Source organism: Scardinius erythrophthalmus, assembly GCF_964197995.2.
Source record: "Scardinius erythrophthalmus genome assembly, chromosome: 6".
NCBI lineage: Eukaryota > Metazoa > Chordata > Actinopteri > Cypriniformes > Leuciscidae > Scardinius > Scardinius erythrophthalmus.
This window is the reverse complement of record NC_138226.1, coordinates 40,987,283-41,131,461: the sequence shown is the minus strand read 5'-3', so window position 1 is coordinate 41,131,461 and position 144,179 is coordinate 40,987,283. Positions and strand designations below refer to the sequence as shown.

Sequence of the window (144,179 nt, the reverse complement as noted above, 5' to 3'; positions counted from 1 at the left end):
GAAGAGTCCCTGGGAAAACTTACAAGGTCACTTTCAATGGATAGTTCCTCAAAACCACGTTTTGCAGCTGTGGTGCAATTTGCATTTGGTTTGTTGAATAAGGATGTGAGACTCACACTTAAAAAACATGGTCTGTTCATTCATCCAGAAACACAGGCTGATCTGAAAGAATGGATTTTGGAAAAGTCCTCGTCTTCGGAAGCAGTATGTTTTGTTCTTCACTGTCTCTATGAACTTCATGAAGAAGACTTTGTGAAAGAAGTAATGGAATCCTGGAAAATGATTAATCTATGTAGTGAATTCCTCAGAAGAACAGACGTCTGTGCCCTGTTGTTCTGCTCTCAGTGCTGTCAGAGCATTGAAGAAATTTCTAGTTTGTTTTTAACATCAGAACATTTTTCAATGATTTTGCCTGAACTTCACAAGTTTAAAAAAGCAAGGTAAATGCGTTGGTCTAAAACAGATATTTGGTGGCTGTAATTTATATCTAATCTCTAATCTGCTGTTGCAAGTTAAATTTAATTAGTCTGTACAGTGATGTTCTGGATTTTATTTTGAAGCTTGGCTATAATAGATCCATCAGACTCTGATCTCGGTAAACTGATCAACGCTACGAGAGTACAGACCCTGAGCTCACTGAGGTAATGTTTTAAAATATATTTTATACATTTGATGTGTTTTATGCACACGTGCTATCATCCTTTAATGTGCTTTTGTTTAACTTTTAGTTCATGTATATATTTTTTTCTGTGCTTTGGTTTGCAGTGTTTGTGTAGACACCTGGCAATTGAATCCTTGCCACCTACTCAATCTGTCAATCCACAAAGAGCCGTCCAGGTGAAGAACAAGTGAATTGTTTCTTTCTATATATATATATATTTTGTTTAACCAATTATATCATCATCTTGTTCTCCCGTTTATCTGGAATATTTGGTCTCCACAATCTAATAGATTATAATTCTAATAGTAATAATGCAACTAAATTGGTCACCATTAATCATAATTAAAAATAAAAAAAAATAGAGACAACAACTTGAATCTTTTTTAAATTCTTTTTTTAATAGTATCTGCATAGAGATTGGCCTGCTTCACTATCCGGATTTGGAATCATTCAGTCTCACCTTTCCACACTCAGAGATAATCAATAACAACTGGACCAGACTTTTTCAGACAATTCACCAAAGGGATTCAGAAGCATTACTGTTATTTCTCTATTCCTTCTCTATCCTGAACAAGATGGTAATGAGAGTGAAGTGTCTAACTAAGAGGTTGTCTGTCTGGACCCTCCAGATGACCCAGAACTGCCCCAGTCTAACCGAACTCACGTGAGAAACATCTGGAATCACCTCTGTCCTGTTTCTATGTGAATTTGCCTGTTGATGAGAACTGTGTCTAATATTCAAAGGAAAATTCTGTCATCATTTACTCATGTTGTTCCAAAACTGTTTTCTTCTGAGGAACACAACAGAAGTAATTTTAAAGAATGCTTGTGTAACACAGTTTCAGATCCCATGGACTTCCACTGTTTGGACAAGAAATGCAATGAATCAAAACTGTTTTTTACCAGCATTATTCAAAATATCTTCTTCTGTGTTCTGCAGAAGAAAGAAAGACACAGATATGAATGACATGGCAGAGTTTAATTTTATTATTATATTAATTTATTATTATTATTTTATTATTTGTATTTATTTATCTTGGCAGTTTAGCTCTTGCTATATCAGATAACCTTACAAAGCAAAAGAAACCACCCATCTGTAGTTCATGGCCTTCATCCAATTAAATTGTAATGGAATTGTTTAAATGAATGTGTAATAAGCAAATGTGAAGAATGCATTATCAATCTTAATCATTTTATCTGTATAATGTATTTCCACATCTAGGGTAGATGCTGAGTACTTATTAGAGGAGGATGGAATTGAGATCTTGAAGAGCTCAAACACAAGACCAAGTTGTGTGATGACATTTATCGGGTTTGTATTGGTTTATCATTATATAGATTTTGCATGCAATTAAAGGAGAGTTCAGCTTACAAGCTTTAAAAAGGAGACAAAATCACCATAAAAGAACGACTTTTGAGGCATATTCCATGTTTTCTGAAGTCACATAATATTTTTTTGTTTTATTAAGTTAAGTTTAATTAAGTTTGAGAATTGTTATTCATACATTAAGTTTTCTTTACATCCACCCTAGATCTCGTAGTTCATTAACAATTCAATAACAACTTAAATGTTATAACAATAATTAAAAGCAAATATCAGGTTTGTTAAAGACTCTGTACTGATGCTGTGCTTTGTGCTTTCTGATTATGAAGGTTCATTTGCAATAACCCGGTTCAAAAATGCACATATGTTGATTACGGCCTCTTCTCCGCCTTCAATGAACGGTCTGACTGCAACCAGAAGGTGAAGATTCTTCTGAATGATCAGGGCTTTTCTATGGAGACTGTTAGAAAGTAAGTTAAGACTGAGATTAACACTAAGAAAGCACCAATAAAAAATGAGAACTGTAATATGACCTGAGCCAGTAACACAAAAGTTTTCTTATGATTTATACAATTTCATTTGAACATTGCATACTAAATGTTGATCCTATCCTACAGGTCAGCTTGTTCATATTTCTCTGTCATGATTTATCTCTTGTCTCTCCATTTCTAAGGCCCTTGTTTTCCGAACCAAAGAGGAGAAAACGGGACTAATGGTACAGCATTACAAATAAGAGAAAACTGCAAAAGCAGCATCGTTATCTGGAGCTGTGGAAGTGAATAAAGACACCAAACAACTCTAAACTCATTTACATGCATTGTAATCATAATAGTCGTGAGTCAACTTGTTTGTATAGATTTTTCCAAGCGTCTTTACAGAGTTTTATGATGTTGATGCTTTGACTAAATATATTACTTTAGAGCAGAATGATTTTTTAGAGTGATGTTTATTTGCATTTGACATTTGCTTCATATAGATCATATGACAGTGATTGTATTAAATTAAATTATATATAGTTGTTGGGGTTGTTCATTTATGCTGTGATTTTAAATTGTAAAGGTTTTGTACAATTTATAAAATGTTGGTGTACTAACAAGCCTATTTACTAATTGATGATGTTTATTACTGCTAACACACACACACACACACACACACGCGCGCACTAATAAATATCAATTTAAGAAAAGCCATAATACATAATAGGCTACTAAAAATATTTAGTCCCCGTGTGCCAGCCAAAGGCCACTGTGAAAAACGTAATAATTTAATTTTGATTGCTGGAATGTTAAACTTCTCATTGATGTGTTTGGTGTAAACTTATGTCTTGTATAAATGTGATGGTTTTATATAGTTTGTCGGCTAAGAGTCGAAAAGTCTGTATTATTCCTCCATGTGTAAAATAAAATATGAAAAAAATAAAATAATTCTGAGTGGTAATGACAGTTAAATTTGTCAATGAATTAAAACCTGTCATTTACTTACTGTAAAAACTGTTACTTAGATTCAACAAAAAAAAATTAAGGCAACATTTTCCAACTACTTGTTGCAAGTTTAGTGAACTAACTGATATTTTGAGTAAGGACAACTTAATAATGTGCATTTCAATGTATGCAAAAATATTAAGTAGCATTTTCAGAAAAAAAAAACAATAAATTGAGTACAATCAATGTAAAACATATCAGCATATTATACACATTAGACTTAATTAAAATAGGTAACATTTAAATGAAAAAATACTAGTTAATGTCTTCTGATTTATTAATTTTGACCAATTTGCCCTTTCTTTGTTTTGGAACGGCTTCAAATAATTAGGTGCTACTATGTCAATTTCCAACATTTATTAAATCATTGCAGCTTATAAACTGCTGGTTAGTAAAACACATTTACAGTACAGTGTGTACATAATATTGAAACATTTTAACACTTACATTACAGTTCACAAGCATGATCATCTCCTCAACTTAAAAAGTACAGCTTAGCATAATACCTTTACAGCGTGTGTAAATATTTTTAAACATCTTTAGTTAAACATCTCACTGATCCCACTAACTGACCAGTTTTTAAAGTGCAGCTTCACAGCAGGGCTATTTTGTGTGTATAAAATATAAACTTTTTTTCACACCAGAAAGTATGACCTGCAGCACAGTATAAAACATGACAAGGACAAACCATTATAACATCCTGAAAAATTCAATGTTATGTCCAATGTATAATGATGTTGAACAGACAAAGAAAACAGATGTTCACAAGTGCAGAGTGACAGTCTGTCATGTCTGAGTGCCTAGACAAGGAGCTTGTTTTTCAGAGTCATGAACTTGGGGCTTGGTTTTGGGCACAGTGTGTCAAGTCCCATGAAAAGTCTTTGAAACACCTCAAATGTTTTTGAAACCTTGGATGGATACTCGAGATTAAGTGCATATGTCAACCCAAGCAGCATGCTTTGGCCAGATTTCCAAGATTGGTAAGGACTGGTATTCCCTCAATGATGATTCCTACTGCATCTGGCTCACGGCAGACATAGATGCTCATATCCTTCTTTTTCAGGTTCTCATGAACAGTGGTCTCTGCAGCCCCCTTTGAGATAAAAATGAAGTATTTAAGACAAACAATCTCATTTGTTGATGGAAAACAAACATGTGTTCAAAAAAATCCTCTTCATTGTAAAATCCAGGGTTTTGACACAAAATGCAGGTAAATGAAAGACTTACTTGTGGTGAATTAAGGGATTTAGCTTCTGGGTGGTACAGGGTTCTTGCAGGTTTCAGTTTGTTACATTTAAGACCTTTTAAGACCATTATGTGTGAAGTTTAAGAACAACACGACACATAAATAGAAACATTAGAATGATCCCAGAAATTCTTAAACATTCTAGTTTTTATTGATACACTTAGAGGAAAATATCAAAGAAACTCAGCAACTCATAAAACAGATGAAAATACTGAACTTCTGATATCCATATTCCCAACACAACACTAGTACATACAACCTAACCCTACATATGTCAAACCGAACTTCATCCCCTTTAGCATCAATCTCAGTTTCAAGGGCTTCCAGTTCTGCAAGTTTTTCTTTGTGTGCCCTTCTCAGGGCATTGGACTTTGAGAGAAGCTGAGCCATCTTGGAGCCTGCCGTGCCCTCAGCTTGTTCTGCTAGTGTATCTGCCTCCCTGACAAGACAGGCAGACACATCTTCTAAGTTTGTCTTTCTTTTCTTAAGGTCCACCAGACACTGCTCAGCCAGCTTTCTTTTCTGACTCTGAGATTCCTTTTCTTTTCTGATGCGCTCTTGATCAAGAAAGAGTCTGTATTTTGACCGGGCTGCACCCACAGATGCCATAAGTTCCTTGGTAAGGGGGACCTGAGTGACATCCCCATGCATTGTAATGAAGTCACATATGAGCCTTTGTGCAACAATTGTGTCCTGTTGCATGTTTTCGGTCTCCACCTCCTTGTTGATAGAAAATTCCCTTTCAACAGTGGCCTGGCCATGTGAAAGGAGCAGTAACTTCTGGCAAAAACCCCAAGCAGCAGGGTATGACCTCTTAATCTCTCATGCAAGAAGGTGTCTAAGCGTCTCTCAAATGGCTGGAAGGCAAGGAATTCTTCATTTCTTCATGCCTCAGCAGACAGAAACGATTCAAACTGCTGGACAATGGCATCCCCTACAAAAAAGTGAGAGAAAATAAGTCAGTCAAATATGCATAGTCGTGACTGAAAAATATTGGCACTCCTTTCTTTTTTCTCTCTGCATTTTTGTATTGTTCCAACGCACATAAAGGAAACGTGTATACTAAAACCTGTATACCTGTGTAAGGTACAAACACTATCTCTAGATAGATAGATAGATAGATAGATACTTTATTGATCCCCAAGGGGAAATTCAGGATTCTCTAAATGTCTACAACAAAAACCTGTATAAAATTATGAAACTTATTCAGTGTATCTAAGCCACTGCACACAGAACAGGTACAGGACCATCAGAAGGGGGAATGACAAAAGAGAAACATTCATGCTAAACCAATACCCTGATAGGACATTGGAAAGTGTCAATTGTTAGAGCAAATGTCTGCAACTAATGGTCTGAATAAAGCCCAATAAAAAAATCTAAGGATTGTTGAGCATGGTATTCAATCTTTGGTTCATAACCCCTTCCAAACCATTCCTACCAGCAGGTACACCTCCTGTCAGCTGCTTGTTCTTCAGGAATGTCTGGACAAGAGCCTTCATCTGATTTTTGCATCTGTCTGGGTCCCTGAACATGAGAGATGGGTCCAGACACTCCATCTGCCTAACTGTACCATATTTCAATGGGCTCTTCTCCAGTGCTTTTCTGACAATGTTTGAGAGGCCCTGCATACAATCCCTCCTAAATTCAAGGATCCTTAGTTCTGCACTTTTACTGTCCTGGGCTGGGTTTCCCGAAACCTTCTTAACGCTACGTCGTTCTTAAGTTACACCTTAAGCTGTACCTTATCGTTAATACCTGTTTCCCGAAACGTTCTTAGTTAAGTATACCTTCTGTAAGTCACACTTTCGTAAGGTTGGTCTGGACCACTCTTAGCTTCACCTTATCACTGTTGCAGGTCTATATGAATATAATTCAGAAGTTTTAATACACCCAGACAGTGTTCAGTTAGGCTAATTCAAGTGTTTTCATGCAAAGAATAAAATTGTCATTACACTGATTGTTAATAGAATTTTAATTATATTATTATATATAATACATTTTTTATACATTTATTTGAATTAAAGAGCGCTTTTAAATGCCAGTGAAAGCATAGGCTACTGTCAGTTAAGTCCTATTCGGACGCTGATATTGTTTCTCATGGGCTCGTAGTAAGTGAGTTATTTTAGTGCCGTCCAATCCATAATATCAGTGTTTTTTTCTCATCCAACCCGCGTAAAAATCCCAGGGCAAATTAGTACCTACTGTTTTTTGACAAACAGGTCGTACGTTAATTTAATTGCCGTCTGAATCCACATCTCCGAGTTTACAAGAGATTCAAAATCCACTGTTTAAATCCTTTTTGATCACTGCCGAGCACCGTACGTATGACGTACACTTTTATTACTGAAATGCTTTAAAGTATTTACAAGAACAATATTTCATCACAGCTCCATCTCAGTGAACAAAAATAGGAAAGATAAGAAAGTACATAAATAATTTAAATGGTTATTATGGCAGCAATATATGATACAATTTTAAAATATGTCGGCAAGGCTATTATAGGCTATTATAGTTTTTTTATATATATAATATCCCATGAGTCCTAATAAATGTAATTTAAACTATTTCTGAAGTGCTTATTTTATAAAGAACACCGCTTTCTCACATAAACAGCCCCTGCACGAGAGAATAATTGATTCTCGAGCGATCGATATCAACTAATTCAGCACCATCGCCGCGGACAGCGCCGGTTAACGTCGCACGTAAGAAGGTATATCTTAAGCAGCTTCCTATAGTTCGGGGAACACGCCTAGAAATGGTATACCTTCAGTTAAGTTATACCTTAAGAGTTTTCGTAGCGCGCTAAGAGACAACGTTATCGGGAAACTCAGCCCTGGACAATAAAACAATACATGTCAGTGATATCAAAATGTAGTTTTAAGTACCACATGGCATGAAGTAAGGGTGTCATGATTTCGATTTTAAATCGAAATCGATCGAAGTTAATGCTCAATCTCGATTATCGAATCAAAAAATGGAATCGTCGATGCTGTCACGCCCCCATGTCACGTCAGCTCGGCTTGCCAAGCGAAAAAAAAAAAAAAAAAAACACAAGTGTTGAAGTGGTGCGAGACGGGCTGCCAACTCTCATGCATTTATGGAACTTTTCACACGCTCTCACGAACAGAAAAATCGCGAAGCAAGGAGGACACGGAGACCAAAAATCTCAGCTCTCAGATTCTGTCAATTTTATTACGAAATTCAAACAATAAATACCGTTTTGGCGCTTGTAAATGTTACGTGACAGATCCCTAGCGCACGTGAAGATGCGATGATCGATCTATAGCTAATAGTAAAGAAAAACATGAACACTGTTAAAAGATACAGTAGCCTACAGCTTACCGAAATGTATATTCCTTATACATAATATCGATCAATCAGTGTTTTTCATCAGCGTGAAGAGATCAGTGACATAGCTGGAGAACAATTATGTCACATTTACCTCAGGAAAGCCATTTAGCCTAATGACCATAATAGGCTATAGCACGTAGTTGGCAAGAAAAAAATAGCTATAGAGAGCATTTTGCTAAATATGTGTTCTGTATTACATATTATATTTTTTACTTATATCATTAAATAAAGTTATTATAATAATAAAAAAACGCATTATATTTAATTAATTTAAACCTTAAATAATAGCCTACTGCCAGCTGATAGGGCTCTCTGTATGTTTACAGCATTAGGTGAGTTTTTTTTTTTTTTAAGACAAATTAAGCCTATCTTGTGTAGCCTACCTAATATTTATCCAAATAAGTCAATATTAAATCAAATCACAATAATTGAATTGAACTGAAATAATAAAAAAGCGTAGCTTACCAGAAATTGTACCATGTAAACATTGTAACATGTTGTCACTAAACCTAATAAAATTCAGTTTAGTTACTAAAATGTTAGTGACAATCACAATACACTTACTGTGATGCAATTTTTTTACAATCAAACAAATCGAGAATCGAATCGAACCGTGACTTTAGAATCGAAAATGTAATCCAATCGAGGATTTGGAGAATCGTGACACCCTTAGCATGAAGTCATAGCATAGGCCAATTATGTGACTTTATGCAATGGGGTCATACAATTTCTTATTTGCTGTGATTGGGATGTCTCAGTAGAATCATACTTGCTTCACATGATCTATGTGAACCTACACTTCATTATGGGGAAATCACCATCCAAAATACATTGCTTTAAAGGAGAAAGCAGGCAAAAACATAGGTTCAATATTGTCTGAACGCATGCACAACCTTGGAAATGCACAGCATATCAAACCATTGGTTTGAACCACCACAAAAACTAGTTGAGGATAAATTCGTTAAAATTGGGCGATTCCAGTGTTATGGACGTGACATTTGTAGTCAAAACTTGAAATATAAATTCTCAGAAAATGCATTTAATACCAATATTTTGAAACGTCTGAAAGGAGTCAAGACATTAGAAAAATATCAGTCTACACATGCGTTTTATATTTAATATGAGGGAAATACACATGTGACGTGACACAAAAAATCTTTAAAGGGTAACTAAACCCTAAACCAACTTTTTTTAGTTAATGATCTGTAAGAATGGGGCTTTATTAGTGCTGTTCATTGATTCAAGTAACTTTTTTGACATTTGGGTATAAAGTGTTTTAATTCTACAATATATGGTGTAAAAACGTCTGAGTGCTGCCCTCTTCAGGTTAAACGGTGGCTACTGCAGTCGAATTTTCCTATTGGATGTTGCAGTACTGCGTGACATAAGCAGGTTCCAGCTCACCACGCCCTCCCTTGGTACGAGCTACCACGCCCTTGGATGAGCTAGCGTAGATTTATCTGTATTTAGTACAGTGGTAGGTGTAGTACAGTCTATGGTGTAGTGTTGCTGGGTGCAACAGCACTGCTGGACTGCATAGCTTTCCAGCAGACTTGGAAATTAGGCGCCAGTGTTTGCATGCACTTGGCCTGGAAGACCGTGAGTGTAAAACCTGCATTTTACGCGGAATTGCTTTTCCAACGCAATAGGCTCTATGCAGCGGGGATTGTGACGTGTTTCCGACTACACTCTCTACTGGGCTAACAGTTTCCGGTTCCGTATTTACATCTGATGGTTAGCGCGATACTTACCAGCGACAAACATTTCTGGTTGTTCTCTTATATCTAGTTTTTGGCAGCTTAACCATGGAGAAAAAGGTTTTCCGATACCAAAAGCTAATGCGACCTAGATCGGAACATTGTTGTGTGCCGTTGTGCGTTGTGTTGGCAAGATACAACTCGACTGTGAGTTTCCATTCATTTCCAGTGGAAGAGGATCTCAGAAAAAAGTGGATCGCGCAGATCAGGAGAGATGAATTCCAAGTCAACAAAAACACAAAGGTGTGTAGCGTTCATTTCAGACATGATGACTTTATGGAAGGGGCTCGTCTGAAACGTCTGAAAAAGGGTGTTTTCCCTACACTGTTTGAGTGGAACCGTCAGGAGCAGCCGCCGAGGTTGAGTGTTTGGGAACGTCGAGAGAGACCGCTGACCCCTGATCCTGACTCGGACGTAGACCAAGAAGATATGGACTTTGATGTGGAGAGGACTGGACATGATTATTGTTCAGTTCCCGAAGCTGCAGCTGTGGACATGGTTCTACATGAAAACGAGGAGTTAAAAAGGGAGATAGAAGATGTACGGAAGCAGTTGGAGCAAACAAAGATCACACACCGCTTTGGTCTCAGGAGATTTGCTGGGTCCGATGAGGACATACGCTTTTATACAAGGTAAGATTATATTGCCTGTGGTAAGCATTTGTAATAGCGTTGCCACTGTCCTGAAAACACTAGTCCACGTTTCTGATAAATATGATTGGAATTATATACGCTAGCTACACGTAGCCTAGGCAGCCTAAAAGTAGGCTACACTGACCAAAATAATAACAACAACAACGTAGACTAACATAATTATAAGTATGAACACCAGCTGGTGAAACGATTAATCGTGATTAATCACATCAAAAAAAAAAAGTTTGTGTGTACATACACATGCATGTATATATTTAAGAAATAATTGCTTAAATATATTGTGTGTATATATGAAGAGTTCAGATGCAAAAGCCTCTAAGCTGAAATTTTCTTCTAGAATGATAATTTTTTATAAAGCTTGTATATTTAAGTTCAATAATTTCACTTAAATGGCAATGCAAATTACCTATTAATTGTCATTTAAGTGAAATTACTTAACTTAAATATGCAAGCTTTATAAAAAATTATCATTCTAGAAGAAAATTTCAGATGGCACTTAGAGGCTTTTGCATCTGAACTCTTCATATATATATATATATATAATTTTAATTATATATAAATATAAATATTTTATATATAAATAACACATTTTTCTTAAAAATATACATACGTGTGTGTGTTTTTATATATACTAAATAATTATACACAGTACACACACATATATTATGTGTACACAAACATTTATTTTGGATGCGATTAATCGTTTCACAGCCCTAAACAGCAACCAGAGTTATTTTAATCATACATACCAAATTCCATAATTGTCATGACTCAATATTGCAAGATTGTAGTTCAGCATTCCTATTTTCTAAACTTTAAACTTACTACAAAGCTATGTATAAGTATTTTATGCCATGTGAGAACCAATGCACGTTTCTTTCTTGACAGATTTGCAACATACAACCACCTGATGGCCTTCTGGGAACTGATTGAACCGGCAACTCACAGGATGATTCGTGTCACCAACTCCAAAGTCTTCAAGGAGCCTGGAAACACTCGGGCACTTCCTGCAATAGATGAGTTCTTCCTGTTCTTGATGCATCTTGCTTTGGGCCTCAAGCAAAGGGACCTTGGTCATCAGTTTCAAGTACATCAGACCACTGTAAGCCGCATCGTAACAACCTGGGCCAACTTCCTGTATTTTGTCCTGGGGTCAGTGTGCATTTGGATGCCAAAAGAGAAAGTACGAGCCCATCTGCCAGAAGAATTCCATCAATTTCGAGACACACAGGTTATCCTGGATTGTACAGAGATCCGCTGCCAAACACCTTCCTCTTTGCTACTACAAAGTGAGGTCTTTTCAAATTACAAGTCTCACTGCACCTTCAAAGCTTTAGTAGGAATGGCACCTCATGGTGCAATAGCATTTGTTTCTGCACTGTATGCAGGGTCTATTAGTGACCGGGAGCTGTTCAAACAGTCAGGGATCATTAACCTTCTTACCCCTGACATGGCCATCATGGTGGATAAGGGCTTCTTAATTGATAGCCTAGTGCCATGTAAAATCCACCGGCCTGTTTTCCTGACCAATGGAAAACAAATGTCAGCTGATGAAGTGACACACACTCAGTCTGTGGCTAGGCTCAGGGTACATGTTGAACGTCTTATCCGTCGTGTTAAAGAGCATAAGTTGTTTGACACCGTCATCCCCTTGTCCATTTCTGGTAGCATAAACCAACTGTTCACAGTGGCATGTTTGCTTGTGAACTACCAATGTGGACCACTTGTCAAGGAATGGAGCCATTGAGTCTAAAAACTCTCATCCTTGGTGATATGCTAAGGTTTGTATAAATATTGTACATATACTTTTGTAAATACTATGGATTTCACACTGTTCTGTATTCATACCTCTGATCAACAGACAAAACTAAGACAGTGTTTCCTTATACATATCTTATTATAATTTCATAATACAGAACACAAAAATAACCATAAGAATTGAGAGATATATGTATATACATGTGTAATGTAATATAATAGATATGATATATTAGATATATATTGTATAAAAATAATATATATATATAATGCTGTACAAAGATAATGTGTATATATATATATATATATATATATATATATATATATATATATATATATATATATATATATATATATATATATATAATGCTGTACAAAGATAATGTATATATACTGTAATATAATAGATAGTGTTGTAAAGTTTTTCTTTCTTCAAAGCAGAGACCAGTGAGACAGTTGGGATTGCGTTCAACGGAAGTTATTCTTTATTGAGAACTCCGCCGTACGTTGCTGTAGAAACTTCCAACATGATCTAACTCTAATACAGTATGCATTGTAGTTATATACATTCCAAGGGGGAGGGATTACATAGAGGTGGAGACTCTGAACAAAGCATGCAAATGAGTATACAGGTTAAGGTAACACCCTAGACTGAGGGTCTATTCAATCCTGATTCAATCAGCATAAGGCTCTAAGGGCCATTTGGGTCCAAAAGCCATTTGCAGAACAAAAGGTGAGGTTCTCAGTGTGCTAATCCCATCAGTTCTGAGTGATACTGGGACTCAAAGAGCCATTAAAGACAATAAAGAGAAAACAGGAAAGGCAACTTTGCTGAGCATAATCATTATCTTACCCTTAAACACTAAATACAATATTCTTTACCGTGATGTTATGTAAGGAAGCATATCTGAAAACATATTCTTAAATTTTAACCCTTCAATAGGTATATTATATTGTGTATATAGTGTATAAATATAGTGTATGTGTATGTATGTAAATATTGTTTAGTGTAAATAACTATGAATAATACAATAAATATAATGCTGTATAAAGATATGTATATATACATGTGTATTGTAATATAATAAATATAGATTGTTATATGTATTGTATAAATATATGTACATGAGTGTATATGTAAATCATTTTAATAAGAATAATACAATAAATATAGAATACCATAAATATAATACTGTACAATAATTTCAGAGTAATTGAATGGACCACCAGTGGTATGTGGCCACACTCACACTTAACACAGTCATTAAATGAAGCAACATCTGAAATCTGAAATGACTTAAACACGCAAACACTTCAGAAGGTAGTGGTAAAAAGTAGGTAGTGGTAAAAAAAAAAAAGATCTCCTCGGTCTCTAATGGTACGCATTACATCTACATTTTTGTGTATGCGTTCAACAAGCATGTCCTCCTGCGCACATACCACGAAATCGCACCACTCCAAACCTGTTAGGAGGATCTGACCTTGTACTTGCCAATAGTACTTGTGCTGCCTCCTAAGCTGCAGAGAGCCACCAGACATTTTCAGGTAGGGACAGTCAACGTAACTCTTGATGTTGGGGCACTTAATTTCCAGCAGGCCGAATGGTGGGTTTTCAGAAGGATCAAACACGACTCCATCGGGGGAGCACCCCAGCCATGGAGCATCAGGGTGTATAATGAACCCGCAGGGTGAATAGTTGACATTTTTTAAACTGCAGTTCTCTGTCACGGCAACTGGCTCCATATCGATTCCTCTCCTCATGTCCTTCGTCATGACGGTCCCCCTCAGAATTCTGTGTGCCAGATTTTCAGCTGATGTATGACAGCGAACATGGCATGCCTCGAGAAAGCGTGTAGATGTAACTCGCATCTTTCTCAGTCGATGCCATTCCTGGCATGAGCTCTGCTCCCGTGTTGCAGCTTCAATCCTGTGGGCCATGTGGAATGACACCTGTAGCGATTTTATATATACATGTTCCTCCTCTGATAACACATGGGCGCATGTGGTTGGCTCAAGCCTATAGCCTTGGATGGGAAGGGAAGGTTGGGCAGGGGCATCTGGGATGTTGATGATTTCCCGCATTTCTGGTGGTTTTTGCTGAAATGACAGCACATATAGTCTCACCTCACACAAACAGAGGTAGAATTTTGGGGTTTGCGGACCTCCATGTCTCCCACCGGACCTGGCCTAACACCCTGACAGCAATGACACATTTTGACATGGCATCACAATAGTTGCATGGTACAATTCACATGACAGACAGATGACTTACCAAGGTCCTTGGCTTATGCCAGGTCTGCTCAGTTTCTGTGCAACTGTGCACTGGGGGTACAGCAGGGAGGCCTAATTGTGAAAAGTGTGCTGTTTGATATAGTAGTGCAACCAAATGGTTGCATAAGGCACACCCCGCCACACAGGAGCAGTGGGTGCTCACCAAAATGACAGGTTTCAAGTCTTTTAACACCATCTAGGGAGAAATAGAAGCTTAGATGAGAAATACCTCTTAAGAGATAAACTGTTAACAAGAAAAATATAACTAATAAAAGCATACGGTTGTATTGACTTGGTAAAGTTGTTTTTATATTCGCACATTCACGCTTAAAATGTTTTCCCCGCTTGGCAATTTTTTACTTTTTAGGAAAACTTGACTATGTGACATGGCGCTGTCCATGTATGTGGTACTGAAGGTCCTACCTGTAATGATCCTCCGAATGTACAAAATACATTGATCTCTATATGCGCAGGCGGCTGAGAGACGGATCCGAAGGGACCAATCAGTAAATCAAAAACACACACTATAGTGTCACTAAATTCAGTTCACACATCACTACTGTCCTGATGATTATACTACAACACTTATTTTGGGTAAAAAAAAATAAAAAATTGCATTAATTTTATGATTTGTTATTATGAAAAATATTCAAAAACTTCACTGTAATTATCTGTATTGTCGCCAAATTCAGATCACACATTGTAATGCAATTATACAATTGAACAGGAAGTTGATAGCCTAGTACACGCGAACCCGGAACTGTTACGTGCATAGACCCTATAGAGGTGGAAATGGGCTTCTCCACACAGCTCGCGCTGAACAGCGACGCAGTGCCAAACGCTGCTCCTCGATCCTGCATGGACTCCACCACCGCAGCGGCGTCTCGATGTGAGTGATCATATATATTTTAATCACAATTTATGGTTAGGCTAAAGTTAATCCTCTGGGGTCGACAAACGCGTCGGCGCATTTTGCTGGATTTTTTCACATAGCAGCGGCAAAATATGAATATGCATATAGAAAGCGCGCGCTATTGACATCAACTCGATAAAACTCATCAGATGCATATTTACGTCGTCTTGCGACCCTGTGAGCAAACTCTCCATTTTAGACAGTCTGACAGCAGGGCTCTCAGGTGCACGCCCCCCCGCTCACGGTTCGTCCCCTGTATCTCCGCTGGGGTCTGCCCACTTTTCTAGCATTTTTCAAATATTGCCAGTGGGTGGAGTCAGGCTCTGACCAGGGGTTTAGTTACCCTTTAACTTTTAGGTGGCAAAATATTTTTTAGTAATTCTAAAAATTACACTGTGCAAACCAAAAGATATATACCCACCGGATGAATAAAGATCGGCCTCCACAGAACATAAAATATTATTTTTATTTTATTTTTCGTGTTCGCATTTATGTGAGAAAAAAACACACACAAAAAAAAACAATGTTACGGGCGTGACAGTTCTCCATTACGGACATGACTGCTCTGAAAGCGACTTTAAAAATTTCGCAGAGACCTCAAACAGAAAGCACAAATTTTCTTTAAAGTGAATTTCGTTTTTTTTATTAATTGTATCTTAATTTTAATCAATGTTTCATCTGGATTTAATAAATAATAAGTAGCCTAAATATAGTAGAAAGATAATCATGACACACGGAAGCGCGGGCGAGTGAACTGGGGTGCGTTCTCCGATGACGTTGTCTCTTAGCGCGCTACGAAGACTCAAAAGGTACACCTTAACTACAGGTATACCTTTCCTACGTGTGTTCTCCAAACTATACCTTAGGATGTTGCTTAAGGTAAACCTTCTTAAGTTCGACCTTAGCAGGTGCTGTCCATGGTGGAGGCGCTAAATAGGTTGATATCGATGCCTCGATGATCGATTGTGCGCTCTTTCCTTCACAGCGGTATAGGTAAAGTATTGAGAAAACAATGTTCTTTATAAAGAAGCGTTTTAGAAATAGTACAAACTGCATTTATCGGGGCTCACTGAAATATGTACATGCAGAAATAAATATGAGTATGTCATTGTGTTTATAATTTAGCAAGTGTGCAATCCCAAACCCTCACGGCCATAAGTGTGTTAATGTTCTCCACAACGTATGCTGATTATCCACCAGCCATGTAGTTGCCATACACTAACTGGCTCCGCGGACGGTGCCGTCTTTGATTTAAAACAAGTACTCGCTGTCTCGCTGTCATAGCTATAAAGTTTGTGTAAACTCATCTTTCTTTATATAGACTCCTAGCCTTTTCTGTCAAATGGTTCGCCAGCTGATGTGCCTTAGGATAGTAATTAAAAAAGCTAACAACCATTAGTGTATGGAAACTTTATTAATGAAAACACTTCCATACACTGGGCGTAGGCTATAACAACTTAAGTATTTTATGTGTAAAACTTTAAAGTAAAGTAAAAATGTAATTTTAATACTAAATCAGATTTTATATTAAATGTTCATATAAAATTGTCTATGTGTAATTAAACTGCGATGTAAAAAAGCTTTTTGCGTAGTGGTGGCCACTAGCGGTATGAACCGTCAGCAGCGATAAGGTATAGCTAAGAGCGCTCCAGACCAACCTTACGAACGTATGACTTACAGAAGGTACACTTAACTAAGAAGGTTTCGGAAAACACGTATTAACGATAAGGTACTTCTTAAGGTACAACTTAAGAACGACCTAGCGTTAAGGTAGTTTCGGAGAACGCACCCCTGGACTCTTGTCTCATAAATGAACCGAAACTCAGCGTAAGGTAGGCTACTTGCCTCACAGACCTGAGAAATATATAGAAAGCTTTTAAACAGAACAATTCAAAACGAAGGAAAACAAACTGCTTTCTGCTAATGAAATGTGCATTTCTCTCTGGCGCGTTCTGCGAAGATCGCGACGCATCGTCAACTTCATCTTTGCAGTCGACACAGAAAACACTTGTTTATTAATAAACAATTAAAATGTCTCCTTGCTATATTTGACATATTAATAATCATTACTTTTGCCGGTTCTTTGTGACAGCTTTTAGATGCTTTGTTGGCAGCGCCACCCACATGTTGAACGAGTCACACCGCATCAGCACCAAAAACATGATTTTTTTTTTCAATTCTAAAATCAAAAATCGTGATACGAACCGAATTGTAGGTTTGGTCTATCGTTACAGCCCTAAGACGAGAAAGCAAGAGTTTATGGTTTAAAAAAAACAAACAAACAATGGCTATCTGAACATCTTTGCCAAGCGCAAACCAGTATGGAAGTAGGCTAATCAATAAATTATCGGGGAGGGTCATGCCTTTTTTCACAATCATTTTGGAGGGTCATAGAAAAATTTATTGCTGGCGAAGGGAGGGTCATGTCTTTTTTGACAACAGATCTCAGAACTCCTCCGGTGGCCCCTTAAATAAAAAACGAACAGTCCCTAACTTGAATGTGCAGCAATTTGTACAAATAGAGAGTCTGTTGGCCTACTATATTTGTTGTAGCCATTAAATAAGAGCATTTAGTTTCATATTTGTTCAAATATTATAATGTAATTTTTTCCATCTATGTTGATTATGAAAAGTGAACACCATGATCATCTTCATCTTTGCAGCAGACACTGACAGAAAACACTATAGTTCATTAATAAAAATCAATGCACGCGTGTCACTGGATTTACAAATGCACATCTTGCTTATTGCACGCACACTCGGCACAAACATGATGTCGAAATAACGAGATATTGTGTTGAAACATTATCAGTAATAAATCTTTAATAATATTTGATTGAATGCCGAATGTTGTGCTTGTTCAATTTAATAAAATGAATACTTTAATTGTGATCATTAAAATAGTTAAATATTAAGTGGCCAATTTTTGCTCATTTATTAAAAGTATTTATATATAATAGCACCCCCTCAGCACACGTTAAAAAAAATATCTGGCGCCGCCCCTGGTTATAACGGCCCACGTATTAAAAATGATTGGGTCTAAATTGGGCTCGGGCTCATACAGTTAATGTGTCGGGCCGGGCTCGGACACAACAGGCTCAGGTAGGGTCGGGCTTGATTTTTTGGGCCCGATCTAAGCTCTACTCCTCATTATCCAAGCAAATTGTTTGGGCTTGTTGAGGCTCTCTGATAGCGGTATCTTCAGGCTGGCTAACGTAAACCGGAAGTTTGTTACCGGCTTGTTCTACGTTGCCATAGCGATCACGGGAAAGGTCAGAGTTCGGGAAAGTCGTGGATTACATGGCTTGGTTGAATTCCAATGTAGAATGCGGTTATTTCTTGATAACAGACCGCTGCGAAGTATAACAGACCGTTGCCATGAAAAACAGCGCGTTGCTATGGACGCGGAACGGACTATTTTATTTAGCGGAAGCAATACAAATGTTTTTAAATCAATAAACTTTTAAATCATAATTTTGTGTCAAATTATTGTTTTATTTGGTAGGTAGCAATGTAATAAGCGGGATCCTAACTCATTCTGAATATTTTAAAGGTGTAACAGCTGATGAAAAAGCAGAGACGATTGTAGACGAAAATGAAGAGAGATTTTATCTTAGTTTTTATTTTATGCAAAACATTTTCGTCTCGTCTTTTTTCGTCAACAATAATGCGTGTTAATTTAGTCTTAGTCAGCGTTTTTGGACAGTGGTGCAGTCTTGCCATCGTCTCGTCTTAGTCATGAAAAAAAAGGTCATTGACGAACATATTTCGTCTCGTCTCGTCTGACGAAATTAACACTACCTATTTCCATAAGCTACAATGGTGCATAGAGGTTAAAAATCATATAGACCATAGGACAATATGCACATTTTACACAATATAGCACACTACATTTTTAGCATATTCCCCTAGATGGGGTAGGCCTATGACATGATGTTCAAATGCAGACTTACAAATTGATAAGTATACGTCCAATGCCAATCAGTAAAGTAACTTAGGCCATCTCACTTACTTCGATATGCTTCAGGAGGTCCTGCGCTGTCCCATGTCCCATGAACTGAGATCCCATGTATCTCGACCGCACCTCTCCATTGCTCCAGAAACGAACGTGGAGGTCCAGCTGCTTAGATTTGGTGGATGAGTTGAAGCTTTCGTCGAACATCAAGACATACGGTCCGCTAATGGTGTTAATTAGATCTCTCTTGATGAAGTCCGCTATACCAAATCTTGCTATATAAGCGATCTTGTTCGGTCGCAATATTTGCAATATTTGAAAATAAACGTTTTCGCAATATTTGAGTCGGGGAACATTGCCTGGAAAACGTCACTAATATTATTGTTACTGTTATATGACATATGTTTTGTCACGGTGTGGAGAATCCAAAGTACCTCCGATTTTGAAGTCTCAGTGGATCCGAAAGTAGCCCGAAGATCAGTCTCTTGATCTACCCTGTTAGTACTTTATTTACTTTAGCTGGAAAAATTCTGTCTTGGCCAGGAAGATAATATATTTCCTAGAATTAAGGATTGATTATGCTTTCTGTTAATTGGATGAACTGATTAAATAATTGTACTATTAATTCTAATACAGTCAATTCTAAAAAGCATTAAAATATTTATAATTGATTATAATCCGTTAAAATTAATTATAAATATATATTTTATACTGTAACTCATTACAATATTAACATGTGTCTGAGACATAATAAATTGAATTTTTTACTCCTTTAGTGGTCTGGACCTTTATTTTTATGTAGAAAAAAATAATCAAGTTTTTCAATTTAAAATAATGGCTCAGATCACTAGTAGGTCATGCAGAGTTACTATGTTAAGTCACTTCTTGGACACGTTAATGTGATCATTTATTTAGGAATTATTTTTTATTTGTCATCGTTCATTGTTAGTTTTTAACGAAGCTAGTTTCATTTTATAATTATTTAGTAACAATTACTATTTTAATCATAAATTGACTTTACTCACTGATTAGTTAATCTTGTTTCCATATTTGTTAATAATGATAGCTGAAGTATTAATATAAAACTACTCATTTGCCCTGTATTATTCATGTATATACCTATTCATTATAGACCATTATTGTAGTGTTACTCTGTTTATAAAAATTGTTTTTCTAAAAGGTGTTACATGTTGTTTACTATATGATGCTATTCCAATAACAGTAACAGTCATGACATGATGTAACATTTTTGTATAACATACTTGTATAAGCTTTTATAAATACAGATTTATAGTTTTAAAAATTAACAACAGCTTGTATAACTTAATTTTTAAGAGAATGAGATGCACACTATACCTGTCACGACTTGGGGAAGTACAAAAGGTGCGAGGACTCAAGTGCGGAAGAGTGGTTATTTATTAATAAAGAAAGAACAAACACAAAACAAAACCCACGAGGGGGAAAAACATAACTAGTAAACACAATACCAAACAAAACCAGAACATGAAACTAACTGCAGGGTCACGGGGAAACAAGAAACATTTGACAACGAACCAACACAGACAGCAAACAAGAGGGGACTTAAAAAGGGAATAAATCAAGAGGGAACAGGTGGAACAAATAATCAATAATTAGATAACAAGATGGGAGGGGCTAGACAATAGACACGAGCACATGGCCCAAAATAACAAAACACCCATGTGCAGCACAAGACAGGACAGGCATGTGACATTACCCCCTCCCTACGGAGCGGCTACCAGACGCTCCATCAGGCCAGGCCAGGGCGGGACGGGAGGGACAGACCAGGGAGGGACGGGAGGGACAGACCAGGGAGGGACGGGAGGGACAGACCAGGGCGGGACAGACCAGGGCGGAGACGACAGTCCAACGGGCGGCCAGGGCGGAGAAGACCCCTCGGGCGGCCAGGGCGGAGAAGACCCCTCGGGCGGCCAGGGCGGAGAAGATCCCTCGGGCGGCCAGGGCGGAGAAGACCCCTCGGGCGGCCAGGGCGGAGAAGACCCCTCGGGCGGCCAGGGCGGAGAAGACCCCTCGGGCGGCCAGGGCGGAGAAGACCCCTCGGGCGGCCAGGGCGGTGAAGACCCCTCGGGCGGCCAGGGCGGAGAAGACCCCTCGGGCGGCCAGGGCGGAGAAGACCCCTCGGGCGGCCAGGGCGGAGAAGACCCCTCGGGCGGCCAGGGCGGTGAAGACCCCTCGGGCGGCCAGGGCGGTGAAGATCCCTCGGGCGGCCAGGGCGGTGAAGACCCCTCGGGCGGCCAGGGCGGTGAAGACCCCTCGGGCGGCCAGGGCGGTGAAGACCCCTCGGGCGGCCAGGACGGTGAAGACCCCTCGGGCGGCCACGGCGGAGACGACCCCTCGGGCGGCCAAGGAACAGTCACCGGTTCAGGAACTGAAACAGACTCCAGCGGCTCAGAAACTGGAACAGACACTGGCTCTGGCTCAGAAACTGGAACAGACACCGGCTCCGGCTCAGAAACAGGAACAGACACCGGCTCCGGCTCAGGAACAGACACTGGCTCCGGCTCAGGAACAGACACTGGCTCCGGCTCAGGAACAGACACTGGCTCCGGCTCAGGAACAGACACTGGCTCCGGCTCAGGAACAGACACTGGCTCCGGCTCAGGAACAGACACTGGCTCAGGAACTGGAACAGACATCACCGGCTCAGGAACAGACACTGGCTCTGGCTCAGGAACAGACACTGGCTCAGGAACTGGAACAGACATCACCGGCTCAGGAACAGACACTGGCTCTGGCTCCGGCTCAGGAACAGACACTGGCTCCGGCTCAGGAACAGACACTGGCTCCGGCTCAGGAACAGACACTGGCTCCGGCTCAGGAACAGACACTGGCTCCGGCTCAGGAACAGACACTGGCTCCGGCTCAGGAACAGACACTGGCTCCGGCTCAGGAACAGACACTGGCTCCGGCTCAGGAACAGACACTGGCTCCGGCTCAGGAACAGACACTGGCTCCGGCTCAGGAACAGACACTGGCTCCGGCTCAGGAACAGACACTGGCTCCGGCTCAGGAACAGACACTGGCTCCGGAACTGGAACAGACACTGGCTCCGGAACTGGAACAGACATCACCGGCTCAGGAACAGACACTGGCTCTGGCTCCGGCTCAGGAACAGACACCACCGGCTCAGGAACAGACACCACCGGCTCAGGAACAGACACCACCGGCTCAGGAACAGACACTGGCTCCGGCTCAGGAACAGACACTGGCTCCGGCTCAGGAACAGACACTGGCTCCGGCTCAGGAACAGACACTGGCTCCGGCTCAGGAACAGACACTGGCTCAGGAACTGGAACAGACATCACCGGCTCAGGAACAGACACTGGCTCTGGCTCCGGCTCAGGAACAGACACCACCGGCTCAGGAACAGACACCACCGGCTCAGGAACAGACACCACCGGCTCAGGAACAGACACCACCGGCTCAGGAACAGACACCACCGGCTCAGGAACAGACACCACCGGCTCAGGAACAGACACCACCGGCTCAGGAACAGACACCACCGGCTCAGGAACAGACACCACCGGCTCAAGTGTGTGCGTAGCCCACACACACCACATGGCTGTGGCCATAATGGCCAGTGTCGCGGTCACTGAGGGCTCAGGCTCAGGAACAGACACCACCGGCTCAGACACAGGCTCGACGGCGGCCATCTTGTCAGGGGACACAGGCTCGGCAGGCGTGACGTGAGCAGGCTCGGCGGCGGCCATCTTGTCCGAAGACACAGGCTCGGCAGGCGTGACGTGAACAGGCTCGGCGGCCATCCTGTCCGAAGACACAGACTCGGCAGGCGTGACGTGAACAGGCTCGGCGGCGGCCATCTTGTCCGAAGACACAGGCTCGGCAGACGTGACGTGAACAGTCTCTGTGGCGGCCATCTTGTCCAAAGACACAGGCTCGGCAGACGTGACGTGAACAGACTCGGTGGCGGCCATCTTGTCCGGAGACACAGGCTCGGCAGACGTGACGTGAACAGTCTCTGGATTGGCCGACGTGGCGAGCAGCTCGGGCGGGGCCGGCAGGGCGAGCAGCTCGGGCGGGGCCGGCAGGGCGAGCAGCTCGTGCGGGGCCGGCAGGGCGAGCAGCTCGGGCGGGACCGGCAGAACAGTACGCCTGGGCAGCGCGGGCAGGGCAAGACGCCTGGGCAGAGGACGACGTCTGGGAGGTTCATTAAGGACGATAGTCACCTCCGGGATGGTCTCCGTGTTATGATCCACCGGATTCGGGACCACCGGAACTGGGACCACCGGAACTGGGACCACCGGAACTGGAATCACCGGCACTGTTGCGAAGGGATTCTTCCTTCTCCTCCTCCGTTTCGGGACCACTGGACTCGGGATCCCCGGACTCGAGACCACCGGACTCGGGACCACCGGACTCGGGACCACCGGACTCGGGACCACCGGAACAGTCACGGAGGGGTTCTTCCTTCCTCTCCTCCGTCTCGGGACCAGCGGTGAGGGCTTGCCCTTCTGCTGACCGCCATCTGCCATGAGTCTCTCCTCCTCCATAGTCCTCTGAGCACACCTGGCGAAATACTCAAACAAGGAGATTGGAGACCCCTTATCCTCGCCAGAAAAAAACTCACTCCGCTGAATCCACATCTTTTGGTTGGTTCGTTCTGTCACGACTTGGGGAAGTACAAAAGGTGCGAGGACTCAAGTGCGGAAGAGTGGTTATTTATTAATAAAGAAAGAACAAACACAAAACAAAACCCACGAGGGGGAAAAACATAACTAGTAAACACAATACCAAACAAAACCAGAACATGAAACTAACTGCAGGGTCACGGGGAAACAAGAAACATTTGACAACGAACCAACACAGACAGCAAACAAGAGGGGACTTAAAAAGGGAATAAATCAAGAGGGAACAGGTGGAACAAATAATCAATAATTAGATAACAAGATGGGAGGGGCTAGACAATAGACACGAGCACATGGCCCAAAATAACAAAACACCCATGTGCAGCACAAGACAGGACAGGCATGTGACAATACCTCGCCATATAGCCACCGGTGCGGTTGAAGTGTACAGAGATTTTTGTGGCAAATAATTATGGTTTGTCCTGTGTTTTGGGTGGGGATCACAGAAACCACAACCTCTGCGTCCCTTCTTTTCCACAAGGAGGTGAGCTGCATGCCAAAAATTTCAACCAAACTTTACACATTGATAAATATACATTGAATGTGTATACATTTTTTTGTCTCTCTGTTTTTTTTAACAAATATATTGTTCCTTTTTACTTGTCATACAAATAATAACCTTTAAAAGTTACTACTATCAGTTAGATCTTTTGATACTAGAAACCCTTCTTACTTGACGTTGTGTGGTTAATGATGTCTTCGATGGTTCTTGGGGTTTGTTTGAGATATCCCCATGTACTAGAGCTTTTCCTTCCAAAGTTTTTTCATGGTCCTCCTGCAGGGATGAACTTGGCTGTGGTGAAGACTTTTGTTTTCCAATGGGACCCACAGGCACTGAGGTCTCAACCTATCAACAGTGTGTTTAAAATCAGATCACATTATTAAGGAGCCTCATTTAACAGTCTCTCCATTTGTCTTTTAATTTGCTTTTTTGAAAACATTATTAAAGTGTTCCCGGGGGCGGGCTTTATGTAAATTTAGGGTTAGTGATGTCACAATGTCATGTAGTCCCAACCAGCCGTTTGTTTTAGTCCTTAAAAACGATTTCTTTAAAAGCAAATATTTTCCTTTGCTTTCAACTTTGAGCGTTGTAACTTTTGCAGATGTTGTTTAAGCTCAGACATCAACATTACACACTTACTAAAGTTAGAAATGGGAAATCAAAATCACCCCTTTAAAGATATTTTTGTTTAACAAGACTCCATGTTTCAGGTGCATTAATTGTTTTTCTTAAAATGAAGTATAACAGTATTAAGTAAAGACTTGTATAGTGTATAAAATAAAATAAAATTAATTGATGAAAAAGGGGGTTGGCTGTAAGATGTCTATGAGTAGTAAAATTATAGATAGGCTGCATTTTCCTTGGCTGCAGAATAACTAAAAGTGTTATATTAAGAATAAGATTGTTACTGTTAATTCTGTAGAATGCATCACAGTATTACATTTAAAGTATACCTTCTTGTTTGATTTTCTGAAAACAAATGGCTTGCGGAGTGGAGTTACATATCTCCCCTTCTTTTTCTGCTGGCGTTCCTTCCATTTTTCTTCGTCCACTCTGTATGTCTTCATAAAGATAATTAAAATAACTTTGCAGAGCTGGTTTAGATATCAATACATACAGTATAATGGGATGACATACAAAATATAATGTTCTGTATATATAGTTTTCCATAAAAACTGGTACCCATCATATCTTCAATGATACATTTATTAAAAGTATTCAAACCTTTCTTCTGAAAACTCTTTCAGAGTCTTCATACTCCTTCAGGAGAGAGGTGTGACTTGTTTGATAGCGGGCCACAAAGTCATCAAGCCTAGTGAGCCGTCCAGAAGTGAAACGAATGTGCTTTAAGTCCCACTGGCTCTTTTCCATGATTCCCTGTGTTTTATTGTCCTCTGTTATGTTCAAAGCAAGAAATAAAAAACAGGTGAATTAATAACATAATTTATCATTTAAACACAATAATAATACTGAGACAGAGGTCATGTTATGATACATGTATTATAATAACTTGTCTTTTGAGCTTTCTCAGGACATTATATCTCCTAGTGCTCTGCTCATACTGAGGTCCCGTCCCATGTCGTCCAAGGTCACCTTTGTACAAAAAGAAAAGAAGCCATGTATTTTCAGAAAACGTACCCAGATTTTTCTATCCGAATAGCGATATTTTGATTAATTATGGCAAACCTAGCATTATCCCGGTCCGCAATCCAGCATATGAGAGAAGATACTTGCTGAGGTGATTGATAAGGCCTTTACAGAAGTACACATTGTGCTCTCCATTCCTGTCCAGTGGAGCATTTGAAATAATTGCCTTGCAACGTTTTGCAAATTTGTTGGCTCCTTTAATGTCCTAAATGTAATGTAACAATGTGTTGTTTTTATTAGAGGTGTGTCTGTAAACTGTAGGACTTCAGGCACAATTCAATAGAAGACATCAGCCCTTCATAAACAAGGAAAAATTACAGTTATAAACAGTTATTTAAAAATGCTGCCAAAATTGTTACCATACTGTTATATGTGTTAGAGGCTGCAGTTTGTGTGGAATTCATATTTCTTTCTGTCTTATTCTATTAAATGATGCTGTGTTGTGTTGTTTGAGTGGCAGGTACTTAATTATTTTTTGTGTAAATAAACGTAGTTAGTCTTTACAGACAAAACTCACTACAGTTACTTTCTGTACTGACAAAAGGCTTGTTGTTCCAATGTTGTCCTACTATTGTATTAGTATTGAAATAGTGTTAATATAGTATTAATTTCAAATATATATTGCCGTAACAAAGACTTTAAGCACATTGAAACATAGCTGCTCTCACTAAGACATTTTTCTTTCATGCAAGAAATTTCAATTAATTACTGTTTCTTTAAAGTAAATTAACTTGATAATAGAATTATTTCTTCACATCTTTGTTTAAATAAAACCATAAACGTTACAATGTAAAACTAGATTTGTCATTTATCTTCAAGTCCTCAGCATCAATTTTGGAGTTGGTGGTCACATCCAATGTCTTCCCTGTTCTCTGCAGCCAAGACTGCAGGTTTTTAAAATGTTTTTCAACATTAGCCCCACAGGATGTACTTGAGAAGACAACTGCAGCACTTTGAACCATGTCATCTAGTTCTTTTAAAGTGCTTGCAGTTGTTGTTCTGTAAAGGGAACTAAAGTTTCATGGTGACACACGGACTGTTTTGGAAGGTGACTGTTTACTGATGTTCTCAGTAAATGTTCCTGAATATTATAAGCTCGCGCTCAGTGTCTTTATTCAGTGCATACACTCTGTATACTTTACAAAACATGGTGTCAGAAGAAAAACGGAGAGGAGGAGGACAGTAGAAAGACGAACTAAACCTGTGAAGCAAAACAACGTACGGGAAAAGGAAGGAAGATGGATGGAGAAGCAACGGCGCAACAGTTAGCTCCACAGCTAGCACCGCCAGGCAAGTTCAACTTCTCCAATGCTAACGAATGGCCGAGATGGTTTGAGCACTTTGAACGCTACAGAATAGCGTCAGGATTAATGTATGCCTTTATGTATGCAGCCGGCGACTATGCCGAAGATATCCTAAAAGTGTTACCCCTCACAGACGAACAAAAGAAGTCTTACGATGCGGTTACAGAGGCTTTCTCGGCGCACTGTGTTAGCAAGCGGAACGTTATTTTCGAAAGAGCACGCTTCAACAGACGAAATCAAGAGCCCGGTGAGAGCGTTGAGTCCTTTATAACAGCGGTGCACACGCTAGCCGAACACTGTGAATTTGGGGTCTAGAGAACAGTTAATAAGGGACCGAATTGTGGTTGGCATTAGTGATGCTAAATTATCAGAAAGTCTACAGTTGGACACTGATTTGACATTAGCCATGACAAGAGTGAGACAGAGCGCAGCAGTAAAAAAGCAGCAGCCAGTGTTACGAGGGACAGAGCAAGCGTCCGGACAGGTTGAAGCAATACAGCAAAAACACACCAAATGGCGAAAAGTTGCCAAAGATAAACCGGAGTCAAAGACATCTGAATGCAGCAGGTGCGGATTTTCAAGGAAACATCTGTGGAAGGACTGCCGTGATGCAGAGTGCAGGAGTTGTCACAAAAAGGGACACTTTGCAAAGAAATGCAGATCGGCTGGGGGGGTCCATGAAAACTCAGAGGCACAAATGGGGAGCAAAAACGAGGAGGATTTTGCTTTCCTAGGAGAGGTGGGCTCTGAGGGTGAGGACGTGTGGATAGAGACAGTGCAGTTAAATGGAGATGCAACTGTTTTCAAACTAGATACTGGAGCAAGCGTTACAGCAATTCCAAGCAGCAGTTACTCCATTAAAAAGCATGAGACACTGCAACCGCCACTCAAAGTGCTGTATGGACCAGGAAACTACAGACTGGAGGTAAAAGGACACTTTAAAGGTGAGCTGAGTCACGAAAAAGTAACAACAGAACAAGACATTTACGTTGTTAGATTTGACTAAGGCGCTACTGGGCCTTCCTGCTATAAAAGCACTCAAGCTAATAAGGCGTGTCCACACTGTACAAACCCAGCAAGAGGATTTTAAGGCGCAATACCCTACAGTGTTTTCAGGCTTGGGAAAATTAAAGGAGCCATACAAAATAGAACTGGAGCCAGGTGCTGTCCCGTACGCTTTGTCATCCCCACGCCGCGTGCCTCTACCACTGCGAGATAAGGTCCAGGCGGAACTGAAGCGCATGGAGGACATGGGGGTGATTACAAAGGTGACCCAGCCCACACCCTGGTGCGCAGGCATGGGTGTGGTGCCAAAAGCTCAGCCAGGAAAGATTCGGCTGTGCGTGGACCTGACGCACTTGAACCAGTGGGTGCGGAGAGAGAGACACATTCTCCCAGCAGTAGACCACACACTGGCCATGCTGGCTGGGGCAAAAGTGTTCACGAAGTTGGATGCAACCTCCGGTTTCTGGCAGATCCCATTGTCGGAGGAGAGCTAGCTCCTCACTACATTCATCACCACATTCGGGCGATATGCATTCAATCGCCTACCGTTTGGGATCTCATCAGCCCCGGAGCACTTCCAGCGTCGTATGTCGCAGATGTTGGAGGGGTGCGACGGAGTGGTGTGTCATGCGGACGACATAGTCGTGTATGGAGAGGACATACAGCAGCACAATGTGAGACTGCACCAGGTGCTGAAGAGACTGAGAGAGGAAGGACTCACGCTGAATGAAAAATGTGAGTTTACAAAAGATAACATCATGTTTGTGGGTCATCGTGTCACAGCAGGTGGCGTGACGCCGGATCCAGATAAGGTTAAAGTTAAAGGTTAAAGAAAATCATTATGCACAGATCGAAAAGGAGGCTTTGGCTGCGACGTGGGCATGCGAAAGGTTGATGCCTTACCTCCTGGGACTGAAGTTCAGGTTAGAGACAGACCATAAAGCTCTAGTGCCACTCCTGAGTACCAAGGCGCTAGATGAACTCCCTCCCAGGGTGCTGAGATTCAGGTTGAGACTGATGAAGTTCACGTTCGACATTGTGCATGTGCCAGGCAAGAGTTTAATAACAGCAGACACATTATCAAGAGCCCCGGTAGGACAAACACTCACACAGGAGGAAAAAGATAACGAGGCAGAGGTTAAAGTTTTTGTGGATGCTGCCATCCAAAGTCTTCCTGTCACTGAAACAAAACTGCAGGTAATACAAGAAAGACAGAAAACTGACCCTGTGTGTGCGCAAAACTCATCAGATACTGCAAGACAGGCTGGCCAGAGAAAAATGCCCTTTCTCCAGAGCTGGGGCCATACTGGCCTGAAAGAGCGACACTAACGTTAGCAGGAGAGCTGCTTGTCAGGGGCCAGAGAATCGTCATTCCCCACGACATAAGAACACTGACACAGACAATCACAGACAGACAGCCACATCTAACACTCCGTATGTGACAATCTCAGGATAAGTGTCACGGCCACCAGAGCATCTGGATTTGTGAGAGACTGGGGGGGAGAGATGAAAAGTAAAAAAAAAAAAAAAAAAAAAAAAAACATTATTCTATAAATGTTCTGTTGTGAAAGGTTTTGTTTGACAAGAATTTCCCTATAAGTGAGTATTGCTTTTAAGGGCTGTTGTCAGATGTCAGAGGGGGGGATTCTTACTTAAGAGGGGAGGTGTTCTGTAAAGGGAACTAAAGTTTCATGGTGACATACGGACTGTTTTGGAAGGTGACACAGATGTTCTCAGTAAATGTTCCTGAATAGTATAAGCTCGCGCTCAGTGTCTTTATTCAGTGCATACACTCGGTATACTTAACAAAACAGTTGTAAGGGAGCCAAATACATGCATGGCCAGATGGTAGTGGTTTGGCGCACTGTGAATATAATATAATAATTAGGTTCAAGAACAAAATTATGTACTGCAATGTAATATGTAACAGTAACAATAAAATTTCATAACTTGTGCATATTATACTTTATTAATACTTGCTGCTCTATTGGAAATGTATTGAATACATCAGTATTCTAAGCATTTCACAGACAGAGCCGATGTAGGGGAATTCTGAGGCCACACTGCCAAGAGACTTTTAAATTGTGTGCATTTTGGAAAGACCAGTTCATATTGGTCAGTTTACAAAGGTTTGCACACATTGGCAGTGCTGTTCTTATGTTTTGGTATAAGGAAAACAGATGTTGCTGTGGTGTTTTTTGTGCTAGCACATTAATAAAAGGTCATTCATCACATAGAGTCTGTATACAGTTCTTCAGACACTTAGCAACTGTCACTAAAAAAGGAATGTCACGAACACTACTTTGTTAATGTACGGTACTTACAACTTTGTGCACATTTCCTTGGCATTCTTCATGACATGGCTAAGGCGACGATGAAGAATGGGCACCTCAAAATCTTCCTTTGTTCCTTTTCCACTGGCTATCTTGTAGTAGTGGTTAATGGTGTCTTGTAGATTTTTCTTGGCAAATGATAGGCATATAGCCTGCATTAACACCATCGACCCATCGCAAAGGATCATGATGGGTGACCGCATACCTTTCCTTCCAAAGTGCCTTGCCACATCAGTTTGGAACGCCTCTAAGAAATAAGTAACTGAGGCTGTGGTGTGGTCACAGGTCAGATAAGTAGCAACAGGTAAAGGGGATGAGTTTTTTTGGGGATTCCTGACCACCAACTCGTAAACAGGGAGGAGGAGGAGAGCCCTTCTCTTTTCGCATGATGCTGCCAGTGGCATCGAGATACACAATGTCCTCCCGGCATCGCTCCTGATAAATGTCAATTCCCCTTTGTGACCACAGTAAAACCCCTTTTGGTTGAAGCATGATTTTTGAAGGACCTCATCAGGACTGTCTTTTTTATTTTTTAGCATTATTTGAAGACTTATTACCTCATTGCTGTGCTGCCGGCTTCTCTGACGTGCTTCCCACGATATTGTTTTGAGGACATCGCGACTTGGAGCCTCATACCTACAGCCAGACTACATGACATCATCAGGGATTTTATACAACTTGTCAAGAAACATGGCTTGTGGGGGTTGCCTTTGTAAGTCTTGACCCAGTGTGTTCCTGTCATTTGCTCTTACAGGCCTTCTTTTTAATTCGGTTAAATTGTGATAGCAATGTCCACCTTGGTACTCTACTGTAGCCTTGAGGTTCTCTTCAGTATCAACAGTAACTGTTACAGTGACAGGGCAGTCCTCAAACCTACAGTATCCAAGACAGGAGAACTCAGGACTTGCTCGCATCAAACCCAAACCCTTCAGTCTGTGCCTTTTAAAAGCGATGGAGCAGTACGGATGTATGGTCCTAAGTCCTTTCGCAATTACATTGGTCCATTGTAGTCCTTTAAAGCTTCTTTTTTTTCTATGTTGCTTTAGTTTGTCCCACTCGTTTCTTTCAATGAAAAAGAACGATGGGTTCTTTGGTAGGCACATTTTAATAAATCCATCTTCATCAGATGGATAACTAATGGACCCCTAATGAAAAAATACAATGTTACAGCAACATCTGTCCTGTAAAGATGTTTTTTTACACTAATCTAATTTCATGTAGGATTGGCCAGGTAAGATTGCATCACACACACACCAAAATTACACATGTTGTTGATTTAGATGATTTAAAGAGTTTAGACAATACTTCTACTCCTATAACAATGAATGAATGAATTTTTTTCTCATGTACACTACAAAGCACATGACTAACTTGCTCTGGAGATCTGTGTCCATGGTCATCAGCAGCAGTTTCACTGGCCTCAGACGGCAATGGAGATGGGGAATATTCTGGCTGGCACTTTGACAAAATTTATAATCATGGTGTATAAAATTAATCTCAAAAAGTACAGATAAGGGGATGTTAGGTCTTGCTGTTACTGTGTGTATGATATTGAAAAAAAACAAAACAAATATAATGCCTAGCAGACATATAACATTGCATTTTTTTATGGGAAATTACAAGAAACTTTTATAAGAAAATTAGGTGTTGTAAACTCAATATAACAACCTTCATAACTGGTGATCATCAGCAAGAGGTGTTTTATATTTCTCTCTCTCTATCTCTCTCTCTGTGTGTGTGTGTGTGTGTGTGTGTGTGTGTGTGTGTGTGTGTGTGTGTGTGTGTGTGTGTAATAATTTGAAGCCAGGAATCATGCTTTGAAAGACAGACAGTGAAACAAAGAAATGCTCACCTTTTTAAATATAATTTTCAGTCTATATTGATTGTTTTTGGTGTTTGCAATGCCAAGTGCAATGCACACTTGTCCCCAGAAGCCCTCCTTATGTGTGACAGTGTCATCGTAATTGATGAGATTCTTTTTTACGAGTTCAACTGTCTCCACAATTTCATCGTCAACTATATGTTTGGTTTTGTTCTATTGGTGAAAAAAGGCATTGATAAAAATAAAGAACATAGTTGCACATAGTTATTGGACTAAATGTACTTTCAGGGATGGATGGTAAATGACTGAATTACTCACCCCAAATAACTCGAATGAGTGCACTCTGGATAAAATAAAAAGGGAAGGCATTAGGAAGACAGCATTCGTACATATTCCAGTCACATTTTAGAATACTGTTCCATCATTAATGAATAATTACACAGGAACAAATAAGTAATGCACTATTAACATTCTATAAACTACTATTAACTTAAAAGTAACTCTAATTAAGGAATTAGTAATTAATAGTGCTTAGTGAAATGTGGTAGTTCACTATTAGCTAATCTGGATCAGTAGAGTAAAAACCTTTCTAAAACCTTCATGCAATATTAAGGAGTTAATAAGCTTTTCACTTAAAAATACTGTTCCAAGTAGTTAAATCCCTCTGAATGGTTTGTTAATATTTGAGTCATTACTATTGGTTTACCAAGTAGATGAAAAAAATTGTTTTTATTAGCTAATAGTGACCTACCACATTCAACTAAGCACTATTACTTAACAATTCATTAATCAGAGTTTTTTGTTAGATAATAGTTGCTAATACAATGTTAATATAGCGTTACTCGTTTGTTACTGTGTAGTTATTCATTAATGATGGAACAGTAGGCTACTCTATAGTGTTACCCACTACATCAGTTTAAAAGGTTAGCACTGTAATTACTTTTAGGTGATAGCGTTAACAATCGTTAACTTAACAAAACAAAACAAAAAGTTTCTATTTGAAATTATTATGGCAATTGATTGAATCAAAGACTGGCCTAAGTAAATAATTTGTATTTCATTATTCCGTAGTCTCTACTGAATAATAATAAATTGCATGACATTAGACAGACCTCGGAGAAATAGCATATAGTCTAGGCCTAAATGGTTGAATGGTGCTACGTACAGCTACGTTTCAGCTGTGTAAAGCAAATGGGGCTTATACTTGTAATATAATATGCATTCACCCTTGCTCTTTCTTTGACATCTTTTCCTTCCTCGATTGCTGCAAGCTTCGATTTTTTTTGTGTTTACCAAGAAACAGCTATACTGTCTTGAACTTTTAATCATGCGGTTGTTGCCCTGCTATAAGATGCCAATTTAGGCTTCGCAGGTGCCTGTTTGGGACTTATTCGAATTTTGCACTTTTGACATTTTGCACGTTGCACAATGTACTCAGCATAAATATTAAATAATACAATATTTTGTACAATAAATAAATAAATACAATAAATACAAAACACTTTTTCATTTAGACATAATTACCATTCATATGAAATATAATGGCAATCATCAAGGTACAATCTCAAGTAGACATTAATACAGTGTTTCTTGTTTACAAGATATAAAAGTAATGTAGTTTACTTAATTTTGCATTATTGCTTTAAACCAAAGTTTTCTTCGCAAAATGTGACATACTGTATAAAGGTTTTTTTTTTTTTAATGTTTTTGTTTAAATTTTTTTAAAGTTAATGTACTGAACCACTTTCACTGACGTTAAACTTCCAGTCTTGAGACGATTCGTTATACTGTGGCTCCCTCCGGTGGACAACAGCTACCAACTGTCCAACTTTGCATACAAATATTTAACTGTGTTTTCCTTGGGCCTATTAAGCTTAGGCTTTACATTGTATAGTTTAGAAAATATTATCCAACACAAAACAGACGGGGAAAAACACGTAAGATAGCAAATCTATTGGCTAAACACCATGGACAGCGTCAGTTATTTGTACAGAGCAGTTTTAAGGCTCTAATGTCATGAGGCATGAACAAGGATACAAATATGTGTTTATAATATGTGATATTTAGTGAGTAAAACTTATACAAAATTATTATAGGAACACGAAGAACTAAATGAGGAAACATTCAATAGCAGTGTTATAACCGACCTTTGACAGACAAACCAGTCCTAGAGGCAACATGGGAAATGACAGTACTTTTTATAGATTAAAGTACATAATACACATAAGTACATAATGTACATAAGTACATCAGTTTATGTGATTGATAAAGATGTATTTACATGTCAGTGTTACATATCACAATAACATTTATATTGCACACATTAATGTCCACCACAGAGAGATTTGTGTCCAAAAACAATTACAATCAAAAGACACAAGCACAAAAGAAATAGGCATAAAAGTCTCTTCAGGGAATTGTTCACAACTGATATAATTGTCCAACTTAACATCATGACAGATAATTCGACATGGTGCAACATCTGCCATTTCCACTGCATTGGTCTTGTTGTGACTGAAACGAAAACAAACAAACAAACATGGAAATTATTTGTATTATTCATCAATGACAGAAAACACATGTAGGCCTACTGAAGACTTTAAAGGCTATTTATTTTGTAATGCAACATCAGAATGTCCTGAAACTGTGCAGGTGACACGGTGAGAATGTGTACTCTCCATATGAGGTGAAATTGGGCTGTGTAAACTAGGATATTTTTTTTTAATGATTTTCTGAATGTATAGCCAAAACAGCGTATTTATGAATTTTGGAGGGCTCTTATTTTGTAAAATGACATCAGAATGTCCTGAAACTGTGCAGGTGAGAAGGTGTACTCTCCATCTGAAGTGAAATTGGGCTGTGTAAACTAGGATTATTATTTTTTTTTTTTTTTTTTTTTTATGATTTTCTGAATGTATAGACACAACAATATATTATTATTTTAGGATAGATAGATGGATGGATCGATAGATAGATAATTATAAATAGACAGATACATAATGATAGATAGATAGATAGATAGATAGATAGATAGATAGATAGATAGATAGATAGATAGATAGATAGATAGATAGATAGATAGATAGATAGATAGATAATTATATGCAGACAGACAGAAAGAAAGATAATTTAATGTGAAATAGCCTTCGCCGGAAGATCAATTGTTTTCAATCCAGGTGACGTGTGACGGTCTTACTGTTCTGGCCTTCCTCTCTGCCCCAAGATCGCACTGGCCCTTTAAGTCTGCCAGCAGGAAGCAGGAAGGAGGAGACAGGAAGTAAAGAGAGCAGACAGCTCAGAGAAATCAAGGCAGCAGGAAGAGTGCAGTTATCCATGCGCTGGCATCTGTTCCAATCCTCTTTTGTTAGCCCTTTTTAAGGCATTCCCTGTAAGTAAGACATTTATGTCAGCATTAATCTTTACAAATGTTGAACCCTTTTATGTTAATATAATTTTATTTTATACATTTGAACAATATGGATTACATTCATGCCAGTTCATTCAGCTAACACCTTTGGCTTAGCTTACATTTACTTAAATGTGTTATATCTAGTTTATACTTTTCACTAAAGTGAAAGTCTTTGTACTTGGCAGTTTCAATGTTTATTCAGTTTTTCGACCACTTACCTGGAATTCATACATTTTTGTGTAACTGTATTTGGAACATTTATGTTATCTTTTATTCATGCATGTGTAAATCTGTATTTCAGTTTCACACCATTCTATAAAGGCTCTAAACGACAACCGGGTGTCCTGGCGTCTTGTATGGAGGTGTTTAACTTGTTGGATAGCAGAGTGATGGTTCTGCAAGGCCAATACACTTACCGTAATAGCTAGTGTATGCGCGAACCGCGAAATAGTGGCGGCTAAGTTAGATTGACAGTGCACTTCGGGGTGGCGGCTGACTTGACCGCAGTGAAAGACACTGAGCTGCATTTTAATGATCATCAGCTAAAATGTCTAAATCAAAGACCGCAATAAGAGAGAGCGGCAACAGCCCTGGTAAGATCATTTCGTTTTTTTACTTTTAATGATGATGATTGTGTGTTAACTGTGACTTACTTTCACTTTGATTTGCGTTAGTTTCAGTGGCGGAGCCAGGATTTTTTCAGAGGGGTGGCCAGGCAAGGGCCAGCAACCAGTCTGGGGTGGCACAGAAATATTAATTAGGCTATTTTATCATAAAAAATTATTTATCTATTGGACTGTTTTAGTGCCTACACAACTGAATAAAGTTAATTTGTACTTAATTGTAATTGAGATAGTGAATTAGGAACCACCACCTCATATTAAAATTAATTAAATAGTAATAAAAGGGCACACACTATAGCTAAAGTTCAACTTGCTCAATTAGCTTGGTTCTGATTCTCAAAAGCTCCAATAGCTTTGGACTGCAACATTGTTGCATCTTCATGGATGAGATAACATGCAGATACTGTAGTCCAAAGATTATTCAACCTTCAATGCGTTTGATATAATCAATGAACTATTCAACCTATTCTGAGTTTGTCAAAAAAAGTTTAACTTTCTATATTAGTTGTCAAAATAAATAATTGCAACAGTTCTAGCATACCTAAATTAAAAAGGAGAACAAAAGTTATCTTTTGAATCCCCATGTGCAAGAATGTGAACAAGGCGGAAGTCAACAGCACATAATGTAAAATGTTATGTTTTTCATAATGTAATGTTGCCAGAATGTAAAATTAGTTATTTTATGGATTTAAAAATGATCCATTTTTGTTTGTCCTTTACAAATGAACGCAAAATGAATGCCTATCGTCTAGTACAATGCACAGTGCTCACATTTATTTGGACATTAAAACATTACATATGAGTTTGTGCCTTATATTGTGATCTCACATTGCAGAATATTTTAATCCAGACACATGTGACGCATATATAACAAATACATGCATGCAGTTTTGACAGCTTTAATCGCCTTTTTGATTCTTACATGAGTTAATTGACGACAACTACGGCTACAGCACGCCGCATTTGCGCGTGATGTGCGTAGCCTATACTGCAAGCACAGTACAACGGCTGACAGCCGTATGACAGAAAAGTTAGTTAGTTTTCCTGACATTATGCCTGACAACATCTCATCTTAACAAAGATAGCCAACTGAATAAGGACAACGCGCTTTTCTCAGCATCTGACAGAACTGTCACAAGCTTTCACACACACATCTTCTAAAAATAAAAGTAGCCTAGCATCAGAAAAAAAGAGAATTAGGCTATGTTTGTTGTTGACTGCACACTATTCGACTTCCCCAAAACGGTCTTGCAACCCACCAGTTGAGAAAGATTGACTCTATATTTACTATGTGCATATCACTGTCTGATGTTCTGCTGAAGCTCATTCGGCACTTGCACATTTCCGCACTCGTTTGGCTTGCGCCTGGCGCTGAGGTGAAGTTGGAGTGTGCGTCTGAAAAGTCTCACGTTTTTTGTGGTCTTAAAGAGACGGTTCAGCGTTTTAAAAAACGCAATTTTTGTCAAAAAAAAAGAGACACAAACAGCAGTTGTAAGAGGGGTGGCCAAGCTTAGACCAAGGGTGGCCACCCACGGCCCCCCCCTAGCTCCGCCAATGGTTAGTTTGCACATTGGCTTGATGAATAGATGATACTCAGCTTCTCATCTGCGGTGATGCGTGTTCCAGTAGCGTCGTCATATCCAGTGTTGTAATGTAACGGAGTACAAATACTTCGTTACTGTACTTAAGTAGAAATTTCACGTATCTGTACTTTACTTCGTTATTTAAATTTATGTCAACTTTCACTTTTACTCCACTACATTTCATAGATAAAATGTATACTTTTACTCCGCTATATTTCCACTAAGCATCTTCGTTACTCGTTACTACAAAATAAAATCAGAAGAAATGTGTGCGACTACAATAAGGGAGGTTTGGCGAATCACTGCTCCTAGATTGCAGTACGCACGGCGCGCGCTCTATTTCAGCGTAATGCTTGTTTGTTGCCATGCCAAAGGAGGAGGAAGCACAACTGAAACCGCCATGGAAGCACGAGAACCTGCCGGAGGACCTGGAGCACGTTTAACTTACAGAGCTGCCAACTCTCACGCATTCACCGTGAGACACACGCAATTGACTTTTTCCACACGCTCTCATGCCTCACATCAATTTTCTCACGCACAGAAAAATCGCGAAGCAAAGAGGACGACCGACAGACTAGACAGAGCAGGTTACATTATGATATAAAACATTTTTTTTTAACTCAGATTATGTCAATTTTATTACGAAATTCAAAAAATAAATACTGTTTTGGCGCTTGTAAATGTTACGTGACAGATGACAGATCCCTAGCTCAAGTGAACCGATCGTCTGTACTATCTAATAGTAAAAAAAACATGAATACTGTTGAAAGATACAGTAGGCCTATAACTTACCGAAATGTTCCTCATACATAATATCGATCAATAAGTGTTTTTCATCAGCGTGAAGAGGTCAGTAACATAGCTGGAGGACAATTATGTCACATTTACCTCAGGAAAGCCATTTAATAATAGGCTATAGCACAGTTGGCAAGATAAAAAATATCTATAGAGAGTATTTTGCTAAATATGTGTTCTATATTACATATTTATTATATTTTTACTTATATCATTAAAGTTTTTATTATAATAAAAAAACGCATTCTATTTAATTATTTTTAACCTTAAATAATAGCCTACTACAAGCTAGGGCTCTCTGTATGTTTACAGCATTAGGGGAGGTTTTTTTTTTTTTTTTTTTTTTTGAAAAATTAACGCAGATCTTGAGTAGCCTACCTAATATTTATACAAATGAGTCAATATTAAATCAAATCACAATTGAATTGAAATAATAAAAAAGCGTAGCTTACCAGAAATTATTAACATTGTAACGTCACTAAACCTAATAAAATTCAGTTTAATTTCAAAAATGTTAGACAATCACAATACACTTATTGTGATGCAATTTTTTTTTTTTTACAGCTAAAGGTACATGCAGTGGGAGATAAACGATAACACAAGTAGCCTACAGTACAGGCTACACAGTCCCTCCAGTTTTTCGCGATTCCGTGATCGCTGAATTCAACGCATAATCAAAAAAAAAAAAAAAACTTTTACTTTTACTTCAATTACTTAAGTACATTAAATATCAGAAAATTACTTTTGATACTTAAGTACAGTATATATCAGATACTTTAAGACTTTTACTTAAGTAATATTCTAAAAGGTAACTTTCACTTCTACCAAAGTCTTTTTCTAGTACAATACTTGTACTTTTACTCAAGTATTGCTTTCTAGTACTTTATACAACACTGGTCATATCTGGCTATAACATTACATATAGCCTATTACAAGCTCTCACACCACACGTCTATTTTTTTTTAGCATTTTTGGGAGGAGTACAATTATGTGGTTTACACTTGTCCAGTTTGGTCTGGAATGCAGCCCAGACCACCTCCTGAAGAGTTGAGTAAAGTTGGCAGTAAATTCACAGATTCGAACTTCCCAGGTCAATAACTTGTGAGCTAAACGTTGTTACTGCACAAATAACACCTCTTTTTAATCGTAGTAATGTAGACAAGCAGCTACAACCTAATTTTCCTCCAAACGAGCTTTCCCTCGCAGTGGACAAAAGACATTGATCTCTATGCGCAGGCGGCAGCGAGACAGATCCGAAGGGACCGTCTGCAAAGTGCAAATCCCGAAAAGCGTTAAGTGGTGATTCTCCAACTACAGGCACTTTTGTTGTCCCTGGCCTTTTTTTGTAAATAAATAAACAAACAAGTGCACAAATAAACTGTCATTATGAAGTTCATGCTCCAACATCCTAGTAACCACCAAATTTTGCCCCTTTTTTCTTTTAAAAATGCTTTTGCATGGCTGTTTATTAGCAGATTTTGCAGTTTTATGCTTGTCCCCAACCCAGACTGGCCCTCTTTGAATGTTAGAAAATTATATTAAAGGATCGATTTAAAAATATTTTTTAACATGTAAGGACAAATAAAATAATGTCATACCATCGAAATTCCATATGTATGTCATAATTTTAAACTATTTTTGGAATGAAATACGTCTGTCCCCAAGTTTTCCGTCATTTCCACCTCCCTCAACAAAATCCACTTTAATAGACCCACCTTAAATATTTTATTTACTTGGTAATCATGGAAATAACTGTGAAAAGGATGTATTAGTTGAAGATGAAACTTCAGGCACATGTGCTCTTCAGCACAAGAAAATAAATCAAGGTAAGTCAAGCTTTTATACTGAATATTTTTATTTCCACCTTGTCATTTCCACCTTGTCTGTAGTTCAGGTGAATTATGTACAACAAATATGAAAATAATGTATTTATGTTTATTACGAGTAAACAACATAATAAGTCCAAAAGTGGCTAAGCCCGACGGTATGTTCACACGGGGCGTCAGCGTCAACGCTCCTCATTGACTTTGAATGGGTGACGTCAAGCGTTGCCGAAAAGAATTGTGGATCCGTCGGCGGTGCTTCACTGGCGTTGCTCGCGGCAGAAGTTGAGAATTTTTCAACTTCTGCCGCGAGCAACGCCAGTGAAGCGCCGCAGACGGAAGCGTCAGCCAATAGGATCGCTCTATGCAAATACAGTAGCCAGGCGGCAGCCAATCACGTTCATCCTGTTCAAGAGCAGCAAACTGAGGATACATTTTAAATTTCATTGGCTGACGCTGCTATGACCATGGCGTCAGTGTCAAACTTCAGCCACGCCTTCCGTCAAGCGTTGACGCTGACGCCCCGTGTGAACGTACCGAAAGTCAATGGGAAGCGTTGACGCTGACGCCCCGTGTGAACGTACCGTGACATGAGGGTGTGCTAATATTGCAGAAAAACTGCTAAAATGTCATTTCCACCTCCGTCATTTCCACCTCTGCGAAATTTGAGGCGTAGATTTGGACATGATATATGCTGTTTTTGTGCGTTATTGACATGTTCTCATGACATATTTGTGCTTTTGGACTGAAACTTTATATATCACCATTCCAGTACACTCTAAATGTATTTTTATTTATCTATATTTATATGAATGTTTATATAATTTGCATATCATTTGTAATCATTATATTTAAAACTATTAGGTATACTGTTCAACTCATATATGTTAAATAATAAAATACATGGTTAAAAATATTTTACACTGGCAATTTAAGTAAAAATAAACAGAAAAAATCTTTCCACCATAAACCGTCATTTCCACCACTTTCCACCACTACAGTTTTTAAGAAAAAAAATAAGAATAACCAATGATGAGGATCTAAATGTATTTTAAAATAAGTAGTAATAGTTCATTACTCACAATATATGTGTGAGTGACTTATAATAAACATAGACCTGAGCAAAAATGAGATGCTGTAGGCAAAAATCCCAACTCGTGGCAACTCGTGGCATTTTAGCAACTTTAAATGAAAATGCATTAAGTTCATGAAGTATTAAGATTTATTTTGTTACATGATTAGGTAGCCACTGATGTTGTTGACAGATACATAATCTTATATAACAGTTTTACAATATTATATTGTAATAAAATACATAAATTGAAAAGTGGTGGAAATGACATGGCTCTTCAGAAAAACTGTTAAAAATAATAATGATCCATGGAATTCTAAAACTGCCCACTGTTATATTGTGTTAGAAGACAAATGAATGAAGCTAGGAAGATTGTTTTAAAGTCCCCGTGAACCGGAAGTTGCAAACGACTTTTCTCCAGTGTTATGACGTATTTCCCAGTGAAAAGGAATATTGAACAGAGGGCAGGGATTTACTCTAGCGCTCCTCCTCTCCATCTCTGCTCATAACAGACTAACGCTTTGAGGGGAGTGGTTAAGCGTTGCCCAAACCAATTCCTCAAACCTACGTCATCAGAGAAGGTCCTCCAATGCAGAGGGGAGGGGCATTTTCAGATTTTGATTAAAGATTACCATGGTAAAACTTTTTTTTTTAAAATATTTTCTTGCACGGATTAATTGTTCACCACAAGACTAGTAATATGCACTAACAAAGTAAATAGGGTCAATTTTGATTTCATGGGGACTTTAAGAGTGTTTTAAGAGAGTGAATTTTACATAAACTCACAGTGCCAAAAGTGCTTCTAGTTGGAGAATCACTACGAAAACAGTCAATAACTTCACTGTCACACACTATAGTGTCATCAAATTCAGTTCACACATCACTGCTGTCCTGAAGGTTATACTACAACACTTACTTTGGGAGAAATATATATTTAAAATTGTACAGTCGTGGCCAAAAGTTTTGAGAATTACATAAATATTGGAAATCGGAAAAGTTGCTGCTTAAGTTTTTATAATAGCAATTTGCATATACTCCAGAATGTAGAATACAAGTAGAATATTGTGGCTACTAAGATTGCACCTAAATCAACAATTTATAGGATTATCAAGAACTTAAAGGAAAGAGGTTAAGAAGGCTTCAGGGCGTCCAAGAAAGTCCAGTAAGCGCCAGGATCGTCTCCTAAAGATGATTCAGCTGCGGGATCGGAGTGCCACCAGTGCAGAGATTGCTCAGGAATGGCAGCAGGCAGGTGTGAGCGCATCTGCACGCACAGTGAGGCAAAGACTTTTGGAAGATGGCCTGGTGTCAAGAAGGGCAGCAAAGAAGCCACTTCTCTCCAAAAAAACATCAGGGACAGATTGATCTTCTGCAGAAAGTATGGTGAATGGACTGCTGAGGACTGGGGCAAAGTCATATTCTCCGATGAAGCCTGTTTCCGATTGTTTGTGCATCTGGAAAAAGGCTTGTCCAGAGAAGAAAAGGTGAGCGCTACCATCAGTCCTGTGTCATGTCAACAGTAAAGCATCCTGAGACCATTCATGTGTGGGGTTGCTTCTCATCCAAGGGAGTGGGCTCACTTACAATTTTGCCCAAAAACACAGCCATGAATAAAGAATGGTACCAAAACACCCTCCAACAGCAACTTCTTCCAACAATCCAACAACAGTTTGGTGAAGAACAATGCATTTTCCAGCACGATGGAGCACCGTGCCATAAGGCAAAAGTGATAACTAAGTGGCTTGAGGACCAAAACGTTGAAATTTTGGGTCCATGGCCTGGAAACTCCCCAGATCTTAATCCCATTGAGAACTTGTGGTCAATCCTCAAGAGGTGGGTGGACAAACAAAAACCCACTAATTCTGACAAACTCCAAGTGATTATGAAAGAATGGGTTGCTATCAGTCAGGATTTGGCCCAGAAGTTGATTGAGAGCATGCCCAGTCGAATTGCAGAGGTCCTGAAAAAGAAGGGCCAACACTGCAAATACTGACTCTTTGCATAAATGTCATGTAATTGTCAATAAAAGCCTTTGAAACGTATAAAGTGCTTGTAATTATATTTCAGTACATCACAGAAACAACTGAAAAAAAGATCTAAAAGTAGTTTAGCAGCAAACTTTGTGAAAACTAATATTTGTGTCATTCTCAAAACTTTTGGCCACGACTGTATATACAATTGTAAATGTATAAGTTTTACGATTTTTATGAAAAATATTCAATAACATAACTGTAATTCACTGTATGTTTGCCAAATTCAGTTCACACATCACTGCTGTCCTGATGGTTATACTACAACAATTATTTTGGGGAAAATATATATATTTTAAATTGTATATACAATCGTAAATTTATGATTTTTATGGAAAATATTCAATAACTTCACTGTAATTCACTGTATTGTTGCCAAATTCAGTTCACACATCACTGATGTCCTGAAGGTTATACTACAACACTTATTTTGGAAAAAAAAATTTTTAAATTGTATATACAAATGTACTGTAAATGTATAATTATGATTTTTATGAAAAATATTCAATAACTTTACTGTAATTCACTGTATTGTTGACAAATTCAGTTCACACATCACTGATGTCCTGATGGTTATACTACAGCACTTATTTTGGAAAAAAATATTTTAAGTTGTATACAATTGTAAATTTATGATTTTTTTAAAATGATTTTTATGAAAATATTCAATAACTTCACTGTAATTCACTGTATTGTTCCAAAATAAGTGTTGTAGTATAACCATCAGGACATCAGTGATGTGTGAACTGAATTTGGCAACAATACAGTAAATTACAGTGAGGTTATTGAATATTTTTCATAAAAACCATAAAAATCTACATTTACAATTGTATATACAATTTTAAATATATATATTTTACAAAATAAGTGTTGTAGTATAACCATCAGGACATCAGTGATGTGTGAACTTAATTTGGCAACAATACAGTAAATTACAGTGAAGTTATTTAATATTTTTCATAAAAATCATAAAAATTCTACATTAACAATTGTATATACAATTTAAAATATATATGTATATATATTCCCAAAATAAGTGTTGTGGTATAGCCATCAGGACATCAGTGATGTATGAACTGAATTTGGCAACAATACAGTGAATTACAGTAAAGTTACTGAATATTTTTCATAACAATTTTACATTTACAATTATATATACAATTTAAAATATATATATTCCAAAAATAAGTGTTGTAGTATAACCATCAGGACAGTAGTGATGTGTGAACTGAATTTGATGACACTATAGTGTGTGACAGTGAAGTTATTGACTGTTTTCTTAGTAACGCTTTTCGGGATTTGCACTTTGCAGACGGTCCCTTCGGATCTGTCTCGCTGCTGCCTGCGCATAGAGATCAATGTATTTTGTCCACTGCGAGGGAAAGCTCGTTTGGAGGAAAATTAGGTTGTAGCTGCTTGTCTACATTACGACGATTAAAAAGAGGTGTTATTTGTGCAGTAACAACGTTTAGCTCACAAGTTATTGACCTGGGAAGTTCGAATCTGTGAATTTACTGCCAATTTACTCAACTCTAGTTTGGTTTGAGCGATCGGATTCAAATCCATCTCGAATGCGTTTCGGAGGGCATTTACACCTGCAGATCGGATGGCTATCCGATCTGAGAAAACGCATTAAGTGGCCAGGCGTAAACAGCCCCTTATGCATGCGGTCGTGCGCTTGAGTAGCCTACGGCTATTATTTACACGCTCATTATCCTGTAGGGGCCTAGCCTAAGTAATCAAATTAATGGGTGATTTGTCCACTAATGTCTTAAATGAACAACTACTAGTCGACTAGGAAACAAACTTTAGTCGGAGGCAGCCCTTATTCCACATATTTTCGAACTAGCAGGCCATTCTGGGTTGAGCGTGAGGAGGGAATATTCAGAAATGCGTTCTCCGCTCACATGCTCTGATCGGAACAAAGCATGACAAATTCAAACTTTATTTCATTTTCTCCGTAGCTTGAACACTCACTACATTAGGCTTAAGAGAGTTAGTTAATGCTGTCCATTTAATTATTTTTATTTCACGTTTTTAAAGTAGCCAACAATATTATGTTAGTCCACCCTTCCCGCGCTACTGACTTTGTATGACGCTGTCCTGTACATTTCCTTGCCCTGTGCTCTGTGAAGAACGAATCAAATAAACATTTCTACACTTGAAATAAGAAGCTAAGAAACACTCGAATAAGATGGTTGATGGTTTGTGTGGGATTTTCATATTTTAGTATTTTCATATTCATAATGTTTACATTATTGTAACCCAGGCTCAAAACCATTTGTAGTCTGAGTCAGTTTTATGAATACAGTAGACTAACTAACCAAGGAATGTAAAGGAAATAATAAGATATAAGATGAAATACAACACATTTCATCTTAGATATATGGTTTAGGCTATTTACAATATGAGGCAATGTAAATAATTGCAGAAACTTTGTTCCGTTTTTGAGCTCTTGATCTGTACTGCGCTGAGAACGTGTAATTAGGTCAAGCGGACTCCGCCCCCTAGGTGGAGAAAAGATAGAGAAAACACCAGAAGAGAAGCGTGAGCTAGAAGTTGCTCAAGATTTTATTGAGATATATTTGCGAGGAACAAACCTCGTATGTTTTGTAGATATTTTGTTTAGAAACAAAGTTGAGTGGTTTTCGGAAATGTCTTACCTTTATCCTGTTGATCCGTGTGACCCATAGACAGGGTGTGACCGTCGTCGTGCTGAAATCCAATTGGATTTCACAACATTGTGTCATCCGGTGAAACCTTGAAAGAAAATACGAAATATTAATATTTCTTACATTAAACATTAATAGCCTACACAAGGGAATTGGTGAGTTAAAATGTCTATTTTAGTATACATGTTGAAATGTGCGTTTTCAACGGTGTATTGATGTGTTTTGAAGGGAAACAAATGTTCCATTTTACAGAAATGTAAATGTATATTTCAAGTAAATGTATAGGCTACTCTCATAAAATATGTACAGAACTGTAAAGAAGCAAAATGTATAAAGTATGGATTGATTGAGAATATCGTTCTGTGTGTGTGTGTGTGTGTGTGTGTGTGTGTGTGTGTGTGTGTGTGCAGGCCAGTTTTGTCATCTCAAAATCTAGTTTCTGGATACTTCTATTCGTGGACTGCACTAGTATGAACACTTCAAATGTACACCGTTGAGGATGGCGAGCCAACCGTAAGACGATCAGAGACGCATTTTTTTTTTGTCTTCGATATCTGCATTGCATCGCTCCCAACACAATATTTTCATTGGGTTCTTGAAGGTTTGTATTTATTATTATTTTTTGAGTACTGGATCTTTCTTTATAAGTAACCGAGGAAAGAAAATAGCCTACTGTTCGTTATTATTCGGACTGACATGAACTGTGCATTATATTTGAACTTTGCATTCTAAGAGTTACTGATATTTTGGGTTTATTGTTTTATATTTGTTTAGCTTGAGTATACGTATTTGAGCTTTGTTTAAGTTTGTTCTCTAAAGTGCTAGAATTAAAATAATATTGACATAAGGTCATTATATAAAAAAAGAAAGGGGGAATCAAACCTAGAACTGAACATTTGAATCATATACAGTACAATTCAAATTCATTTTGGTTATTTTATTTGGTTAAAAGCCCAATTTAAACTTGATTTTTACCTTTATTTTATTTATTTTGTTTGTGGTGTCATTAATACACTCAATTTGTGTATTCTGTTAAATCCCAACAAACTATTCTACCTTACATTTAATAAGCGCATTTAAATCATCTACGTGTGCGTGTGTGTGTGTGTCTTCTGATTGGATCTGGTCCACAGTGTTCCTACAAATAATCATCTAAATTCTTGTGAGCTATTATCCCTTCTTCTGTGATTTAACCCCTAAATCGCCTAAGGGGGGTTACATTATGCATTCTAAACAGGTGTAGCGATTAGCCGCACACTGTAAAACCCAACAAGTTCAGCTTACTCAAAACATTTGAGGACACCGATTACCTCAATTCAATTAATATGATAAAAAAACAATAGTTATGAGTACTCTGAACTTATTTTAATTGAGTCCACTAAAACAAGGATATTTCTTAATACACAATTAAACTTCATTGCATTCAAATACTTTATATAACTGAAACTTCCCTATATTGAGTAAAACCACTGAAATTACAAACTTTAAATGAACTCAGAGTGCTTGCAGTTACTGCTAGCTCACAATATTACTCAAAGTAAATCCAGTTACATAAGCTAACTTAAAGGGATGGTTCAGAGTAAAATCAACCTAGGATCCTTTGCACCATGACATCGAACCAAACACCCCTCCAGAAGCCTTTTTTGCCTTGGTTGAACATTTTTAAAGTTAGAGCTTACTTCGAGATATCAGCCGAATGGCTTAGTGCAGGCGCTATTGGCTCCAAATTTGTATCTCGTAAATTACCCCACTAATAATGCCCAGAATAGTGCCAAACTTCTACAGTAGTACAAATAGGTTGTACTAAATAGGCATTGTAAAGTTTGTAAGTACATCAGAGTTTATTTAAATACACTTGCCTGACGGCTCATGCTACTGCTAACCCAGACACCGACGTCACTTCACTGAGTTGAGAAAAGCACGTAAAAGTCCTGGCAGAAAGCAATGCATAAGGATTTAGTGTAACGACGCCCAGTTCCAGGAATGCACTAATATTTTGTTGGTAGTACCAGTTTATAACAATTATTAGTTAACACTAAGTTGTCAACACTTCGGAAAAAAAAATAAATTCTTCGTTAAACTACGAACACTCATGGTGCAAAGGACCCTAGGTTAATTTTACTCCGAACCACCCCTTTAATTAATTTATTTTGAATACTCTGAATTTATTTCAGTTGAGGTTACTAAAAGAATATATACATTGCAGTCAAGAAATTAAGTGATTAAAGTTTTTCAAAAACCCCTTATGAGAAAAATTAAACCGAGGACCGTGACGTCGCCCGGTATGGCGCAGCCGGGGCTCGTATGCGAGCGCCTGGTGGCCGGGCCTCCCCCACGGGGTCCGGCCGGGCTCAGCCCGAAGCCCTCCTTTATTAAGGGCTGTCCGGTCCCTGTACGACCGAAGCAGGAGCTTGGTTCGCATTGCCGGCAGTAAGTCAGACTTCTTCCCGGTGCATGTTGGACTCCGGCAGGGCTGCCCTTTGTCGCTGGTTCTGTTCATAATTTTTATGGACAGAATTTCTAGGCGCAGCCAGGGGCCGGAGGGTGTCAGGTTTGGTGACAACACGATTTCGTCTTTGCTCTTTGCAGATGATGTTGTTGTGTTGGCTTCATTAAACCGGGACCTTCAGCATGCACTGGGACGGTTTGCAGCCGAGTGTGAAGCAGCTGGGATGAGAATCAGCACCTCCAAATCCGAGCCCATGGTCCTCAGTCGGAAAAGAGTGGCATGCCCACTTCAGGTTGGTGGAGAGTTCCTGCCTCAAGTGGAGGAGTTTAAGTATCTTGGGGTTTTGTTCACGAGTGAGGGAAGGATGGAACGGGAGATTGACAGACGGATCGGTGCAGCTTCTGCAGTAATGCGGTCGATGTACCAGTCTATCGTGGTGAGGAAAGAGCTGAGCCGCAAGGCGAAGCTCTCGATTTACCAGTCAATCTACGTTCCTACTCTGACCTATGGTCATGAGCTTTGGGTCATGACCGAAAGGACCCCGGATACAGGCGCCCGAAATTAGCTTTCTCCGCAGGGTGGCAGGGCAATCCCTTAGAGATAGGGTGAGAATCTTGGTCACTCGGGAGGAGCTCAGAGTAGAGCCGCTGCTCCTCCACATCGAGAGGGGTCAGCTGAGGTGGCTCGGGCATCTGTTCCGGATGCCTCCTGGACGCCTTCCCGGGAAGGTGTTCCAGGCGCGTCCCACTGGGAGGAGACCCCGGGGAAGACCTAGGACACGCTGGAGAGACTATGTCTCCTGGCTGGCCTGGGAACGCCTCGGTGTCCCCCCTGACGAGCTGGAGGAAGTGTCTAGGGAGAGGGAAGTCTGGGCATCTCTGCTTAGACTGCTGCCACCGCGACCCCGGATGGGCAGAGGAACGGAGGAAGATGGAAGTTTTTCATTAAGTGATGATTAAGCATTAGTGAAGAACAGAGGTGGAAAGTAACTGCAAGGGCGGGAGAACAAATGTGCAAAAGAAAAAAAGTGATGCAACACCGTCGAAAGCGAACCACTGTCAATATGGGCAATATTTGGATGTGCAGTAAACGGCTGCGCGTAGTTGTCCTCGAGGATAGATATACAATTTGCAAAAAATGTGGATGCAAAGTGGCTGAAAAAGGAGGAAGCACATAGAACACCATCCCTCTGCGCGGATGCAGAGGGAATACCGGAATCCAGTCATGCAAATTGAATTTACAGTAGAGGTACAAGAGTCCAAAAGATTCGTATGCTTTTCTTCGTACTCGTCATTCGGTGGCTATGAATTGTCAAAACACCATTGAAAATGCTTGCTACGGATGTGAAAAACGCAGAAAACAAGATGTGAGCTCGTGTTTATTTTTTAACATGCGAAAATTTCTGACTCAAGGGGGTCACACACCGGACGCGCAGCTCAGCGCTGCGTCGCGCCACGTCTAGGACAACTCGAGGTATTGCACACCGGACGTGCACTTTCTCATCAGTTTATGGCCAGCAATATTGTTATGTTCAAAGACATTATGAAATTAAGATAATGCCTATACTATGTTATGATTGTACTGTACAATTAAACACAATCGTTGCTAAGTCTGCAGTCTGAGTTCACTTTACCTCAGAGCATCCGTTAACTGAATGAATTGAGAATATCACCTGAAAATCCGATAACATCAGCAATTTTCATTCAAGCAGCTGATTTCTGTGAATGAATGTAAAACTAAATGTATATTGCAGCACAGGGTGAAGTCAGTATATACATTAACGACGATTTGAGACAAATAAATGCACATTTAATGTAAAACTATGTAAATGGCGCTCTGTGGCGCGGCAGGATTTTTAACACAGTCCTGAGCCGTTGCTGGGCTGCGCGTCCGGTGTGCGACCCCCTTCAGTGTGCAAGGACCTTAACGGAGTTGTCACGTAAAAGACGCAAACTGATGGATGGATAAATAAATCGAAAGTAGAGCTGTGCACTAAGTCAAATTGCGACATGGTCTGTGAATATTAAAGCACAAAAAGACTGCTAAACACTCGCTTGATCCCAACTAACAATTTTTGGTTCCCAGAACGTTCTCAGCACGTTAGTTTTCGGTTCCCAGAACGTTCTCAGAACGTTAGTTCCCCTAACATTAGTCTAACGTTCAACTAACCTAAATGCATCTCTTTTTACTTTAATAAAATACAACAGTAAATATATATAAATAATCAGCCTACAGTCCTTTTTTTTTGTCGATTCATCATTTAATTGTTGATTTAAAAAAAAAAACAATCATGGGGTATGCATCACATTCAAAAGGTGCAAGAACATTATAACAATTTTTATTAATAAACAAACTACTTAATAGCTACTTTTAATTTTTCATTTAACACATTTTTAACTAACTATTAGATGTAGATTGTGCACATTCAAAACATTCACAAAAAAGTAAGAATATTAACAAATTAACAAAATTAAATTAAAATAGCTACTTTTAAATTTAATTTAACACTACTTCCAAACACTTTTATTAGTAGGCTAATGTAGATTATGCACTTGAAAGCCTCTTCCATCTTCACCACAGTCATCTGTAAATATAACAAAGAATAGTAATATTATAACAAAGAAAAGTAAAAGTAATATTCTTGTTTATCGAACTTGAAAAGCAAAAAAGGAAATGAGAAAAGCAATAAAAAAATTTTTATCGATTTTTAAAAATGTAATATTCTTGTTTATCGAACTTGAAAAGCAAAAAAGGAAATGAGAAAAGCAATAACATTTTTTTTTTATCAGGCTCCTATGTGAGGCGATTCCATTCTATTTATCCATGGCACATGCATTTTGTTTCTTTATTTGCAGCCCAATGTTATCCAATGACTTCTTTGCATTATTTAGGTATTTAATTTAAAAAAAAAAATTGTAACCACCAATTTTGTAACACTTTACAATAAGATACATTTACTTAAGTACATTTGTTAATGCATTAACTAACATGAACTAACAGAGAGCAATAACCTTTGATAAAGTTAGTTAATAAAATATGTGTTCATATTAGTTTACAATGCATTAACTATAATTTTAACAGATACAACTTTGGATCTTAAAAATGTCTTAGAAAATGTTGAGCTTAACTTTAAGATTAATAAATGCTGTAGAAGTAATTGTTCACTATTTTTGGTTCATGTTAACTAAAGCTAACAAAAAGAAAACTTAATTATAAAGTGTTACCATTTTTTAATAAAGAGAGAGTTGGCCATATAAGTATAAAATTAATTTTGAAAGTTAAGAAATCTTAAACTGGTTCAAACTAGGCTACTGTATTGTATGTTTGATTTATGTTTAAGTGTTTGGGACAAGGATTTTAAAGGTGGTATCAGTGATTTCAGGCCCAAAAATATTTTTTATCACATTCATCTAATCTTTCCTAACGATCCGCTAGCTGCCCGCCCCATAAGCATGCCGTCAAAAAAACGTGTCTCTGTAGGCAGCCTAGGCTCTGAGATCTGCACACAAAAACAAATGGTTTAGCCAAACAATCAAAACCAAAACAAATAGTGTTCCAACCAATCACCGACAGGGGGAGGGTGTTGTGAGGTTTTGTGCTCGTGCACGGCTGCATGCGAAGTCAGAGCTGAAGAAAAAGCTGGCTCAAAACCTCACAACACCCTCCCCCTGTCGGTGATTGGTTGGAACACTATTTGTTTTGGTTTTGAGTGTTTGGCTACACCATTTGTTTTTGTGTGCAGATCTCAGAGCCTAGGCTGCCTACAGAGACGCGGTTTTTTGACGGCATGCTTATGGGGCGGGCAGCTAGTGGATTGTTAGGAAAGATTAGATGAATGTGATAAAATATTTTTGGGCCTGAAATCACTGATACCACCTTTAATGGTGAGCCTTTTGTTTATGTATTCAGGCTTTTAAAGTATATCAGAATTTGAATTTAGATTTATTGCGGTTATCGGATTTCAAATATAAAGAGTTATCGGTATCGGTTATTCAACTGACTTTAAGCGGTTGCGTGACATTTATGTTAATGCTAGGCATAAATGGCATTATAACACCCCTTTCATTTGCCCTCCAGGTGGGCGTTCCTATAATGGTGTGAGTCGTGTGACGTCACGTGAAAACAATGAATTAACTGTCCAGTGAATATTTTTAAGTTAAATAAATTAGTTCCCTTTCGTGGTCACTCCGAGTTACGTCGGATGACGACGATTGGGGTTTCGCTTAGAAGCCTATCACCTTCGAGTATATAAAACGAGCCAATGGCAATGAAATGCCATGGGTCTGCGGAATTTGCATAGCGTAACTCCGCCCGCCGCAGGGGGTATATAAGGAAATACGATGGCAGAATGCAGATATGTTTTCGCTTCGCAGCCGAGAACTTCTCCACTCCCTGTAAGCCAAATATTCTGAGTTATTTCTTCTCATCCCTTCGAGACGAGCGAACTCTCCGGTGTTGGTGTGACGGCGTTTTCAGCGAGTGCTCACTACCCTGCTGATCTGTTCAGTGATCTGACAGATAGTGTGTTTCTCCCTGTTCGCTTCAGCATCCGCGGAGTTTTTCTTCTCACAAAAAGAGCATTGCACGCGGCACGTCTTTTTAAAGATGCCTCGCCCGTGCACTTCTGGTTGCGGTCGCGATGTGTTCTTCTCTGATGGGCACGATCTCTGCTTAGCGTGTTTGGGCGTTGATCACGCTAAAGCAGAGTTCGTGGATGACTCATGTTCCCACCGCGGGAACATGACCATCTCCATGCTGCGGTCGAGACTCAATGAGCTCACCAGAGCGAGAGTCCCCCTACCCACACCCCGATCTACTGACTCCGCGAGAGCCAGTACTTCGGCTGGTGGCCGGGGTGACCTGAGGGTGACTGTGTGGGACATACCGCCGACACGTCCACGGTCCACACACCCCTCTCCAGCAGTGGTACCCGCGAGTGTTCAAACTGAGACCGCTGGTCCCTCTACGGAGGCCCCGCGTGTGTCGTTTGGAGCTCCAGAGGAGGATGCAATGTCGTTCGCTGCATCACAAGGTGGGCGTGAGTCCTTGGGAAGTGAGGATTCGGCTGTGTTGCCGCCTTCGGGCGTGACAGCATTGCCCGAGTCTGATCCCGAGCTGACTGCCATGCTTTCCCGGGCAGCCGCGGCCATTGGGCTCGAGTGGTCCCCGCCACCCGATCCAGTGCGCTCGCGGCTAGATTATTGGTTTTTGGGAGCGGCCGCTGACACCCGTCGCCGCCCAACCCCAATGCCATTCTTCCCGGAAGTGCATGAGGAAGTCACGCGGTCTTGGAAGGCTCCCATGTCCTCCCGGGATCGTTCGTCGGCTTTCTCCGCCTTTCCTACCCTCGATAAGGCTGATGCTTGTGGGTACACTGGGATTCCCCCGGTGGAGCGTTCTGTCGCGATGCAGCTGTGTCCGGCAAGCGCTTCATCGCGTGGTGATCCTAAGCACCCATCCAAAGCCTGTAGATTCTCGTCTACCATGGTGGCGAAGTCTTACAGAGCGGCGGGACAGGCAGCTGCCTCTTTGCATGCCATGGCCATCTTGCAGGTCTACCAGGCCAAGATGCTCCGTGACATGCACGAGGGTAGGACAGACCCAGGGCTCTTCGATGAGCTGCGCGCCGCCACCGACCTCGCTCTCCGAGCGACGAAGGTGACCGCGTGCTCCCTGGGTTTGGTGATGTCCACAGCTGTGGTCCAGGAGCGACATCTCTGGCTGAACCTGGCCGATATGCGTGAGCCCGAGCGGACTCGTCTGCTCGACGCTCCCATATCCCAGGCCGGCCTTTTCGGCGGTGCAGTCGAGGACTTTGCCCAACAGTTCTCGACTGCTCAGAAGCAGACTGAGACGATCAAGCACATTCTGCCCCGACGCTCCACTGCTCAGCCGTCGGCACAGAATCCTCAGTCTGCTCGCCGCCGAGAGCGCCCTCCCGCGGCTCCCGCCCCTCCCGCACGGCCCCAGCAGCAGCCTTCATCTGGGCCGCGTCGTGGAGGAAGCTGCAGGAAGGCGCCACAGCCCTCTCCAGCCCCGCAGCCCGCTAAACGCCAGGCTAAGCGGCGCTCCTGAGACGGGCAGCTCAGGATTGGCTCTCTTTTCTGTTCAGGAGCTGGTAGCAGGGCCACTCCTTCCCCCGGTGGAGGGCCGGGGGAGAATCTTTTGTTCTCCACTCCCCGCTGCTTGTCCCACGACGAGCAGCACCCTAATGTGGTTAAAGACCGAATCGAACTCCCCAATCCTGAGCCAACAGAGCCCGAGAGCCGCAGTGCGCGCCACCCTCGGGTCCCGCCACTGCCGCCCTCCTCTGTCCCAGAGGTGCGGGATGACAGCACGCGCCGCCCACAGGCCACGCTCCTCTCGTCCCCCTCTGTCGCCAGACCCCTGCCAGAGCACGCCCCCGTGGGACGCGCGCCCTCCCCTGGCCTCCTCTGGCAGGACGCGGTTAATGACCGTGCCCCCGCACAGGGCCGCTATGCCACCCTCGCCGGTGCCGGTCATTCCGCCTCGCTGCCCCACCGACGGTACGTCTGTGGTTCGTATGACCCCGCTGGTGCACTTTCTGGAGGCCTGGTTAGAGCTTCCCAGACTGTCCCGCTGGGTCGCGAGAACCATCAGGCTCGGCTACGCGATTCAGTTCGCGCGATCTCCTCCCCGCTTCAGGGGAGTCCGCTTCACTTTGGTCGGTGGCAATGCCCCTGTCATGAGAGCGGAGGTCGCCACCCTACTGGCGAAGGGTGCGATCGAGATTGTCCCTCCAGCCGAGATGAAGTCCGGCTTCTACAGCCCTTACTTCATTGTACCCAAGAAGTCCAGTGGGTTACGGCCAATCCTCGACCTCCGCGTCTTGAACAGCTCCCTTCACAGGCTGCCGTTCAAGATGCTAACGGCCAAACACATCCTCCAGTGTGTACGGCCGCAGGATTGGTTTGCAGCGATCAACCTGAAGGACGCCTACTTCCATGTCTCCATTTTGCCTCGACACAGACCGTTTCTACGGTTTGCTTTCGAGGGGCAGGCATACCAGTACGCGGTTCTCCCTTTCGGGCTAGCCCTGTCTCCTCGCGTCTTTACGAAGGTCGTCGAGGCAGCCCTTGTTCCCCTCCGGGAACACGGGGTTCGCATCCTGAACTATCTCGACGACTGGCTAATCCTAGCTCACTCTCGAGACCAGGTTGGCGAACACAGGGACCTTGTGCTCCGGCACCTAGCTCGTCTGGGCCTTCGGGTCAACTGGGAGAAGAGCAAACTCTGCCCCGTGCAGAGGATCTCTTTTCTCGGTATGGAGATCGACTCGGTCGCCATGTGCGCGCAGCTTACGAGCGCGCGCGCGCAGTCACTGCTGACTTGTCTTCGTCAGTTCGAGGACAAGAGTGCGGTTCCACTGAAACTTTTTCAGAGGCTCCTGGGGCATATGGCATCCCGAGGTGGGCATGGCAACACGGCACGCTCCGAGTCCCAGTGACTCCAGCCTGCCGTCAGACCTTCTCCCCGTGGTCGAACCTCAATTTTCTACGGGCCGGAGTGCCCTTAGAACGAGTTTCCCGGCATATTGTTGTGTCAACAGATGCCTCCACCACGGGCTGGGGCGCCATGTGCAATGGTCATGCTGCCGCAGGTTCCTGGACAGGACCCCAGCGCCTTTGGCATGTCAATTGCCTCGAGTTGCTGCCTGGACCTCATTTCTCAGGGACGGGGCACCCTTTGGCACCCTCGTCCCGATCTTTGGAACCTCCACGTGTGGCTCCTGGACGGGACGAGGCAGGTTTGAGTACCCTACCACCTGCGGTGGTGGCTACCATCACTTCCGCTAGAGCATTGTCCACGAGACATCTCTATGCGTTGAAGTGGAACCTCTTCGTCAACTGGTGTTCTTCTAAACATCAAGAACCCACGAAATGCCCCATCAGTGTCGTGCTTTCCATCCTGCAAAAAGGGTTGGAGCGAAGGCTGTCTCCCTCCACCCTGAAAGTGTATGTTGCCGCCATTGCCGCACATCACGATGCAGTTGATGGTAAGTCTCTGGGAAAGCACGACCTGATCGTCAGGTTCCTGAGGGGAGCGAGGAGACTAAATCCTCCTCGTCCTCCCCTCGTACCCTCTTGGGACCTCTCAGTGGTTTTAACTGCCCTGCAGATTGCTCCCTTTGAGCCTCTGCAATCAGTGGAGCTTAAGTTCCTGTCTATGAAGACAGCGCTCCTGGTTGCATTGGCCTCCATCAAGAGGGTAGGGGACCTGCCGGCATTTTCGGTTGACGAAGCGTGCCTGGAATTCGGGCCGGCTAACTCTCACGTGATCCTGAGACCCCGGCCTGGATACGTGCCCAAGGTTCCTACCACACCCTTTCGAGACCAAGTGGTGAACCTGCAAGCGCTGCCCTTGGAGGAGGCAGACCCAACCTTGGCACTGCTCTGTCCAGTACGCGCCCTTCGTGCTTACGTAGACAGAACGCAGTGTTTCAGGACCTCAGACCAGCTCTTTGCCTGTTATGGTGAGAAGCTGAAGGGAGAGGCTCTCTCAAAGCAAAGGTTATCTCACTGGATAGTGGATTCCATTGCTTTGGCATACCAGCAGCAAGGTCGTCAATGCCCCCTTGGTGTGAAAGCCCACTCCACTCATAGTGTGGCATCCTCTTGGGCTCTAGCGCATGGCGCCTCGCTAACAGACATCTGCAGAGCTGCAGGCTGGGCGACACCCAACACATTCGCGAGATTCTATAATCTCCGAGTAGAGCCAGTTTCTTCTCATGTACTCGCTTCAACCAGCCGGTACTAGATTCTGCTCAGCTGTCTCGCTTGCTCGCCATTCCTCTCCGCGGACGGGATACGTGCGATTTTCCTCTCAGGTGAGTCTGATAAGCCCTGAGTTCCTCCAGCACTGGTTACGTCAACGCCTGACTTATGCGATTCTACCATAACGCAGCTTTTGCGCTTGACTAGGTGCCCCCATGTGTATGGTCCCCCCTCTGGGCGACCCCCACATGTGTATTCCACTGTAAGTCTCTTTTGAGCATGTGTCTTTCCCTTGGCAAGCCACCTTGCCACCCTGGGGTTTAAATATTCCACCTGCGGTTGGGCACCCCAGTGATACTCCATATGCAGCCCCCTGGGTCATATGTGTATTCCAAGTCCCCCCCCCTTAGGGTTGGGCATAATGGCATATTTCCTCTGAGATATGCTTCCCAGTGTACCTTGGTATTCCTGTGTTTAGTAGGACTCCTTCGTTCGTGCTAGTCTCACAACAGGGAGCTCAGACTTACGCAGGGCACTGGATGACAGCCGAGGTGGCGTGATTAGACTGGAACCCCAATCGTCGTCATCCGACGTAACTCAGAGGGACCACGAAAGGGAACGTCTCGGTTACGGATGTAACCCTCGTTCCCTGAGTAGGGAACGGAGACGTTACGTCTTCCTGCCACTTCCGCTGTACCGCTGAAAAACGCCTGGGTCCAGTCTCGACTCCTCAGCGAAGACATATCTGCATTCTGCCAGCGTACTTCCTTATATACCCCCTGCGGCGGGCGGAGTTACGCTATGCAAATTCCGCAGACCCATGGCATTTCATTGCCATTGGCTCGTTTTATATACTCGAAGGTGATAGGCTTCTAAGCGAAACCCCAATCGTCGTCATCCGACGTAACGTCTCCGTTCCCTACTCAGGGAACGAGGGTTACATCCGTAACCAAGACGTTTTCTTTCATTCACACATTGAAAAATTGCCAGCAAAACCTTTACAAAACTATTAAAATGTCTCATATACACATACCATGTGATTAAAGGCCTAAACTTACAGCTCAAGTTAACCTACCTCTAGCTAGTAACAGTTAACGGTTGAGATGCTAGTGGACTTTTCCCGAAGACACTAAATAATTTCTATAAAGTAAATATTCAACAGAAGCGTGTCATTTACATGAAAGAATGTGCCAGAAGCATTTGTATGTACTATTTGTGTAAGTTTGGGGACTAAACTTACCTGAAAGTAGTGAAAACAACAGTGAGAAACGGAGTTACTGCTTGTGTCAGTTGAGCTGCCGCCTAGGGGGGCAATGTTTCAGAAAACACTGAAGCTTCCCCGGGCGCAGCCATTGATTAGCAGACCATCCACCTGCTGTTAGCATCCCATTGACTCCCATTCATTTTGGCGTCACTTTGACAGCGAATAACTTTACATCTGAGGTGTTTAATGACTCCATTTGTCTATTATTTATTTCTAAAGAAACACAACAATGTATAAAAGGCTCCATTACCTTGTAGCTTACGTTATGGCCCCGTAGAAGCAGTTTTTGTAAAAATAGGCTAACAATTGCTCGAATGTTAAGCGCGCGCCCATTAAAACACGTAAAAGTCACGCAGCATTTACATAAAAGTAGAATTGATGGAGGGAATTAATTGATAATTAGATAAAATATCTTAAAAACTTTGGTTTGTTCCATTTGTTCCTATTTTAATAAAGCCTGTTTAATTATAACCTCAATGAGTATGAATGACATAGTTTCTTTATTTGTATTATTTTGTCCAGATTTTCATAGTATTTTATAACTCTCTGTCTGTACCCTTATAAGACATTATACAGATATATAATATGCAGTGTTTGGTCCCTGATGTGCCGTTCAGTGACAGGGCAGTATGTGGTATTAAGTCTTACAATTGATTCCAGTCAATTATGCAAAATAATAACTTAAAAATAACCATTAGGCAACATTCTCTATAAGTTATTTTTAGGTTATTCAAAAAATAACCTTCCAGCAACGTTCTGGGAACGTTGTTTTATGGTTGCAAAATAATAACTTGAAAATAACCATTTGGGAACGTTTTTATAAGTTATTTTTAGGTTATTTAAAAGAAACCACCCTGCAACGTTCTGGGAACTTTATTTTATGGTTATATAAAAATAAAACCAAAAAAGAGCGTTCCCCTAACGTTAGTATTTGGTTCCCAAAAAAAAGAACCAAACGGGAACCAAAAACTAACGTTAGGGGAACATTCGGTGTTAACTGGGATCTGCATGTCTCTGTGGGAATGAGCTGCGCCACTTCGTCTATACATACTGAAGGTGTTTTCAGTGTCTCACAAACAATACGAGGAAATGAATACATGGACATTTCCAGAGCTGCTCTGAGAGAACGCCTAATGAGCATTTTCATCATTTTATTTGAGAAAAACCATTGCCAAATACACTCTGAAACAGGTATTCACTACAACCCGTCAAAATAAGAGTTTGGTTTAAATAGGAGAAATTATGAAAAAAATATTTTATTGTAGACCTACAATAGAAAGCACTTCTCAGAATAACAACAACAATAATAATAAGACAATTCATTTAAATATTATTTCATATTTTTTGTCCATGATTTAATTTAGAAAATCTGTTTTGCAGCACTTCCCCAAAAATAAAAGGATAAAAGTTTAAATTTTCATTTGATTACCACCGTTTTTGATAATTTGTATTCATTCATAAAAAGAAAAAATAGTTTTCTGAATAAAATACATTTCATAGGACTCTATTATTCTTAAACATTTTAATAAATTATTAATGTTAAAAATAAGTTGTTGATCTGATTCATTATCAGTTATTGAATTTAGTTGATTAGACAAGTTTTATTGAAATTTTAATAAACAAAACAAACCAAATGGTTTTTGAGTTTGTTATAATAAAAGCATTTGTTCAACCGAAAAAAAAAAACGTTTTCATTCATTTAACTGTAACTTTATCTGATGATAATAATAATAACAACCATAATTTAATAATACCATTTTATTTATTTATTTAATAATTGATTAATACTGTAAACCGTGATAATTTCTGAGATGGTTATCATACTGTGAAAATCTACAACCTGGGAGATAAAAGAAGACGTTAAATCTCTCAAGATCTCAGCAGAGGAGGATTAAACAACTCCACACACAGCATTACCAGCTTCACATATAACTAATCAGTTTTACTTTATTTCTGTCACGCGTCTACAGAAGTTGTTATTGAGAATCAACAGAGGTTATATGTTGATGATTTGTTTAATTAAAGTCACCATGATGGAGAGCAGTGTTTGCTTTAGTTGGGCTCTTGACCCTTGGTTTTATAATATCAGTTTTTCTCTGGCTGCTGTAATTGTGTGTTTATAAAACGTACTCGGTTACCTAATGTAACCTCGGTTCTCTCTAGAAGAGGGAACGAGTATTGCGTAAGTTGCTTACGTTACGGGTAAAGTCATCTTTTCTCAAGATATGAAGCCACAAAATTATCCTTAATTTTTGTATTTATTGTCAACGCAGTGCAGCAGCTAGCAGACTTAGAGCAAGCTATCTAGCGCGCTCATTTGCTGCCCTGCGGCAACTGCAGCAGCCTACCACTGAGCCCTGCGTGACGTCACGCCCAATGAGGGCGCTTTGTCACAGCCTGCCAGAATGGGGATGGCTTAGCGTATAAAAGGACAGGCTCAGGGGCTGCTTCCCTGGTTTTCATCAACTGAAGCGAGATAAGCTTGTGGCGCGAGCACGGCAGGTTACGCAATACTTGTTCCCTCTTCTAGAGAGAACCGAGGTTACATTAGGTAGCCGAATACGTTCTCTTACGAGAGGTACTCTCGTATTGCATAAGTTGCTTACGCTACGCGAACCCCTTGTCAATGCTGTGCGCGCCGAGCATCCACCACATAAGTCCCAGGGGAACGCCCGGGGATCACAGATAGGTGGGAATAGGGCGGCCAACAGAGTGAGCCAGCACATGTACATAAGCACACAGTAGGGGATACAGAGCGGCGCAGCCGGTCCGAACTGAAAGAATATCAACCCTTTATAGTGCAGTTCACCAGGGGACCTAAATCAGAGACGGTAGTCTGCACACGAAAAATTCTGGGCAGAACATACACTCGACTTAGACTGCCAGAAGTTTTGCCTGCAGGGCGGGAACTTCCAGGTTATAGAACCTAACAAATGTAGACGGGGAGGCCCAGCCTGCCGCCATACAAATGTCGTGAATAGAAATCCCACTGGACCAAGCCCACAATGAGGCCATGCCTCTGGTGGAATGAGCCCTGACGCCCAAAGGGCACTGCAGGTCTTTAGACACATATGCTGTCGCAATAGCGTCCACTATCCATCTGGACAGACTGTGTTTCGAGGCGGCGAGACCCTTGGTGCGCCCACCAAACGAAACAAAGAGCTGCTCCGAGCGCCTGAAGGCGGCGGAGCACGTGATGTAAACTCTAAGCGCCCTGACTGGGCAGAGGAGGTTACCGTCGACCTCGCTACCGGATGCCGGTAAAGCCGAAAGAGAAATGACCTGTGCTCTGAAGGGAGTGCCAATCACCTTAGGGACATAACCATGTCTCAGTTTGAGAATGACTTTAGAGTCATTAGGTCCGAACTCGAGACACGCGGCGTTAACAGATAACGCGTGTAATTCACCTACGCGTTTGACTGATGACAGGACTGATGATCAGAAAAACGTTTTTGAGCCAAAGGTATTTCAGATCCACCGTCTTAAGCGGTTCAAAGGGATGCGCTTTCAGGGCCTCCAGGACCACAGAAAGATCCCAAATAGGAACCGACGGGGGTCGCGGGGGAGTCATCCTCCTGGCTCCTTTAAGGAAGCGGATGATAAGCTTGTTCCTTCCTATTGACTGGCCACGCGTCGACTCTGCGAACGCTGCAATAGCCGCAACATACACTTTGAGCGTGGAGGGGGACCTGCCCCTATCCAGCAGCTCTTGAAGGAAGCAAAGCACCCACGAGACCCCACAAGTTTGTGGGTCTAGTTCTTTGTTGGCGCACCACTTGGTGAACACAGACCATTTAGGCAAGGCAAGGCAACTTTATTTATATAGCACATTTCATACACAAGGGCAATTCAAAGTGCTTTACATAGAAGAAATTAAAATAATAATAAGAAATAAGAATAATTAAAACAGTTAGAAAATAAAAAAATTAAATACAGTACAGTACAGTCGGACGAACATTGGCACAGTGCTCATTCATTAAATGCATAGCTAAACAGATGTGTTTTGAGTCTGGATTTGAAATTGACTACTGTAGGAGCATGTCTGATCTCTTCTGGAAGCTGGTTCCAGCTGCGGCTGGCATAGTAGCTAAAAGCGGACTCGCCATGCTTAGAGTGAACCCTTGGTATTTCTAGCTGATATGATCCTAGTGATCTGAGTGATCTGTTGGGTTTATATTCAGTGAGCATATCTGCAATGTATTGAGGTCCTAGGCCATTGAATGATTTATATACCAGTAATAATACTTTAAAATCAATCCTAAATTTAACTGGGAGCCAGTGTAAAGACCTGAGGACTGGTGTGATATGTACATATTTTCTGGTTCTGCTCAGAATCCTGGCGGCAGTGTTCTGTATGAGCTGCAACTGTCTTATGGTGTTTTTGGGAAGGCCAGTGAGGAGTCCATTACAATAATCCACCCTGCTGGTGATGAAAGCATGAACAAGTTGCTCTAAGTCTTGTCTGGAAACAAAGCATCTAATTCTTGCAATATTTTTCAGATGATAGTATGCTGATTTAGTTGTTGCTTTGACATGACTACTGAAACTAAGGTCTGACTCTAGTGTCACACCAAGATTCCTGACTTGATGTTTAGTTGTTTGAGCCCTAGAGTGAAGGTCAAGTCAAGTCATCTTCATTTATATAGCGCTTTTAACAATGTAGATTGTCTCAAAGCAGCTTTACAGAGATAAGCGTATAATTTAAGGTAACAGAGATTGTTTCGGCTTTACAGCAGAGTTAAGTTATTTCCATCTAAAGTTAGTTTTAATTGATTTGCTTCCATCGCAATGATCATTTGTTATTAAATTAGGGGCCGCTAAGACGACACCATTCTCTCTACACAGACTTTAAACGCGAACCTGTGAGAAACGCTGATGGCGTTCACATGAGCATTTAGAATGGGTTCTATAGTTATGTGCGTTTGAATATACGCAGGTTTGGAATTCCCTACAAGCCAAGCCTAAATAAAATACTGGTGTTTCCTTAGAAATTTTGATAAGGAATTTTATTTTATTTGTTGCTTTGGGGTAGGACCGCGAGACGAATTTTCCCGACAACGCCTTATCTGTAGAGTGGTAGTGGGATTCTCCATAGGGAGAGACTAGTTGGCACTTCAGCACTGCGTTGTCATCGGTCCAGGCGAAGATCCTTCGTCAGATCTGGATACGGCCTGGATCCGGCAGGTTCTGTCCCCTTGGATAACTGTGTTACAGAGCGGGCTGTGAGTTAGGGCTGTCAAAAATGCTCAAAAATGACGTTCGAATATTCCCTCTAAAAAACACACGAATATTCGAACTATTCGAACATCTGGTTGCGCATTTTGTCAATGACGCACATTACGTCAATGACAGGACAAATTAATACAAAGAGACATAGCCTAACTACTTGTATAGGTAGTTTTAAGTTTAAACATATTTGACAACCTATTACCTACACGAAAACAAACAAGTAGGCCTACCGGTAAATCTCTTAATGGCCAAGACCGCAGACCTCACTCTCGCTCGCTCACTCTCGCTCGGTCACTCGCAGTCACTCTTTCTCTCTCTCACCCTAACCCGCTGCGTTCACACACCAAACGCGAATAGAGCGTCTGGCGCGAGTGATTTCAATGTTAAGTTAATGTAAAGATGCATTTACGCGCGTCTGGAGGTCTTGTGGCGCGAATGAGGAGTCACGCTCTCCGCGCTTCAAACGTTTGCTTTTGACTCGCGAATTCAAAATGTTCTAGAGTCCAACTAGACGCGGTAGACGCGAATCCGACATTGAACGCTCCGAGAGAGCTGTGCTGTGGTAAAAATTTAACTTTTACTTGACATGAAACGGTAAATAATCAAACCAGTGGAAGCCTGCAGTGCATGAAACTGCTGAATCTCCTACCTTATTCATGCTGCGCAATATCTTTTCAGTCAGTACAGTAACCTATACTCTTTAGTAATGTTTCTGTTTACCGTTAAGCGTTAACGCTTCTTCCAGTGACCTGTCCCTAGCTGACCCACTCGCAAAGCAGACAGCTGCACCTCTGCTACCGCGGGCGTTTTTCCACATTCGAATATTAATTTTCACATTCGAATTTCTGTTTTTAAAAACTATTCGAATATATATTCGAATTTAGAATATTCGTTGACAGCCCTACTGTGAGTAGGTGTGGGCACTGTATCGTGGGCACATTTCCTACATTTAACACTCGAGCAGCGTGCGTCAGCTTAATGAGAGTGGGCTCTGTGAGAGTGAGGGACACCAGGGGAACCGTGCTTGTGTGCAAGGGTGAACACTGGGACGTGGGCACTTTTCCTACACTCGAAACACCATCGGCGTGAGCCGGATAACCAGACATTATACTCTTTTTGAGATTTCTCTGGGTCGCCGTAAAAACGGCGTTTGTGTGCAGGCGAGCGAGTTGTACAACTGACTCGTTGGCTGCGGTATGAACTACTGCAGTAGCCTCTTTTGAGGGGAGGCTCAGGTTTCCTGGCAAATAATCGAATTCAGTTGGAAACGACGTAGACCATTAATAACACAGACTGTTAACAAATGTTTTTAATTAGTATTTAAACATTCTCTATGATAAAAAAATGTTTGTAAAAAATATTTTAATAACACGGTTTTGGCAGTTATAGAGTTCTAATGATGGTGTTTAACTATAACTGTCGGACCCACGGGTATATACTAACTGTCACACCCCTAGTTGGATTATAAGAATCCGGTGCTTTGTGTAAATGTTTATCGTGCACCTAAATATCACAAAGACTTCATTGAAGAATTCTCTGATTTTTCTGTCTCACATTGTACTATTGTCTGATTCAATCTTAATTGTTGGTGATTTTAATGTACATGTTTGTTGCCCAGGAAAACCTATGGTAGCTGAATTCCTAGTAATGTTGGACTCTTTTAATTTGATTCAATCTGTTAGGAGTAGCACACATGAACTTTGCCACTCTCTCGATCTCGTTCTGTCTTTAGGAATTTCGATTTGTGATCTTAATATTATGCCACATAGTTTTTCTGATCATTGTCCAGTGGTATTTAATGTGAATCTCCCAAGTGAATGTTCTTCTGCTCCTATATCTGTGGTATATTCCCGTATACTCACTCCTCTTACAGTATAAATTTTTTTAAACTCTTTTATTGCCTCTCTTATTATGTTCTCTCTGTCGATCCAGATGAGTTGATTTCAACGTTTAATTCTGTCTGTATGAACATCATTGACTCTATTGCTCCATATAAATCGAAGGAAAGAAGAGCCAAAACACAACCTTGGCTAAATGAACAGACTCGGGCTCTTAGATGGGAATGTAGAAGAACAGAAAGGAGGTGGAGGAAAGATAGATTGCAAGTTTCCTTGCAAATGTTAAAGAAATTCTGACAAAATACCAAAAAGCTGTGAAATACAATATTATAGAGCATGTTACTTGTCTGATATGATTGCTAAAAACCCACCACATGAGCTGTTTGCTGTTATCAATAGACTGATTTGTCCAAGTACAAAACCTAGCTTTACTTTATCATCGGCAACGTGTGATTTATTTATAAGTTTTTTGTTGAGAAAATAAATGCAATCAGAGCAAGTTTTTCATCCATGGCTGCTAACCCAGTGCTAACAGATTTAACAGATTTATTCTTTTAGTCAGTTTGAACTGGTGTCACTCTCTGATATTAGAAATATCATTCTCCACTTGAAGCGATCATTTTGTCCCTCTGATGCAGTTGCACTGTCCATTCTTAAGGAAAGTGCTGATATAGTCAGCCCAAGTATCTTATCTTATTATTAATAGTAGTCTACAGAATGGCATCGCACCACTTTGCCTCAAGCAAGCTATTGTTGAGCCCTATTTTAAAAAAACAAGTCTGGACCCATATGATTTAATAAACTATCGGCCAATTTCAAAATTGCCTGGCTTGTCTAAGGTACTTGGAAAAAGTTGTGCATAAACAGATATCCACTTTCTTAAAGGGCTCATATAATGCCATTTTTGTACAAGCTAATATGATTCTTCAGGGTCTAAATTAAAAGTTTTTAATATACTTTAATTAAAAATTGTCATTTGTATTGTAAGAAAACACTTATTTTACCTGGTCAAAAACAGCTCTGTTTTCAGCACGCCGATTAAGTGCATGTGTCTTTAAATGATAATGAGCTTTGCTCTCCCCACCCCTCTGTTCTGTGCGTACACCGTTTTTTATAACCATAACACAATAACCATAACTGTCACGTGAATTACAGAAAACAAAGGGAGGACTCAAATGCAAAGGGAAAATAATTTATTTACAAAAGAAACACTAAACACAAAACAAAACCCACGAGGGGGAAAACATAACTAAATACAAAACAACTTCAAAAACGAACATACCAAAAGGGGTCACGGGAGAACAGGAGACGTGTACAAGACAACGATCCGACACAGACTGCAAACACAAAGGAACTTATAAAAGGGACAAATCAGGCAGGTAATAAGGAACAACAGGTGGGGCAAATGAAACCAATAATGAGATAACAAGGAGGGTGGGGTCAAACAGTGACAGGAACACAAACACCACATGTGCTACACAAGACAGGACAGGCATGTGACATTACCCCCTCCTTAAGGAGCGGCTACCAGACGCTCCACAAGGGACGGGAGGGACAGACCAGGGCGGGACGGGAGGGACAGACCAGGGCGGGACGGGAGGGACAGACCAGGGCGGGACGGGAGGGACAGACCAGGGCGGGACGGGAGGGACAGACCAGGGCGGGACGGGAGGGACAGACCAGGGCGGGAGGGGAGGGACAGACCAGGGCGGGACGGGAGGGACAGACCAGGGCGGGACGGGAGGGACAGACCAGGGCGGGACGGGAGGGACAGACCAGGGCGGGACGGGAGGGACAGACCAGGGCGGGACAGGGGGAACAGGAAAGACAGACCAGGGTGGGACAGGGGAAACAGGAAAGACAGACCAGGGGGGGACAGGGGGAACAGGAAAGACAGACCAGAGTGGGACAGGGGGAACAAGAGAGACAGACCAGGGTGGGGCAGGGAAAATGAACAGTTCTGGAGGCCAGGGTGGAGCCGAGAGTCCATCGGACGGCCAGGGCGGAACAGAGAGTCCATCGGACGGCCAGGGCGGAACAGAGAGTCCATCGGGCGGCCAGGGCGGAGACTTTCCCTCGGGCGGCCAGGGCGGAGACTTTCCCTCGGGCGGCCAGGGCGGAGACCTTCCCTCGGGCGGCCAGGGCGGAGACCTTCCCTCGGGCGGCCAGGGCGGAGACCTTCCCTCGGGCGGCCAGGGCGGAGACCCTCCCTCGGGCGGCCAGGGAACAGGCACCGGCTCAGGAACAGACATCACCGGCTCGAGCACTGGAACTGGCACCACCGTCTCGGGCACTGGAACTGGCACCACCGGCTCGGGCACTGGAACTGGCACCACCGGCTCGGGCACTGGAACTGGCACCACCGGCTTGGGCACCGGAACTCGCACCACCGGCTCGGGCACTGGAACTGGCTCGGGCACTGGAACTGGCACCACCGGCTCAGGCACTGGAACAGACACCACCGGCTCGGGCACTGGAACTGGCACCACCGGCTCGGGAACTGGCACCACCGGCTCGGGAACTGGCACCACCGGTTCAGGAACAGACACCACCGGTCTAAGTGTGTGCGTAGACCACACACACCACATGGCTGTGGCCATAATGGCCAGTGTCGCGGTCACTGAGGGCGCAGGAACAGACGCCTCCGGCTCCGGCTCAGGAACTGGCACCACCGGCTCGGGCACTGGAACTGGCTCGGACACTGGAACTGGCACCACCGGCTCGGGCACTGGAACTGGCTCGGGCACTGGAACTGGCACCACCGGCTCGGGCACTGGAACTGGCACCACCGGCTCGGGCACTGGAACTGGCACCACCGGCTCGGGTACTGGAACTCGCACCACCGGCTCGGGTACTGGAACTCGCACCACCGGCTCGGGCACTGGAACTGGCACCACCGGCTCGGGAACTGGCACCACCGGTTCAGGAACAGACACCACCGGCCCAGGAACAGACACCACCGGCCCAGGAACAGACACCACCGGTCCAAGTGTGTGCGTAGCCCACACACACCACATGGCTGTGGTCATAATGGCCAGTGATGCGGTCACTGAGGGCTCAGGAACAGACGCCTCCGGCTCAGGAACAGACACCACCGGCTCAGAAACAGACACAGAAACAGACACTGGCTCCGGCTCAGGAACTGGAACAGACACGGACACAGACACTGGCTCCGGCTCAGGAACTGGAACAGACACAGACACTGGCTCCGGCTCAGGAACTGGAACAGACACAGACACTGGCTCCGGCTCAGGAACTGGAACAGAAACAGACACTGGCTCCGGCTCAGGAACAGACACTGGCTCCGGCTCAGGAACAGACACTGGCTCCGGCTCAGGAACAGACACTGGCTCCGGCTCAGGAACAGACACTGGCTCCGGCTCAGGAACAGACACTGGCTCCGGCTCAGGAACAGACACTGGCTCCGGCTCAGGAACAGACACTGGCTCCGGCTCAGGAACAGACACTGGCTCCGGCTCAGGAACAGACACTGAAGGTTTGAAGGGCGTCTCCAGGATCCGAGCTAAACGCTCTAAATAGCCGATCAGTGCCCCCCCGGCCATGAGAATGGGCATCTCCCGATCTGTCTCCGACTGGGCAGACGTGGCTTGAACCATCTCTGGCTGGGCAGATGTGACCTGAACAGTCTCTGACTGGGCAGACGGAACGTGAACAGTCTCAGGTTGGGCCACTAGACTCGGGACCACCAGACTCGGGACCACCGGAACAGGGACCACCGGAACAGGGACCACCGGAACAGGGACCACCGGACTCGGGATCGCTGGAACAGGGACCACCGGAACAGAGACCACCGACATAGCCACGGAGGGGTTCTTTCCTCTCCTCCTCCGTTTCGGAACCACCGGAACTGGGACCACCGGAACAGGGTCGAGGAGGGGCCAGAGTGGAGAGTGGTCCTGAAATTCCTCTCGCCCACCTCCTCTACTGCGGCCTCCACGGGTCCCGCGAAATATGACCAACCGGGTCCCCTCAAAACTTTGCCTCCTCTCCCGCTCGGTGGCTGGGGAAGAGACCCTTTGCTGAGTCCTTGACATGGTCGGATCGTTCTGTCACGTGAATTACAGAAAACAAAGGGAGGACTCAAATGCAAAGGGAAAATAATTTATTTACAAAAGAAACACTAAACACAAAACAAAACCCACGAGGGGGAAAACATAACTAAATACAAAACAACTTCAAAAACGAACATACCAAAAGGGGTCACGGGAGAACAGGAGACGTGTACAAGACAACGATCCGACACAGACTGCAAACACAAAGGAACTTATAAAAGGGACAAATCAGGCAGGTAATAAGGAACAACAGGTGGGGCAAATGAAACCAATAATGAGATAACAAGGAGGGTGGGGTCAAACAGTGACAGGAACACAAACACCACATGTGCTACACAAGACAGGACAGGCATGTGACAATAACGCGTTGTTCATTATAAACGTGGGATTATGAATTATATTGAGAATGTCGTACATAGAAAACATGCCGTAATGTACCCTGAGTGTAAACAGCCGCATTCATCGTGAAGCGTGCAGCAAGCGATTTGCAAAGATTAATATAAATATTAATATAAAGGTTAATAAAACGTTACACTCACTTCTTCTTCTGGAGGTGCAGCAGGATCACGAATAGTTGGTACCGATCCTTTTTTCAGGAGCAGTTTCTTAGCAAAATCAGCTTTATAACGTTACTGACCCTCGTTTGTGGCAGTCTGGTGTGTGAAATGATTCGCGCAAACATGAAAGCATTGACGTTGATCGTGGGGAATATTCCCTTCGAAAACAAACTCAGCCACTGTGTCTCAGCGGTTCGGATTTAGGAACATCAAAATGACTGCTGTGTTCCTTATTACACCCAAGAACAGAACACCACAATCGCTTAGACGCCATTAGACAGTGCTCCAGCATCAACAATGACCGCGCCGGTCCGCGTTGACTATGATTGACAGCTCACTCAGGAGCGAGGGCGGGTCTGTGTTGAAACGCTGCTGTGAATCACCAATCGTGGGGGGGCGTCCGACTGTGTGACTTCACACAGTCGAACGGCTTGATTTAGGAGATGGGAAAACATATAAGAAGATAAAAAAAAAACACTGGATGGATTTTTATAATTTTATGATGGTTGTATACAGGCACTGCCAACACACATTTCAGTACAATCAACTTGTAAAAGTGCATGTACCATTATATGACCCCTTTAACCCCCTGAGGTCGGCTATCGCGCCGGCGCGATAGGCTCGTTTTTTTGCGTATAAGTGCAAAAAAATAATAAAATAAAAATATTAATTTTTATCTTTTATGCTTGTTTTGTACATCAATCGATTCTGTTAAATGTGTATTATTTTTGTGTATACTCACAATAAAAACAAAGTGTTGTGCTTTTTGCCAAATAAAGAAAAATAAACGTGATGCGAGTTCTGCCTTCTATCTGCCAGTGTCGTCCATTCTGAAACGCGTCCGAAAATGAACAATAACTCAGCGAATACTCAGTCAAACAGGCAAACAGGCATACAGGCATGAAGCTTGAATTCTCTTCTCTTAAATGAAGTAATTTATATAAAAAACAAATATTCTCATGTTGTGAAATCTGTATTAAAAGAGAGCGATTCCAGTCGACCTCATTAGACCTAATTCAAATGTAATGTGACTCCGCCTACGGAGAGCGCGCACTATTCAAACGCAAATGAATGAGGCAATCCAAGCAAACCTGTGAACGCCCACATATCAGTTTATTCAGATCATTACTTTAACACCGTCTAGCAGCGCTGTGAGCAATAACAATAATGAAAAAAGTACCTCAGAATTGCGGGTATATCGAGGAGCGAGCTGAGGAATACTGTAAGTTTTTTTTCTTCTCACGTGAATCGGGTTTCTGTTTTTGATGAATGTACGTCAGAGATGCGCGCTGTTTACCACAGCTCGCAAAAAGACAGTTTAAATTTAAATCGCGTGTGTGAATGAATGAGGATGTTTTAGCAAACTGTATTACTATGAGTAAAAATCGACTGAAATATGTTGAAATAAAATGTAGGCTATTTGTATAAGCAATACGTATTAAACTGCAATTTTATATGCCCTAATATTTCATAAAAACAACGTTACAGTCAGGCGAAATATGAAAGACAACATTTTGTTGACTAGATTTGAGTACAGTTGTAGAATATACTGCCACATCAAATAAGCTTTTGATGAAAAAGTACCTCAGAAGTGCGGGTATATCGAGGAGCGAGCTGAGGAATACTGTAAGTTTTTTTTCTTCTCACGTGAATCGGGTTTCTGTTTTTGATGAATGAACGGCAGAGATGCGCGCTGTTTACCACAGCTCGCAAAAAGACAGTTTAAATTTAAATCGCGTGTGTGAATGAATGAGGATGTTTTAGCAAACTGTATTACTATACTGAGATGAGTAAAAATCGACTGAAATATGTTGAAATAAAATGTAGGCTATTTGTATAAGCAATACGTATTAAACTGCAAATTAACATTTATATGCCCTAATATTTCATAAAAACAACGTTACAGTCAGGCGAAATATGAAAGACAACATTTTGTTGACTAGATTTGAGTACAGTTTTTACTGTAGAATATACTGAATATATATATCAAATAAGCTTTTGTTTAGCAATTTTATATATATATAATATAAAGTCATCAACTAAGATGTTAGCTGTTCCAATTTTGGCTATATTCAAACTAATGAATACATAGATAGGCCTAAAATGTAGGCCTATAATCTTTTTTTTTTTTTACAAAGAAAGAGTACACTTGAAATATTGTTGAAATTTTAATTATTGTTGTAAGTAATTGTAACCTTTTTAATAAAATAGCAAAACATATTTACAAGATAGATGTAAGCAAAATCTTAAATGGTCAATATAAGTCTTCTAATTTTTTGTCCTTGCATTGTGGCTCAGTCAGTCAGAATCACACCTGAATGAATGGCTAATTATGCAGAGTCATTATGCATAATGGGTGGGACATTTTGTATTCCAAGGTGTAAACCACTCCTCGTGTTTTGCCAGCATTAACCGTGTTTAATTCAGCTACTACCTAACGGTATGCTAAAGTTAACTTCTGACTAGCGTCACGTGCAGCTAAGCGATGTTTCTGTTATTCTTACGTCCGTTTTCAAAGCATCCAAGAGAAGCACAGGCATAATAGTAGCACCGAAATGAAGCACAGAAATCTGCGTTGATATTCGGTCCGGTAGATAACGGTCGTTAAGGCACCAGTGCTGTATTAGCACTGGGTCTGTCTGTAGCTACCCAACCCTTGCAACGACGACGCTAGCAAAGCAAAGCCAGTCCTTCACTAGCCTATCCACCTTATTTTCGAACGCGGAAGTAAACATGGGTCCAATATCCGGTTTTTGTGCGGCACTTCCGTTTCCTCGCTTCCCTGGGCTAAATAACATATCGATCGCGAAGGATTATGCAGAGTTGATAGAAAAATGTTACACATGCCGTAGCAGATGAATACTACAAAGAACTAAAGCCCCGCCTCACTCAGTTAGGGTACCGGACCTGGTTGAAAACACTCATGCATCTAGCTGGCAGAGTGCCAAAACTTCACCGGCTCCTTCAGCCCCGCCCTAAACATAGTCGAGCCAACGCTGGACTAATATGGAGGTATTTTGTCATGTCAAATGTATTAATAATGCCATAAGAATGCAACCAAAGCATAGGATGGATAGCAATAAGTAGATGGCTATAAATAGTTGTAAATCATACAAAATAAATGCCATGATCATGCCATTATGCCATGATCACTAGATTTTATACAGGGGTTACTATAATGATTTTGTTTCTCCTTGGAGTTTTTATCATGGTTTTTATTGAGACTTCATAGCCCAGCCACTTTTCTGGTATCGGGTGGTCTTCTATAGGTGCTCACGAAATGAAAAGAACAAACATACGGTCGTTTCGATGGTTTCTTCAAATGTAAAGCTTTTAACCACAGGCGAAGGGATTCCTCAGGCCGGCGACACACTGCGTGTCCGTTTTTATTTCGGCTCCCATGTTAACAGGTTAGAACGTGCACACTGCCTGCGTGACATGCGCGTCTCACAGGCGCGGAAAACGCGTGCATGCTATAAATAGAATCGACGCCTATTTTTCACGCGACACGCAAGCGTTTTGGAAGCGTTTCCAGACAAAATAGAATAGGAAAAGATCTTTGTATTTAATTTTACATGAATACATATTAATAAATTACATTTTGATGTTTGAAATTTTAGGTTTTGACAAATGCAGATATAAATGCAATGAAAAAAAATCGATTTTCTAATATTGCACCTGTCAATACAGAACGAAATATTCTGTAGCCTGTTTTGCCGTCAATACTGCCGACGTTGTCTTTGCTGCTATATATATGTTTAACATTAAAGGCCTTCCACAACTCTCTCCCCATTATGTCGAATATAATCACCAATGAATGAGGCTTATCATATATGTCACCTAGCAGTGCCGCGTCAGACACGTTTCTGGTGTGCAAAGACATGTAAAACGCCACGCAACAGAAACGCCACGCAGCCAGTGTGTCTCTGGTCGTAGGGCGCCTGATTAAAATGTAAATGATTTCGATGATTAAAACACTCCTGCTCCAAGTAAACCTTTCTTTTGTATCAGTTTATGACAACCTCTAACTGCACAAACAATCCCGGTCTTCCCCGAAGCCATGACGATGAGTTAGTTGTTAGGAACACTTGTTTAATTAACCGATATGGTGAAAAGTGATCAGCGCGCCAGTGACCGGAAGTGCCTGACCGGAAGTCTCGCACAAAATACCGTCAACTGGCTGCGTCCGTATTTCCGTTAAAAATAAGGTGAATAGTTGGTCTCTTTTTTATTATTACTTATTTCTCTGCATTGAGTGACAACCCTCTCAAATATAAGACACACAAACAGAACAAATAAAAGTCTCAGATTCACTGTCTGTAATTTTTTGTCCTTGCATTGTGGCTCAGTCAGTCAGAGTCACACCTGAATGAATGGCTAATTATGCAGAGTCATTATGCATAATGGGTGGGACATTTTGTATTCCAAGGTGTAAACCACTCCTCGTTCACGCCCACTCGCATAATGGCTTTCCAAGCAAAACCTGTTTTACATCAATTTAAATCAATGTATTGTTTTATCTGAACGATAAAGCAAGACTATTTTCACATAATTTTGAAGCCAGAACTCGAAGGAAGAACATCCATTTCTCAAAAGTCTTATTCATGCATATTTATTATGAGTTTTGAGGTCTTCTTTCAGCAACTTTCATTTTTAATTTTTTCAATAACCACGCATAAGCATTATTCTCTTAAAAATAAAAAATATACATGCATGGTGATCACATATTTTGGTAGCCCTGTTTGTGCTATATAGAGTGAATTTACACCTTTGCCATTAACATGTTTATAAATAACTGAAAAAAGCACAAATGTCAGAGCATGTCAGAACACCTCCAGGGCCCAGAAAACACCTCAGACTCCAGAGGGTTAAGAATAATATTTTTGATAAATTTCAGTCTGGTTTTAGGGGTGGACACAGTACAGAATCAGCCGTTTTTAAGGTTGTTAACAATCTTTTTTTTAATTACGGATGCAGGTAATCATGCAGCATTCATTTTGTTGGATTTGTCAGCAGCCTTTGACCCCATTGATCACCGGATCCTTCTGACTCGCTTAAAGCAGTTTGTTGGTATTCGGGTGATGGTCCTAAAATGGTTTGACTCTTATTTGGAATGTAGAAGATCCTTTTTAGTGAAGATTGGTAAGAACTACTCTGCTCCATCACCTATTTCCTGTGGGGTCCCACAAGGTTCCATCTTGGGTCCCATCCTGTTTTCATTGTATATGCTCCCGTTGGCAATGATTTTTAAGAAGTATGGTATTTCTTACCATCTTTATGCAGATGACACTCAAGTCTACTTGCCGTTGAAATCTGGTAGTAGGGATTCCAATGCCATTCTCCTTAGGTGTCTGGAGGAAGTAAAACTGTGGATGGCTGAAAGTCTCATTCAATTGAATAAAAACAATACTGAAATTATTATTTTTGGTCGCGCAGCTGGTAGCCAAATGGTAATCGATCACTTAGGCCCATGGAAGGGGTACTTGCAGGTAGAGGTCGACCAATATGGTTTTTTTTCAGGCCGATGCCGATCTTTTGAAATCCGGATAAATGCTGCCGATTTGTTTTGGCCGATTATGCGCTTGTTTTTAACCTCTATTTGAAAGATAAAATGTAACACAAATAATTACTTAAGATAGACAAAATTTCTCAACAAAAACATTTATTGAACACTTTACAAATCTACAAAAAGACCTTGAGATGTTTGGTAATTGTACCTGAATGAATTGAAAATTAATTTGCTACATTTAAGATTAATATATTTGTTTTCCTTAACATTTTAATTAACAGTAACTTAAACACTTTGCAGTTTGAATTATGTCCTGATAAACAAAATGACGGAGTATGTTTTTTATGTTTCCACTGTTCGCCTCAGTGTGCACACACATATAAGTAAACACTTTGTGACTTTAAACACACGCGACTTTTCGATCGCGCCCGCGCGCCTCTCTCTCTCTCACACACACTCTCACACACACACACATACTCCAGCATTGCAATCTTTACATCGCAGCCTGAGCTAAGGTGGGGCTACAGTGTCCCTAAAGAACCCGCATCTAACAGTAGTTCCGCATTACTTTGCACGCAAGTTTTATTTATTTTTATAGCGTGTATTCTCCGTGGAAATTTATACACCGAACCGTGACGCCTGTACCGATTCGGTTCAATACGAATAACTTACATGTACCGTTCCACCCCTAATCTACAGTGAAATACAGTCACACATTACACTGTTTTGCCAGCATTAACCGTGTTTAATTCAGCTCCTACCTAACGGTATGCTAAAGTTAACTTCTGACTAGCGTCACGTGCAGCTAAGCGATGTTTCTGTTATTCTTACGTCCGTTTTCAAAGCATCCAAGAGAAGCACAGGCATAATAGTAGCACCGAAATGAAGCACAGAAATCCGCGTTGATATTCGGTCCGGTAGATAACGGTCGTTAAGGCACCAGTGCTGTATTAGCACTGGGTCTGTCTGTAGCTACCCAACCCTTGCAACGACGACGCTAGCAAAGCAAAGCCAGTCCTTCACTAGCCTATAGTTGGTCTCTTTTTTATTATTACTTATTTCTCTGCATTGAGTGACAACCCTCTCAAATATAAGACACACAAACAGAACAAATAAAAGTCTCAGATTCACTGTCTGTAAATTCTTGCTTACTTACTGTGATAATGCAACCTCAACTACGCTATCAATTTCAAAGTAGCCGAACGTCATGTCGCCTGTTTTTTCTCCAATTTGGCAGTAACATATCAAAAGTTTTTAATTAAATATAAAGGAGTTTTCTCCAAGGAACTTAGCTTCTTCCTTAAGCACTGGATGAGGTCTGCTCACTCTGCTGGAGAATGACTCTAGGCGCAGCGTGCGTACAACAACAACAACAACACTAGGCTGCCCACAGATGCGCCCGCCTAATGATCGGCTTGATACACTTGGATATTGGCTGATGCCGATTATGTGAAAAATACAAAAAATCGGCCGATTAATTGGCCGACCGATGAATCGGTCGACCTCTACTTGCAGGATCAAGTAAAGAACTTGGGAGTCATTTTTGACTCATCCATCATTTTTGATGGACAGATAAAGACAGTGGTTCTAGGGTTGTGCCGATGGACGATATCATCGTCCATTGTGATGGCTGACCGACATCACGATGGTGAGCCACCATTGTGATGCCACGCCCCCCACCCTGTCAGACCAGCCCAGTCTCACGGCAGTTCGTGTGTACACCAGTGGTTGGGAAACTGGCTCTTAGGCAAAAATCATGTGGCTCGCAAGGTCACTCACCCTTTACCAACAAACGATAAAAAATTAAGACGTGCATGTTCAGTGCTATTCGCGAGTGTCACGAGTCACCACAGCAATCAACTAACCGCTTATGTTTCTGTGGTAACCTAACAGTTACAGCTCCTGCACTGGGATTCAAGCAGCTGCAGCTTGTTTAAGGTGATGGCGAAAATAATTTTAGAACAGCAGCGAAAATGTAAAAGTAGGCTATATAAACTTGAATATATCCTTTTATTGAAACGGGTGCTTTGCTGTTCAAAGAGACATTTCGAAATATTTCACCCACTGGCGTTGGTACTTTCACTTTTGCCGCAGAGAAAATCCTTTATATCCTATAAATGTGTCGTATTGTTGATAATCCGCGCAGATTTCAGTTGACGATTCTGTTATTAATAATAAAACATTAATGAATGAGAAAGAAAAGAGCAGGTTGTGCTTTATATTGAAAAGAAATATTAAAAGTGCGATAAGTCGCGAAAGAGAACTGAATTCTACAGACAGGATGCTGTGCGCGCGCTCCGAGCGCAACACAGACAAGCATAGTAGTCTTTGTCTTCGGTTACGAGCCTAAACGGCCAAATAAACATAGAAATATTTCAAAATGCCAAGCCGAGTATTCCCGTGGCGTAAACACAGTAGAAGTAGCTTCTCTCTCTCTCTCTCTCTCTCTCTCTCTCTCTCTCTCTCTCTCTCTCTCTCTCTCTCTCTCTCTCTCTCTCTCTCTCTCTCTCTTCGTGGTCAGCACGATTCCATAGCATCCCTGCCCCCCGACGATATCATCGTCCATCGCGATGTTTTACTGTAAACATCGTCAACTGACAATTTAGGGGACATCGCCCAACCCTAAGTGGTTCGTAATTGCTTTTTCTATTTAAGAGCAATAGCCAAATTGAAACCAATTCTCTCAGCCAGCGACCTGGAAAAAGTTGTCCACGCTTATATTTTTTCCCATCTAGATTATTGTAGTTCACTTTATGTTGGGACCTGTCAAACACACATTGCCCGCTTGCATACAGTATAAGATTCTGATATATGTTTTTAAAGCACTTCACGGAATGGCCCCAGAATACTTAGCTAAGCTTATTAAAGGGATACTTCACCTCTGGATAGATGAATGTGTATTTAAATTGGGTCAATTTATGTAGTAAAAATGGAAATTATTTTTGAATTTGGAGCCTTCTAGAATGAGAAAAAGCCAGAAAATATATTTTTGGCTCATGTGGGTGAAAGACAACAACTCCCAGAATGCACTTGTTTTGCTGCCTTGGAGGCCACTCCCAAGCCACGCCTACCGGTTAGAGAGCAGTTAAACAACAAAGCTAAGCTACTAGTGAGTCTCCGTGACCAGAGCCATAGAGAGAAAGAGTTGCGACACTCTTTGATGTCGCCGCTAAGGCTGTCACGTGGTTCATGTACGCCCCAATAGTTCTAAAACATACGCTGGCTGTCATGTTCTTCTATGGGACAGACAGCAGCGATTGCATTATTGAACGGTAAATATAAAATAAAACACACCCCAAGTACTTTTTCAGCTGTTATTGCATTTTGTTAATGTCAGTTTTGCATTTGGAGACAAGTTTTAGGCTATATTTTTGGAGGGAAAAGCTTAGTGTTCATGTTCGCATGGGTAGTAGCACTGGCTTTAGCGGCTCTAACTTAACTTTTCCATATCATTCATCTGGTGATGGACGTCTCATGATATTTATTTTAGCACAACTGGGCTATATTAGGCTATTGATTCACGTGATTTTGCTTATAAATTTTGATTCAGCCATTAGCCTACCTTCGTGATCACGCAAAGAGGTCTGCCGTGGCGGTCCGTTCAGAATTCGCTTAAGCTAGCTCACTTATTCTGATGAAAGTGGCCACCCCAGGACCACAACGTGAAACATTATCATGTTAAGACTAAGAATATTATTTTAATATTAAGCCATACACATTATCAAAACTATAACAGATTAAAACGAATTTAAGCATTGCTGATACAAAAGAAAGTTTTCAAATAAACAATTTTTATTAAACAATGACAGACAACAAAAATGTGTGCTTGTGTGAACAAGAAAAGCAAAAATCAGGGGCAGGTGATCCATGAAACAGACAGGACTGGTGATGGCCATAACAATCCTAGAGGTCCAGCATTGTTCTCACAAGCCGCTTCACTCAAGACAATAAAACATAATGAAAAGTTAGTATATCCCAAAAAATTAAATTAAATAAAAGTTGCTATAAAGGTGGCAGCGATTCATTACCGAACTCTTAAATGACGAAGTCGCGCTAGCTAACTAGCTAAGTTAGCAGGCAGTGCTTGAAAATTGGTTGAAACAACTAACATAAAATATAAATAATTACGCTGTGCATGTACAAATGAAGACCAGTATAAGCATCGCAAAGGGCCTCTGATACAAAATAGACAGTTGACCATTCAAAAGAGGTCGATATTTCAACAACTTAACTCTGGAACAACTCGACGCGCAGCAATGTAAGTGAATGGGGTCCAACGCCAAAATGACAGTGTTTAGAACTATTCCGCTCTTCAAATCCCGGAAGTAGGCGGTTAAAAGCGCCGCCATTATTTACAACGGAGGTCTATGGGAGTGTCGCAACTCTTTCTCTCCATGGCTCTGTCCGTGACAAGTCTGCCCGGGTTTTTGAGATTGCACAAAATGTCCGGGTTTCGGCTTTTGCGTTCTACAGTCGCCATTCATTATGTTTACTGTGGCGAGCAGGACGAGGCTGAGGGGCGCGGGAGAACGATGCGAGGCCTGTGGCGTGATTACTGATGAGTGGCACCTGTGAGACGCACCGGTCTCGTATCTCTCACGGAGGAGCGGGAATTTTCTTAGCAATGGTAAAGCGCACATCAACCGATCACTTGTTTAGCGTTCATGTAAACACTACATTCAGATTCACCAATCGAAATTAATTCAGTTAGATTGAAACAAAAGGTGTGCATGTAAACAATGAATGGCGACCGCAGAAAGCAAAAGCTGAATCCCGGACATTTTGGACGATCTCGATGGCCGGACATCTCCGGGAATAAAAGGATGTATGGTAACCCCTACTACTCGGCTTTTTCCACAGAATAAGAACCCGTTAGCTTAGCTTCCAAATAAAAGATGGCTGACACTGTTTGTACATTCTATGAGTGGGATCCCACCCTCTATGGGCGGGTTGAAAACTACTCGGTTACTATCGTAACCTCGGTTCCCTGAGATAGGGAACGAGTATTGCGTAGCTATATGCAGTGGGGAAACTCCTTTTCCTCGATTTACTGAAGCTTTTATTTAAAACGCATTTGCAGCTGCACAGCTAGCACATTGAGCGCGGCTCGCTCATAGGCTGTGCTGCAGCAACTGCTTAAACCAATGGCGCGGGCGCCTCTGACAGGCCACCAATGAGCAACATTGCACATCAAGGCTCCCCAAGGGGGCGTGGCCTTAGTCTATATCAGAGCCCCGAATTCGCCATTATAGCAGGTTCCACGACTGAAGCGACAACTCACCTGGTTACTATAGTACGGCCGGCGACGCAATACTCGTTCCCTATCTCAGGGAACCGAGGTTACGATAGTAACCGAGTAGTTCCCTTTCGAACGGTCACTTTGTATTGCGTAGCTATACGCAGTGGGGACGCCATGCAAAACGCCGTACTAAAAGTAACTGGTTGCCACTGAACTCAGGATCCCTGAGCCCAATATCAGCCAGAAACCTTATATATGTTTGATATATATATATAGACCAGACACTGTCGGGCCTTTTATAACATATGTGTCAGTAGCACTACCAACCCAATATACTAATGAGCCCAGACACCGTCGGGGTTATTTAGTAAATTAAATATAACCAGCAAGCGGGTTTTATATATTGTGAATGATTATGCACAGTACACTGTAGAGAAGACCGGGCACTGCCGGGCCCTCATCATACTGAAAGCACCTTCGCATGCAGAGAAGGAACTTCCATATTATAAAATTTCATAAATTTGGAAGGCGAGGACCAGCCGGCCGCATCACAAATATCCTGAATAGGAAAACCAGATGACCAAGCCCACGACGAGGCCATGCCTCTCGTCGAATGGGCTTTAATACCTATAGGGCAAACCTGACCCATCGAGGTATAAGCCATCGATATAGCATCCACAATCCATCTAGACAGCCTTTGCTTGGTGACTGGATCGCCTTTGGATCAGCCACCAAAGCAGACAAATAGCTGTTCTGACTGTCTGAAAGATGCAGAACGCTCCAGATAAATTTTTAGTGCTCTGACAGGACATAGAAGATTAACCTCCCCATCCTCGGCAGAGGGGGGAAGGGCTAATAACGTAATGACCTGTGCTTTAAACGGAGTTGAAAGTACTTTAGGTACATAACCATGCCTGGGTTTGAGGACGACCTTAGAGTCACCTGGGCCAAACTCCAAGCATGAGGGGCTCACTGAGAGCGCCTGCAGGTCTCCTACTCGCTTGATAGATGCCAGTGCCAACAGGAGAGCAGTCTTTAGCGAGAGAGGTTTCAAATCAACCGACTGGAGCGGTTCGAATGGTGGGCCCTTCAAAGCCCCCAGGACCCTGGAGAGGTCCCAGAGGGGCACAGAAGAGGGTCTGGAGGGGTTAATTCTCCTAGCACCCTTCAAAAATCGCACCACCAAATCATCCCTTCCTATCGACTGGCCAGCTATCAGGGCATGCTGCGCTGCAATAGCTGCCACATACACTTTGAGCGTGGACGGGGAGCGACCCGCATCCAACAGCTCCTCTAGGAAGGATAATATCACATCTATCTCACATGACTCTGGGTCTATACAGTTTTTCGAGCACCAGCTGGAAAAAACTGACCATTTTAAAGCGTATAGGCGCCTAGTACACGGGGCCCTGGCTTCTGAGATAGTGTTTAGGACCTTCTTTGGAAGGTCCCCAGGTACCCGTTTAGGGGCCACACATGGAGGGCCCATAAATCGGGTCGCGGATGCCATATCATCCCTTTCGCCTGAGAGAGGAGATCTTTCCTCATTGGAACAGGCCAAGGGACTGTGTCTGATAGCTGAATCAGCTCCGGAAACCACGGCCTGGATCTCCAGAGAGGGGCCACCAGCAGTACTGGGCACCCGCTCTCCCTGATCCTTTTTATGACTTGTGGAATCATCGAGACAGGGGGAAAAGCATAGAGGGGGCGGTTGGGCCAAAGATGGGTCAACGCATCCCTGTTCTTCGAGAAGAACATTTTGCAATGAGTGTTGGATCTCGAGGCAAAAAGGTCTATTTCGGCCTCTCCGAACACACTCCATATCAGACGAACCGTCTGAGTGTTCAGGGACCACTCGCCTGGGGGAGTGTTGCCCCGTGAGAGCATATCCGCGCCCAGTTTCTGGACTCCTGGGATATGCATTGCTCTCAAAGAGCGCAGATTGCTCTGTGCCCATATAAGGAGGTCTCTCGCCAGAGCATACAGGCTGCCTGACCTGATGCCGCCTTGGCGATTTATATAGGCCACCACTGACATGTTGTCCGTTCGGACCAGGACATGGTGGCCTTTTAGGTTTGTTAGTAATGCTTTCAGGGCCAAACCAACCGCTTTCATTTCCAGACAGTTGATGTGTAAGCTCTGCTCCGTGCTCGACCAGAGGCCGGAGACAGGCTTGCCCTCGTGCAGAGCACCCCAACCTAGGTTGGATGCATCTGTAAACACTACTTTCCTTCTGGAAACTACTCCCATGGTCACACCCTTGAGGTACCAGTCCTGAGCTCGCCAGGGAATCAGGGCTCTTAAACAACCGTGATTCACCATGATGCGCAGGCTGCCGGACTGCCATGCATGGGTTGGTACCCGGCGTTTCAGCCAGTGCTGCAGCGGAGCGCATGCGCAGTAATCCCATACAGAGTACTGACGATGCTGCTGCCATTAGACCGATAAGTTTCTGAATTTTTTTCAGGGGCGCGCGCTCGCGCGCTCTGAACGAGGCTGCCAGCGCCTGCACTGAGAGCGCGCGCTCTCGTGTGCGCCGCGCTGTCATCTCCACTGAGTCTAAAACTGTGCCCAGAAAAACTACAGTCTGGCTGGGCGTCAGTTTGCTTTTGGCAACATTGATTGTGAGACCCAGGCATTTCAAATGGCCGAGAATCAAATCTCTGTGAGCTGTTAGCTCTGCTCTCGATTGTGCTAGCACCAGCCAGTCGTCGAGATAATTCAGCACGCGCACTCCCTGATGTCTCAGGGGAGAGAGCGCTGCATCCATGCACTTCGTGAATGTACGGGGTGCCAGGGACAAGCCGAAGGGCAGAACCGTGTACTGATAGGCTTGACCCTCGAAGGCGAATCTCAAAAATGGCCTGTGATGAGGGTTTATCTGAATATGAAAGTATGCGTCTTTCAGATCCATTGTCACAAACCAGTCCCCCGTGCGAATTTGCGCTAGGATGTGTTTGATAGTCAACATTTTGAACGGCCGTCTCATGAGAGCTTTGTTCAAATGTCTCAAATCTAGTATGGGTCTGAGACCGCCGTCTTTTTTCGGAATTAGAAAATAACTGCTGTAAAACCCTGAATATGTTTGCGCGGGAGGGATTAATTCTATCGCCCCTTTTGCTAACAAATTCTGCACTTCGGCGCGAAGCACGTGACCCACGCTGCTTCTCACTGAAGACTCGACTACCGCCTGAAATTTTGGGGGTCTGCGAGCGAATTGGAGCGAGTAGCCTCGCTTTATGATGTTTATGACCCAACTCGACACACCGGGGATGGCTTGCCAGGCCTGCACCCGTGTGGCTAGGGATTGAACCACTGAATGGGATGAGTCGCCTACATTGTGGGGACTCACTACCCTTATATTGTGATTTGTGCACGTAATGAGTGTTTGACTGACTGTACAAGCTTTCGCCTGTGGGGAAGTCATTTTTACAACATGGAGGGGGCCACCTAGTGTAGGGGGACCGTGAAACCATGGGTTGTGTTTGTGAAACATACTCTTTTTGTGCTTTATTTGGGTCGCCGTGAAAACGGCGTTTGTTTGTAGAGGCGCGCTCACTGCTGCGGGCCTGTTTACAATAGTAAAATCCCCAGCCGCCTGAGCTAAACAGGGAGCTGTGGGAAGTATTGTGGGTCTTTTTGAGGGTGGTCCGGCGAGCGCGAGACACGAGCCCTCTCTCTTTGTCCTTGCTAGGACGACTTCGGCGGTACCGGATCACTCACCCCGCTGGGCCGCGGGCCTTGGCGCCGGGGCATCGGGTAGCGCTTTGTCGATCTCGGCTGGCGGAAGGTATCAGCCGCAGGGCGGGGCTGAGATACCTGCTTTGCCGGTCTGACTGGGTGCGGCGAAGAGGCTGGCTTGGCTTTGCTGGACGCTGAGCTGGAGCGCTTCGGCAGGAAGTGCCGCATTGCCTGGGACGCCTTCTGTGCCTCGGTGAATCTCTCCGAAAACCCTTTGACCGCCGGGCCGAAGAGGCCGTAGCTGGACACGGGGGCGTCGAGGAAACGTGTCTTGTCCGTTTCCTTAATCTCCGTCAGATTCAACCAAAGGTGGCGCTCTAACACAACCAAGCTCGCCATGTTCTTACCTATGGCCTGTGCTGTAGCCTTCGTAGCACGCAAGGCTAGGTCTGTAGCGCTCCTCAGGTCGCTGAAGGCTTCCGGGTCCGGGCCAGTCTCGTCCATAGACTGGAGAAGCTTGGCCTGGTAGACCTGGAGCACGGCCATGGTGTGTAGAGCCGATGCAGCCTGGCCAGAAGCGGAATACGCGCGTCCGGCGAGGGCTGATGTAGCTCTACACGGCTTGTTGGGGTGGGTAGCTCTAGCTCGCCAGCTAGCCGCCGTGTTCGGGCACAAATGAGCTGCCACAGCCTCCTCGAGGGGCGGCAAAGACTCGTAGCCCTTTTCCGCTGCACCATCCACTGATGAGAGTGTCCCGGAAACAGACGAACCCACACGTGCTGAGTAGGGTGCTCGCCACGCCTTGGTCAGCTCCTCGTGTACCTTGGGGAAAAATGGCGCTGGTTTGTGACGTGGGGCCTGCTGGCGCCCCGAGAGAAACCAGCCATCCAGCCGACTACGGGGCGGCTCCTCGGGCGAGGCCCACTCGAGGTCGAGGTCCGCGACGGCCTTCGTCAGGATCCGAAGCATTTCGGCGTCGGAGTTAGTCCTGGTCGCTGAGATGCTGCCTGATGACTGAGAAGCTTTGACGGGGTCGAGAGAGCCCGGCCATTCCTCCTCAGACGCAGCAATCGACAGGCTGTCGTCGTGATCGCCCGATCCTCCGAAAGAGACAAGGCCCGCCACGTGGTGGGGGGGGCGCAGGCCTCCCTCGAAGAGAACTGGAGAGGGCGTCGTGTCTGGAGAAGGCGAAGCACGCGGGGACGCGGCCGGCGTGGGTTCGCTTATCTCCATGGTCTCAGGGGGCCTTTGGCTGCGGCGCTTCTTCTTCCGCGGCTGAAGTAGTGCCGGGAAGGGAAGAGCGGGTGACGCGGCATCGCCGTCTCGTAAGAGAGCTAGCCGGGTGCGCAGCACGGAGATCGGCATGCTTTCGCAGGCCTCACATCCGCCGGCGGAGAGCGCATTTTCCGCGTGGGCAGCTCCCAGGCAGGAAATGCAGCTCGCGTGTCCATCGGCCTCGTGCAGCTTGAGTCCGCACGTGGCGCAGGATGAACTAGGCATAGTAAAAAGGATATCTCGTCGTCGTCGCCGGATAGCCACAGGTGAGACGGCGTCAGGGGGAAAACGGCTTGAGTGCGTAGTCCGCTGAGAAATGCTCGCTCAGGCTGAAGGGCTTTTTCCACGGCGAAGCTTACAGTATCGGTCAGAGACATGCAGTTGTCGCTGAAGGAGTGAAATCTGCTATAATGGCGAATTCGGGGCTCTGATATAGACTAAGGCCACGCCCTTGGGGAGCTCTGATGTGCAATGTTGCTCATTGGTGGCCTGTCAGAGGCGCCCGCGCCATTGGTTTAAGCAGTTGCTGCAGCACAGCCTGTGAGCGAGCCGCGCTCAATGTGCTAGCTGTGCAGCTGCAAATGCGTTTTAAATAAAAGCTTCAGTAAATCGAGGAAAAGGAGTTTCCCCACTGCGTATAGCTACGCAATACGAAGTGACCGTTCGAAAGGGAACGGCTGTAGTCTTTAGCCTCTGGCCAAAAAATCCTCAGATGATGCAAAATGATGATTTTTGCGTCATCTGAGGATTTTTTCCAGACAAAAAATACATAAATCTCTTGTCTCAGGGGGATATGAGGGTGGAAAGCACGGTAATTCAAAAATACTACAGGTTTTGTACTGATACAAAGCTTAATGCTAAATCCTGAAGTATCCCTTTAAAGGCTGATTTATACTTCTGCATCGGACCTACGCCATAGCTACGTCGTTGGCTTTGTGTAGCACACGTACCCTTCGGCGTACCCTGACATGCTCCTCTCCACAAATGTCTGCTAGAACCGCTCCCTTGGTTTCACATGCTCCCTCTGCATGTGTAAAACTAACGCGTAGCCTACAGCGCAGAGGCTCTGGCGTAGGTCCGACGCAGAAGTATATATCAGCCTTAAGCCCTACAATTCAGGCGTAAGACTAAAGGCGCTTTTCCACTACACAGTACCAGCTCGCCTCGACTTGACTCGACTCGCCTTTGTTTGGTTTTCCACTGTGTAAAAGTTGTACCTGTACTGCTTCCAGGTACTTTTTTTCGTATCACCTCCGGCGAGGTTCTGAGCGAGCTGAGGCAATACTAAAATGTGACGTGAAAACACGGCAGACTGCTGATTGGTCAGAGAGAATCGTCACTATTCACTGCGTCATCATTGCACGCGCCAGACGCGATTTCCTCCATTGTCCTGTGTGTGTCGCGTAGAAGATTATGTCACGCCAGTTTCCTATGGCGTCGCTATGGCGACCAGGTACTATTGTGGAGGTACTATCTGCAATGGAAAATGGAGCGAAAAGCGAGCCGAGCCGAGTCGAGTCGAGTCAAGTTGAGCTGGTACTGATAATGGAAAAGCGCTATAAGATCATCAAACAAGTTTCTTCTAACTATTCCCCGTGCACGTCTCAAAATGAAAGGTGATCGTGCTTTCTCTGTCACTGGTCCTAGATTGTGGAAAAATCTGCCATTGGATTTTAGATCTTCCTTGAATCTAAATGTTTTTAAGACCGCTTAAAATCTTATCTGTACTTTCTGGCATTTTAGTACATTAGTACATGGATGTTTTTTATGTTTTGTCTCTTTGTTCTGTTGGTTTTTACTGCAGTGTACAGCACTTTGGAACTACGGTGGTAGTCTGTAAGGTGCTATATAAATAAATAAACAAACGAACTAGATTGAGGTCATACACGTGTCCCGAGTTTGGTGAAAATATCTAGTTCCGTTCCGTCCATTTTTGTAAAAGTGGCCACTGACATGTAGAATAATTTGGCACCCCCTAGCGACCGTGCAATGAAATTTCTAATTTTCTTGATAATTATTGACACTCAGACTCCAGAGAATCTTGCTCCACTGGTTTGGTTCCGATTGGGCCAAAAGCTGAGGACTAGTGCGCAACAGCTCAAAATCCAAAATTACTCAAAATTGTCGCCTAAAGGGAAAGCAAATACGAGACATGCAAGGATTACAACGATATAAGACACTTGAGCCTACGCCTAACGGTTTAGGAGTTATAAGCCATTTTGTACTTTTGACCGCTGTAGCGCCCCCGTCAGGCCGATTGGTGCGGGCGGGCCTTGGTGACATTGTAAGTGGTGTGAGTACTACCATCCCTCAAAGTTTCAAGTCTCTACGGCTTACAATTTGGTCTGCCCAAACACTTTTAGGGGAGAATGCTGATCCTTGGAAAAATTAACAATAACAAGGCCCTTATAAAAAGGGCCTATAAAAAAAAACGATAGGGTCTCAGCACTTGATGTTTGAGCTACTGGTTATAAAAACCTTATCAAACATTTTAACAGAGGAAAGAGGAACAGCTTTTTGCATTTTTAGGTCATTTATTATGGAAATGTAGTGTTTTTGACCTTTTTTTAACCTTTTAAACTGTAATACCTCTAATTATGGCTTGATCTCTGTAAAAGTTTTCATGCTTCTTTAGAATCATATGGCATATATGATCAGCTAATTTCATGAAGTTTTGCGCAGAGCAGATGTTTTTTGCAGCAGAAGTTTTTCGCCTTTATAGTTAAAGCGCTACCAATGGCCCGATGTCCATAAAACTTTCCATGCTTCTTTAGAATCCCATGACGCATGCGCACACCCGATTCTGTGAAGTTGTACGCAAATCAGACAGGAAGAGGGCCACTCTCAGCCATTTCATGGGATTTGCCAAAGTTGGTTTTTGAAATAATCTCCAACATTTAACGAACGATTCGACGGACAGCGGCTGTCCTGAAGGCAAAGTTGCTCAGAATGAGGAGTCTACCATGCAATACGAATGTCGTGGGCGTGTACGAAAAATTGCGTGATACGCAACCCTTTACACAGTAAAGGCCAAATTTGGGTTGTGCATGTTAGATAAATTTTTCTACATGCCACTTAATCTACCAATAGTGTAATTTTTAACCATGGGTCACAAAAGCTCTCTTCATCTCACACTACATGCATTATGTTTCATTTCCTAGAGGACAACTTAAGACAGCTCTCTACAACACTTCATAGACACTTATGAGACACCATGAACCGTAAGTAGTTACCACAGTAAAAGCAGAGATAGCCATATGAAAAAAGTCTGCATTACACTGATTAAAAGTGAAGTTTCCCAAATAAGTACTTGCTACACTATAGAATATCCCGTTCTTGAATCTTATGAAATCACTGTCTCCCTTGTGAGCAGTTATCATGTTATTATCCCTCTACCAGGTGCTCGGTTTGTGGACGCCCACTGGGCGAAACTTGTCCAGAGAGTACAGATGGTGATGCCGATAGCGGATGAGCTGCGGTCCGGTGGCATGCTGGAATATGAGCCATACTGTAAGATCAGAGCAGCAAATACTAACCAGGAGAAAATGAGAGAGTTTTATGAAGTGTTGCACTCTGGAGGAGACGAGGTTAAATCTGCCTTTTATTCTAGCCTGGAAAAGCATGAGCCATCTCTGTTCAGAGACTTAGGTAAGAGCACACTAATTTTGGCTATTATACCACATGTGTGTAGACCAAGCGTGCCGCACAAGTCCTGAAAAGTGAAGCCAAAACGTCTCGATCGCCCCCCGGTGACTGGTCCTAGTATAGGTCATAAGCCCCGTCTCCCCGTGTTATTCAACGGGACGTAAGATCAACTAAACAATTAAATTTCAAATATCTTTTTTCCAAAGGTGGTTTCTTTAATTGCTGTCGTTTTTATCACGCTGATGTAAGTTCAAGTGTCTGTTTCAAAAATAAGTTGGTTTTTAGTTAGTTACGTGATGCGGTGGTGTAACGTCATGATTGACAGCTGTGATTGACAGGTTCTCTGAGCGAAGTAGTCACTGAAGCACCAACGGACATTTTTTTCGGGATCTTCAGAGGACTGAGGAGATTGTATTTACTTTATTTAAACAAGTCTCTTGTCGTACTGCAATCAATTTTTAAAAAAGTGTGCAGAATCCACTCTCCCTGCGTGCGTTCTGCGAGAGTGAGGGCGGAGCGTTGATTTCGCGGCTTTACTTCCTGCTCACGACTGCGCAGGTCTGGTCCCGAGATCGCTACTGCGCAGACTCAAGTTCCAATATGTCATCGCCATATCGGGACACTGGCGGCTTCAGTTCTCATCAATGGAAGAGAGCGAAGGGGCGTCGTCCATCTTTTTTTACAGTCTATGGTGTAGACCTACAGTATATACTGAGATTATGCACTGTTAAAATATGTACTTTTGCAGGCATTGCACAAATTGCAGAAGCTCTTGTAGAAACCTTAAATATTTTGTCTTAACTTTCCATCTTGTTAACTTATTTCTGTCAGGACCACTATCGTCAAATACGATTGACAATTAGCATATATTTTGGATTTGCGGTATGGTTCTGTTCTGGGCAGCCTAGCATGGATAAGAGCAGGGAGAGCAGCAATAACCCCCTTTAGGGTACACAGAACAGAACCAACATGAATGTATTGCAGATATCATTAATGTCAATATTTTAATGTACAACATAATTCGAGAATTTAGTGTGATTCAAAGAGGAATCAGAAGGCCAAATACTGACTGACGAGAGGAGGAGCTGGGGATGGAGGAGGGTAATTCGCTCCTGATAAATGCAATAGCTGCTGATAATACTGAAGGAGCTTATTTTCTTATGGAGCAAATTTCCACTTATGGATAGACTTTATGAGTACTTTTAGTGTTTTCAATGATGTGCAGTCTAAACGTATTTGTTCCCGTCTCAAAAAATCACTAATACTGTTAGTTTAAGGCAGTTGTGGCACAAACCTTACATTGGGTGGTGGTCTAATAAATTTGCTCAGCGATAGATAGATAGACAGACAGACAGACAGACAGACAGACATCAAGATAGATAGTGAGATAGATAGATTGATGTAAAATGTTTGAAAATAAAATGTGAAAAACTTTAATCAACATATCAATTAATAAATAATGTATCAAGTGTGTCTAATGTTCTACAGGCTCCACAGGACATCACACACACTCTGAAAAAACACATTCCTCAGGTGACTGATGAATTTTATAATAATATGTTTTAAATATTGCACTCCATCGACCTCGTAATTTAGTTGGTATTTCTCTGCTCTGTGTTTGAATCAGGAAAAAAAATAACTCTTTGAACATTGACCTTTTCTACAGAAATCAGCTCAGTGATTCACAAATATATGAAGCGGATCTGCAGCGAGTATCAGTATGTGACTGAGTATAACTCACTGCCTGGTGAACATGTGCTGCTGTCTGAGCGCTTCACACAACCTCTGATACTTCGGAAACATAGAGATCGAAAAGAGCGAGAAGAAGAGATCCGCTCCAGTGGAGAGAGCTTCCAGCAGGTCCTCAGCTCCAGGAGCAGTGGAGACTCTGTCCATCTCAACTCTCTGTTCGACCCAGATATCAAAGGGATCAGTCCTAGTTCTGTGATACTGCAGGGAAATTCTGGAAACGGGAAATCTTTCACTGTGCAGAAGATCATGATGGACTGGGCATCTGGTGACCTCTACAAAGGGCGGTTTGATATTGTGTTCCACTTAAAGTGTAAAGAAATAAATCGCATTTCTGGCGAGAAGAGTTTGGTGGAGATCTTGAGCTGCAGTTGTAGTTTATCATCACATGAGATCTCACAGATTTTACAGCAGCCGCCAGAGAAGGTGCTTGTGGTCATTGATGGATTTGATGAGCTGAAACTCACACAGGACATTATTGACACATCAGCACACACTGATCTGCTTCAGAAAGCCCCACCTGTGGACACTCTTTGTGCCCTGCTGAGGGGTCGAATCCTGCCAGAGTCTCTCCTGCTGGTCTCCTCCAGATCTACAGCTGCGGACACACTCAGTAATCTGCTCAAAGGACCTCAGAGTTTCTCTGAGATTGTGGGATTTTCAGAAAAGGGGGTGGAGGAGTACTTCCAGAAGTTCTTTCAAAATGAGAAACTTTCCAGGGAGGCTTATACATATGTGAAGGCAAATGAAACCCTCATCACTGCCTGCTCAATCCCTGTTGTCTGCTGGATCTTCTGCACAACTATCCAGGAGCGATTCAAATATGGTGCAGGTGCGACAAGTGGACAGGAAACCACCACCTCCATCTACGTGGACTTTGTGTGCACTCTTCTGGAGCATCACTGCCAGGGTTTGAGTCAGTCCGTCCCGACCCTGCTGAGGAGTCTGGGTCAGCTGGCAGAGAGAGGGATGCAGGAACAGCAAGTCCTGCTGGATGAGAAAAGTGTGAATGAAACCATTTCAGACCCTGCTGGAAAAACATTCTTGTGCAAGTTCCTGTTTAAGAGAAGAATCCACCAGGAGACGATGTTCAGTTTCATGCATCTCAGCTTTCAGGAGTTCTTCACTGCTCTGTACTATGTCCTTCTAGATGAAGAAGAGTCCCAGAGGAAACTAACAAGGTTTTTTGATGATATTTTCTCAAAACCAGCTGTGGTGGAATTTGCATTTGGTTTGTTGAATAAGGATGTGAGACTCACACTTGAAAAACATGGTCTGTTAATTTGTCCAAAAACACAGGCTCATCTGAAAGAATGGATTTTCAAAGAGGTTAAAGATTGTTCCTTGTCCTCGGAAAGAGTATTTTTTGTTCTTCACTGTCTCTATGAACTTCATGAAGAAGACTTTGTGAAAGAAGCAATTGAATCCTGGGAAATGATTAAACTAGATGGTAAATTGCTCAGAAGAACAGACGTCTGTGCCCTGCTGTACTGCTCTCAGTGCTGTCAGAGCATTGAAGAAATTTCTCGTTTGCATTTAACATCGGAAGATTTGTCTATGATTTTGCCTGAACTTCACAAGTTTAAAAAAGCAAGGTAAATGCGTTGGTCCAAAATAGATATTTGGTGGATCCAATTAATATCTAATCTCTAATTTGCTATTGCAAGTTAAACTTAGTCTGTTCAGTAATGTTCTGGATTTAATTTTGAAGATTGATTATAAGAGATCCATCAGTCTCTGATCTTATTGAACTGATCTACGCTCTCGCGAGAGGACAGACCCTGAGCTCACGGCGGTAATGTTTTAAATATATTTATACATTTAATTTCTTTTATGCATACGTGCATCATCCTTTAATGTGCCTTTGTTTAACTTTAAGTTCATGTATATTTTTTCTGTGCTTTGATTTGCAGTGTTCGTGTAAGCACCTACCAAATGAATCCTGTCCACTTCCTTGATCTGTCGATCATCAAAGAGCTGTCCAGGTGAAGAACAAGTGAATTTTTTTCATAACATTTTTTTTTTCTCATGATAACCAGAAATAATTCTATGATTAATGTTTTGTTTAACCAATTATATCATCATCTTGTTCTCCCGTTTATCTGCCATACTTGGTCTCCGCAATCTAATAGATTATAATTCTAATAGTAATAATGCAACTAAATTGGTCACCCAAAACAGTTAAAAAAAATAAGATACACACTTTTATCTTTTTTGACTATTGCTAATGATGCAAATATTGGCTGGTGCCCAACAAACCACCAATTAATCATAATTAAAAATAAATAAAAAATCACAAAAAGATATTCTAAGCAATAAGTTAATGATTTATAAACAACAACTTGAATCTTTTTTTTTTTCTTCTTTTTTTATAGTATCTACATAGAGATTTTCCTGCGTCACCATTTGGATTTGCGATCATTCAGTCTCACCTTTCCACACTCAGAGATAATCAACATCGACTGGACCAGACTTTTTCAGATAATTTACCAAAGGGATTCAGATGCATTACTGTCATTTCTCTGTTCCTTCTCTAACCTGAAAAAGATGGTAATGAGCGTGGAGTGTCTAACTGTGATGTGGTCTGTTTGGACCCTCCAGATGACCCAGAACTGCCCCAGTCTAACCGAACTCACGTGAGAAACATCTGGAATCACCTCTGTCCTGTTTCTATGTGAATTTGCCTGTTGATGAGAACTGTGTCTAATATTCAAAGGGATAGTCCATCCTGTCATCATTTACTCACCCTCATGTTTTTCCAAACCTGTTTTCCTCTGAGGAACGCAAAAGAAGTTATTTTAAAGAATGCTTGTGTAACACAGTTTCAGATCCCATGGACTTCCATTGTTTGGACAAGAAATGCAATGGATCTAAACTGTTTTATTAGCAGCATTATTCAAAATATCTTATTCTGTGTTCTGCAGAATAAAGAAATACACAGGTTTTGAATGACATGACAGAGTTACATTGTTTTAGTAAACTAAAACATTAAAAGGCTATGAATTAATGACACTGATCACACAGTCACTCACCTTTGAGGAATTGCCTTAGAAACACAAAATTGTTTAGTAAACAAAGGAATTATTGTATTTTTTATTATTATATTAATTTATTATTATTATATTCATTTGTTTTATTTTATTATTTCTATTTATTTTATTATTTAAAATAGTAAGTTTAGTTTTACTGTAAAAAAGGTTTTAAAAAAGGTTTTTGATTGTGGCCTGTGGAATGTTGGTCCACTCCTCTACAATGGCTGTGCGAAGTTGCTGGATATTGGCAGGACTTGGAACATGCTGTCGTATACGCCGATCCAGAGCATCCCAAACACATTCGTTCATGCTGACTGCTGGAATGTCCACCAGAGCTGTTGTTTGTGAATTGAATGTTCATTTCTCTACCATAAGCTGTCTCCAAAGGCATTTCAGAGAATTTGGCAGTACATCCAACAGGCCTCACAACCACAGACCACGTGTAACCACACCAGCCAGGACTAGGACCTCCACATCCAGCATCTTCACCTCCAAGATCGTCCACCCGGACAGTTGCTGCAACAATAGGTTTGCATAACCAAAGGATTTCTGCACAAACTGTCAGAAAGCATCTCAGGGAAGTTCATCTGCATGCTCGTCATCCTCATCAGGGTCTCGACCTGACTGCAGATCAGTAACCGACTTGAGTGGGTAAATGCTCACATTCGATGGCGTCTGGCACTTTGGAGAGGTGTTCTCTTGACGGATGAATCCCGGTTTTCACTGTACAGGGCAGGGCAGTCAGGTCGAGACCCTGATGAGTATGCCGTCGTGTGGGTGAGTGGTTTGCTGATGTCAACGTTGTGGATTGAGTGGCCTATGTGGTGGGGTTATGGTATGGGCAGGCATATGTTATGGACCACGAACACACGTGCATTTTACTGATGGCATTTTGAATGCACAGAGATACCATGACGAGATCCTGAGGCCCATTGTTGTGCCATTCATCCACGACCATCATCTCATGTTGCAGCATGATAATGCACGGCCCCATATTGCAAGGATCTGTACACAATTCTTGGAAGCTGAAAATATCCCAATTCTTGCATGGCCAGCATACTCACCGGACATGTCACCCATTGAGCATGTTTGGGATGCTCTGGGTTGGCGTATGTAACTAACTCTAAGGAAAGAGTAATAAATAAGGTAATCACTTTTGAGCTCCATTTTATTAGTCTCCTCTGTTAATATAATGAGTCCTTTATTTCCGCCTCTATAGTGGAACGTTTATTTCATATCTAGAGAGGTGGGACTAGTTAATGAGACGCACCCACGGAAGTAAAGGGAAAAACCTCATGTCGCTCTGAAACGCTCTGAAATCGTATAAAGTTCTCAAGAAAAGGAGGGGATAATTAAGCACCTAGCTGGAACGGGAACAAGGTATTGTGTTTGATTTGTTTAATGTTTATGTGCATTAATACGTGGGTTAATCTATTCAACTGTGAACAAGTGTTTAAATGTGTTATCCCTTGTGTCATGTGAAGTTATGTTAACATAAGTTTTTTAGCATTGTTAATACTGACAGAGGTAACATCACAAAACGGTTTTTATAAATGGCTAATGTTTATGTTTGTAAGAGCTAATTTTATGTTATTTATCTGTCTTGTAGCTCTTATGGTGTTTCATGAAGAAAAGGTGTAAGAAAAGAAAGGTAGATTTGTGTTTCAAAAGGAAAAAGCTGAACTCAAATAAAGGCTTTTTGAAACATCAGTACGCTTCACCATTGTCTGGCTGGGGTTTTGCTACAGCGTATACGACAGCATGTTCCAGGTCCTGCCAATATCCAGCAACTTCGCACAGCCGTTGAAGAGGAGTGGACCAACATTCCACAGGCCACAATCAACAACCTTTTTTTTTTTTTTTTTTACAGTAAAACTGCACATTTTAGAATGGCCTTTTATCGTGGCCAGCCTAAGGCACACCTGTGCAATAATCAGCATCTAATCAGCATCTTGATATGCCACACCTGTGAGGTGGATGGATTATCTCAGCAAAGGAGAAGTGCTCTCTAACACAAATTTAGACACATTTGTGAACAATATTTGAGAGAAATAGGCCTTTTGTGTATGTAGAAAAAGTCTTCGATCTTTGAGTTCAGCACATGAAAAATATCTTTAAGATAACCTATATCAGATAACCTTGCAAAGCAAACGAAACCACCCTGTAGTACATGGCCCTCAACTGTTATGGAATTGTTTGAATGAATGTGCAAGAAGCAAATGTGAAGAATGCCATTATCAATATGGTTAATTTTATCTGTATAATGTGTTTCCACATCTAGGGTAAATGCTGGCTTATTACTGGAGGATGGAATCAAGATCTTGCAAAGGTCAAACACAAGACCAAGTTGTCTGATGACATTTAAAGGGTTTGCATTGGTTTATCATTATATAGATTTTGCATACAATTTCATGGAGAGTACAGTTTACAAGCTTTAAAAAGCATATTCCATGTTTTCTGAAGTCATATACTACCTTTTTGTAAGGAACAAATCAAAAGTTTGAGAATTGTTATTCATAAATTAAGTTTTCTTAATTTAGTTCATTAGCAATTCAATAACTTAAATGTTGGTCTGTTTCTCACAAATTATTGTTATAAAAATAATTACATTCAATTAAAAGCAAATATCAGGTTTGTTAAAGACTCTGTAGTGATGCTGTGCTTTGTGCTTTCTGATTATGAAGGTTCATTTGCAATAAACAGTCTCAAAAATGCACAGATTATTGTGACCGTCTGTCTCGCTGCAACCAGAAGGTGAAGATTCTTCTCAATGACCAGTGCCTTTCTATGGAGACTGTTAGAAAGTAAGTTAAGACTGAGATTAACACTAAGAAAGCACCAATAAAAAAATGAGAACTGTAATATGACACGAGCCAGTAACACAAACGTTTTCTTATGATTTATACAATTTCATTTGAACATTGCATACTAAATGTTGATCCTATCCTACAGGTCAGCTTGTTCATATTTCTCTGTCATGGTTTATCTCTCTCTCCATTTCTAAGGCCCTTGTTTTGGGAACTGAGGAGAAAACTGCAAAAGTAGCATCTTTACCTGGATTTGTGGATGGGAATAAAGACGCCAAACAACTCTTAGGGCCCTATTTTAACCATCTGAAATGCAAGTATCAAACGCGAAACGCAAGTGGAGATGTGCTCTAGTTCACAAAGCAATGCAGGTGAACGCGGCCATGCAGACTCCATGTCACGGTTATTATATTGTCTGCTATTTTTGCTTTGTTTTATTTTTCCAATTTGTACCAAACAAAATTCGCTTTAAAGAAAGGCTTTCTACAAAGCAAAACTTAATGAAGTGGTAAAAATCATGTCTGACGATTTACAAAACAAAACTTCATTAAGTGGTAAAAACCATGTCTCCCGATATATCTTTTATTACAATTGTTTTTGAGCTAAAATGTAATACACATTATAGGCTATATATACACACTGTATATGTTTCTTTTATCAAACATGTTTGGGACCAGTCAAAGGGTATAATTAAACTGCACGATCAGTTAATGATACGTTGTTTATTATTGCAAATGTTTATTGCTAATGTTTATTATTGCAAATGTTTTTCATTTGTTTAATAAATCTCATAATGATGGCACATCACTATATCATAGTCATAGCTTTTATTTCTATCTCAAATGATTGGCGGTCGGTCAGGGGGTACTTAGCAAAGAATCAAATACAGTTGGAAATGACGTAGACCATTAATAACACAGACTGTTAACAATTGTTTTTAATTAGTATTTAAACATTCTCTATGATAAAAAAATTGTTTGTAAAATTTTTTTTAATAACACGGTTTTGGCGGTTATAGAGTTCGGTCTCACGGTTATATAATAACCGTCACACCCCTAATGGACACCACAATGATTTCCCTTGTGTGGAATATTTTTCCTTGTAATTATGTATGGTTTGCAAAAATGACAACTGCTGCATCAGTGTGTAGATGAGAGAAGCAAAGTGTATGCGCGTTGTGCACACGCTACATTGATTATGGCCAAGCATGATAAATAAAATAGCATATGAATAACACGCCACTGACTTTAGACTAGGTTTTTCCTGGTCTGTGGTGTAATTGTTTTCTGGAACTGGAAAATAGCTCCAGGGAATGTTTGCGCCGGAACACGCCTCCTGTTTTCGCTGAACCGCCCCCGAGAGCGCAATTTCATTCCCTAATTTACCGACGTGCGTCTGTGGAGGGAAAAGTCTGCTGTACGCGGGTGCAAAATAGGAATGATACATTGTTTATTTATTGTTTTATTCACAGAACAACAAGTTCCTGCAAAAAGGGACTACCCAGAAGCCTTACCGGCTTATAAATAGGGCCCTTAAAGACACATAATCAGCACTAATAACAACAAATAATAATCCACCCACCCAATACCCATCTACACCAACAACAACACCATTCACCACAAAATATCCTCCCACCAGTCAGCATACATCTGATCCTTCCCTCAAACAACGCCAATAATAGGGGTATTCAAACATCACAAAAAAGAAAATCAATTAAGTCAAAAAATATGAAACCTTCAGCCTTGTGGTGTCTATCAAGCATAATGTTGTAACAATTTGTGTTTAAAATGCTTTTTAAATATATCAAGAGAAGGTAGTTCCTTTATGGAATTGTCAATTTCATTCCAGATCCCAGGACCCTTACATGCTATACTAAAACTAGTACACTTCATCTTACGCTTTTTCCCTCGTAATAGAGTTCTCCTTCTAGTGTTATGGTCATGTATACACGAGGTTACTGGAATGAGATGGCAAAGTATTGGATGCATTTTATGAACTACATTATACATAATACAAGCATTTTGAAAACTATTGCACTCAGCGAGCTTCAAAAGCCCAAACCTATAGAAAAGCGGACCAGAGGGAGCATCATAATTTGCCCATGATATAACACGTATAACTTTCTTCTGTAGAATCTGCAATTTTTCAAGATGGCTTGGATATGTGTTACACCATATAATATTACAATAATTTAGATGTGATTCAAAAAGTGACCGGTACAATGTTAGAAGAGCATCAAAAGGAAGATCATATCTTAATTTATAGAACAAACCAACATATTTTGACAATTCCTTTGTTAAAAACTCTATATGTTGTTTAAAGTTTAAGGACTCATCCAAATAAATTCCTAAGAATTTGATGTTCTCTACTCTTTCAATTACTTTATTATGTATTTTGATTTGTATACTTTCAATGTTTGTCCGACTTCTATTTGAACGAAATATAATAAATTTAGTTTTAGATACATTTACAGATAATTTATTGTATTTAAACCAACTATCTACTTTAACTAATTCCATTAACAAGCTTTTGTAAAATATCAAGATTTTTATGAGCCAAGAAAAGATTAGTGTCATCTGCAAAAACAACCTGATGAAAAATATTTGATGAATTTATAATGTCATTTACATACAAAATAAAAAGAATTGGACCTAATATGGAGCCCTGGGGGACTCCACAAACAATATCTGTGCATTCTGAACAACTACTATTTATTTGGACAAATTGCTCCCTATCAGTTAGGTAGCTTTTGAACCAGCTGAGTGCCTTCCCTCTGACACCATAGTGTTGCAATTTCCCAATTAAAATGTCTAAATCAATGGTGTCAAAGGCTTTTGATAAATCTAAAAATACACCAATACCAGTCTCACCATTATCTATAGCGTCATTAATTTTCTCAATGAGATCCAGAATTGCCAAACAAGCAATGCGTCGCAAACATGCGTCGGTGTACAAAGTCAATTGCGCTGGGTGCAAGATAGGGCCCTTAAAGTAATTTACATGCATTGTAATCATAATAGTTGTGTGCCAATTTGTTTGTATAGTGTTTTTCCAATGAGCTTAACAGAGTTTTATGATGTTGATGCTTTGTCTAAGGCTAAATCTACATTAATCCGGATACATTTGAAAATGCCGTTTTCGTTTATAAACGGGCGTTTCAGTGTGGATGAGAAACTTTTGAAAACCGCCTGAAAACGCTAAATTCTCCTTACTGCTCATGCGTAAAACCCCACAAAAGACCACTGATATGATTCAGATGGAAAAATAAATAATGAAGTTATCACGCAATTCTTCTGACAGGATAATTTTATTTAGTAAAATATCTCACCATTCACTGATGCGGTCCAGGTCGCACACAGTCACCATATGTTTGGTCTAAAACGCAACTGCTCTCGTGTATTGCCGCAGGACAGCAAATGTGATTAAATTCTGTCATCTTGCAGGACTGTGATATGAAGAGTGTGCAATGTAGTATATTTTTAGCAACAGTGTGAAAGTGAATAGCACATAACGGGCACAATAATGGTATAAACATGAATATCTATTGGTACAATATGCGTCACATGACTAAATTTACGTCATCGTTTTTAAATACCACTGGTTTCACAGTCCACACTACAACGTGAAAATGGCGTTTTCAAATGTATCCAACATTTATTTATAAAAACGCTGTCTCAGTGTGGACGGAAGGCCAAAACGGAGAGAAAAATATAAGTTTTCAAAAGAAAACGTATTAGTGTGGACATGGCCTAAATGTAATACTTTAGAGCAGTATTATTTTTTAGACTGCATGGTTTATGTGTGAAGAAAATATAAAATATCAAGCATTTGAGATTTGCGTTACAGTATAGATCATGTCAGTGGCGTAGCGCAAACTGCGTTGGCCCACCCGCAAGAGTGGAGGCGGGGCCCCTCACCGCATAATTAGATGGGGGATTCACCTTTTCATTCAAAATCGTGAATTAGTACTGTGGAATTTAATAGCATGTAATTATTTCCTATTTATTTATTAAGAACTTTTCACAAAAAAAAAAGAATAAAAGAAACACCAACAATAAAACAGCAATTACATTAACTTGTTAAAATGCAAGGGAGCACATGATGTCAAAATATTTTTTCTATCTGCAGTATACAACAAAGATTCATGACGTTTAACATTCAATAAAGGTAATTACCTTTAAAATCCTCCAAAGCGCCCCTTTCTCCTAGCATTTTTCTGCGCAAAGTCCTTGACAATGTCTGTTATGTCCATCTGACGCGCGTGCTGGCTTTCAATGCTGAGTATCGCAAGTTCAGAAAGTCTGTCCTGGCTTATTGTGCTTCTCATGCAGGTTTTTATTAGTTTTAGTTTAGAAAAAGATCTCTCGCCACTTGCCACTGTGACGGGGACGGTTAAAAAAATCTTCAGAGCTGTAGCCACATCCGTGACACTTGGTAGAATAGATGTATGCTTCAGAATCAGCAGCTCTGCCAGATCTTTAATTGAGCCCATTTCAAGTTTTTTTTTCTCAGAACGTAGGGCACTTCGAAACGAAAGCAACTGTGATGGAAATTCGGAGGAAATATCATCGTTGTAAGTCACTGCAAATGTTTCGGCACAAGCACGCAACTCATCATCAGTTGCATGTACGAGTTCACTTGGACGTAAGAAGCGGAATCGTTTCGTTATTGTATTCAAGCCTTTGAAACGTTGTTTGAGCTGGGAAACAGCTGTGTCAATGCACGTGTAAAAAACACCAACTTTGAACATTGTCTCGGGGTCTGTGAGACGCTCGTCCTCAGCGATTTCATCAAAGTGGCGCTTCACAATACATGCTCGTTTTTTCGTGAAATGACAGCTGATGCCCCAGGATGCAGCAAGGCCTTGTGCGGTGCTTTTTATGTTGTCAAACTGGTCTCTTAGCAGTGATAAGTTGTTGCAGGTATTTTCCAGTAAGGTAGCTGCTTGAAGAAGGTCCACGTCTTTCTTCTGCAATACTTATGAAACTACTTTGACATTTTCCAAAACTCTCTCCTGAAATACAAGCATCATTACGAATTCAAATGTTTCGATCGATTTGATAAGTCCGGGCGCCTCTGTACGTTCCTCTGCTTTTTTTGACTGTAGAGCTATTTTGGTTAATGCCTTTAGGATGTCAGCATAACGAAAACGTAGTGTGTGGATAGCATCGGCCCTGGATGTCCATCGCGTGGGACAAAGTCTTTTCAGTGTTGGCTTTGAAAGCTGATTTTCCAACATTCCAACATTTCCCACCTTTTGATGCTTTGGCTGAAGAAAACATAAAGTCTCTGGACCACGTCATAAAACTCCTTGATAGCCGTGATATGCTGACACGCGTTGTTTAACACCAAATTCAAATTATGCGCTGCGCAATGTATATACACAGCATTGGGCTCCATGTTTAGGATCCGTCTCTGCACACCAGAATAAATTCCACTCATGACACTAGCTCCGTCATATCCTTGGCCTCTGCATTTTTTAAGTGACAGACCTTTACTTTGGATAAGATCAAGGATTTTTTGTTGGAGACCCTCTGCAGTTTGATCGGTGATATTCTGAAATACGAGAAAACTCTCAGTGACATCAATGCCGAGTGGATTATCATTTTCATCTTTTCGAACTTTAACGTATCTGAAAATTTGACTGAGTTGATCAACTTTGCTGATATCCTGAGTAGTGTCCATTATGATCGAATAGAATTCTGCGTCTTTTATTTCAGACACAATTTCGTTGTGCACCCTTTTGGATAACAACGCAATCAGTTCATTCTGAATTGCTGGGCTTAAATAATTGACGTGACTTTTTTTATCCAACAACTCTCGGAGCACTGGATCATACCGAGCTAACAATTCAATTACTGACAAAAAGTTCCCGTTGTTTGGTTCATTCAGTTTTTCATTATGCCCTCTGAATGCCAGATTACATGAAGCTAAAGTCAGAGTAACGTCAGTAATTCTTGTAAGCACTTGAGTCCAAAAATTAACCTGACTCTTGTATTCGCTGTCAAGTTGCGCATCAATGGTAAGGTCGTTTTTCCACATATCATATGTCACGCAGGCTGCTATATGAGCATGTGAAAATTCGTGTTTCTTTATTTTCTTTGAAAGACCCTGCCAGTCATTAATTCCCACAGTCCATGACGGATGGTGTGATGGACATCTCCTGTCAGCAAAAAGCCAGCATGGCTCACAGTAGGTGCGGTCAATGTTTGGCGAGTAACACAACCATTTCCGAGGAACCGTTCCCATTTTAGAACGTTTTAAATAATAATCTTTCGAAAAACATCTGCCATTTTTGTCTCGGGGATAGGGTCCTTCTGGTTTACATGGTCCCATGTTAAGTACATGGCCCTCTTCACACTGGCATCGGTTAAATCAACGGGAAAGTTCGCTCTGTCTGTTGGATACCGTGTACTTCTTGCTGTCGCCTCCTCTGTAATATTTTCAGTGCTGTGACAGTCATCGTCTGGACCGTGAGATCCGCTTTTAGCATCTGAGTCCATGTCTGGCGTATCATTCACCACAGCCGCGCCCGCGCCCACGTTAGAAGCAGTAATGTCCGTGATGACACTGCTAGCAAACTCCTGAGTAACGTTACCCGTGCTCGCTCTAGCAGCTCCTTCCCGCTGATTTGGAAGAAATATGGATGAAATTTTCGGTATTTTTGCATTGAATTGCTCTTTTCGGTGTTGGTTAGTCTGTTTTTGAGCTCCGCTGACATATTTTCTTTTACTCATTTTGCGCTCATAAGCTTCACTCTCTAAACAGTTGCGGAAATTCTTAATCGTGATTTGATAACAAGGACAACGGATATGGTCATAATCGCCAAACACGGTAGGCTGCAATTACTACCAAAATAAAAGTCCTATACGTTCACGTTATAAAAACGCTTTAATTATTTATTCGAGTAAATTTTTTGGGGGCCCCCGCCACTACGCCACTGGCTACTCGCCATAGTCTTCGCATCAAGGAAGTTTCATCAGCACATATATGGCAAGGCAGTGACAGTGCAATCAGATCATAAGCCCCTTGAGAACATCATGCAGAAACAGCTGTGCAAGGCCCCAGCACGACTGCAGCGAATGCTCTTACAACTACAAAAGTATGAACTGAACATGCACCGGGCAAGCACATGCATATTGCCGATTCACTATCCCGTGCAATTGTAAGTAGGAAGGCTGATGATGGCGAAGACCTCTATGATGAGAAAGTTGTGCATGGTTTGGAGGCCACAGATGCACTGAGTCCACAGACACTCCAACATTTTAAAGAGGTGAGAAGGTAGAGACTGGCTGGCTGAAGAAAAGACGTGGTGTGAACAGTAGCCTACACAGCTTCTGGCCTATGCGGAACAAAATCTGCGCGCAGAATGGCATTGTGAAGGTAGGAGACAAGATAATCATACCTCAGAGCTTCAAAAAAGTCATCTTAGAAAAGCTACACATAGCTCACCAAGGTATCCAGAGAACAACTGCCAAAGCAAGAAAATCCCTGTACTGGACATAGTGATGATGGTGGAGAAATGTGCGCCTGCCAACAACTCCAGCCATTACATCAAAAAGAGCCACTCATCACACATGACGCTCCAGAACTACCGTGGATGAAAGTTGGAGCAGACATCTTCGAGCTGAGAGGTCAGTCTTATCTATTGCTAGAGGACTATTTGACAAAATATCCAGAGGTACTGAATTTACCAGACAAATCAGCCCACTCAGTGATGCAAAAGATGAAATCAGTCTTCGCCAGAAAGAATTAGTGAGTGAGAACGTATAATTTGCCATCTATGAGATGAAGTCCTTTGCGGCATCATGGGACTTTAAGTTCACATTCTCCAGTCCAGGATACCCTCAGTCCAATGGACTTGCTGAAAAAAGTTTAACCTCCTCAGACCTGGTGTCCACATACGTGGACATCACACTTTTGGTTGTGTGCAGCATAATACTTAATTCTGTGTAACTGGAACATGTTTTTCACAAACGAGGACACTTACACTGCCATCTGGTGGCGTCAGGAGAAAAAAAAATTAAACATGAATAATTAAAAGATGGCGGAGAACACAGGCCACACGCAGCCACTCCAGACCAAAACGTCCACAAGGTAAACAATCTAATAACATTTCATTGTTGATTCTTGTTAAGTTATGCATAATAGTGTTGTATGATTAAAATGGCATGCAGTTTTGACAAACTTTTGTAACAGTAAAGATTTACTGAGCCGCCAAATTTGATGTCCACATATGTGAACAATGGGACTTAGCTTTGTTGAAACTGTATAAGAATGTTAGCAAAATCGCACTCACGATCACGATCGCACACACACACACACACACACACTCTCTTGCTCATTCGATCGCGCGCGCACACACACACACACACACACTCTTGCTCGATCGCACACACACACACACACACACACACTCTCGCGATCGCGCGCGCACACACACACACACACACACACACACACAAACACTCTCTTGCTCACTCGCGATCGCGCGCACACACACACACACACTCTTGCTCGCGATCGCACACACACACACACACACACACACACTCTTGCTCGATCGCGATCGCACACACACACACACACACTATCTTGCTCACTCGTGATCGCGCACACAGACACACACACACTCTTGCTCACTCGCGCGTGCGCACACACACACACACACACACACACACACACCATCTTGCTCACTCGCGATTGCGTGCGCACACACACACACACAGTCACGCATAAGATTGATATATTTGGCAAAAACTTATTTTGGGAAGAATTTGTTAGAAAACATCAATTGCAATATTTTATAACAGTATATATTGACATTGCATGTGTGATAAATCATTTTACATTGATTTTTATTTTATTTTCGTCATGATCTCATTTCCAGAGCGTTTTCCTGCGTCAACAGCACTGGAATTGATACTGGATTCAATTTCTGGGGACAACTCCGAGGTAGAGGACTTGTCCGACAATGATGATCCAGTAGATGACGTTACTTACCATCCTCCACAACAGGAACCAAGCAGCAGCGAGGAGGAGAGTAGTGGGGATGAAGACCCCATTCCACAGGCCACCCGGGGACGTAAACCTGCTAAAACTTGTCGTTCAGTCCGTAGCACTGTTTTGCACACTCCCAGACGTCGGACTGAGCAGGTTGAGTCTGATGGCTCAAACGAGGACCTTGAAGAGCCAACACCAGGACCAAGCTTTGAAGGACAACCCAACCAAGGACGAGGAGTGCGCTGGAGGGCTGCTCCATTGACCCCAAACCTGGCCCAGTTTGAGCCCGAGGAGGAAACTGAGCAGGACAGAGAAGGCTGGACCCCACTGGACTATATAAACCAGTATATTGATCAAGATTTAATTAAATTGATTGTATACTGCTCCAATGCTACAGCACTAGCTAGGAGTGGGTACCAAGTCAGCACATCAGTTGATGAGATTTATCATTTCTTTGGTGCCTCAATTTTGATGTCCTGTGTCCCGTACCCACAAATCAGGATGTACTGGTCCAGCGCGTTAAAATTCCAAGCCATCACAGAAAGATTCACACGCGACAGATTTTTCAAATTGAGACAATCAATGAAGGTGGTCATTGATGATGACATTCCAGAAGACCTGAGGCAACGTGATAAATTCTGGAAGATGAGGCCTTTTCTTGACCACATTCTGAAAGGCTGCAGGTCTCAGGCAAGACCTGAGAGCATTTCGATTGATGAGCAAATGATACCATTTACAGGAACGTGTCCTCATCGACAGTATTTGCCAATGAAGCCCAATCCAGTTGGCATTAAAAACTTCGTCTGTGCTTCAGTGGAAGGCATCATGCTCGACTTTAATTTATATCAGGGTGCCGATGCACTGATTGCACAAGTCCAGGAACCAGGTGAACTGGGTTTGGGAGGCTTGGTCATTGATCGTCTGTCCGAAACTCTCCATCCTGGTACAAAAGTGTACTGTGATCGGTTCTTTACATCCATCAAAGCTGTGAATCGAATGATGGAGAAGCAGGTGTACCTGACCGGTACAGTTATGAAGAATCGGGTTTCTGAAGCAGTGCTAAAGCTACCAAATGACAAAAATATGAAAAAAAAATGGAAGAGGTACCTCAGCACAAGTTACGACTCAAGATGGGAAAATTTGTGTTGTAAAATGGTATGACAACAAGCCGGTATTGATGCTGTCTGTTGTCCATGATGCACATCCTGAAGACATCTGCCAGCGATGGGACAAGAAACAGAAGCAATATGTGTCTGTCAGACGACCAAATATTGTGCGTGAGTTAGGGCTGTCACTTTTTATTCGATATTCGAATATGCATTCGAACATGACGTGAAATATCCGAAACCGAACTATAAATAAACTATCCGGTTTTTAAAGTGCCATGTTTTGCGCATTTTTTACAGTCTATGATTAGACCGTTTGCTTTTTATTTTATTTTTTGCCATCTCATCCAGTAGCGGCCGCTCTAATCAGCGTAGGCCCATGACCAAATCAAGCGAATAACAGTCAATAGCCAGCTTGTTTTGAAAATGGAAGATAACGACAAGACAAATGAGTCCGCGCGCTCACACACACACACATTTGAATACTTTTATTTGGATCTGAAAGACATTACAAAGAAAACAAGATCCAAATACTCTGGGAAGAGTCTTTGACACGGTGACAGATCATCAATTTCATGGCTCACACACTTGTACAGGTCCTTCTATATAAGATTCTCAAAGCATTAAGGATAAACAAAACATCTCCGTCTCCATATATGCATGCTCCCTATCGAGGCTGAAACAGAGCAGAATTTTGCAAGCCTTTTTGCCTCCTTTTTTTGCAGTCCCCCTAACTGCATCCCCCTAATCACGCTCTTATGGACATGGCCCAAACTTCCGAATACCAGAATTATTAGTCTGCAGTTGTATCCAAGATGGAGAATAAGATCTACCAGGGGTTGATATTTCAATAATTTGGAATAGTAGCAAGTATCCATATACAGATCAAAACAGCAGCCTACCTCAAAGACACACACAGATTTCATAGCCTCATTTACAATTACAATGTCAGGAGTGTTTGGAATGTTTTTAAAATAGTCACTGTCAAAAATGTTACGGTGAAACCAGTTAATTCGTACAGTGCTATGCTTGTAGATCTTACTATCATGTCCACTGATTACCTTTTCCAAGTCCTTTGCAACCAGATCAACCAGACGGTCATGTCTAGCCACATAAAGTCCTTTATAGTTGTAGCATCCGTTTAGTATGTGAGCAACCGTTTCATTTTCCTGCTGAGATGGGTGTAATATACAGTAGGGCTCATGCTTTGATGGATACCATATTGCCAAGTTGTACTTCGTTGGTAGACACTGTAGTCTTGCTTTAACCATGAATATCAGAATGTCATCTGAAATTGAGGGGTTTGTCAGGACTGAATGAGGCACTGAATGGTCGGCAAATTGGAGTAATGCAAGTTTTCCTTGTAATCTGAGACCCATCCAGTGCTGTCCGTTTTGGGTCTGTCTGAGATGAAGAATTGAGGCTCTTGCATGTTTAATCTGTAGCTGGTGAGGTCTACTGTCGTTATTGAGGATCGCCAGGGTGGAAACCAGTGGATTAGTGATTATGTTATCGTTGAGAACAACTCCTTCTCCGTCGGGTCCCAGCCAGGACAGCTGTATTCCTGTACGGCAGCAAAGATCGTTTAAATCACACACACGACCCAGAGAAAAGACGCTTGTCAGTATCGAGTTCTCTTTCGGGCTTGAACAAACCATAACACACAAATTATGCCAAATGTCCGTTTTGTCGAGTGTCCTCATAAGAGCAGTCTTAAATTATTTAAATAAAGTCTTAAATGAACGTAGAGATTTGTGAGAAAATGCGACAGATGTGTCAGATCGCGTCTCTGTCCGCAGCGGCTGGTCTTAAAGTGTCATTAATGTTAATCAAATAACAAAGGTAAGAGAGTACATTACTCACTCAGACCCGGCGCCAGGAGGATTATTATACCGGTAGCCTAATCATGGATGCACTCCGCTATCTTTTAACACATCTCCGGCGAACGGCTTTTTCACGCAAAAGAAAAACTCTTCATGAAGCGCAGTGAAATTCAGCGACCATGTGGCGTTTCCTGATGGATCGAGGTTGTTCGTTAACTTCATTTTACATTTTACTCGTAGATATTCGAATATATTCGAATACATTTCTTGATATTCGATATCCGTTCGAATTTGATTTTTCTCAAAAGTGACAGCCCTAGCGTGAGTACAATAACAAGATGGGTGGGGTTGACCTCATAGACAGGATGATCAGCTAGGATGCACAACACTCAGAGTTTTGGTCTCATGGTGTGTTATTAAATATAGTGATAAGACACAATTAAACATAATAGGACACTAGAACACAACAAATACTGCGCAGGGAGGAAAGTTTAACAAATATGATTGAGTCAGAAGTCATAATTTCATATCTTCCCCATAAACTTATTCTAAAATGTAATTAACAACATATTTCTGCCTCATCATTTGACAAAAATACACATTGGATCATAGTCAGAAGTTATTAAAAACTCTCAATGGTGATTGATAGTTACTTTTTAATAAAAGTGTTGTATTAATCTCATTAATTGTAATGTGTAGCTTGAAGCTAATTGTAGCTATAATTTCTCTGTTATCCATATATGTTTCATGAAATATTTTATCAAAAGTAATCACATAAGTTTGTAAAAAAAATGTTTCATTAATCATTCAGTGTTTTTAATTATAGCAATATAATTTATGTCAGAATGATGTGGGCGGCCAAGCCATGTAATGCCAGAGTAAAGTAATGCCACAATTTACACAACGGTATTCAGGTCATCTTTTTCAGGCAATAACTCCATCCGCTGAATCTAAGCTTTTCCTTATTCCAAGCTTGCCCGCTGCACTGGTGACTTCATGTGTCTTTTGTTGTAGTCCTTAAAAAATTATTTCTTTAAAAGCAAATTTATCTCCTTTTGCTTTGAACTTTAAGCGTTGTAACTTTGCAGATGTTGTTTATGCTCAAACAGCAACATTACACACTAACTAAAGTTAGAAAAGTGAATCCATAATCAACCACGCCTATTTGAAGTGTCTAGAAGTTCAAATTATTTTACCTAAAATGATTTAGGCCTACTCTATTTTGACCGCAACCATAGATATCTGTGTTTATCTGAAATATAAACTTTTGTCAAAGTATTATTCTATAGGCCATCCAATCATTTGAATGTTTGTTAAAGGGACACTAAGTAGGATTTTCTCCCATCTAGTGGTGAAATTGTATTTTGCAATCAAATGAATAGTGCTCTCTAGCGCCTCGCTTTTTCAAATGTTGCATCTACAGTAGCCATTATGTACCAAAAAGCTATGACAGGATGTCCTCTATAGCACTTAATCCGAGTTTTCCTTCGGGTTAAAGGAGAAGTTCACTTTTAAAATGAAAATTCTGTCATCATAAACTCACCCTCATGTTGTTTCAAACCTGTATGAATTTCTTTCTTCTGCTGAACAGAAAAGAAGATATTTAGAAGATTATCAGTAACCAGACAGTTTTTGGGTCCCATTGACTTCCATAGTAGGAAAAAAATATACTATGGAAGTCAATGGGACCCAAAAACTGTCGGTTACTGATAATCTTCTAAATATCTTCTTTTCTGTTCAGCAGAAGAAAGAAATTCATACAGGTTTGAAACAACATGAGGGTGAGTATATGATGACAGAATTTTCATTTTAAAAGTGAACTTCTCCTTTAACTGGTTTGTTATTTCAGACAAACTACAACTTGACACAACGAACAAACGAATGTTACAGTTTTGAACAAACAAAACTTACAACCTTGTTTATAGGGCCTTCTCTACTTTACTCAATAGCTGCTATTCATCAAAGAGCCTGATTCACTTTTAAAGGAGTCATAACCTAGTATTACCTTGGATACCTACTGCTGTATTATAGTCTTTCAGGCCCTTCTAAAAAAGAAAAGTGGAAAAAAAATAAACACAGAGCTCCTCAGACCCTTATTTCTGAAGGCATTATTGTCTCGCGAGATCTGATGCGATATTTTGGCTGTCGTGGACGGTCATTTTAATAATGCAAATGTGGGGCGCGTAAATTGGTGGCAGGAAGGAGGGGGGTTGACACCGCAGGTAACGCTTTAGCATATCATTCCAAAATGACATCATGGCGCCAAGTTATGAATGAACCCAACCTGCCCGCGACCGGCTTCCCGGCCAGTGTATAAGTATGAGGCGCCGTTTAGGGCTTAAATCAAACTTCATTCACGCACACATATATGAAACACGCTTGCATACATAGTAGTCACACATACATGTATATGAACTCTCCACGCACATACTCATATGAGACGCGAGCACACACACACAAACTCATGCACATAACTTACTGCTACTCATATAAGACGCGAGCACACACACACACAAACTAGACGGCGCCTCATATAAGCGTTAGGCAATCAATATACAATAGCCGAATTCATGATGATCTCAGTCATTTGTTGTTTGCAAAGTAACGTTAGCAGCCATTCCCCATGTTTACCTCGATGCTAATACTCCCGATAGCATACAATAACCGCATTAGCAGTTAGCTGCTGTTTGTTAACGTTAAAGGGATACTTCACCTCTGGGAAGATGAATGTGTATTTAAAATAGGTCATTTAAGTAGAAGAAATGTGAAGAAATTTTTGAATTTGGAGCTTTCTAGACTGAGAAAAGCCAGAAAATGTATTTTTGGCTTATGTGGATGAAAGACAACAACTCCCAGAATGCACTTGCTTCGCTGTCTCAGGAGGCCACGCCTACCGGTAAGAGTGCGCAGTTTAAAACAACAAAGCTAGCCTACGTGATGAGTTTGCGAGGGATTTATAGATAGCCCAAAATGTCCGGGATTCAGCTTTTGCGTTCTACAGTCGCCATTCATTCATCATGTTTACTGTGGCGAGCAGGACGACGGCCGCGGGAGAACAGCGCGAGGCCGGTGGCGTCATTACTGAGACGCGCCGGCGGGTCTCCCATCTCTCACGGAGGAGCGGGAATTTTTCTTAGCAATGGTAAAACGCATATCAACCGATCACTTGTTTAGCGTTCATGTAAACACTACATTCAAATTCACCAATCGGAATGAATTCAGTCCGATTGAAACAAAAGGTGTCATGTAAACAAGGAATAGCGACCGCAGAAAGCAAAAGCCGAATCCCGTACATTTTGAACGATCTCGCCCGCCGGACAAGTCCGGGAAAAGGAGGATGGTTACTTACTCAGCTTTCTCCTACTATTCAGCTTTCTCCACAGAACAAGAGCCTGCTAGCTTAGCTTCCAAAGAAAGACGGCTGACACTGTCTGTGAGTGAGATCCCACCTCCTATGGGCGGGCTGAAAACATGCGGAACAACGCCATCTACTGCCTGTAGTCTTTAGCCTCTGTCCAGAAAATCCTCCGATGACGCAAAATGACGATTTTTGCGTCATCGGAGGATTTTTTCCAGACAAAAAATACATAAATCTCTCCTCTCAGGGGGATATGAGGGTGGAAAGCATGGTAATTCGAAAATACTACAGGTTTTCTACTAATACAAAGCTTAATGCTAAATCCTGAAGTAACCCTCAGTCTTACCGTTTCAATTTCAGGCAAGTCTCTGATGGTTGGAATTGCACCTTTTTCCAAACAGAGCTTCGAGGCCAACTTGTCCTGATATTGCCCCAAATTTGTGTATGATTCCTGTGTGAAATGTTTAGCGCAGACTCCTAACGATAAGCCAGTTGAAAGGGTTGTTGGGACAGCGTCATTAAAAATGAATTTCATCCGCTGGTTTTGGTAGAGAAAACACATTTACATGTTGATTCTGTCTGTCAACAACATAGCAACTCAGGTGTGCACTCGGTTTCTCTATCTTTCTCGACTGAACTGAATATGAGGGGGAGAGGGGCGGGCTTCCCGCGGCATAGGTTTGCGGTGTCCATATATGGTATATCCTGCACCGCCATGACGTCAAGACGGAGCTGAAATCAAAATCTCCTATTTGAGTGTGCGTGCACGCGCGCTGGTTTATTTACCCTGAGGTAAACAAACGCTTCACTTTTAAATATCGGCTTCCCGGCCAGTGTATAATCGTTAGGCAATCATAACATACATTGATTCTCGTGGAAAAGTGAAAATTGCAGGTTATGACTCCTTTAACTATGTTCTACTGTCTATATGTTTCCCAACCTTTTTTCAGTCAAGGCACCCTTTGAAATTAAAAAAAAAAATGTGTGGCACCCTACACTATAGGGCTGTATACCTTGGAGAACCTGGCGATACGATACATACCTCGATACACAGGTCACGATTCGATACGTACCTCGATACAGAGCTGTCTCGATACGATTTGATATAATGTGACACGATTCGATACGATTCAATAAAAATACATGGGCCAGAGCCAATTAGTTAATGCTGAACACATTTACTCAACAAACAAAACTCTGCATTTTTCTTCAATTTATTAAAGACAAAAGTGCATTATAACAAAGTGAATTTTGCTTAAATATTTGCAACTTTAAGTGCTCTGATTAATTGTACACAAAAGCCCCTTTCACACAGAGATTCCGGAAAATACACGGATAAAGTGACCCGGGATTTGACCCGGGTTCGTTTGATTTTGGTTCATTCACACTGCCAGTGATTTTCCGGAATCAGAGAGTGCGTTCACACACAACCCGTAAAAATCCCGCAAAGACACGTGACATCGATGTGACATGTAATGTCTCAGCAGCGTCGTTTGCTTATGAGCTGCGATTTCTCTCTCTCGAGAAACCATGCTTGTGCATTTTTTTATCTGATTCGATCATAAACTTGCGCATTTCGCACCGTTTCACAGCTGGCGAACGATCCCGGCTTCAGCGTCATCGCTACAACACGGCATTATTACGGCTTTTGTTCACACAGCGCGCATTCCGGGACTGAACACGGCAATGTTACTAGGTCCCCAACACGGCATCAATCCCGGGTCGAGTTTGCGTTCACACAGAAGGCGCTCTGGCAATTTGCCGGCAATTTCCCGGGTTCAAAGCGCTGTGTGAAAGGGGCTAAATTGTATTAATCTGGAAATTACCACAAGTCAACATTTAACTTTCCAAGGGTACAGTCTGAGCTCACACAAGCACAAAATCTTCTTATTATTATTCTTCTTATTCTTAACTTCTTATTAAATCTTAAATAAGGTGGATATCCGTCTAACACGTCCCAATAAATGAGCGACAGCAGGAAGCTTCAGTGCATGCTGCGAGGCAAGGTTTAAAGTGTGAGCGAAGCACCTGAAATGCAACATACCGGCAAGCTCCGCTGCGACGCTCATTTTTGCGGCGTTGTCAGTCACAATAGCTGGGTCTTTGGATACGAGGTCCCACTCCTCCAGCGCCGCTTTCAATAACTCTGCAATGTTTGACCCCGTATGGCTCTCGTGCATGGCTCGCGTTTGTAAAACGTGCGACATCAGTTCCCACTCCTCGTTAACATAATGGCAATAAAATCTTCGACATTTTCCATGAGTTTTTTTAAACTCGCGGGCGCCGCTGCGCCCCCTAATGGCTGGGCGGAGTATCGATACTAAGGGCTAGAATATCGATACTGTATCTTTTTTTATTATATCGGTATGTATCTAAGAATCGATATTTTGAGCACACCCCTACTACACTAGTGTTGTCACAATACTACTTTGATACTATACCTTGAAATGTGCTGGGGTTTTTTTATTTTATTTTTGATGTGCACAAATAAATGACAGGTACCATAAGATTTTCTTCTTCCTGTTCCTTTTTTTTCTTCGTTCATGCATGTTACAAATGAGTGAATGAATGAATGAATGAAACATTTATGTATGACTTGAGCAATAAATAAATAAATAAATACATAAATATAGGCCTACTGTCATATAGATATTTTTATTTTATTTTTTTTGTCCATCCATTTAAAATCTAGGAAATCATTACTTTCTTCTGAAGAGATCACTTTACATAATGACATATTCAATTAAGGCTTTTTATTCGTATATAAACATTGCTCAATTACCATTGCAAAGCTCACTTAAATGTTGGCTCACTCAGTGTATGGGATAATAATTGGGATAATGTGATAATTATTGGGATAATTTTGTTATAATTGCACAAGATATCTTGTTTTTACTATATTTTATGTAGCCTAATAATTTCGCAGTAAATCTCCAAATTAATGTAGAAACATCATAAAGACAGTATATTTCAAATAATTGTTTAATGGCATCTTTTTATGAATGGAGTGTTATTTGATTCTGATGTCACTGCTGCACTGTCACATGTGGATCCCACACGCGTCCCATTTTCTCACAACTCTTAACGTTCATTTAAGACTTTATTTAACTAATTTAAGACTGCTCTGATGAGGATACTCAAAGCTAAATCACGAAACAGAAGTCGAGTCTGGCGTGCGTCGTGTCAGCATCACAGACAGCGCATTCTCTTTTGTATTTTCTCGCTTGCATGGTTAGAAGCATTTGCATGAAGAAGAACGTGATTATATAATGGAACGCTATCCAAAGGATGACAGAAAAAAATGCTGCTTTAATTGCGTTAAATACTTTTAACATGTTAAACTGAAAAACATTAATCGCACGCGTTGCGTTGACAGCAGCACGGACATAACCGATGTGTTTATGTGAATACACGGCATAAAATAAAATCACACGCAAGCGCAACCTCCGCAATTCAACGGCGAAAACTTATGATTTGCATTTTTATTATAAATTTTTGCGCATTATTTGTTGTTATTAGAGACTTCCGACAATCCGAGATTGATGGTAAAAAATTGTTGTTGTTTTTTACACAGCACCCCTGCTCTCGCCAGAAGCACCCCAGGGTGCCGCGTCACCCCACTGGGAAACCCTGGTCTATAGCCTATAGGCTAATAAAAAAATAATAATAAAAAGCCTGTAATTAAGACCGTAACATTGACTTACCTGTCGAGAAGAAAGCAGGCAACTTCAGCGTCTCTTTTGAAAGCTTTCTTCAGCATTAGCTATCGCGACATAAACCCTTGTTTTTGAAATCTCCGGTCACGTTTCCTTTTACGGTCTTATTTTGGACTTTTCTCAGATCATTGGCAGAGGTATTTGGACACCATTGAGGACATATTTATGAATAAAATATTGATTTTAGATAATAAAATACCTAAAAAGATACATATTGTCCCTTTAAACAGAAATAATGTTAAAAATACTTTTGTTTGATATAAATAATAATAATAGCTTATAAAAAACTATAATACTGGTAGAATATTTAACTGCAATATTTAATTAGACATGATTAACTAGCCTAAATAGTCTTCAACAAAAATAAATAATAATAATAATAATAATAATAATAATAATAATAATAATAATAAAATGCTGTATTGGACTCGAATCGTTGAATCTCTTCATTAAGAACGATTCTCTAGAATAAATCAGACTTTCCAAAGCAAATGAGAGAGAACCGTTTAGATGAACCGATTCCATCGAATCGGACAAATCGGACGACTCGGAAGTATAGTTAAGTCATCACTTTCTGTGCTGAATTGCTGAGCACTGTGTGTGATCGTGGTTGATTTGGCGGTGCAGTTTGTAATTTATTTCAGGATGAGATCGCATAGCAAAAGTGCTGCAAGACGATGCCTGGCTGTCTGATATCTTAGGAATGAAGAGCGCGGTAAAAAAAACCCCGCACTTTATTGACCGTCTCTTTCTTGACTTTTCGACGAGAGGAGCCCAATATTATCTGGAGCACGTCTTTTAACTCACATTGCGACGGCTTTTGCACATTGTAGGCCTATGCTACCGTTAAATGCAGGGGGAAAAAACTTGTGAAATATTATCAGCCGTCCACGTTTTACACCAGTACTATTCTGGAGAGATGATCTTGCCGTCTGTCTTTGAGGAGGAATATCGAAAACAAAACTAGGAAGTTCAGAAGAGGCGTGTCCACAAACTACTTTCGATCTGTAGTGTAGAAACGAATGTTACAAATAAATATTCGTAGAAAGCATTTATATCTTCACCGGGAACACTATGTAGACTTCACTGAAGGTAAGAACAAGACTGGACCGTAACTTATTGATATATTTTTTGACAGGAAGTCTCGCAGTGACGAGATGAGTTTTGCTCACTTGCACGATCGATATTGTTATTGTTTTTCTAAACCGCGACTAGACGCGCAGCATAATATGTTTGTTTTTTTATTATTACCGGTATTATTACTATTTTTTTAGTAATAGTAGAGAGCCGGGACGATTGAAACGCGGGACGGATCAGTGCAGGACAGTGTTTTGGTGTGGTAAATTCTTTCGTTCGGTAGGTTTTTTTTTTTTTTTTTTGACTAACAAGTTGTATTATTGTTTCATGATACGGAGTGTACTGCAACACATCCTTAAGTGTGCAATATCAGAGTTTTTCTACATGGAGAGGCTGCAGCAGACCACCATTGCATACATCCCCTGAAAGAGGCGTACGACACTTCCGACGCATAAGTTGTGATTTATAAAAACAAACTTGCAGTAGCCCGGGTAAAATCTTCGCACCTGCACGCAAACTCAGACCCATGCGTATACGAACGTTTTGGAGATGGAGCAGTTTGGCAACATATATGGTGAGTTGGAGTATGTATTTTTGGTCCCTTTTAGACAGATAATCTAAAGAAAATTATACATTATACGCATATTTTATCTAACGGCAGATGAAGTAAAACCGTAAAACTTCATATGAGTCATAAATACAATAACAATAAATTCACAATAACAGTTTAAAAAATAAAATAATGATTTAAACTACGTTTTACTTCTGATATAAAAATTTATTAAATTCTCATTAATGGTGTTAAACATTTAAACTACATGAAATCATTACTGAGAAGTTACAACATTTTTATATTAAATAAATAGAAATATTCGTTGTGGATGCAATGCTTTATAACACTTTTTCTGTGGCATGCTGTATTTTAATGTTTTAACCACAGAGATAATTGCTTATCATGATAATAACAGATTGTCTGAGAAAATAGTTTTGTGGAAATAATGTACAACAAGGTCTATCTGATTCCATTAAAAATATAAATCAATTAAATACTATTTGGCCAGTGGAAAAGATTGAGAAAAACTTTATCTGAAATGTATTTTACACTGTTTAATTTATTTATTCAAAAACAAGGCAAGGATAGGCTACTAAATGATTGTTATTAATGAAATGTGACATCCGTATCTCATACTTTCCTAATGTCTGGTACCGTTAAACATGTTAGCATGTGGATGAATAATCATATGCAAATGATATGCAGATGAGGATATGCATAGTACAACTAGGCGTTGTATGCTCCATATATGGTTATTTTGGGGTGTACTTTAAGATATACTTTCGTTATTAATTTTTCTACATGCCACTTAATTTACTGCATACCAATAGTGTAATCTTTTACCATGGGTCACAAAAGCTCTCTTCAACCATCTCACACCACGTGCATTATGTTTCATTTCCTAGAGGACAACTTAAGACAGCTCTCTACAACACGTCATAGACACTTATGAGACATCATGAACCAAGACTCAGAGCGTAAGTAGTTGCCACAGTAAAAGCAGAGATAGTCATATGAAAAAAAAGTCTGCATTACACTGATTAAAAATGAAGTTTCCCAAATAAGTAATTGCTACACTAGAATATCCCGTTCTTGAATCTTATGAAATCACGTTCTTCCTTGTGAGCAGTTATCATGTTATTATCTCTCTACCAGGTGCTCGGTTTGTGGATGCCCACTGGGCGAAACTTGTCCAGAGAGTACAGATGGTGATGCCGATAGCGGATGAGCTGCGGTCCGGTGGCATGCTGGAATATGAGCCGTACTGTAAGATCAAAGCAGCAAATACTAACCAGGAGAAAATGAGAGAGTTATATGAAGTGTTGCACTCTGGAGGAGACAAGGTTAAATCTGCCTTTTATTCTAGCCTGGAAAAGCATGAGCCATCTCTGCTCACAGACTTAGGTAAGAGCACACTAATTTAGGCTATTATACCACATGTGTCTAGACCTACAGTATATACTGAGATATGTACTGTTAAAATATGAAGAGTTCAGATGCAAAAGCCTCTAAGTGCCATCTGAAATTTTCTTCTAGAATGATAATTTTTATCAACCTTGTATATTTATGTTCAGTAATTTCACTTGAATGGCAATGAAGATTACCTATTAATTGTCATTTAAGTGAAATTACTGAACTTAAATATACGAGCTTGATAAAAATGATCATTCTAGAAGAAAATTTCAGATGGCATTTAGAGGCTTTTGCATCTGAACTCTTCATATGTACTTTTACAGGCATTGCAAAAATTGCAGAAGCTCTTGTAGAAACCTTAAATATTTTGTCTTAATTTTCCATCTTGTTAACTTATTTCTGTCAGGACCACTATCATCAAATACGATTGACAATTAGCATATGTTGTAGACTGGAGGTATGGTTCTGTGCTGGGCAAGAACTCCCAGTGCAGTGATGCAGCCTAGCATGGCAGGGTTCCCGCAGAGTCTTAAAAAAAGTCTAAAATTCGGAACTTTAAATTTAAGGCCTTAAAGCGTCTTAAAAACGGCCAGATTTTCATCTGAGGTCTTAAATTTCATTTAGTCAGGTCTAAAAAAGGTTTTACCCTCGTTCATTTCCAGAAACGCTGGCCGCAGAAAGTTATTACAAAGTAGAAAGTTATTACAAGTAGCAAAAAAGTATCGAATCGTAGCTTACAAAGCGGAGCACTAGAGCAGGGGTCTCCAACATGTCGCTCGTGAGCTACCAGTAGCTCGTGGCCTGATTTGAGGTCGCTCAGCAAGGGGCCGTTCACATATCGCACCTGTTGCGTCCTCAAGTTCGTTATTTCAAATGTAGGCGTGCGGCAAGCGCGCTCATAATAGAAGCGATGCGGCTGTTTTTTCCAGGTGGAGCGAGATGAAAAAATCGCAACTTTTTTCCGCAAGCGCACCGCAGGTCATGTGACAAGAACCAACCAATCAGCTTCACCCTTTCCGTCTTCTCTGTAAATAAATCTTAAAGCAGAGCTACAGCAAGCGTTTATTGGTGGTGGAAATCCATTAGCTACTACAACAACCATAGATATACATAATAAAGGCTAGATGTCTCGTCCGCGCTGCTGGCCAATGGAGGTCGACGTCCGCACCTGGCGGCCATCTTGCCACAGTCAGCTCGCTCACTCGTAACATTGTGTTTTAATGGTGCATGTACTTTTTAAATAACCATAACTTGCTAAATTTTCTACCGATTTTCAAACGGTTTGGTTTGTTATAAACGTCAGAGATGTAGATATGACACTGCATACTTATGAATAATTACAATATGATTTCCTTATGAAAATAACATTGAACAGAACAGATAGGTGCAATGAATATACACACGCACAAGGTACCGTATTTATGTTATTTATGTTAAATCAATATATAGGCTACTAAAACTCAGTGTACAGAATGGCAACATGAGATACAGTATGTATATATATATATTAGTGCTGTCAATCGATTAAAAATTTTAACTAGATTAATCACACATTTTTTCTGTGATTAATCGCAATTAATCGCAATAAAAACAGAAATGTTTTTGTAAGTTTTTAATATATTTTATAATGTAATAATTTCACAGTTAATCAAATTAATGTAGAAACAACATAAAGACAGTATATTTTAAATAATTGTTTTATGGCATCTTTTTATGAATGAAGGCCAGTATTACTGATATTAATACAGCTACTGATTTTTTTTTTTTCACATTTATTAGGCTTCAAAAATAACAGTTTTTAATTTAAGTGAACTTAAAACAATGCTAACATAAACCCATAATAAATGTCATATTTATTTGTGCCCTTCCTGTCTTAACAGTTAGGAAATATACAGAAATTTAATAAAGTTATCAAAGTTATATGCAGTCTGCACTGCATAAACTATAAATTAAATAGTTAATCCTTATTTAAGCTACAAAAGTTATTTAGTCAACAGCAGTGAGTCATTTTCTCTGTTCCCTTTGTTCTTTAACTTTACTTACAGGAAGCTTTATTGGCTGCTGTCCCTTTAAGAGCAGACACACACACACACACACACGCGCGCGAATAATTTAAGACTGCTCTTATGAGGATAATCGACAAAACGGACATTTTGGGATTGTTATTGTTAGTTCAAGCGCGAAAGAGAACTGGATTCTGGCGCCCTGTCTATGTGTGTGTGTGTGTGTGTGTGTGTGTGTGTGTGTGTGTGTATGTGTCACATAAGGACATTCACAGACAGCGCATTCTCTTTTGTCTTGCCGCGCTTGAAATGTTTAAAAGCATTTAAATGAATAAGAGCGTGATCATATAACGTAAAGCTAGCCAACGGATGGCAGAAAAGACGGATGCTGCGTTAATTGCGTTAAATATTTTAACACGTTAAACCAGACAAAAATTAATCGCATGCGTTAACGCGTTAACGTTGACAGCACTAATATATATATATATATATATATATATATATATATATATATATATATATATACTTTTATAATATGAATATTACTATTATAATAAAATTATTTTAATTATTACATGTTTATTTTAACTTCTTCAGGGTTGGGCCATTTCTAGGCTGAAAAGAAAGAGCAATTCTGCCTCTCCCACTGATGTAAAATTGCTGGGTAGCCGCTAAACTGTAACGTTAGCTGCTACTAGGTCTCACTCAAATCTTCTTGTTATTAGCCAGCTAGGCTAATAACTACAACCACATCCACAAAGATTGTAATTTAGACAAAAGATTAGTTGTCATAAAATCGTTATTGGTGTCAGTAAAACCTACACAATTGAACAGCTCGATTGTGGTCTCAGCCTTGATAACTTGCCCAAGTAGCCGTGATACACAACTATGGTGCACGATTAAGTCGTTTTTTCGAAAAGAAAAACTGCAATGTCAACATGTTCAAGCATCCAGAATTATAGCCACATTAATAATGTTTGTAAGAAACCAAACCGTTTGTAAATCCGTCAAGATTTCAGCGAGATAAAGAGTATTTGTGTTTGTGCAGATCACTCACCTTACATCAGGTACCACAGAGAAAGCTTGCCTGTGACAAGATGGCCGCCGGTGATGACGTTAGAGACATCCAGCCTTTATTATGACGGTTTGGTTTCGTGATGTTCAGACATCACGGTTCGGTACGAGTTCGGTACAATGGAGGGAAAAGCAGAACAAAAATGTAGAAGGCTTGTCCATGTCTCAGGCTGTAGGCTACCACCAAAGGAAAATAAATTACTTAAGCCCTGTATTTTTTAAATAAGTTTTATTAATATAGTAAAGGCATAGAACCAGTTTATTTCTAGTGCACTGACAATAGTTTTATATAATTAGTTTATTAATTAAATTAATAAAAAAGACAAAAAGACCTTGATATATGTTTGGTAATTTTACCTGAATGAATTGAAAATTAATTTGCTACATTTCAGATGAATATATTTGTTTTCCTTAAAATTTTAATTAACAGTAACTTAAACACTTTGCATTTTGAATGATGTCCTGTATAAACAAAATGACGGACGGAGTATGTTTTTATGTTTCCACTGTTCGATCGCGCCCGCGCCTCACACACGCACACAAATATAAGTAAACACTTTGCGACTTTTCGATCGTGCCCGTGCCTCTCTCTCTCTCTCTCTCTCTCTCTCTCTCTCTCTCTCTCTCTCTCTCTCTCTCTCTCTCTCTCTCTCTCTCTCTCTCTCTCTCTCTCTCTCACACACACACAACATATTCCAGCATTGCAATCTTAACATCGCACTTTCAGAGCTAAGGCGGGGCTACAGATTAGGTGTCCCTAAAGAACCCGCGTATCTAACAGTAGTTCCGCATTACATTAATTCATTTGCATGCGAGTTTTATTTATTTTTATACCGTGTATTCTCCGTGTAAATTTATGCACCGAACAGTGACGCCCGTACCGTTCAATACGAATACATGTACCGTTCCACCCCTATACATCATGCTTATTTAAATGATGTATACAGTTGTACAAAATAATACATAATGTTCCATTTGAACTAAGATTACAATTTTAACACATAATGAAAATGTGCATGAGTTTCAGATGAATTTACAGGTTTCAATATTCATACTACTGTATGTTTGCATATGACTCAGTAAAGCCCTGACATTCGGTTCTATTTATTTAATGAATCATAATGCGATCGTATTATTCAATGCACTATTATTATGTTTGAGACATAAACCACTGGTCGATGACCATAATGTTTGTATAAACTGTAGGTAACTGGTAAAATGTACATCTAGGTCATAAAAACTGTAATATTTTCTTCTCAGCCATGTCAAAAATTGTCCGTGAGCGAAATCTCCTCCCATCCATTGTCGGATTGGCCTTTCGCAAGGATTCCTGGGTAGTAAAAGTGTGTGGAGCCTGCATCTATGTGGGTTTCGTGGAAGAGGGTACAAAGGGGGCGCTGCTGAGCACACTTCAGATTGTTAAAATCCTGAATGGGACGAATGGAATTTTTATAAAGAATTATTTAAAGGCTGAAATATTTGAGGTTTATCTTTTTATAAAACCTTTTTTGTCAACTTTATTTGTACTTGTACATGTTAGTAGATTACATGTTGCAAGACACTTTTAAAATCTGGCCATTATTTTAATGTTTATGGAAACAAAAAGTGCACATTGATGGTAATTTTATTTGTTATTTGCTGGTTAATACGTTGTGTAGGTCTTAAATTTCAATCTTTATGATCTTAAAATGTCTTAAAAAGGTCTTAAATTTGACCTACTGAAACCTGCAAGAACCCTGCATGGATAAGAGCAGGGAGAGCAGCAATAACCCCCTTTAGGGTAAACAGAACAGAACCAACATGAATGTATTGCAGATGTCATTAATGTCAATATTTTAATGTACAACATAATTCAAGAATTTAGTCTGATTCAAAGGGGAATTAGAAGGCCAAATACAGACTGGCGAGAGGTGGAGCTGGGGATGGAGAAGGGCAATTTGCTCCTGATAAAAGCGATAGCTGTTGATAATACTGAAGGAGCTGATATATGAATACAGTGATAGGCGTCGTATTCCTATAGGTAGACGTGGATCGGCTGAGAGTCTTTGCTTTTTGAACAGGAAGTAGAAAATTGCTCTACAAAATGCAAAAATAACTAATTTCCACTTATGGATAGACTTTATGAGTACTTTTAGTGTTTTCAATGATGTGCAGTCTGTACATATTTTTTCTCTTCTCAAAAAATGTGAATCACCAATACTGTTAGCTTAGGGCAGCTGTGGCACAAACTAGGGGTGGGCGATATCTCGATATTTAAAATATATCGAGATATTTTTTAAACACGATATGGATTTTGACATATCGTATATATCGATATATTGTTTATATTTAATTCTGATTTCGCCACTTTGCTTGTTTGCCTTCTCTGTGCTGTGTGTGCTCGCCCCCGCCTCCTTGCTTTTGTTCCCCCTCCCCTCGAGGCTTTCGGTTCGGTTTTCGGTACGTATTTTCAAACTGAACGGTTCGTTGTCCATTTTTCCTGCAGACCAAAATTTCGTTATTTCAAATGTAGGCGTAAATGTGTGGCAAGCGTGCTCATAATGTAAGAGACGCCAGCGCGACCACAACATTGCCCAACATCAAATGGCAACCGTAATGCAAGCGGAACGAAACTGCTCGTTATTGTGTGGTTGAAGGACCGTTTATCAGTTTGGACTAGTGCAGCGCGAGCCGATCGTGATCATGGGACACTGTTACTACACAGTGCTAATAAGAGATCCAGTAAAGAAAGCATTTTAATTCGCCACAGAAGTAATAACATCACTGCGAGATCTAGTGAGAAACATTTACATTTCCCCGTTATTAGCGGGTCAAACAGCGCTGATGTGGAAACCAGGAAGAAACATTGTGCCATGAATGAACTATCCAGTGTCCACAGATCAGCAACATTCACCATGGATTTACTGTTGTAACACTAACTGCAACCATGGAAGTTTGGCAGGAATAGTAGGCATAATGCCTTCAAGTAACATTACGTTTTATTTTGACATTATGAATACAATTGCTGCCCTCAAATGTTAATCTGAAATAAAATAAACCTTTGTTTATAACTACTACAATATTACATTTCATTTTTTCCAAGTAGCTGTTTTGTTTTGTTTTATATGCTCCTAAGAAGAGTCAGTTATAGCTCTAGAATTGCTCAAAGTAAAAAAAAATCATACTTTATGATGTTAGTTTTAATAAAAAAAAAAAAAATCAATTTCTCTGCCATTTCTTTCTTTTTGCTGTACCGAACCGAACCGTGACACAAGTGTATCGTATCAAACCGAACCGTGAATTTTGTGAACCATTACACCCCTAATGGAGATACTTCAGTTTTAAGGCGTCGGATGAACAGCAGACAGATGTCTACTGCCTAAATGCCGAAAGTTGGTGCCAACCAAAGCTTCTAGCAAAAGAGTTACACAAACTTGTTTTTTGGCTATTTGTTGATGGCTACAACAGAGTTAATGCAAAGATGAGCTTGAGTTGAGTTGAGTTGTTTTATTTTTGAATGAAAAGAAGGCAATACTGTATGTATTATTTCTTCTTTTTATTTTACAGTTAAATTATTATTTTTGTTTACGGGGATTTTTTTTTTTTAAATGTTGCAGAAGCACTTTGTTCCCACATGAACTGCCTACCTCTTTGCACTTCAATAAAAAAAAAAAGACTGTGGTATTTGGCATATTTGTTTTTGGGGGGTTATTTTTCCTGTAAAGATATCGAGATATATATCGTATATCGAGATATAGCAAAATATATCGAGATATATTTTTTGCTCCATATCGCCCAGCCCTAGCACAAACCTTACATTGGCTGGTGATCTAATACATTTCTTCAGCAATAGACAGATAGACAGCGAGATAGATAGATAGATATGAAATGTTTGAAAATATATGTGAAATGCCTTAATCAATATATCAATTAATAAACGACTGAATGTATCAAGTGTGTCTAATGTTCTACAGGCTCCACAGGACATCACACACATTCCTCAAAAACACATTCCTCAGGTGACTGAATTATATAATAATATGTTTTAAATATTGCACTCCATCCACCTTGTAATTTAGTTGGTATTTGTCTGCTCTGGAATTTATTACAGTAATACATTTAAAAAAAAAAAAAAAAAAAAAAAAAAAAAAAAATCTAACTCTTTGAACATTGACCTTTTCTACAGAAATCAGCTCAGTGATTCACAAATATATGAAGCGGATCTGCAGCGAGTATCAGTATGTGACTGAGTATAACTCACTGCCTGGTGAACATGTGCTGCTGTCTGAGCGCTTCACACAACCTCTGATCCTTCAGAAACATAGAGATGAAAAAGAGCGAGAAGAAGAGATCCGCTCCAGTGGAGAGAGCTTCCAGCAGGTCCTCAGCTCCAGGAGCAGTGGAGACTCTGTCCATCTCAGCTCTCTGTTCGACCCAGATGACCACGGGATCAGTCCTAGATCTGTGATACTGCAGGGAAATTCTGGAAACGGGAAATCTTTCACTGTGCAGAAGATCATGATGGACTGGGCATCTGGTGACCTCTACAAAGGGCGGTTTGATATTGTGTTCCACTTAAAGTGTAAAGAAATAAATCGCATTCCTGGCGAGAAGAGTTTGGTGGAGATCTTGAGTTGCAGTTGTAATTTATCATCACATGAGATCTCACAGATTTTACAGCAGTCGGCAGAGAAGGTGCTTGTGGTCATTGATGGATTTGATGAGCTGAAACTCACACAGGACATTATTGACACGTCAGCACACACTGATCTGCTTCAGAAAGCCCCACCTGTGGACACTCTTTGTGCCCTGCTGAGGGGTCGAATCCTGCCAGAGTCTCTCCTGCTGGTCTCCTCCAGATCTACAGCTACGGACACACTCAGTAATCTGCTCAAAGGACCTCAGCGTTTCACTGAGATTGTGGGATTTTCAGAAAAGGGGGTGGAGGAGTACTTCCAGAAGTTTTTTCAAAATGAGGACCATTTCAGGGAGGCTTATACATATGTGAAGGCAAATGAAACCCTCATCACTGCCTGCTCAATCCCTGTCGTCTGCTGGATCATCTGCACAACTATCCAGGAGCGATTCAAATATGGTGCAAATAAGACAAGCGGACTGGAAACCACCACCTCCATCTACGTGGACTTTGTGTGCACTCTTCTGGAGCATCACTGCCAGGGTTTGAGTCAGTCCGTCCCGACCCTGCTGAGGAGTCTGGGTCAGCTGGCAGAGAGAGGGATGCAGGAACAGCAAGTCCTGCTGGATGAGAAAAGTGTGAATGAAACCATTTCAGACCCTGCTGGAAATCCATTCTTGTGCAAGTTCCTGTTTAAGAGAAGAATCCACCAGGAGACAATGTTCAGTTTCATGCATCTCAGCTTTCAGGAGTTCTTCACTGCTCTGTACTATGTCCTTCTGGATGAAGAAGAGTCCCAGAGGAAACTGACAAGGTCACTTTTAATGGATAGTTTCTCAAAACCACGTTTTGCAGCTGTGGTGCAATTTGCATTTGGTTTGTTGAATAAGGATGTGAGACTCACACTTGAAAAACATGGTCTGTTCATTCGTCCAAAAACACAGGCTCATCTGAAAGAATGGATTTTGGAAAAGGTTAAAGGTTGTTCCTTGTATTTTGAAGCAGTAGTTTATGTTCTTCACTGTCTCTATGAACTTCATGAAGAAGACTTTGTGAAAGAAGTAATGGAATCCTGGAAAAGGATTAATTCCGATGGTGAATTGCTCAGAAGAACAGACGTCTGTGCCCTGCTGTACTGCTGTCAGTGCTGTCAGAGCTTTGAGGAAATTTCTGAATTGTATTTGACATCGGAAGATTTGTCTATGATTTTGCCTGAACTTCACAAGTTTAAAAAAGCAAGGTAAATGCATTGGTCTAAAACAGATATTTGGTGGATGTAATTAATATCTAATCTCTAATTTGCTATTGCAAGGTAAACTTAATTAGTCTGTACAGTGATGTTCTGTATTTGATTTTGAAGCTTGGCTATTAGAGGTCCATCAGACTCTGATCTCGGTGAACTGGTCAGCGCTCTCGTGAGAGGACAGACCCTGAGCTCACAGAGGTAATGTTTTAAAATATATTTTATACATTTGATGTGTTTTATGCACACATGCTATCATCCTTTAATGTGCTTTTGTTTAACTTTTAGTTCATGTATATTTTTTCTGTGCTTTGGTTTGCAGTGTTTGTGTCGGCATCTACCGCTCACTTGTTCTGTCAATCAACAAAGAGCCGTCCAGGTGAAGAACAAGTGATTTTTTTTAATTTTTTTTTCATCAAATAGTTTTTTTTTCTCATGATAACCAGAATTAATTTTATGATTAATATGTTTTGTATAACCAATTATTTCATCATCTTGTTCTCCCGTTTATCTGGCATACTTGGTCTCCGCAATCTAATAGATTACAATTATAATTCTAATAGTAATAATGCAACTAAATTGGTCACCCAAAACAGTTAAAAAAATAAGGTACACACTTTCATCTTTTTTGACTATTGCGAATGATGCAAATATTGGCTGGTGCCCAGCAATTAATCATAATTTTTTTTTAAATCACAAAATGATATTCTAAGCAATAAATGATTGACTTATAGAGACAACAACTTGAATCTTTTTTTTAATTCTTTTTTTTTTTTATAGTATCTGCATAGAGATTCTCCTGCATCACCATCCAGGTTTGCGATCATTCAGTCTCACCTTTCCACACTCGGAGATAATCAACATCGACTGGACCAGACTTTTTCAGATAATTCACCAATGGGATTCAGAAGCATTACTGTCATTTCTCTATTCCTTCTCTAACCTGAAAAAGATGAAAATGAGCGTTTACCGTCTAACTGATATGTTGTCTGTCTGGACCCTCCAGATGACCCAGAACTGCCCCAGTCTAACCGAACTCACGTGAGAAACATCTGGTATCACCTCTGTCCTGTTTCTATGTGAATTTGTCTGTTGATAAAAACTGAGTATCTAATATTCGAAGGGAAATTCTGTCATCATTCTGTCAACCCCCTCTTTCAGCTCAAGTCTAGCTCACAATCTTTTTGAAAAAATGCAACTTAAATGGGCGTGGATGGCTGTGAGAAGAAGGGAGGGGAGTGGGTGTGGTATGGCACGGCAGAGGAGGGGGGGATAACTGTCATCGCCAGTGGCCCATCGACTGTCACTAAAAATCAGTGGTAAAACGTGAGGAAATGCTAGATTTTCCTTATAGCTGACAAAGTTAAAGTCTAATGAAATACACTGACACCTTATTTTTGTCCTTTCAAATGTAATTGCCCTGCTACATAAATTAGCCTACTACAGTAATCATAATTGTATTTAAAACATATAAATGTACATGCATATAATTATGTCATTATAAAATAGATATTTGTTTATACTAGTGGTGGGCCGTTATCTCTTACTCTTATCGCGCGATAAAAAAAAATATCGCCGTTAATCTATTCTCCAAGTTGGGTTGGGAGATGGCTCTACTACACAAGCTATGATGACGCAATCTACCCGCGGCCGCGAGGTACACCCGGCTGTACCGCATCATATTCGTCGTCATCTTAAGTAAACACGGCTGAAAGTTAAAGCTGGTGTAAAAGATCGGTGCAACATCCATTATTTTGGACTTGGTTCGGATTTAAGCCGACGTGGACTGTGTGGTGTAACAGTTCGGTAAGTTAACACACGACTAATCCGTTCTACCACCTCAAATTCAAAACGAAACATATCACTGAATACCAGCGCGCGCGTATTATTCCCAATATATCTGAGTGGTGTTGTAGAACATAATCTCTGTCTGCGCCCGATTTAAAGAATCGTTGTTGTGTTTCTTTTTAACTGAAAAGACATCAGTTAGAATATTCTAATTCTAAATTTGGGGTTTCATAAGCTCAAAGCTATAATAAACATTAGACCTACTTAAGTCTCTGCAGCTAGTGTACTTAAATTTAATTTATCTGCAAAATTATGTTGTATACTTACAGTTTTGCACAATATATGTTCTCAAAACTACATGCACCCTTTAAAAAAAAAAAAAAAAACATTTAGCAGTTGTTTAGCAGGGTCTGTGTAACCTGTTCTGAAATGGTTTTATTATAATATCGTTATCGCAAGAGGCTGCAATGTATATCACAATATGGATTTTAGGCCATATCGCCCATCCCTAATTGATAGCCTATAGTAGTTGACAACAACATAGGCCTACCTAATGTTGCCTACGGATGGTAACAGTACAGTAGTAACTTTTTACAGTCAATGAGTAGAACAGCTTTGTGATGCATTGTGGAAACAGGAGATGAGCCCCTGGTCTAATGCGCCACCTGGCTTGAGAAACCCGTTCTCAAAGACTTACTTTTATAGTCATTATTTGGGTAGCACACATATTCTGAATGCCTTCGGCAGAATTCAAATGAGCCATTTTAATCTAGATTAATCTAGATTAATTTCAAAATTAATCCAGATTAATTTAGATTAAAAAAATTTATCTATGCCCACCTCTATTATATACACACATATATAGATGCATATATTTGAAAATAATACATTTTCCGCTTAAAAAAAAAGGTTCCATACATAGCCTAGATCTACGCGCCCCCTGAACCCACATAATAAAGATGGACAGTGACATAGAAATTTGCACAAATTAAGCATACGTTCCATACAATTGAGGTATTATCGAAATATCTAAATTTTAATAACGAGTGATTATTTAACAAAAGGCAAGTAAAACGGTCAGGGTCATATTTTAGACACACACACACACATCTGAAGTGATAGAAAAGTCCTCGGGATCGCATCACTAGACGCAGCCTGCATTGGTGTACAAGGCCGAAGTCCACCATTCTCCAGTTGAATGCTAGCTACACACACATAGTTTAGATGTGTCCGTGGTTGATGGCCAACCAACCGCCCGCAGTCAGAGTCTAGCCCTGGCAGCATCGCGGGGAAAGATGCACTGGAACTTTTGCACCACGAAAACAAATGCACGTCCCATCATTGCCTCTCTCATCTACTACATGGTATCACAGTTTGACATGTCTGTCATTGGAAAGATCCACGTGGTGTCATGAATAATTAACCCTCTGGGGTCTGAGCTGTTTTCTGGGCCCTGGAGGTGTTCTGACATGCTCTGACATTTGTGCTTATTTCTGTTACTTGTGACATTTTCATGGCTAAAGTCTGATTACACTGTATTTAGCACAAACTCTGCTACAATAATATATCAGCAGCATGTATGTAAAAGTTTGTAGTTTTGAGATAATGACATTTATGCGTGGTTTGTGAAAATACAAAAAAAAAATTGTCACTGAAATAAGGCCATGAAACCCATACTGATTATTTCTTCACAAGACTTTTGAAAATTGTATCACGCAGCCTAGAATATTTGCTCCAAAACTATGTGAAAATCATCCGGACTGCTCATTCAGAGAAGACAATATATTGATTTAAAATTTGTAAGATGTGTTTTGTGTGAGAACGCTTTATGCGGGAGGTGTGATCACATCATTAATATGTATGGTTTTCACACCTGAGAAAGACAAAGACCCTCCCCTAATGGCTCTATTATGAGCTATCAGGCCCTGTCATTCTGAGCAACCTTGCACAAAGAATGAGGAGATTTAAAAAAGAATGGCTTTTTGATTGTTTGGATTTATTTACAACATAACATAATCCAAAGATACACAACAAATGACAAAAAGCACACTATTGAAAACAATGATCCAAAGACAGACCTTTGTGCCATTCCTAAAAACGTTGTACATACCTTTCATTTCCAAGGTGTTTGATTTTCACTTTACCATCTTCATATACAGAGACTCATGTGAATGTTGAAGTCAGCAGGACACAGTGGCATCTGGGCCCCAAAATATAAAACATCTGGGCCACAATATATAATATAATGAACACCAGAGGGTTGTTCCATAAAACAAGATTAGAATACAAGCCAGGCTTATTTTGGTTAGTCAGACTTATTGTCGGTGGATTCTGTTTCATAAAGCAAACTTAAAATAGTTCAAACTCAGTTACCCTGGCAACTTATGCTAGGAAACTAGCCTGGTCCAGGGCAGGCTAACTGTCAGGCTAAGCCTCAGCTTTTACACAGATCCTCTAACACTGACCGACAAGAACACAATGATATTACCACTGACACTCTCTCATACCATTATTGGACTTTATTAACCACTATTAGTCCAAAAATAAATACACAGTATACAGAAAATCAACTTAAATAAGGCTACAATGATAAATTAGACAATATATATATATATATGTGTGTGTATGTACTGTATTTATGGATATAGATATATAGATAGATAAATACTATATATATATATATATATATATATATATATATATATATATATATATATATATATATATATATATATACTACAGGTTTTCTTTTTTTACTGGCTGAATGTTTTGTGCCCAAGATTTAATTAGATTGTTTTAAAGATTTATGAATACATTTCTCTCTGGTTTTGTTTGGCAGCTGTAGTACATGTTTATGATTATTAGAAGAACATTAGAACACAATCTAAAAAAAAGCTTTTTAAAGCAGAAGTTAAAATCACAAAATTAAAAATAAATAATTACAAAAGCACAATATAAATTTTAACTGGTAAGATGACTCTGAGCTTAGTAATTGATAGTATATTAACCTACATTTGATTTACCCCATTACAAGTCCCTTTACAGTTATTGCTATCATAAAAATACACTTGTAGGTTTAAAATTCTAAATAAGGGACATCTAATGTCCAACTAACAAATATTTTAGCATATATATATATATATATATATATATATATATATATATATATATGTGTGTGTGTGTGTGTGTGTGTGTGTGTGTGTGTGTGTATATAAAATGTACTTTATTATGTCTTTCAATTCAAACACATTTAACACAATTATACAAATGGACAGTTCCTTTAAAGACATAAAGACATGTTTTCCCCCAATAAATATTCCTTATTTTTCCTTCTACTTATTTTCTTTTGTGATAATACCCACCAACACATACATATGATTTAAGGGGGAAAAGACAAAAAACAATAAATAAATATTAATAAAAATGTAACATTCACATATTTATATCAGACTCTTATAATGACACATAATTCCTAATAGTTATTCAAGTAATATTATTTAAATATAAAATATTCAATATTAAATAAGTAAATAAATAAAATAACAAATAACTAGAAATAAAAGGGAGGGTTATATAAAAATGTAGTTAATGTAGGCTAATATATATTCCTTTATTTTATGGAATATTCTTTGATTTTAGAGTTGCACATACCCTTTCAAAATGTATACATTTGCTCAAGCCCATGGTGCAGGTTTTTTTTATTTTTTTTTATTAATATAACCTTATATGAAAATACCATATGAAAAGTAAATGCAGGATTAAAAATTGTTTTGCAAGACATAAGGGCGCAAATTCAATAGAAAACGTGACCGTTTCCTTGACCGTGCTGAAAAAGCGTTTTTTTTCACCATCGCGTCATATGACGTCACATGAGGTAGTCGTTTGGCTCTGCGTTCGCGCTCAGTGCAGAGATAGGTTGGTGTTCAGTTGGAGCGGTCATGATTCACTGTGTTTTCGGTGCTTATTGTATTTCAATTAATCATCGTCGTGGTAAATGATTGTGAATTATGGCCTGTCAGGACATCGAGTCCACAGGTTTCCGAATAAGAAAAAAGACGGTGCGATCTTCCGTGCCAGTGTGCGTTTTGTGCCGGGTAAGAGACGGGACTTCACTTCTGCTTCTGTTTTGAAAAACGCGGTAGTGTGTAGCGTTCACTATAGATCGAATGATTATAATCCCGGCGATATGTGCACACTGTCCCGGCTCATTCATCGGGTCGCCCGGTGACGGTCCGTCGTCAGCATGTGGTTCCGGCAGGAAACATGACGGTCACGGATCCGTCAGATCACTTATTGTACATCTGTTTTACAAAATGTGCCTTGTCTTAATTTAATTCATTAACATATCCTACATAAACTTGTAATGTAATGCATTTATGTGGTTGTTATTAGTCTGCAGCCGACACTTTTTATTATTATAAATATTATTTAATTTTTATAAATATTATGTTCTATAATTCATTTTCAATCTGTACAAACCGACTTTAATGTTTGTGTTGGCTGTTTCTAGATATAGGGTAAGTGTACCCATTAAGCCCATGTACCCTTTAAGCCCACTTTCAACTCTGAAGTCAAATTAAAAAAAGAGAAAATAATATTTTATGCTGCTTATTATTTTAATCAATCCAGTGATTTGTTACTTCCCTGGCATTTTTAATTGCATACCAATTACATTTGGCAATGTTGAGTTAGCCCCACCAATGTGCATGCTGTCTCAGGGGACCTCACACAAAGTCTCCCCAAAACTTTGGTGTTTCGGGACCCTTAAGAAATCAACACATTTCTGCAATTTTCAGCCATTTCTTTGGTAACTGCATTGATATTATGTCAAATAAGAGATAAATGTTTTGTTTTTTGTGTATGAACAAATAGTATTTTATCATTTTATATCATTTTCCTTTAAATGGAAAGATGAGTTTTATTAGCTTGTGTTCAAAGCTAATCTCTAGGTCAAACCATTAGCCTTACAGAAAGATAGACTGCCAAAGAATTAAGCATGTGAACTGCAAACAATAAATGTTTTGTGATTCATTTTACATTAATTTACAAATAAATACACCCTAAATTGTTTTATAGAGAAGATTATTTTTATAAATTAACTTTTTTTAAAGATGGGCTTAAATGGTACAGTGCCACCAAACGCATGCAAACTATAGCCATCACAAGCTAACCTTGAATGAAAAAAACTAAACATTTTGCAATGTGAAGTTTATGCAACAATAACATAAACTAATAAGTAAGAATTTCTTACCTTACATCTTTCTTGTCTTCAAATCGCGTTCTTCTTCTTCTGAGGTAAATCCAATGTAAGCTCACGGCGCGTCTTTCAAACTTGACGAAAAGCAGAGACTTGTGAAGTTTTTTGGTGCTTTGTTTTTGAGGTAATGAGCGCGTTCGCGTTCCATGTGGAGATTTGCATGTGAATCTCTTTTGCGCGCATGAGCGTGGTCGAATTAAAAATAATGAGCAAGCGTTTAAGAAACTGGACATGTTGTTGGTTTTATACAAATTACTTAAACAGAGAATATTTGTTTTCAGTTTGAATCTGATCATTTAAAAGTACACACTTAAATGTTTATAAAGGTATATGGCTCATAAATGTGTGACAAGTATTCGCTGAGTTTTGTTTCAGTTTATAGACGTGCTCAAGAAAAAAAAGTTCAGCAGAATGCACACCCTGGACGGAGTAATTTAAGTTTATTGTGCTACAATGTGAAGAAAATCCAGCAAAACGCGCGGGCGCGTTTGCCGACCCCAGAGGGTTAAGATAAGTGTCTTCTCATTGGATAAGAAAACTCAGTCTCATGAATAATTATGAGACACCGATGAGTCATCAACGTACTATAGTGCTCTGCCACATCACAGCCTGTGATGGGGACACGATGAAGATTTTAAACCCAGAAGACGAAAATAGCGGAAAAAAATAAAATTTAACCATTTCCCCCTTACTATTAAATCTAACAGATGCTAACATTGTCTTTAATGGTGTTCAACACACATACCTCTGTTAAAATCTCAGAAAATTTGGTTTAGGGTTTCATGACCCTTTAAAGAATGCTTGTGTAACACAGTTTCAGATCCCATGGACTTCCATTGTTTGGACAAGAAATGCAATGAACCAAAACTGTTTTATTACCAGCATTATTCAAAATATCTTCTTCTGTGTTCTGCAGAAGAAAGAAAGACACACAGGTTATAAATGACATGGCAGAGTTTAATCTCTCTTTGTTAACACCTTTTTAAAACATTAAAAGGCTTGAATTAATGACACTGATCACACAGTCACTCACCTTTGTGGAATTGAAAACCTTAGAAACACAAAATAGTTTAGTAAACAAAAGACCTTTTTTTTTTTTTTTTTTATCTTGGCAGTTTAGCAATTTTGCAATGCTCTTGCTATATCAGATAACCTTACAAAGCAAATGAAACGGCCCATCTGTAGTTCATGGCCTTCATCCATTTAAACTGTCATGGAATTGTTTAAATGAATCTGCAAGAAGCAAATGTGAAGAATGGCATTATCAATCTTAATAATTTTATCTGTATAATGTGTTTCCACATCTAGGGTAAATGCTGACTTCTTAGAGGAGGATGGAATCAAGATCTTGCAGAGGTCAAACACAAGACAAAGTTGTATGATGACATTTTTCGGGTTTGTAAACGTTTGAGAATTGTTATTCATAAAATAACTTTTCTTTACATCCACCCTAGATCTCGTAGTTCATTAACAATCAATTCAATAACAATTAAAATTTTGGTCTGTTTCTCACACAAATTATTGTTATAACAATGATTACACAAATATCAAGTTTGTTAAAGACTCTGTTCTGATGCTTTGCTTTGTGCTTTCTGATTATGAAGGTTCAGTTGCAAAAAACAGTCTCAAAAATGCACAAATTATGATGATGACGTTTGATCTCGCATGAGAATTCACCTGTCGAATTGCAACCAGAAGGTGAAGATTCTTCTGAATGACCAGGGCTTTTCTATGGAGACTTTGTGAAAGTAAGTTAAGACTTAGATTAACACTTAGAAAGCACCAATAAAAAAAATAGATCTGTAATATAACACGAGCCAGTTAACACAAACGTTTTCTTATGACTTATACAATTCCATTTGAACATTTCATACTAAATGTTTTTAGTACAAAAGCAAATGATCATAGTGTGAGTTGTGGATCCTATCCTACTGGTCAGCTTTTTCATATTTCTCTGTCATGTTTATCTCGTCTCTCCATTTCTAAGGCCCTCCTTTTCGGAATTAATGAGGAGAAAACTGCAAAAGCAACATCTTTACCTGGAGCTGTGGAAGTGAATAAAGACACCAAACAACTCTAAACTCATTTACATGCATTGTAATCATAAAAGCTGTGTGTCCATTTGTTTATATAGTGTTTTTCTAAGCAGCTTTACAGAATTTTATGATGTTGATGTTTTGTCCAAATTTAATACTTTAGGGCAGAATGATTTTTTAGATTGTATGGTTTATGTGTGAAGACAATATAAAATATCAAGCATTTGAGATTTGCTTCATTTAGATCATGCGACTGTGATTGTATTAAGTGAAATTGTATATAGTTGTAGGGGTTGTTAGTTTACACTGCAATTATAAATCTGTAAGGTTTTGTACCATTTATAACATTTTGGTGTACTAACAAGCCTAACGTGCCAAAGATGACTATGGCAAGGTATGAAAAACTTAATCCTTTAAGTTTTTGATTGCTGGAATGTTAAACATCTCATTGATGTGTTTGGTGTAAACTTATCTCTTGTATAAATGTAATGGTTTTATCGAGTTTGTTGGTGGATGTGATTAACATGTTTGAAAAGATCACGCTGTGTATTCACACACTGAAGATGCCTGAGAGCCGAAACATCTGTATTATTGTGAGTAAAATAAAATATGATATTTTTTTATTTTTTTTATTCTGAATGATAATCACAGTTGAATTTTGGAAAGATATAAAACCTCACATTTACTAACAGGTGTGAGCAGTGGTTAAAGTGGAATTTGGCAGGTGGGGGAACCCTCAAATTTTGTGTATGTGCAACAGGGAAAAATGACTCACCATTGGACAACATATTGAGTATAGTGGTATAGCAATACTTTTTGGGACAAGGGTGTCACCATGGTGTAGCCATGCACACCAGCCACATTACCACATAATGTCCAACAAGAAATATTTAGCATTTATTTTATGTACTTTATTATGTCTTTCAATTCAAACACATTTAACACAATCATACAAATGGACAGTTTCTTTAAAGACATAGTATTTTCCCCCAATAATTATTCTTTATTTTTCCATCTACTTTTTTCCTTTTGTGATAATACCCACCAACAGATTAAAAACATAATTAGAACTATAACGAATAAGTACATAGTTAGACACTTTTACATATGATAAAAAGGAAAAAAGACAAAAAATATATTAATAAAAAATAAACATTTACATATATCCCCTCCTTAAACTGCCACCTTAACATGGTGGAGGGGTTTGAGTACCCGAATGACCCTAGTAGCTATGTTGTCCGGGGCTATATGCCCCTGGTAGGGTCTCCCAAGCAAACTGGTCCTAGGTGACGGGTCAGACTAAGAGCGGTTCAAAAAGCCTTTATGATCGAGGACCGTGACGTCGCCCGGCATGGCACAGCCGGGGCCCCACCCTAGAGCCAGGCCCGGGGTTGGGGCTCGCATGCGAGCGCCTGGTGGCCGGGCCTCCCCCCATGGGGTCCGGCCGGGCTCAGCCCGAAGGAGCGACGTGGGGCCACCTTCCCGTGGGCTCACCACCTGCAGGAGGGGCCGTAAGGGGCCGGTGCTTAGTGGATCGGGCGGCAGTCGAAGGCGGGAGCCTCGACAACCCGATCCCTGGACACGGAAACTAGCTCTAGGAACGTGGAACGTCACCTCGCTGACGGGGAAAGGAGCCTGAGATTGTGCGTGAGGTTGAGAAGTACAGACTAGAGATAGTCAGGATCATCTCCACGCACGGCTTGGGCTCTGGAACCACACTCCTTGAGAGAGGATGGACTCTTTACCACTCTGGAGTTGCCCATGGTGAGAGGTGGCAGGCTGGTGTGGGTTTGCTCATAGCCCCCCAGCTCAGTTTATCCCGGTGAACGAGAGAGTCGCTTTCCTGCGCCTTCGGGTTGGGGATAGGTCTCTTACTGTTGTGTGCGCCTATGGGCCAAATGGCAGTGCAGAGTACCCGGCCTTATTGGCGTCTCTGGAAGGGGTGCTGGAAAGTGCGCAGACTGGGAACTCCATCGTTCTACTGGGGGACTTCAACGCCCACATGGGCAGCGACAGTAACACCTGGAGGGGCATGACTGGGAGGAACAACCCCTTGATCTGAACCCGAGCGGTGTTCTGTTATTGGACTTCTGTGCTAGTTACAGCTTGTCCATAACGAACACCATGTTCAAGCATAAGGGTGTCCATCAGTGCACATGGCATCAGGGCGCCCTAGGCCGGAGGTCGATGATCGACTTTGTGGTCATTTCATCTGACCTCCGACCGCATGTCTTGGACAATGGGTGAAGAGAGGGGCGGAGCTGTCAACTGATCACCACCTGGTGGTGAGTTGGATCCGATGGCGGGGGAGGAAGCTGGACAGACTCGGCAGACCCAAACGTACTGTAAGGGTCTGCTGGGAACATTAGGCCAAGTCTCCTGTCAGAGAGATCTTCAACTCCCACCTCCGGCGGAGCTTCGACCGGATACCGAGGGGGGCTGGAGATATTGAGTCCGAGTGGACCATATTCTCTACCTCCATTGTCGACGCGGCCGCTCAGTGCTGTGGCCGTAAGGTCTCCGGTGCCTCTCAAGGCAGCAATCCCCGAACCCGGTGGTGGACACCGGAAGTAAGGGATGCCGTCAAGCTGAAGAAGGAGTCCTATCAGGGCTGGCTGGCTTGTGGGACTCCTGAGGCAGCTGACGGGTACCGGCAGGCCAAGCGGACTGCAGACCGGGTGGTTGTGGAGGCAAAAAATCGGGCCTGGGAGGAGGTTGGTGAGGCCATGGAGAAGGACTACTGGCTGGCCAAGAAGAGATTCTGGCAAACCGTCTGGCACCTTTTGGAGAGGAAAGCAGTGCCCTACCAACGCTGATTACAATGGAGGTGGGCAGCTGTTGACCTCAACTGGGGATGTCATCGGATGGTGGAAGGAATACTTCGAGGATCTTCTCAATCCCGCCAACACGTCTTCCATTGAGGAAGCAGAGGCTGAGGGCTCGGAGGTGGACTTGTCCATCACCCAGGCTGAAGTCACAAGGTAAGTAAGTAAGCTTTATTTCTATAGCACCTTTCACAGACAGAAAGCCACAAGGTGCTTCACAACAGAAATTTAAATCAGAGTATACACATAATATAAAAAGGCCAAGACAATACAAGATCATATCAACCCAAAAGTAGCTCATTAAAAAGCCTGAACAAATAGATGAGTCTTTAGTTTGCACTTGAAGGTATCAACAGAGTCAATAGAGCGCAAAGAGGGCGGAAGATCATTCCAAAGCCTAGAAGCAACCGCCTGAAAGGATCGGTCACCTCTAGTACGAAAACGAGTCCGTGAACCCTTCAGCAGATTCTGATCCACAGACCTCAGAGCCCGCACCGGGGTGTAGGGCTGGATCAGATCACTGAAGTAAGATGGAGCCTGACCATGCAAGGCTCTGAAACTAGAACTAAAATTTTTAACTTGATCCTGTAGGACACTGGCAGCAAATGCAGTTCTTTTAGAATAGGGGATATGTGAGTCCTCCTATTAGTACGGGTCAGAATTCTGGCTGCAGAGTTTTGCACTAATTGCAGTCGAGAGAGCTCCTTCTTGTTTAGACATGAAAATAAACTATTACAATAGTCTAAACGTGAGGACACAAAAGCATGAATGATAAGCTCCAAATCATTTCGTGAGACCATATTTCTAAGTTTAGAAATTTTTCTTAATTGAAAGAAGCAGTTCCTCGTCAGCTGCTTACAGTGCTGCATTAATGACATGTCTTTGTCCAAGATAACTCCCAAGTTAACTCCCAAGGCCTAAGTCACCCAAGTACTCTTTAATCCCTGGAACAGAAACATCAGGGGCAATAACCAGTGTTTCTGTTTTGTCTGTATTGAGCTGCAGAGAGTTATCACTTTTTTAATTTCGACGAGACACAGGAGCAAGGAGTTTAGCTTCCAGATCTCAGACAGCTTGAAGGAGCAGTAAAGTTGGATATCATCAGCGAATAGGTGGAAAGAAACATCACTGAACCTTTGTATGATCATTGCCAAAGGGATCAAATACAACACAAATAAAACAGGACCCAAAACGGAACCTTGAGGCACTCCACACACCAAATCCAGACTTTATTTGGTTAGCTGTAACACTGAAGCTACGCCCAGATAAATATGAGGAGAACCACTGTAGAACTGACCCTGACAGTCCAACTTGATCCCTCAATCTTCTCAGCAAAACCTGATGGTCAACGGTGTCAAAAGCTGAGGAGAGATCCAAAAGAACTAGAAAAGTTTGTTTTCCAGAATCAGCAGACATCATAATGTCATTTGACACTTTCAATAAGGCCGTTTCAGTAGAGTGTTGTTTACGGAAACCGGACTGAAATGACTCATGGATGTTACTTTTGTCCAGGAAAAATGTCAACTGTTCACAGACCACCTTCTCAAGGATCTTGGACAGGAACGGGAGCTTAGAAATAGGCCTAAAACTATTGAAATCCGTCGGGTCTAAACCTGCTTTTTTTAGTAAGGGCTCCACTATGGCATACTTGAAAGCATTGGGAAACACACCAGTAGACAAAGAGAGGTTCACCATTTTGGTAACAAAAGGGCCAATTACCTCAAACACTTTTTGGAAGAGCCTATAAGGAAGGACCTCAGATAAGCAAGAAGATGGCTTCATCTTGGTCACCAGTTCCTAAATATCAGCAAACATCACAGTCCTAAATGAGGACCACATACTGGAGACAGGCTCAAAAACAGCAGGGGTACCACACGGAAGGGGTGGGATTTTATACTTAATCATCTTAATTTTGTTGGTGAAAAATCCCAAGAGGGCGTTGCTGTCAGCTTCACAAAAAACAGGGGTAACTGGAGCAGCAGGACATACAAGTGCATTGATCATGTCAAACAACACTTTAGGATTTTTTTTATTCAATGTAACCAATTGACGGATATAGTCAGATCTGGCATTTTCAACCATCACATTATATGACGACACAAGATCCCTGAGATAGAGCCTGTGCACCTCAAGGCTAGTGGATTTCCACAGACGTTCAGTCTTTCGACACAGTCTCTTAAGACTTAGGATATCTTCATTTATCCAAGGGCACACTTTTTTCTGAGTAGACAAATTAGATTTAACAGGAGCCACCTGATCCAGAATTGTTACACAGTGATTATTAAAACAGTGAATAAAATCATCGACATCGTGAAAATCCATGACTAAAACAAGATCAAACATATCAGAAAAAGTATCTACAGTATTAGCAGTGATAACACGCCTCTGAGACCTAACTGCTGAAGGCTTTGGCTCAGGACTGAAGTGCAGATCAAACAGAACAATACTATGATCACTCATATGGACATCATTTACAGATACATTTAAAATGTCTAGGCCAAGCGTAAAAACTAAATCTAAAATATGGCCTTTTTGGTGAGTGGGATTAGAAACATGCTGCTCAAAATTAAAAGCTTCAGTCAATGTTAACAATTCCATTGCGGGGCAAGATGAGCTGTCATCAACATGAAGGTTAAAATCCCCAAGTATTAAAACAGATTCCAATTTTATTATAGAGGACAAGAAGTCACTAAAATCCTTTAGAAAGACCAGGGCCAGGAGGACGGTAGACCAACATGCAGTAAAAAGGGGTTGAGAAACCCACCTTGACCATCTGCAATTCAAAAGAAGAGAATTCTTGAGACTGAATCACATTGCATTTGAGGACATCCCTGTGTACAATAGCCAGACCACCACCACGGCGACAAGGTCGGGGCTTCCCAACAGCAGAGCAGCCAACTGGGCAGAGCTCATTTAAATGAATAAACTCGCAATTGAACGAGCATTCAACAGGCCAACGTGAATTTTGGATGATGTCACGAAGACAGTGTCCAAATTGCGCAGCGGGATTGGTCGGAGGCACGTCCAGCGGTCACGTGGTCTCCAGCCGGTCCATGTGGGAAAAGCCGGCACAAACGAGGAAGTAGATGGTGGCGACGAAAACCCCGGAGCACAACTCCAACGCTGTGAAGGGTCAAGGACACCCGTTGTAGTCCGAGCAGGTGGTGGCGTGGACACGCTGTCGCACACATCAAGGAGAGGAATCCGGCGCAGGCACCGAGCGCGGTCCCGGCGGCCGAAGACAACGGAGCCCCCACCTGGACACCGGACCGTAAGCCTCTTCTCCTGGATCTCCTACGGACCCTGCCCCGTGCCCGACACAGCAGCAAGTAGGCAGGTGAGTCGGGATCGATTACAAAAGGAGGAGGAAACGCCTGTTTGTACCTGTCGTGTTTATCAAACAGGCCCTCCATCGATTCTTTGATGCACAACAAAGAGTCTCGATCAGAAGTCCATAAAGCCAAGACGCATCCATTTGTTATCTGGGCTGAAATGATCACATATATTGAAAGAATGACCATTAATAATCTAC

The 144,179-nt window shown here is 41.0% G+C and overlaps 3 protein-coding genes across 15 annotated transcripts in view; all 3 read left to right on the top strand.

Moving 5' to 3' along the window:
* Nucleotides 1–2,698, top strand: part of LOC308691851 (NACHT, LRR and PYD domains-containing protein 1 homolog) — a gene marked incomplete at both ends in the record, with an annotated part of 8,802 nt that extends 6,104 nt beyond the window's left edge. The window contains 3 exons of the mRNA XM_081367416.1: nucleotides 1–26; nucleotides 2,315–2,455; nucleotides 2,659–2,698. The exon at nucleotides 1–26 is cut by the window's left edge and continues 1,238 nt beyond it. Of these exons, the coding sequence (XP_081223542.1) occupies nucleotides 1–26; nucleotides 2,315–2,455; nucleotides 2,659–2,698 (207 nt within the window). The remainder of the gene's footprint in view (nucleotides 27–2,314; nucleotides 2,456–2,658) is intronic.
* Nucleotides 2,699–35,934: 33,236 nt separating this feature from the next.
* Nucleotides 35,935–99,455, top strand: LOC308692215 (NACHT, LRR and PYD domains-containing protein 1 homolog). Of its 8 annotated transcripts, XM_081368027.1 has the most exons (13): nucleotides 35,935–36,056; nucleotides 36,379–36,670; nucleotides 47,086–47,276; nucleotides 89,686–89,745; nucleotides 89,924–90,172; nucleotides 91,658–91,702; nucleotides 91,836–93,513; nucleotides 93,630–93,713; nucleotides 93,832–93,903; nucleotides 94,294–94,554; nucleotides 97,232–97,318; nucleotides 97,635–97,754; nucleotides 97,956–99,455. In XM_081368027.1, the coding sequence occupies exons 4-13, from the start codon at nucleotides 89,739–89,741 to the stop codon at nucleotides 97,993–97,995; spliced, it is 2,643 nt and encodes an 880-aa protein (XP_081224153.1). In that variant the 5' UTR covers nucleotides 35,935–36,056; nucleotides 36,379–36,670; nucleotides 47,086–47,276; nucleotides 89,686–89,738; the 3' UTR covers nucleotides 97,996–99,455. The 8 variants fall into 8 exon arrangements, with proteins under 8 accessions (XP_081224153.1, XP_081224149.1, XP_081224154.1 ...); XM_081368023.1 differs by lacking the exon at nucleotides 89,686–89,745; XM_081368028.1 differs by lacking the exons at nucleotides 89,686–89,745; nucleotides 89,924–90,172.
* A 17,863-nt stretch (nucleotides 99,456–117,318) lies between these two features.
* Nucleotides 117,319–138,445, top strand: LOC308692904 (NACHT, LRR and PYD domains-containing protein 1 homolog). 6 transcript variants are annotated; one of them, XM_081369409.1, is made up of 11 exons: nucleotides 117,319–118,414; nucleotides 119,299–119,370; nucleotides 119,549–119,797; nucleotides 126,837–126,881; nucleotides 127,049–128,738; nucleotides 128,859–128,942; nucleotides 129,064–129,120; nucleotides 129,522–129,782; nucleotides 137,095–137,181; nucleotides 137,391–137,534; nucleotides 137,774–138,445. In XM_081369409.1, exons 2-10 carry the CDS (start codon nucleotides 119,352–119,354, stop codon nucleotides 137,443–137,445), a joined length of 2,547 nt encoding a protein of 848 aa, XP_081225535.1. In that variant the 5' UTR covers nucleotides 117,319–118,414; nucleotides 119,299–119,351; the 3' UTR covers nucleotides 137,446–137,534; nucleotides 137,774–138,445. The 6 variants fall into 6 exon arrangements, with proteins under 6 accessions (XP_081225535.1, XP_081225536.1, XP_081225537.1 ...); XM_081369413.1 differs by having other exon boundaries at nucleotides 117,773–117,855; nucleotides 129,522–129,796; nucleotides 137,774–138,444; XM_081369414.1 differs by having other exon boundaries at nucleotides 118,280–118,414; nucleotides 129,522–129,556.
* Nucleotides 138,446–144,179: the final 5,734 nt, after the last annotated feature.

Excerpts from the sequence above, each read along its gene's own strand:
- LOC308692215 (XM_081368023.1), top strand. The coding sequence starts at position 47,159 with ATGTACACCGTTGAGGATGGCGAGCCAACCGTAAGACGATCAGAGACG. Across the intron at positions 47,277-89,923 it reads TTTTCATTGGGTTCTTGAAG|GTGCTCGGTTTGTGGACGCC; the intron begins GTTTGTATTTAT and ends TCCCTCTACCAG. Across the intron at positions 97,319-97,634 it reads TGTCTGATGACATTTAAAGG|GTTCATTTGCAATAAACAGT; the intron begins GTTTGCATTGGT and ends CTGATTATGAAG.
- LOC308692904 (XM_081369409.1), top strand. Across the intron at positions 119,798-126,836 it reads ATCTCTGCTCACAGACTTAG|GCTCCACAGGACATCACACA; the intron begins GTAAGAGCACAC and ends AATGTTCTACAG. Across the intron at positions 126,882-127,048 it reads CTCAAAAACACATTCCTCAG|AAATCAGCTCAGTGATTCAC; the intron begins GTGACTGAATTA and ends CCTTTTCTACAG.